We start from the raw sequence: 144179 nt of genomic DNA, 5'->3' as shown, positions 1-144179 counted from the left end.
AACCAGTCGCAGATAAAACAAAGGATTGTAGCAGAATATGTCTGTAATTTTCGGCATCAGAATTTTTTATAGGACAATATGTTACGAAATACGGAGAGAAACATTGAGATTGAAAGTGTAAAACGAAAGTAACGAAGAGTTACGTAACGCTTAACTTGAACGCATAGGCACAAGCAGAAAAGCAAAAAGGAAACTATCAGGAACGAAATAACAACAATTTTGGCTATCATCACTTTGCCGAAGACAGTGACCTTTTGAAAGAAACTGGGATTTAAACTGGAGCTTATTATCTACTTGGTTGATTGGTTGGTTTGGGGGAGGGGACCAAACAGCGAGGTCATCGGTCCCAAAGAGTAGGGAAGAATGGGGAAGGAAATCGGCCGTGGTCTTTCAAAGGAACCATCCCGGCAATTGCCTGAAGTGATTTAGGAAAATTGCAGAAAACCTAAATCAGGATGGCCAGACATGGGTTTGAACCACCGTCCTTTCGAATGCGAGTCCTGTGTGCTAACCACTGCGCCATCTCGATTGGTATCTTCTTGTTGAAGAATTAAAGACACACAGAAAAAAAAGAATGCAAAGGAAAAAGGAACAAGTGAAAAAATACGCTGCGAGTAGGTATAATCCAATGGGCAGACACAAAACTGAAGGGATTATTGCTGTTGATGAGCAGGTCAGCACAAATTACGGAAGAATTAAGGTCACATTTTTTCACTTAGACTACATTTATTAAGATTTCTTCTTGGTCACAGAACTAGGTCCAAGAAAAGAAGCAATTTCAGAGTGTTTACCTAGATCAAGGTGCCATATGTATGAAAATTGCAGCTTCCTCTCAGGGCTTGCTACCGTTTACGGTGGTTTTCAAGAATGGTGTCGTCTGGGTGACAGTGGAAGATGCCGAGTATTTTGGGCTGCAAACAGTAAACTTAACACTGACATTCGGCTGACAATAAAAGCTGGAAAAAAAGTGAGGGGTGACGGTCGGAGGTATACAGTCAACACACGTGTGTGTGTTTGTTTGTGTGTGTGTGTGTGTGTGTGTGTGTGTGTGTGTGTGTGTGTTATTTATTCTTTCGGACATGTCCTAAAGGACAGACATCTTAATCCAGCGGCCATTATGAATTAAGGCACAAAAGAATCACAAAGACTGGCAGCGTATAGGCACCGATTGTTGATATCAATGGGAAAAGTTGAAAATTCGTGCGTACTGGGATTCGAACCAGTGTCTCTTGTTTACTAGGCAGATGTTCTGATCACTAACCCACCCCGACACAATGTTCATCGCAACTGCACGGCTACCCTGGCACGCCTCGTCAGGCCCAAATTCTCAACTTATTCACACACTACTACTGTAGTGCCCCTTGCCCGTTATCCTCATATTCCACCGGTTCCCGTAACAGTTCAAGGCTGGTGTGCATCTTCATTGAAGAGATCATACGCCGTCTAAACTTAATGATATACAAACGTGGTGTCTGTTTTTTCCGGAGTGTCCAAAAGTGCGTGGATAAGTTGAGAATTTGGGTTTAACGAGAGGCGTGCTAGGGTAGTCCGTGTTGTGCTGGTGACCACTGTGTCCAGATGGTTTAGTGGTTGCAGGCACAGTATCTCAGCGAGTTCGGTCAGAGTGTTATCTGCCCTCTGTCATAGAAAAAATTGAGTGAAAGGATGAACTGAAACGGGTGTTATGGGACATCGGCCCAGAACAAATGCAACGAAAACCAACAAAAAAGAAAGTTGGGCAGAGCTTCTGCCTAATAAATAGGAAATTCTTGTTCGAATCCCTGATGCCGGCCGGAGTGGCCGAGCGGTTCTAGGCGCTACAGTCTGGAACCGCGCGACCGCTACGGTCGCAGGTTTTAATCCTGCCTCGGGCATGGATGTGTGTGATGTCCTTAGGTTAGTTAGGTTTAACTAGTTCTAAGTTCTAGGGGACTGATGACCTCAGAAGTCCCATAGTGCTCAGAGCCATTTGAACCATTTCGAATCCCTGTCCGCCACAAATTTTCAATTTTTCCCATTGATTTCAACCAATGCCCGCTCGCATCCAGTGTCTGTAATTCCTTTATGTCTTAAGATGGTATAATTTGAAATTTTATATATGAGATTTCGTTAATAATTTTATGAATAAGTGATTAAAAAAGCAGAGAGTTAATATGACATTTGACTTAGGATTTGGGGGAATTATGTATCAATGTCTAGTTCGATCGAAATAGTTGCGATTTTCAGAGTGTTCATCTGAAATTTTTCTTCTATTTATACTCTTTGTGTGCTTTAATCTTCAAGATAACTATTCACAACCGTACGTGCTTCTAAACAGTGGTGACTTACGTTACGTATGACTGCGCAGCAAGGGATGTTTGTCTCTTGGCAGGTACGATATGTAAAAATCCAACGAAGATACATGATCAAATTTTTGATTTACTTGGATGTCAGACTGCAGCTCTATACATTCCATCTGAAAATCTTCTGGCATTATTATTATTATTATCTTTCCTTTCTCAGACCTTAGGTCTGGTTCGGAATGAAAGTGACGCGGACCTTGATCGAGCGTCACTTCCTTTTAACTGTACGGTATATGTTACATTGCGTTTAAGAACTTTCGGGTAATTGAACATGTATCAATAATTACGGATTTCTGAAGTTGTATATATAAGTTTGGATGTAGCTGTATTGCATTGATGTACCGGTGGATATTGCGTGGTATGACTCCTGTAGTTGAAAGTATAATTGGTATAATGTCAACTTTATCTTGATGCCACATGCCCTTGACTTCCTCAGCCAGTTGGATGTATTTTTGAATTTTTTCTCCTGTTTTCTTCTGTATATTTGCTGTATTGGGTATGGATATTTCAATTAGTTGTGTTAATTTCTTCTTTTTATTGGTGAGTATGATGTCAGGTTTGTTATGTGGTGTTGTTTTATCTGTTATAATGGTTCTGTTCCAGTATAATTTGTATTCATCATTCTCCGATACATTTTGTGGTGCATACTTGTATGTGGGAACGTGTTTTATTAGTTTATGTTGTATGGCAAGTTGTTGATGTATTATTTTTGCTACATTGTCATGTCTTCTGGGGTATTCTGTATTTGCTAGTATTGTACATCCGCTTGTGATGTGATCTACTGTTTCTATTTGTTGTTTGCAAAGTCTGCATTTATCTGTTGTGGTATTGGGATCTTTAATAATATGCTTGCTGTAATATCTGGTGTTTATTGTTTGATCCTGTATTGCAATCATGAATCCTTCCGTCTCACTGTATATATTGCCTTTCCTTAGCCATGTGTTGGATGCGTCTTGATCGATGTGTGGCTGTGTTAGATGATACGGGTGCTTGCCGTGTAGTGTTTTCTTTTTCCAATTTACTTTCTTTGTATCTGTTGATGTTATGTGATCTAAAGGGTTGTAGAGGTGGTTATGAAATTGTAGTGGTGTAGCCGATGTATTTATGTGGGTGATTGCTTTGTGTATTTTGCTAGTTTATTATTATTATTATTATTATTATTATTATTACTATTATTACCATTATTACCGATCGTGTGAAAGATGCTCACTTCTTAGGCAGCAATTATACTTGCCTTGGGCCGCATGCAGCATTCGGGCCGGGGGTTGGACACCCCGGTGTCGCTCGTGATGGTGTTACAGATACTTCATGCACTTCAGACGGAAAAAGATTTGCCAAACAAAACTGCATGTATCGAGTGTAGATGTAAATTGCAGAATGTATCTTTTTCTTGAATTATGCCTCTGAAGAACAGCAGTATGTAGAAATAATCGCAGGTAACGGCAATATTTGATGAGAAAAGGAAGGAAGCAGACCAAGCGTGATGTAATGTAAGGGCAATAAGAAATATACAGTTCATGAAGCCAAGTTGCAGAACAGATCTGGAAAAAAAGTATGTATTGAATTGTATAATGTGGACTTTTCACGGCCATTATTTACAAGCTTGATGATTTCTTTTGTGTACATTGGGCTGGCGGCACCGTCGGAGGCTATAATGACGAGCTTGTTTGAGTTCGAAAAGCCACTAACGAAGCCCAAAAGTCTCTACCGACTTTTGCAAATTAGAAGAAGAAACGTTAAGCGCAGAAACATGTCTTAGACCACGGCCTAATACTAAAAACTAAAAATCGCCAAGAATATGTAAACACTTCGTACCGATTCAGAAGACACGTTCGGGAGACAGACAGCAAAGCAACCACGAAGAGTAAGGGGAAGATCAACCCGCCCAGTTAGCAGTGCGATCTGACGCACTGCTTTTCTAGCGGAAAGGCGTGCCGGCCCCCGGAACGAATCCACCCGGCGGATTAGTGTCGAGGTCCGGTGTGCTGGTCAGTCTGTAGATGGTTTTTAAGGCGGTTATCCAACCGCCTCGTCGAATGCGAAATGGTTCTCCTTATTCCACCTGAGTTACACTATGTCGGCGATTGCTGTGCAAACACTGTCTCCACGTACGCGTACACGATAATTACTCAACCACGCAAACATTTGGGGCTACCCTCGTCTGTTGTAAGACGTTCCCCGTTCCCCCGGGAGGGGGGGGGGGGGGGAGGGCGAGGCCACTGGGGGCCGAACCGCACAACAACTCTGGGTTCCGTGTGGGCGGCGGCGGTGGGGTGAGTGGACTGCTCTAGCCTCTTGTGGGGTTGCGAACCACTAAGGGCTAGGGCAGGGACGAAGCCTCTCCGTCGTTTCTAGGTCCCCAGTTCAATACAATACAGGGGAAGATCAGTTATGGACGGTCGTCCACCTTCCACCCGATACATTTTCGCTCTACCGCGTTCTGGCCTCGAATAAGATCCCTCTCTTCGGACAACCGACGAATCATTTGGGTAACTTGGTGTTACCATTCAATACGGACAAGTATGAAGAGATCACAGAGGCTTATTATAGATTCTTTCTATGCAGGCACCATAGTGTCTTAGTCTACCATTTATGCATGCCGTGTCTATAGATGGAGTTGCCATATGTGGCAAACAGTGGTGAAAATGATAAGGAAATTACGACACGCATTCGTTATTTTCGTACAATTTACTTAACTATTCAATGAAAACTTTGGAGCTGATTTAAGAAGAACGAATATAAAATAATCTTACCGGTGATGCCTCACAGTAACCGGGAAGAGGTCGTAAAATTAAGTTGTACATCCTTAGCCATGAGAACATTCGTTAACACAGTAGCAAGGCCTGGACTACGGTGCCGTACACCGTAGTCCAGTAAGGACTTCCACTGCTTGGCAATTGACTAGGGACAACTGACACTCGCTAAGGAACAACTTCTGGTGGATACGGAAAAACTGGTAATTGCTACCGAACACTCGATCAAAGTTAGTAAAAGGAAATGTTGGGGGAGGGACGAGTTAACTGCAGCGAAGCCTGTGAGTGAACGCTCCGTACACATTCGACAGTTCGCGCAGTACGGTGTTTGACGGAGGTTGTTGTGCAACCAATCAGTGCGCAGTCCATGTAGTACTGCAGCACACCTGCAAGACATCATCTTAGTGCTCACGATCGTGAGCTAGCGGTTGGACGACTCGTAGCAGGTCAAAATGACACGATTGTGACCACCATAAAGGTTGTGTCCAAAAGTGTCACCGAGCGAGGTGGCGCAGTGGTTAGACACTGGACTCGCATTCGGGAGAACGACGGTTCAATCCCTCGTCCGGCCATCCTGATTTAGGTTTTCCGTGATTTCCCTAAATCACTCCAGGCAAATGCCGGGATGGTTCCTCTGAAAGGGCACGGCCGACTTCCTTCCCCATCCTTCCCTAATCTGATGAGACCGATGACCACGCTGTCTGGTCTCCTTCCCCAAAAACAACCAACCACCAACCAAAAGTGTCGTCTCGCGATTACAAAAGACCACTGAAGGTGGAAATGCTGTACGAAAGCATACTGGTGGTCGCAGATGGACCACAACAGCGCAGGAGGATAGATACGTAGCCCTCGTGGCGAAAAGGGACAGACATCTTAATTCCTAGGCAGATCGCTGCAGACCTTGCTGCCGTTACCAGTACACGAGTCTCTGCCGTAACCGTTTCGCGGCGATTAAATCGGGTTGTTTTGTATGCTCGGATGCTTGTTAAATGCATCCACTTTGACCACGCCATTGTCGAGAAACAGTTCGTTGGTGTACCGATAGTGTTGCCACAGTCCCGATACATCGAGACTGTCACCGTTGTGGGCTTTCTTTGGAGTAATGCTGTCTGGGATCCTTACCAGATAGGATTAACGGAGTACATCGAGAAAGTTCGCAGACGAACAGCACGTTTTGTATAAGTATTATAGCGAAATAAGGGAGAGAGTTTCACTGACATGATACATGATTTGGGGTGGACACCATTGAAACAAAGGCGTTTTTCCCCGCGGCGAAATCTTCTCACGAAATATCAATCACCAAATTTCTTCTCCGAATGCGAAAATATTTTGTTGACGTCTCGCTACATAGAGAGAAACGATCACCGTAATAAAAAAAGGAAAATCAGAGCTCGCGCGGAATGATATACACTCCTGGAAATTGAAATAAGAACACCGTGAATTCATTGTCGCAGGAAGGGGAAACTTTATTGACACATTCCTGGGGTCAGATACATCACATGATCACACTGACAGAACCACAGGCACATAGACACAGGCAACAGAGTATGCACCATGTCGGCACTAGTACAGTGTATATCCACGTTTCGCAGCAATGCAGGCTGCTATTCTCCCATGGAGACGATCGTAGAGATGCTGGATGTAGTCCTGTGGAACGGCTTGCCATGCCATTTCCACCTGGCGCCTCAGTTGGACCAGCGTTCGTGCTGGACGTGCAGACCGCGTGAGACGACGCTTCATCCAGTCCCAAACATGCTCAATGGGGGACAGATCCGGAGATCTTGCTGGCCAGGGTAGTTGACTTACACCTTCTAGAGCACGTTGGGTGGCACGGGATACATGCGGACGTGCATTGTCCTGTTGGAACAGCAAGTTCCCTTGCCGGTCTAGGAATGGTAGAACGATGGGTTCGATGACGGTTTGGATGTACCGTGCACTATTCAGTGTCCCCTCGACGATCACCAGTGGTGTACGGCCAGTGTAGGAGATCGCTCCCCACACCATGATGCCGGGTGTTGGCCCTGTGTGCCTCGGTCGATTGCAGTCCTGATTGTGGCGCTCACCTGCACGGCGCCAAATACGCATACGACCATCATTGGCACGAAGGCAGAAGCGACTCTCATCGCTGAAGACGACACGTCTCCATTCGTCCCTCCATTCACGCCTGTCGCGACACCACTGGAGGCGGGCTGCAAGATGTTGGGGCGTGAGCGGAAGACGGCCTAACGGTGTGCGGGACCGTAGCCCAGCTTCATGGAGACGGTTGTGAATGGTCCTCGCCGATACCCCAGGAGCAACAGTGTCCCTAATTTGCTGGGAAGTGGCGGTGCGGTCCCCTACGGCACTGCGTAGGATCCTACGGTCTTGGCGTGCATCCGTGCGTCGTTGCGGTCCGGTCCCAGGTCGACGGGCACGTGCACCTTCCGCCGACCACTGGCGACAACATCGATGTACTGTGGAGACCTCACGCCCCACGTGTTGAGCAATTCGGCGGTACGTCCACCCGGCCTCCCGCATGCCCACTATACGCCCTCGCTCAAAGTCCGTCAACTGCACATACGGTTCACGTCCACACTGTCGCGGCATGCTACCAGTGTTAAAGACTGCGATGGAGCTCCGTATGCCACGGCAAACTGGCTGACACTGACGGCGGCGGTGCACAAATGCTGCGCAGCTAGCGCCATTCGACGGCCAACACCGCGGTTCCTGGTGTGTCCGCTGTGCCGTGCGTGTGATCATTGCTTGTACAGCCCTCTCGCAGTGACCGGAGCAAGTATGGTGGGTCTGACACACCGGTGTCAATGTGTTCTTTTTTCCATTTCCAGGAGTGTAGGTGTTCGTATTTTCCGCGCTTTGTTTCAGATTGGAACAGTAGAGAATTATTGTGGAGGTGGTTCGACGAACCCTATGCCAGATACTTAAGTGCGATTTGCAGAGTATCCATGCAGATGTAGGTGTAGATGTAAACATTACACCGTGTATTCTTCCGCTTTTACTAGAATCTCACTGATTATCGTTTCATGTGGAGGGTAAGTACAACAAAAAGAACGCCCTCAAAATGCTGTGCGTTACGAGTACGTCGACTGAGAGATAATACGGTAAACTTGGGACAGCACTGGCTAGACAGCTGGTTCAACTCGCCTGCAGTGACATGAGCAGCTGAAGTTACCATTTGAAACGAGACGAGCAGAGAAATAATTCAGCTTCGAATGTCGTTTAATTTTTAAAGAGGATGAAATAATATTCGGCAAAACACCAACAATACCGCACGCTTCTTAAAGGGCCAGACAGAAAGCATAGCACGCTCTCGTTCTTAGCTGTCATAGTATTGTAATTAATAGCAACGGTGATGAAAATTCCTAGCTTAAAAACCGGGTAGTGTTTCTGAGCGAGAGATGTGTAGCGCAAAAGCGTACTGCAGGGATTTCACCGCACAGTTAAATACTGAAGCCACTGAAGGTATTAACCTACAGTCAGTCGCCTGGTAATCTCTCAATTCCTTCCATACCCGTATCTCAGAAAAACCTTTCAGTACTGTAACTGTCATCTGCTACACTGATAACGGGTCGATCAACGACAGAATTCACGAAGCCAATCAGACGCGAAATTTTCTCCTCTTCTTTTATGACGTGCCGTTCTGTATCCCGCCAGCGTTCGACAGTGACGTGTGCCAAAGCTCAGTGCATTACTTCCAGTACATCTGGCAGCTTAAATATCTTGTTATTTCTCGCGACACATCCTTGAACTAGGCTCCAGATCAGTTGCAGTGATACGGTGGCAACCGTAAAAATTCAGCATTTGAATAGTGTGCTCAATGCTGTGAAAATGATTGTTCTCCATATTTCCACGACGTTATCTCTCCGGGGACATGCAGATTTACTGTATGGTTAAATGATGATGGTGTCCTCTTAGGTAAAATATTCCGGAGTTAAATAGTCCCCCATTCGGATCTCCGGGCGGGGACTACTCAGGAGGACGTCGTTATCAGGAGAAAGATAACTGGCGTTCTACGGATCGGAGCGTGGAATGTCAGATCCCTTAATCGAGCAGGTAGGTTAGAAAATTTAAAAAGAGACATGGATAGGTTAAAGTTAGATATAGTAGGAATTAGTGAAGTTCGTAGCAGGAGGAACAAGACTTTTGGTCAAGCGAATACAGGGTTATAAATACAAAATCAAATAGGAGTAATGCAGGAGTAGGTTTAATAATGAATAACAAAATACGAGTGCGGGTAAGCTACTAGAAACAGCATAGTGAAAGCATTATTGTGGCCAAGATAGACACGAAGCCCACGCCTACTACAGTAGTACAAGTTTATATGCCAACTAGCTCTGCAGATGATGAGGAAATTGAAGAAATGTATGATGAAATAAAAGAAATTATTCAGGTGGTGAAGAGAGACGAAAATTTAATAAAATGGTTCAAATGGCTCTGAGCACTATGGGACTTAACATCTATGGTCATCAGTCCCCTAGAACATAGAACTACTTAAACCTAACTAACCTAAGGACAGCACACAACACCCAGTCATCACGAGGCAGAGAAAATCCCTGACCCCGCCGGGAATCGAACCCGGGAAAATTTAATAGTCATGGGTGATTGGAATTCGGTAGTAGGAAAAGGGAGAGAAGAAAACGTAGTAGGTGAATGTGGATTGGGGATAAGAAATGAAAGAGGAAGCCGCCTGGTAGAATTTTGCACAAAGCACAACTTAATCATAGCTAACACTTGGTTCAAGAACCATAAAAGAAGGTTGTATACATGGAAGAAGCCTGGAGATACTGACAGGTTTCAGATAGATTATATAATGGTAAGACAGAGATTTAGGAACCACGTTTTAAATTGTAAGACATTTCCAGGGGCAGATGTGGACTCTGACCACAATCTATTGGTTATGAACTGTAGATTAAAACTGAAGGAACTGCAAAAAGGTGGAATCGAAGGAGATGGGATCTGGATAAGCTGAAAGAACCAGAGGTTGTAGAGAGTTGCAGAGAAAGCATTAGGAAACGATTGACAAGTACAGGGAAAGAATACATTAGAAGAAGAATGGGTACCTTTGAGAGATGAAGTAGTGAAGGCAGCAGAGTATCTAGTAGGTAAAAAGACGAAGGCTAGTAGAAATCCTTGGGTAACAGAAGAAATATTGAATTTAATTGATGAAACGAGAAAATATAAAAATGCAGTAAATGAAGCAGGCAAAAAGGAGTACAAACGTCTCAAAAATGAGATCGACAGGAAGTGCAAAATGGCTAAGCAGGTATGGCTAGAGGACAAATGTAAAGATGTAGAGGCTTAACTCACTAGAGGTAAGATGGATACTGCCTACAGGAAAATTAAAGACCTTTGGAGAAAAGAGAACCACTAGTATCAATATCAAGAGCTCAGATGAAAACCCAGTTCTAAGCAAAGAAAGGAAAGCAGAAAGGTGGAAGGAGTATACAGAGGGTCTATACAAGGGCGACGTACTTGAGGACAATATTATGGAAAAGGAAGAGGATGTAGATGAAGATGAAATGGGAGATATGATACTGCGTGAAAAGTTTGACAGAGCACTGAAAGACCTGAGTCGAAACATGGCCCCGGGAGTAGACAACATTCCATTAGAACTACTGACGGCCTTGGGAGAACCAGTCCTGACAAAACTCTAGCATCTGGTGAGCAAGATGTATGAGACAGGCGAAGTACCCTCAGACTTCAAGAAGAATATAATAATTCCAATCCCAAAGAAATCAGATGCTGACAGATGTGAAAATTACCGAACAATCAGTTTAATAAGTCACGGATGCAAAATACTAACGCGAATTCTTTACAGACGAATGGAAAAACTGGTAGAAGCCGACCTCGGGGAAGATCAGTTTGGATTCCGTAGAAATATTGGAACACGTGAGGCAATACTGACCATACGACGTATCTTAGAAGCTAGAAGGCAAACCTACGTTTCTAGCATTTGTAGACTTAGAGAAAGCTTTTGACAATGTTGACTGGAATACTCTCTTTCAAATTCTGAAGGTGGCAGGGGTAAAATACAAGGAGCAAAACGCTATTTATAATTTGTACAGAAACCAGATTTCAGTTATAAGAGTCGAGGGACATGAAAGGGAAGCAGTGGTTGGGAAGGGAGTGAGACAGGGTAGTAGCCTCTCCCCGATGTTATTCAATCTGTATATTGAGGAAGCAGTGAAGGAAACACAAGAAAAATTCCGAGTAGGTATTAAAATCCATGAAGAATAAATAAAAACTATAAGGTTCGCCGATGACATTGTAATTCTGTCAGAGACAGCAAAGGACTTGGAAGAGCAGTTGAACGGAATGGATAGTGTCATGAAAGGAGGATATAAGATGAACATCAACAAAAGCAAAACGAGGATAATGGAATCTAGTCGAATTAAGTCGGGTGATGCTGAGGGAATTAGATTAGGAAATGAGACACTTAAAGTAGTAAAGGAGTTTTGCTATTTGGGGAGCAAAATAACTGATGATGGTCGAAGTAGAGAGGACATAAAATGTAGACTGGCAATGGCAAGGAAAGCGTTTCTGAAGAAGAGAAATTTGTTAACATCGAGTATAGATTTAAGTGTCAGGAAGTCGTTGTCTGAAAGTATTAGTATGGAGTGTAGCCATGTATGGAAGTGAAACATGGACGATAAATAGTTTGGACAAGAAGAGAATAGAAGCTTTCGAAATGTGGTGCTACAGAAGAATCCTGAAGATTAGATTGGTAGATCATATAACTAATGAGGGGGTATTGAATAGGACTGGGGAAAAGAGAAGTTTGTGGCACAACTTGACTAGACGAAGGGATCGGTTGGTAGGACATGTTCTGAGGCATCAAGGGATCACCAGTTTGGTATTGCAGGGAAGCGTGGAGGGTAAAAATTGTAGAGGGAGACCAAGAGATGAATACACTAAGCAGATTCAGAAGGATGTAGGTTGCAGTAGGTGCTGGGAGATGAAAAAGCTTGCACAGGACAGAGTAGCATGGAGAGCTGCATCAAAGCAGTCTCAGGGCTGAAGACCATAACAACAACAACAACATCACTCTCGCTCGTGTGAGGTCACATCTGTTCTATAAATGTCCAAATAAAGAGTATTTAATCTTAATTTTTCCTAAAAACTTAATTTGAAGTTATTTTTTAATTTAGCAACTTTTTTTAACAATCTTTTACAAAATATCGATAATTAAGAATTTATATTTGCAATGAAAACTGAAATTTTGCGTTCAATATCTAATTGAGAACAAGAAGACGGGCATTTCAATTAAGATAATGATTAGATATGTGAACATATATTTGATGAATTTTACATTTACAAGATGTAGGTATTCCAAATTTAACGAAATAAAGGAACAACCAAAGCGATATTTTGAACTCTCGGTAAAGGAATTAAGTCTGCATTACCATTCAATGACGCCACCGATTCAGTTACGTATCCCGTGTTCAGTTAGCCCTTTCAATAAACACAATTCCTCAGAAATGCTCAAAGGTGGTTTTCTCTGTTTCTCGCCAGTTTTTGACGGTGTTTCACGCTCGTGTTTCACTAAGGAGGGGGAAGCAGCGTCAGACATTTTCACACAACCCGTACCAACAGCGCGACGGTCGGGGCACAACAGTACAGATACTGAGACTGTACAAGAATTTTGAAATAAAAATTACAGTGCTGAAATATGTCTCAGAAAAACGTTAACGGCTGTCAGAATATCTTAAAGTTTCATTTAGCGTAACACAGTAATACGATATCTAATAAGTAAGCAGGACCTACTTCCAAAAGTGTAACGAACATCAGCGTGCATGTAGAATGTGCTACGGCTGCTGACCAATCGTTGCGTTTTCCTTTGTTTACAGCAGGTTTATTCTTATGGTGAACAAAGTATAGATGAAGATTTGTTTTTTAAAGCCTTTCGTGTGCTATAAAGTCTTATGCAATCGCAGCCGGAGTCCATTTCAGTAAAAACCCTTCTGTGTGTGTGACCTCGTCATTTGTGATAAACTATCCATTATTCGTGTACTATTTAAAAGAGAAAGTGATGAGAAACCCTTTCAATTGAAATAGTGCATAAGCGGCATTTGCATTTTCTTCTACAATTTCTCATCGGACTCTATCTCACATTATACAGGACGCGTAATGACGAAGTTGAACGGACGTCGAACTTGTTTGAACGCACAAAAACAATGTTTCCAACGACAATGTTAATGCAAGCGACTGATCACAAGACTGGTGTCACATCCACACACGAGCTTCTTGGAAACAGCTGTTCGCAGGTAAATTTTCAGCAGCTCGATTTTTAGAAAGTATGAGCTTATCCGTTTGCATGAGCTAGAATCGTCGACCAACATGCACATTTTTGCAAAGTGGTTAGCAGAGGTAAGCCCGTGGTGAAGCATGCGCGTGCAAACAGCACTGGAATGATTACCGTTCCCAAAAATTTTTTACGTCGCATAACGCTTGAGAGGAGTGTGCTCAACAGTAGCAAGCATCGCATTTTAATAAATGATATTACTATATGGAATGCAGCTCGGTAAGCGGAGAAGTGAACATGAATCAGTAAAGGGACGAACTAGCATTTAGACAACGGCGTGATATTTCACGCTAAAATTCTGTTTTGTGGTGAAGTTTACTTTATTGATTCTGGGAATATTAACAGCCGGAACATTCGATTTCTCTCATCGGAAAATACTCTATATTTTTCCCTTCTCAACATCAAGGAAGACAATGCGTCATGTGGTGTCCGACACGAAAAAACAGAAGCTCTGATTTCCTTTCTTTTTTTCGTTCCCAGATAGAACAGCTTCCAGTGGTCTGTATAGCATGTTGTAAGAGGAAGCATTTCTCAGAAACAAACTTCCCGGAACGTGTCAGCAGGATGGAGCCCCTCTCTACTACGCACTGACAGTGCAACCGTAGATGGCACTGGACAGGAAGGCTAGGGTAGGTGGAACTCTTAGCTTAGGTTCCACCTGAATAGCAAGGTCGAAGATGTTAAAGCTATGTATACATATATACATTATATATGTTGAGCTCAAACCCTAACAACAGCATATCGGACGTTGCTCAGGGATCTAAGAACAGCACGGTATCAAAAAATGTCGCTCTTGTGCAACCCAACTAGTTCTTTATTCCTATGAAACAATAGGCGCTATCGACAGCGGGTCTCAAAATGATTCCACATTTCTAGATTCACGAAAGGCTGTTGATACCATTCCTCACAACACTCTTCTAATCACATTGCGTGCCTGTGGAATCTCGTCTCAGTTGTGCAACTGCATTCGTGATTTCCTGTGAGACAGGTCACCGCTGATAGTAACTGAGGGAGAGTTACAAAGAAAACATAAGTTATATCTGGCTTCTCTCACGAAAGTATTACAGCGCCACCTCTGTTCATAATCTATATAAACTATTTAAGAGATAATCTGAGCAGCCACCTTTGATTTTTTGCAGATGGTCTGTCATTTACCGTCTCGTAAATTCATCAGAAGATCAAAACCTGTTGCAAAATGATTTACACAAAAGTTCTACGTTGTGTGAAAAGTGACAATTGACCCTAATTAATTTCAAGTGTGAGGTCGTCCACATGAGTACCAAAACCAATCCATTACATTTCATTTACGCGATGAATCACACATATCTGAAGGATGCCAGTTCAACTAAGTACCTAGGGATAACAACTGCAGAAAACTTAAATCGCAACGATCATACAGATAATGTTGTGTGGAATGCGAACCAAAGACTGCGTTTTATTGGTAGAACGCTTCGGAGGTGCGACAGGTCTACATTTACATCTACAGCAATACTCAGCAAACCACCTGACGGCGTGTTGCAGAGGGTACTTCTGGGATCACTAGTGATTACCCCTTCCCTGATCCACTCGGGAATCGGGCGAATGATTGTCGGTAAAATACTGTTTTGTATTAGCTCTAGTTTCTCGCACTTTCTCGTCGTGGTCATTTCGCAAGACATGCGCGGGAGGAAGTAACATGTTGTCCGACTTTCCCCAGAAAGTACTCACACGGAATTTCAGTAATAAACGTCTCGGTGATGTACAACGCCTCTCTTGTAGCATCTGCCACTGTAGTTTGTTGAACAACTCTGCAACGCTCTGGCGTCTGCTTAAACAATACGAACCGCGCCGCGTTGGATTTTCTGCGCCTACACTACAAGTCCCCTGCATACGGGATTCACGGAAGACATAGAAAAAGTTCAGAGAAAGGCAACTCGTTGTGTATTATCGCGAAATATGGGGGTGCGTGTCACAGTTTTAATACGCTAGTTGCGATGGCGATCATTAAAACAAAGGTGTTCTTCGTTGTGGCGAGAATTTTTTTTTAACGAAATTTCAATCTCCAACTTTCTTCCCCGAATGCGAAAATATTTTGTTGACGCCCATCCACATTGGAAGAAATGATCATCGTAATAAAATAAGAGAAATCAGAGCTCACGCGGGAAGATTTTACGTGTTCCTTTCTCCCGCCATCTGTTCGAGAGTGGAACGATACAGAAACATTTCCAAGATGCTACTCCACGCGGGTGTAAAATGAATGTGCACAACGGAAAATGATAAACGTTAAAATGAATATTTGGCCCTGTCTGACTACCCCCTGAAGCAGATCTTAGGATCTCTTAATTCTACAAATTACAATCTAAACATAAATGAATGAAGAAGGCAAACTAAAACTACTAAATGATAAACGTTGTTCCTGCTTATATATTTATTGTAGATTTAAAAAAAAAACTTTATATTACAAGGTTTGTATTTCCTAAGTACAATTACTAATCAAGTGGCCAACTCTGCCCCTTATTATGAGTGAGCGGTCTAATGTCAATAACGCGAAATGACTGACATCATCTACGTACCAAACGCTAGAAGACACTACTTTCAAAGATGATCTACAGTGGTGTGGAACCTCAGTGGAAATAAACTATCGTAATCATGGCTGTTTAGCTTTTATAGCCCTAATACGCCGAAGGAATTTGCGATATCATCGTATGTACTGCGTCCGGTGCGTCGAAGTAATGGTTCTCGTACACGTCTGCGACAATGGAAGAACTCCAGCCACAAATAAACTCTTTCAAACACTCTGTGTTCTACGGTCGAGAAACGTGAACTCCCAGCCACAAGGAGAGTTCAGATAACGTCTCAGCGTAAGTATAAACAGAGGAAGTGCTCTCAATTACTGAACGCTGCGTATTCAACGACGACTTCCAACCCAGAGGTGAAGTCCTGAATCATATAGTTTCGCAACAGTACAGTGTCTAACTGTTCTAATTATAAACTCTCCTGAGAGCAAAGACATCAAGTCCGTCTGTACCAACAAAGCTGATATCGAGCGACCGTCACACACGGGCGCTCACAACGGAAGACTACGTCTCTCCACTGCTGTCTTCCCAGCAAGGCTTGGCTCCTCACTGTCGTAATTCCGAAAACGAATCATATTCCAGACACCACGGAGTATTATCCCTCTCTACAGATTCCCCAGAACGCCGACCAACCATATTTTAGTTTTTTGTGGTCCAGCGCGGAAAGTTTGCGAGGAAAGTCCTATAGTCGTACAATGGTATGCTTCTGAGTAAAAATCCTTGGAAATAACCCAGCCTGCGTGGTTTCCGAGGTGCCGCTTCTTCGCTCCTCTCACCTGCGTTCAAGATTTTCAGCGTTCGGAAGTATTATCCGGTTATCCTTCCGGCCCCTCCTACAATAGCAGCCAGCCGTCACCCTATAGTGCTCCAGAGCTCAGGTGCCACGACGTCCGTCTAGCTACTTCCTGTGTTTAAGCAGCACCAACACCTGTGCGGACCTTCCTCCCAGAGCTTGAGTTCTGCTTGCCGTTTCATCTTCACTGGTGTCCCAACCTCTGCTAGTATAGGCAATCATTCATTACGCCGTTTTCATAATAAAGACACTCCGTCACCTTTCATGGAATAAGCATTAACAATTACTTAGAAGACGTACGTATGTCAGTCTCCTTTATATATTCATATATACGATGTACTACCTATCAAATAATACCTAATGTGGTTGTAGATCGCGGCAAAGTATGTGGATGAGTGCTTGAAAGGTGCTAAATTATAGCCACCTTACAACATGTTGTCCGACTTTCCCAGAAAGCATCCTCACGGAATTTCAGTGATAAACGTCTCGGTGATGTACAACGCTTCTCTCGTAGCAATTGCCACAGCAGTTTGTTGAACAACTCTGCAACGCTCTCGCGTCTGCGTTGGACTTTCTGCGCCTACACTACAAGTCCTCCGCTAGAGTATTGTTACCATATGGTACTCACAGAGGACATAGAAAAAGTTCAGAGAAAGGCAGCTCGTTGTGTATTATCGTGATATAGGGGGTTGCGTGTCACAGTTCTAATACGCTAATTGCGACTGCAATCATTAAAACAAAGGTGTTCTTCGTTGTGGCGGGGATTTTTGTAACGAAATTTCAATCTCCAACTTTCTTTACCGAATGCGAAAATATTTTGTTGACGCCCATCCACATAGGAAGATATTATCACTGTAATAAAATAAGAGAAGTCAGAGCTCGCGCGGGAAGATTTTACACGTTCCTTTCTCCCGCCATCTGTCCGAGAGTGGAACGATACGGAAACATTGAGAAAGTGATTCGATGAACCCTCTGCCAGGCACTTAACTAGTCATGTAGATGTAGATTTACCGATTATTTTGCTATGAAAAACCTATCGTCTCCAGCTGGCTCGTTGCTGAGTAATTGCATTTCGATTGCACAATCACGGACTGGTCGCGGTGGCCCTGTTCAATGTTCGGTCACCAGACATGACATCAAGTGAACACTTCATCGGCGGCTTGTGAAGGGTGTAATTTACGTAAGCTCGGTCGATTCTCACATGCACTCGGTTGCTCTTGCAGGCGAGTAAGTAGTAAGCGGAACTCCGGGGATTCTGGAGGGTGTAAAGCCCCTTTTAAGCGATCGACCTTCTTATCTCAATTGACTACTGAGGACAAAAAATGGTTCAAATGGCTCTGAGCACTATGGGACTTAACTTCTGAGGTCATCGGTCCCCTAGTACTTAGAACTACTTAAACCTAACTAACCTAATGACATCACACACATCCATGCCCGAGGCAGGATTCGAACCTGCGACCGTAGCAGTCGTGCAGTTTCGGACTGTAGCGCCTAGAACCGCTCGGCCACCCCGGCCGGCAGACATTTCTCTATTTTCTTATTCTGATCATCAATAAACTGACGCACAATATTTTTCGCGGAACGCAATCTGACTCTCAATAATCCCTACAAAAGAATGGCCCTGACTAACAATAACCTACACCTTTCATGAATCACTTACCTAACAAATATCTTCGTTACTCGAACTACTGCAAAACAGCGAGAGCAAATACTGCCAGCTAAATAAAAGATTCTAACAAATGAAGGCACTAAATACTGATAGGCATAGTTAGCAAATGAAAGATTCTGATAGGGAACAATGTATTTACATTAACAATGTTCAAAAGTGATACATATATAATTCATAACATCCATCTTTACAAATTTCCTTTTTCTGGCGGACGCACGTCCAGGTCGTCCTCTCAAAACTCTGGCATCTCTCTCTCCACACCCACCGCTGCTGGTGGCTCACCTCTAACTGCGCAACGCTACGTGCTGTTCCCATCCAACTGCCCAACACTACAATAGCGAATATTCCAACAATGCCAACGACAGAAACACTACAATAGCGAATATTCCAACAACGCCAACGACAGACTGCACACAGCATAGTCAGTGATTTTCATACAGAGCGCTGCGTGGCGTTACCAACATAAAAACGTAAACAGCCTACTTACAACGTGTGGTCATGAAATAACCGTACATATTTTCGTTAGGTGTTGGTTCTCGGGGAAAAAAGGATGCAGTATATTGTCCACGCAACTGACAGAACGTATTGTTTCGTGTGAAAAGATTGTTCAAATAATTCGTTTTGCACTAACTGCACACCACACTCCTGTTTCACATGATGCAGAGGTTGTTCACGCAATTCATGAGGATTTTCGAAGCTCCAACGTCGTCGAATTTTCGTACTACCCTGACAAACGTAGCAACGCTTCATCAGAAAAAAAGCACCTCAGGATCAACTTTCTCATCGTGCATAGACTGTAACGGCCAGTTGCAATAACGACGTCTAGCAACAGTGTCCGAGACGTCGAGCAATAGTGTCCGAGTTTCTCAGTTGATGCACTACCGTTATTTTCTGTTTTCAATTTCAGTCTGTGTACAGCTCCGTGAGCAGATGCTCTTGACACATCAGCCTGAAGTGCAAACGGCACAGAGATTTTCTCGGACTTCTTTCCAAGGCCTCCCCTTTCAAGTCTAATTCATTTTCGGTTAAAACGCTATGTTCTCTAGACCTTCGTTTGTATAACACAGATCCAGTCTCTTGAAATTTCTTCACTAATCAACGCATCGTCGAATCATTGTGAACATGCACACCGGGGTATTTTTGAACGAATTCAAGCCGACAGTTGACATAGGATTCAGTTTTTGCATAGTTCAACACAAGAAACGCTCGTTGAGACTTCGTGTATACTGCACCGAATGGAAACTCGTCAGGAAAATTTAAAACAAAACAACCGAACACTCAGTCACACAGTATAAAACACACGCCCACGGTGTTTACGTCTGAGGACTGGACCCAGCGACATAAGGGCAGGGAAAGCCCCAGACTCGGCGCAGTTGCAATAAGGACGTCTACCAACAATATTTGAAGCGATTAAACTGGACAAAAAACTCAAAAGAAAACACCAGTACACGCAGTCGCACAGTGTAGGGGGCACTAGCGAAGCGTTGGTGTCCGAGAACTACGCATAGTGACAACCGGCAGACGAAGCAGCAACAGCCGGCAAAGGCGGTGCGCGAACCGCGGACCCTTGCCGGGCGTCTTTCGTGAGGCACCCTGTACTTCAGACCTTACACATCTAACTGCTCGAGGAAATTCATATTTTCAGTCACATCACACAATCTCTAGAGAGCATTAAAAAACAATGCGAAGTGCCAAAGAACATTAAAAATTTTTTTCTGGTCAAATAATTCCGATCATTTTCACTATTCAAACAATTGTCATCAAAACACCTATATCTATTTACGCTTTTATTCGTGTATAGTATGGGCTTTTACGCGCAAAACGTAAAGAGGTCTACCTTCCTGCTTTCAGGAATTTCGTCTCTCTTGTACGAGAACACTTGAAGGAAAAATGCCAGGACCTCAGGCAATCTTTGCAGTGCGTCACGAAAACAAAGCGAACAATACAATGAACATCACTAAGATACGAAAGCATAAAATCCATTTCTATAATAAGAGTTGGAATTTGGCCAAAACTGGTTAATTTTCGATGTTAGCAGACGCCGCCGTAGTCCCCTGTTCCTACGCAAGAGCAGTATGCTGCATACTCGGTTATTTACAACTCCACACTTGGCACAATCTGTAATAGATCATTGATGTCATAGACATACTCGTGACGTGGTTGGATACTTAATTACACGCAGGCACGAAAGGCGTACGCACTTCAACTAGTCGATTTCTACCAGAAATTCGCTCGTGTGAAACCGGCTTAAGGAAATCGATGGGGCGTCGTAGTACGCTCTTCCGTTGTGACGGTGTTCAACAGTATTCAAACAGCACCTGAAAGGCAACAGTTCTGAATTTGTTACATTCTCTATCGTATACTTACCGAACAGACTGAACACACTGCGAGAAACGTGTACATGATACGCCTGCGAGTTGTTGCATTAGACAATATTGTGTGTTAAACTTTCGGTCATTGCTAGTATCTTATAGCCTTTTCCTCTGTTGTGAAGCTATTTTCGTAGGAAAAAAGGTAACTGGCATGTGAAACGGAAAAAAATTATAATTACTTCATTGCTCTGTAACCAGCCACCGGAGACCATTTGCGGGCGTCTTTGTGTGTGTGTGTGTGTGTGTGTGTGTGTGCGTGGAATGAAGTTAGTCATGAAGAAGTTATGTTACTTTGGGTATTAAATCTCTGTTGCAGTTAATCAATGGAGTTTTCCTAGATTGTCAACCGAATAGAAACCTCGTCATAGTACAGAGTTTCTGTGAGCTTCATATTTAAACAAAGAATTTTAAAGTGCAACACCTGTTCAAAAAAAAAAAAAATTAGCTGTTTTCACACACACATTTGGGGCCATGAAATGAAGCAAAATGAGCGCAGTTTGTTGCACCTTTCTGTGGGATTACTACATTTTCTACCACTGCCCTTCTGTTTCATGCTTAAGTATCTTTCCCCCATTTTTATCTGCATTTGTAATAGATGAGACAGTTCTTTTTTTCTCTCTTCTTGAACAGGATTTTAAGATTTTGTTAAATCAGAAGTCAACAGTGCTCAATAAATATTAACATGTAATTTACGGAAAGCACCAATAACTAATTATGCCCGCGACAGCAACGTCCAACCTCACCAACGACAGTCAACCTCTATAGCAGTAGTCAACCTGCATCAGTAAAATCAAATAAGATTTAAACTATAATGCTGCAACAGTTGAAACCTAGATTAGCTTAGGGCTGGTTTCTGTCTGTCGACTTGAAGTGTCTTGCTGGCCGTGTTACTGTTATACCAGAACGGATCTTTCATAACAAAATCGTGGCGAAGGTTAAGAAGAAGTTGTATGCCCTTTCAGAAGAATTCAAGACTCAGTTTATCGAAACTGATGACATAATTCTGCGATGTGCCGTCTGCGAAGTAAATGTTGCAATCGATTACAAGCATCAAAGAAACAGAATGTACCAGCACATACAGAATAAGAAGCATTTGAAGATCACTAAACTTCGCATGCGAAGCCTAAGCAAACTACTCACGCACGCCTTCGCTTCAGTATATGAAAAGCAGAGGTCATTGAACGAGTTTAGTGCGGATCTTTCCGTGGCGTTAATCCAGTTAGGAATTCCAATCCAAATGCTAAGCAATCCTGCACTCGGGTCATTTCTTGAGAAGTACACCCTAAGGTCAGTACCGAACGATAGCACCGTGAGAATAACATGAAGTGTAGTTTTTTGTGGATAACACTACTGATGAGCTGCAAAGATATATTTTGAATGTGTTGGTTTTTCCATTATCTGATGATTGGGTAAAACCTTTGCTTTTTATAGTGTACCAACTCGAAAAGTTACAAAATGCCTGAACGATAAAGCAATCGTTCAACGAGTCATGTATGAATCTGTGGCCAGGGGGCATACAATATGGAACTCAGGCTTGAGGTGACTGACCAAGCACGCTACATGCTTTCGGCTTTCCAACAGTTGGACGGCGTATACCCCAACCTCAACCATGTGACATGTATTGTACACTGTTTACACAGTGTTTACTACAGGTACTGCAGCGTAAACGACTTCACTGCTGCTCTGAAGAAGATTCTGCTAAAAGCACCCAGTCATCAAGTTCGGTGTTAAGAAATGGCAGGGCTCCAACTTCCACAATTTCCTGGCATCATACGGTGGGGATACTCGGACCAGATGTGCAGCTTTCATGCGCGAAAACTTTGATAAAATCAGACACTACATATGTAACCTAGATCAATGGACGCAGCAGCCATCAAGTAGGCAAAGCAATGAGTCAAAAATTGGAACTTTTTGCAGTGTATGGCTACCAGTATTCTACGTGCAAACTAAGTTGACACTCTGCTCAGTGGCTTATGGGAGCCACTGTAAATGCGAAAAGCGCCGTGTGTCAACTTAGTATGCGTGTGTAGTATTTGCCTAATGTGATGCAGAATTTCGAAGAAGAAGGTTTGGAGAAGAAGGAGTGATGGAACAAGTTAGGGACATCCTTGATGAATCTGCTAAAGACAAATTCGGATTAACCTTGGAATATTAGAGTTTTGTAATGTATATCTGAAAAAAGCAAAAGAGTATGTTGAAGTTTAAAATTATTAAAATAGGAATATATTTATAAAAAAGAGTATGTTTGTTCTATGCTTGCGGCCCTTGTATTTGTAACATGTAAACGCTGTATGAAAGTCCCTCAGCAACAAAAGTGGCGTGTCGCGATGTAAAAGGTGGATTTGGCGGTCGAACTGAGAGGCTCCTTTGCGTGAACGACACGCAGTGTGTGGCTAGCCTTAGTACGGTACACTCCACGGTGCTAAGAGAGGCAATTGGAAGCTGCATTATAAGGGATTTGCCTAGGATGTGGACCTGGCTATTATTTGGTATTCACGGCATAATGGAATGGCTCTAATATGTTGAAAATCCGACGCCAAGAAGAGATTTTACAGAGTATTCGCACATCAAGAGCCGGGAGTACAGTTAGCCGCCACTGCGCCTGCCACAAATCTTCGGCACTGCTCCACAAACTTCATACATTCAGTCAAGTAATGTATATGGGCATGGACCAGTTAATTTGAGTGTTGTTTCAATAATAATCTCATAAAACATGAATTCGTGTCCGGAACCATATTTTCAATCCTGATCACGAACCTACGCAGGGTCCTCACCTAAGTGCTACTGAAACCGAGTATCCTGATTTAAATGAACAATTCTTGCATTCATGTGTTTAAAAATGATTTTTTGTCTAAAGTGAAAGGAGTAGTAAAAGCTAAAGCTGAAGTTGGATAGGCTTTTGCTAAAATATCCTTAGTTTATTATAAAGTGTAGTTTTGTAGGATTACAGTGCAAGATTGTGTAAATACTATTGCAAAGAATACCTGCTTCGCAGGTAATTAAAGTTCAACTACATATAAATATTTAATGAACATATTTACGATAGTATTGTTAGAACAAGAACTATGCGCAATTTTAAAGAAGGGGTATTTTTGGCACCCATCATGAAAGGTTTCCTTTTTGAAGTCAATTAAGCCCAGTGTTATATTTTATTGTCTTGCAAAGTAATTTATGACTTACTCCAAGTGTAGTGAACGAGCTTTTAGAGTTAGTCTTTACTATTGTAATAATCAAAGAGCTTTGACTAGTGGAACTATACTAGTTTATCGGTCCCCATCATATCCTCCACCTATTAAGAAAAAATTGAGCTATTACTCTTACTAAGGAAAATTATTATATGTAGAGGATATTAAACAGTGTGTTTATGATGGTATTCATCTTTATTTGTGTTTTTCATGTCAGTCAAGATAGAAGCCCCTCATGTCCAAATTTAGGTCTGCACCTCATGCAGTGACATTTCAGTATTTGATTAAGTAATGCTCTTGAGTGTGGCTGTCATTAGTATGAGCTTGGTGCAAATTTAGTCCCCATAATTTACTGGTGTGTGTATTATTCGTTAATTGCTGCTACACACACTACATAGTGCACTGTGTCCGTATGTGTCCTGTTTGCTATTCAAAGGAAAATGTCAACAAAACTAACTTCAGTTTTCTAAAATATATGTATTTCCAAATCAATGTGCCTAATTGGGCTGGCGATGGTTCATTTTTTTTTCATTCGTTCATGATTGTAACACTTTCTTTAACTCCCAAAATTAAAGCCCGTTTGGTTTTTCTGTTTATTTCACCAGATTCGAAATTGTAGTCCGATACTCTTGTCCATTAGACACACGCGCGGTCGATCTTCGAAATCCTATCAGAAGGTAACATTAACTTGTTTCACGGCACGTTAGTGTTATACGGCTAGATACCAAGTGTGAAAAAAGACTGAAATTAGGTGTGTAATCCAGTACAACAGAGCCCCGTAAATGGAACAAAGAAAGTTAATGTAGCTGGTTTAAACCCAAATAAAGTAATTTCACCAGCACTTTTTTTGGACATTTCGATGTTTAACAAATGCATAACACTGTGTTGTCTGTGTAATGTTATTTTATTTTGCTGTCGGTTTCGGTTGTGAACTATCATCAACGGTCGGAAAATAATTTTCCGGCCGTTAATGATGGTTCGAAACCAAAATAAATAACATTACTACAGATAGCACAGTGTCATGCATTTTTTTAAATTTGTACATGCTGTTGACCATCGCCTAAGCAAGATTTTCTTTTTTATGTATTTTCAGGACCTTTTCCCTCCCATTCTGATCATAATTTGCACCTTAAAATCCCTTCATTATTCATAACTGTTACGTTCCAACTTTCCATCTTCGTCAGCAGATGAAACATAGGAATTCGTCGGTGCGTTGCATCAGAACGAAGCAGATATTCGGCTAATAACTTGAGATTTCATGAGTGAAAAGAGCCGAGAAAGGGCGTATTCTTGTTGTTGAGTACTGCCTTTCACCGGCGTTCCATCGAGACAAGACGGCAGGCAGCTAAATGCAAAATAAAAGCTACGACTGCACTTTGATGTTCTATTTTTATCTTTGAAGACCTGCTCCCAATCAGTCGCTGCCTATTCTACCTAGTATTGCTCCTCCAGATTATAGGGAAAAAAATTGGAAAAGTGAAAATTCTTAAGAAGTCTGAGTTCGATCGATAACTCATTTCTAAGTAGCGCTGTCCAGAATCCACTAGATGGTACACCTGAACTCATGCAAGCCTCCTTGGGTCGGTCTTCGAATCACAGACGTTTTCGACGTCGCCGAGAAGAGTAAAAAACAATGGAGTGAACATCCACCGCAGAATGCCCGCCTAAATCAAAACCCATCGCGAATGATAGGGGCTCAACAGTACCCGAACGGAACTAGGGGGATTTCATCACATCTCTAACAATTAGAAGTTCAGCTGTTGGGCAGTACTGCGTAATAATAGCGACGTGGAGCAACAGGTTACAGGACAGACTGTAGAGAACTCTCACTTTTAAAGAAGGTCTACATAAAGTGACGTCGAGTGCTGCGATACAGTTGTAAAATTTAAACATTATCCTCTAAATTCGTTTCCTAATTATTAGCCAGCAAAGAGTGCTGAAGGGAGGGCGGCGGGGGCAGTAACAGCGTACATCCAGTATTCTCAAAGGCTACACGTCTGTAAGCCAGTGCCTTTCATACAATAGCAAAACAGTTAAACGTTACCTGTGTTTGACAATACAATCATTTATTCACAGTGTGGTGTGTATGACTCCACGTTCGTTTGTGCACTTTCATCATGCTCTCCTCGTTCCCTCGTAGTGACTCATTTAAAAACCCATTGACCGAACAATTTATCCTTTTTTCTGCTATCCTCGAAGTCGAGTTCTACAGGAGAAAAGCCATGAAACTTTCACAAAGTCTGTGTTTTGTTGTATTGAAACATCCTGGCACATTGAAACTGTGTGCTGGAGTGGATCTCGAACATGGGAGATTTACCTTTTGCGAGCAAGCGATTTCCCACCTGAGCTATCCAAGTGCGACTCTCGATTCGCCCTCACAGCTTTACTTCCGCAGCACCTCATCTCCTACCTTCCAAACATCACAGAAGTTCTCCTGTCTACTTTGTGGGATTAGCACTCCTGGAAGAAAATATATTGTATAGACATGGTTTACCCACAGCGTTGGGGATTTTTTTTATTTTTTAAAAAATCTTTATTGCAACACTAATTATTATACAATATAAACCCACCACCTTAATGATTAGTGGGTCCTAAGTGATACATTGTTGTATGTTATTTGCAGCTATTACAGTTATTACAGTTAATTTGTAAACTACAGACAGTGTAAACAGACAGGTTAATGTGCAAACTTACGATTTTTTTTTGTTAAACTATACACTACTACCTACTTGTTAGTAATCCTAACTGCCTGCAGCGTTACAGATGTGTCAGTATGGATATAAACCTACTACAAGGCCTTGCTCATCGAGCTAATCCCGATGAGCGTCGTGTCCCTGACACTCGGCAGGCCAAAATTACTAGTTGCTGCAGGTTCCTATTTTGGTATCTACTTCTAATCCTACTAACTACTAACTAACCTACGTCAAATCCGGTGCTGTCATAATCGTGAAGTTAGTGTACCCCGTCCCCCAAGCCCTGCACGTGGCGGATTCCAACTAACGAGTCGACCTCTCCACGCACAGACGGTACAGGATTAGGGTACTAAGACACATTCAGTAGTTGGTTTTAATCGCGACTGCCCCTTAGGTATGCTGTCAGAACTTTACGTGATACCTCATTTGCCAGGTTATTCAAAGTTTCGAAAGTCTCTTCGTGTCTCAGTAGGTCGTATGTATTATTGTTTGGTAGTTGTTGTCTGCTGCATCATCGAAAAGAGGTCACTCGTAAACCACATGGCCGGGAATACCCTCCGATGCGCCACAGTCATACTCAGGTGTAACCCTTTTCCCAGACCGGCATAGATATGTCGGGTAGGGCCCATGACCAGTGAGAAAATGAATCAGACCCCGGGTTGGCTCGAAATACCTCATGCCTAACCTTTCTTTAACATTTGGCAAGAGTCTGAAGGTTCTTCTGCTAGATTCATCCATTTCCCATGATTCGTGCCATAAATCCTCGCCCCTTTTCCTTCTCTCTCCCTTGTCCCTAGCCTGAACTCCCAGAATATTTTCTATTTTCATATCGTTCCCTTTCTTAGCCCAGTACCATGCTGCTTGCTCTCAAATTTTAATGTCCAGGAGACAGAGCCCCATTATCACTAATAGGACAGCACCTGGAGATGTTCTATAAGCCCCCACAGATCTTAACAGCATGTTTCTCTGTATTCTTCTCACTGTCATGGCTGGCACCACCCTTGTGAGCCAGTGTGCCCAGACTCCCGAGCCGTAACCCACTATTGAAGGTAGTATACTGTTATGGTACAATTTTTTTAGGTGGGGGGAGGGGGAGAAGGTGAAATCTTTTGTGTCCTATGGAGATGAGATTATTGAGTACTTGTAATGCTCTTTGGGTTTCGGATTCAATGCGCTTCCCGAAGTTCCACCTTTCATCGATGATAACTCCCAAGTATCGAGTCTCATGTCGTCTGAGAACCGGTGAGCCCCCAATTGAATTGTTTTCAGAATCTGTTGATTTGAAACTTCCTGTCGTATTAAGACTATGTGGTGGACTTGCCTCGAACATGAGACCTTTGCCTTTCGCGGGCAAGTGGTCTACCAACTCAGCTGTCCAAGCACGAATCACGAGCAGCCGTCATAGCTTTACTATAACCATCACCTCGTCTCTACCTTCCAAACATCGCCCAAGTTCTCCTGTATACGTTCACATTCTTTTCGTATTGTTAATAGATACTGCGTGCTCTGCTTCCCCTTCTTTAGGACAGATACCTGAATCACTTTTCCGCTCAGCATCGTTTACCTCCAACCATAGTTTGCACACGATCGATGTTACAAACTCTGGTTGCACGCTCAGTCACCTTTTTGGTCAGCAATGTCACTACTGTCTGCTTGTTATCGTCATCAGATGCACGGAAGTTGACAGCACGCCGTCACGACTGCCCGTTGAGGTACCGAGCGGGGTAGCGCAGCGGTTAGCACACTGGACTCGCATTCGGGAGGACGACGGTTCAAACCCAAGTCCGGCCGTCCTGATTTAGGTTTCCCGTGATTTCCCCAAAATCGCTTAAGGCAAATGCCTGGATGGTTCCTTCGAAGGAGCATGGCCTCCTTCCTTCTCCATCCTCCCCAAATCCGAGCTTGTGCTCCGTCTCTAATGATCTCGTTGTCGACACGACCTTGAGCACTATTCTCCTCCCCCACTCCCCCTCCTCCTCCTCGTTAAGGCATGTTCTGCGATTACCTCGCACGCTTGTACCGAAAGGTAACACTGTGCACCACATTGAACTGGAGCGTGGCTGTAGCTAGTCATGTTACTAAGTTACTTCCCACTTAAGCCTCCCTCAGACGGAACGTGTCAGTTAACGTTGACGTGGACGTGGAGAGCTCCGTCGGCACATGGAACGAGCTGGATAATGCGATTGGTACAGCGGCCATTGTTGGCCCTGTGTGGCTCGCAAACCACACAGTTTCTTTACGAAAACGTACGCGGATAAAACAGCTACCTTAAATCTATTAGTGATTGTCGAAGAACGCAGAAGATCGCGAAGAAGATTCTGGACTCGTCGCTGGCTTGAGCAGCGAATTGCTGGTAATATATACAGGGTGACACAGAATAACGGGAATGTTTGAAATGAGTAGTGGCAGCCATGGACAGGTGGCAGCACTGCGGGTTCGTGACGTTACACAGTCCGCCATTTCAGTAATCACTGATCAGTGGAACAGACAACAGCGTGCGTTAGCCATAAAAATATTTTATAGAAACAATGATAGTTTGGTAGCGGCGCAGAGGGAGTTTCGGCGTTCTTATAATTTAGGACGTCATGATTCCGTTCCGTGGAAACACGCGATAAAATGTTGGATTAATAACTTTGAAGAGACTGGATCTGCCCTCAAGAAGAAACTAACACGACGACGAAGCGAACATTGATGTATGCGAGTCTGTCTTACGGAGCCCACGGCGTTCAGTTCGTAAGCAAGCAGCAGTGGTTGGAATGTCCCGGGAGAGTATTCGCAGAATTCTTCATCTTGATTTAAAATTTCATCCGTACAAACTACAGATGGTGCAACAATTGAAGGACAACGATTTCCGGTTACGATTAGGATTCTGTCAACAAATGATAACAAAAATAAACAATGACGATGAATTTCTGAAGAAGTTGTGGATGTCAGATGAGGCACATTTTCATCTCACATGTTATGTGAATAACAGAACTACCGTCACTGGGCACACACAAATCCTAATGACGTTCATGAGCGCCCTTTACACGCTAGTAAAGTGATAGTATGGTGTGGTATTTCATCACATGGGATTATCGGACCGTATTTTTTCGCAGATGAACAGGGAAACACAATAACTGTCAATGCCGATCTTACGTGGAGATGTTGCGAACTTTCGTTACACCTGCATTGAACAACTTTCTATACGTTCAGTAGGCCTGGTTTCAACAGGACGGAGCGACATCACACACCTCACTACAATCAATAGCATATGTGCGAGATTTGTTTGGCAACCGTGTGATCTCATGATTCGGTAACATTCCCTGGCCCCCTAGATCGCCGTATTTGTCCGTTTGTGATTTTTTTCTTGTGGGGCAACCTCAAGAGCAATGTCTACACGACTCGACCAAGAAACCTGGATGAGTTAAAACAGAGAATTCGGGATGCAGTTCACAGTATCCAGATTGAGATGTTGCAGCGGTCAGTGAGGAATCTCAGCAGCAGATTTCACGAATGTATTCGTATAGGCGGTGTGGTGTCACCGCCAGACACCACACTTGCTAGGTGGTAGCCTTTAAATCGGCCGCGGTCCATTAGTATACGTCGGACCCGCGTGTCGCCACTATCAGTGATTGCTGACCGAGCGCCGCCACACGGCAGGTCTAGTCTAGAGAGACTCCCTAGCAGTCGCTCCAATTGTACAGCCGACTTTGCTAGCGATGGTTCACTGTCTACATACGCTCTCATTTGCAGAGACGACAGTTTAGCATAGCCTTCAGCTACGTCATTTGCTACGACCTAGCAAGGCGCCATATTCAGTTAGAACAGATAATATTGTGAATCATGTACCGTCAAGAGCGACGTTCATCATTAATGGATTAAAGTTAAGTATCAAACTAATTAGGTCCGCTTTCTGAATTCTCATTCCTTGTCATGTTCCAGACCTCACGTCAGTATAGTTCTTTCCTCCTCACGCCAGCCTGCGTGAGCTAAAACGCGTGCATTTCGGCCTCCGCTCGTAACACGGTGTTGGCTCTTCTGCTAACACAAAAGGAGGACGCCATCTAAACGGCGTAATTTAAAAAAAAATGATAAATGTCATCAGTGCTTCGTAAATGGCAAAGTTGTAAGGTTTCAATTACTATGGATGCAATTTCTTTCCTTCATCACTTCTAGTTGAATTGGACTGCGGAAATGTTCCCTTTTTTCTGTACTATCATGTACTAGTAGAAGTTATACGTAGACTCAACTGAATTTTCATCCCGTTTGCGATTTCAAACTGAGTATAGCTAAGGTATAGTGTCTATTGTCAGTTTACGGATTTGTAATATCAACATTCTCGATGTTGCGTTAACTACTATCACATTGTATGAGCGAAGTTCATTACATAGATTTCAAACTCGAGAATTGTTTCGTAATTTCAGTCGAAGGAAGAGATTTTTTTGAAGCTACTCAACATCAAAGAAACAGATATTTACATGCAAGATACAAACATGAATCAGAATTTTCTATAGAAAATTTCATAATAGCAAGAACTTCTAGTGTGCAACTAGTGTTCATTTTCAGACATAAACCACCAGTCACATCACTATTACTGGCTACTACTGGGTAAACATGCCAGTGGTTGGCTTTTGCTATGACATGCAACAAATATATTTTTTACAATAAATATTGTCGACTACTGAGCTAATATTTCTATTAACTGAATAAGAAAGACCCACAGTCTCATAGAAAACAGAAGGTTAAAAAAATTGAAAGCAGTTGGACGCGAATCTTGTACTTTTACCTACAAAACTCACGAGGTCACAACGCTATCGACTGCGGTGTAGCTTCGTCAAGCCAATCAGGCCTCCGTATATGGTACATACTGGCTAAAAACTATACCTACAGATATCATTATTTGGTATTTAATATGCAACAATTACACAAGTTATATCAGTAAAAACATCAGCTTCAGGAAGAAGCCTTTACCTACCGGTATTTCGTTTCCTGTCGTTTTATTATAACAAATTTCGAGAGATCCTAAGTTTCCTGATGCTTTGAAACATCTTCCGTTCAAATACCACTCAGTCTATGATAAAGAAAACCCACGAAATACGATGTTTAACGTCATACAATATGGCGGCTACTATGTTCTGCTTGCGAAGTAAGGCGATATCGCATCTCACTGGCCACGTTCCTCTCAACGAGGCAAAAATATGACACGCTAGATTCTCCATTTCACGCTCAGCAGCGTAACAGGACGTGGAATTCCACGCTGTGACGTCACCAGTTCCTCGTCCACGTGCGTTTTCACGTCCCGTGAGAGGAGGACGTAAGGCCGGTCTGCGATGCGCTTTGTCGAACAGTATACGTGTATGTACCTTAATGCTGTTTGATGATGATAATAATAATAAAATCCTCGGTACGCTGCACCTACAACCAGTAATGGAGTCATGACGCCTCTGGCGACTGTGTGAAATCTTATTGAGACTAACACGTTTTAGTTTAGTTAAAAGCATCATCAACAGTGAGTGCTCTTTCTGACTTATAAATTACATAGTTTGGTACTTCAGGTGAAAGCTGTCAGAAATACTTGATTGGGTTTCATACACCTGGTGATTCAAAAAGAAAGAACAAATTCCAGTTGTCTATTACAGACAAACTATAAAACATAGAAACAGATGGTGTTCATCACTGGATTGCGGAAGGTTCAAAGCTCTGACACAGCTGTGCTGCTATTTATTTGCAAAAACATGGCAACTATACCACAAGAGAAATTATTTTGAGTGTTGGAATTCGCACGACGTTAATCCATTGTTCGCGTGCAACGTGTATTCCGCCGTATATTAAGCAAGAACCCGTCTCTGCACAAACAGAATGACTGGCTACAAAATTCTTGGAAGTTTGCTGCATACGCAAAGGGAAGAGCACAATGACCTCGGAAGCCCGCGAGACGAGCACGCCAGGAACTTCAACTTCCTCAAACAACGGCTTGATGCGTTCTGAAGCGACGCCTGCGTATGAAGCTTTACAAGTTGCAGTTACTGCAGCAACTGCGTCTCGGCGACCATAAAAGAAGCTACGAATTTTGCATTTCAGTTCTCCAGAGGACAATTTTTCCAGACGACTCATCTTTTCGGACGAATCGACATTTCACATATCGGGTGAAGTAAACCGCCACAGTCTAAGAATTTGGAGGGTCGCAAAATCCTGGCGTCGTCGTCGGACATGACAGAGGCTCACCCAAACTGAACAAGTTTTGTGCCGTTCCAGTTCACGAATTTCATGGTCCTTTCCTTTTTCCTGTGGAAACTGTGGCAGGAATGTCGTAGCTGGACATGCTGCAACACTGGTCGTTTACTTAACTTCATAATGAGTTCAATTATTTCATTTCTATGCATAACAGCATTGCACCTTGTGGTGCCATGTTATCTTAACAACACCACGCCACAAACCTGGACTGGAACAGGTGGACATCAAGATCTTGTTGTTTGCTTTTGACCTCCCAAGTCATCCGACCTAACACCTTTGCGATTTTTTTTTCTGTGGAGGTACATAATGTGGCGTCGATAGTTACGATGCCAAACAACGTAGGTGGCACTACGAGAGAAGACTAACTACGCCAACCACAGTGCCCTCTGGCCGACTCTGTGGAGCTCAAGCAGTGGCGTCTTGATATCTGCCCGTTTCATCAAGACCAGACGGCCTGGAAACGTCGCTTCTCCTACCGAACGGGCTAGCTTGCTATTGAGACTTTGTATTAGTTACGTTCAGTTAAAGTTTGGACAGCAGCTACTATTTATTAGTTTTGAGATTATAGGGAACAGTCATCCTAACTTCACAGGATTAGACATGGACTACGGCTTCACACCTACGTGCTCATCCTTGCCAAATTTATGTATGCATTTGATATTTACTTGTGTTTTTGACTCTATTAAAAGTGTTGAAGTTACATGCAGTACAGAAGTGCTTCACCTCTCCTGCTCCTACTCGCTTCCTTCACTCTCGGCCTATATTACAGGAGCAGACCCACGCACCGTCTATCCAGGCGGGATACAAAACATAAAAGACAGCGTCTTTTCCCACCTGTGGCAGAGCTGAGAAATCGAATTGATGAAGCTGTCGATTCAATAAACAGGGACCTGTTGATTGCTATGTGGAATTAAATGGACTACCATTTCGATGATCCAACAGAGAGCAGCGAGCTTCGTTACAGGATCATTTAGAAATCGCGAAAGCGTTACGGAGATGATAGATAAACTCCAGTGGAAGACTCTGCAGCAGAGACGCTCAGTAGCTCGATGCGGGCTTTTGTTGAAGTTTCGAGAACATACCTTCATCGGGGAGTCAAGCAGTATATTGCCAGAATGAGATTTTTACTCTGCAGCGGAGTGTGCGCTGATGCGAATCTTCCTGGCAGATTAAAACTTGTGCCGGACTGAGACTCGAACTCGGAACCTTTGCCTTTCGCGGGCAAGTGCTCTACCAACTGTGCTACCCAAGCACGACTCACGTCCCGTCCTCACAGCTTTACTTCTGCCAGTACCTCGTCTCCTACCTTCCAAACTTTACAGAAGCTCTCCTGCGAACCGCAGTACGTTGCTCCCTCCTACTTATATCTCGCGAAGAGACCATGAGGATAAAATCAGAGAGATTAGAGCCCACACGGAGGCATACAGACAATCTTCCTTTCCACGAACAATACGAGACTGGAATAGAAGGGAGAACCGATAGAGGTACTCAAAGTACACTCCACCACATACCGTCAGGTGGCTTGCAGAGTATGGATGTAGATGTAGATGTTTTTCGAGCAACGCGCCGGCCGGTGTGGCCGAGCGCTTCGGTCGCAAGTTCGAATCTTGCCTCGGGCATGGATGTGTGTGATGTCCTTAGGTTAGTTAGGTTTAAGTAGTTCTCAGTTCTAGGGGACTGATGACCTCAGATGTTAAGTCCCATAGTGCTCCGAGCAATTTGAACCATTCGAGCAACGCATAATGTGATGCTCAGTGTTTGGTATAGTTCTACGCGAACAAAAGATTTTGAACGTTCCTCCATCAACTGACATGCGCAGTACGTTTTTATCTTTCGTAGCTTGACTGTGATAAACAAATGAAATTGTTCTTTCCTTTTGAACACCCTATATATGTGTTCAACAGCGGCGGAACAAAAAGACAACAATAACACTCGCAGCAATAGACAATGTCTTGTTGTTGTTGTTGTGGTCTTCAGTCCTGAGACTCGTTTGATGCAGCTCTCCATGCTACTCTTTCCTGTTCAAGCTTCTTCATCCCCCAGTACTTACTGCAACCTACATCCTTCTGAATCTGCTTAATGTATTCATCTCTTGGTCTCCCTCTACGATTTTTACCCTCCACGTTGCCCTCCAAGGCTAAATTTGTGATCCCTTGATGCCTCAAAACATGTCCTACCAACCGGTCCCTTCTTCTTGTCAAGTTGTGCCACAAATTCCTCTTCTCCCCAATTCTATTCAATACCTCCTCATTAGTTATGTGATCTACCCATCTAATCTTCAGCATTCTTCTGTAGCACCACATTTCGAAAGCTTCTATTCTCTTCTTGTCCAAACTATTTATCGTCCATGTTTCACTTCCATACATGGCTACACTCCATACAAATACTTTCAGACAACGACTTCCTGACACTTAAATCTATACTCGATGTTAACGAATTTCTCTTCTTCAGAAACGCTTTCCTTGCTATTGCCAGTCTGCATTTTATATCCTCTCTACTTCGGCCATCATCAATTATTTTGCTCCCTAAGTAGCAAAACTCCTTTACTACTTTAAGTGTCTCATTTCCTAATCTAATTCCCTCAGCATCAACCGACTTAATTCGACTACATTCCATTATCCTCGTTTTGCTTTTGTTGATGTTCATCTTATACCCTCCTTTCATGACACTGTCCATTCCGTTCAACTGCTCTTTCAAGTCCTTTGTTGTCTCTGACAGAATTACAATGTCATCGGCGAACCTCATAGTTTTTATTTCTTCTCCATGGATTTTAATACCTACTCGGATTTTTTCTTTTGTTTCCTTCACTGCTTGCTCAATATACAGATAGAATAATATCGAGCATAGTCTACAACCCTGTCTCACTCCCTTCCCAACCACTGCTTCCCTTTCATGCCCCTCGGCTCTTATAACTGCCATCTGGTTTCTGTACAAATTGTAAATAGGCTTTCGCTCTCTGCATTTTACCCCCGCCGCCTTCAGAATTGGAAAGAGAGTATTCCATTCAACATTGTCGAAAGCTTTCTCCAAGTCTACAAATGATAGAAACGTAGGTTTGCCTTTCCTGAATCTAGCTTCTAAGATAAGTCGCAGGGTCAGTGTTGCCTCACGTGTTCCATTATTTCTACGGAATCCAAACGGCTTCTACCAGTTTTTTCATTCGTCTGTAAAGAATTCGCGTTAGTATTTTGCAGCTGTGACTTATTAAACTGATAGTTCGGTAATTTTCACATCTGTAAGCACCTGCTTTCTTTGGGATTGGAATTATTATATTCTTCTTGAAGTCTGAGGGTATTTCACCTGTCTCATACATCTTGCTCACCAGATGGTAGATTTTGTCAGGACTGGCTCTCCCAAGGCCGTCAGTAGTTCTAATGGAATGTTGTCTACTCCCGGGACCTTGTTTCGACTCAGATCTTTCAGTGCTCTGTCAAACTCTTCACGTAGTATCGTATCTCCCATTTCATCTTCATCTACATCCTCTTCCATTTCCATAATATTGTCCTCAAGTACATTGCCCTTGTATAGGCCCTCTATATACTCCTTCCACCTTTCTGCTTTGCCTTCTTTGCTTAGAACTGGGTTTCCATCTGAGCTCTTGATATTCATACTAGTGGTTCTCTTTTCTCCAAAGGTCTCTTTAATTTTCCTGTAGGCAGTATCCATCTTACCCCTAGTGAGATAAGCCTCTACAACCTTACATTTGTCCTCTAGCCATGCCTGCTTAGCCACTTTGCACTTCCTGTCGATCTCATTTTTGAGACGTTTGTATTCCTTTCTGCCTGCTTCATTTACTGCATTTTTATATTTTCTCCTTTCATCAATTAAATTCAATTTTTTTTCTGTTACCCAAGGATTTCAACTAGCCCTCGTCTTTTTACCTACTAGATCCTCTGCTGCCTTCACTACTTCGTCTCTCATAGCTACTGTGATAAACAAAGCTACTGTGATAAACAAATGAAATTGTTCTTTCCTTTTGAAGACCCTATACATGTTGTCTTTTGCAGCGGCGGAAGAGAGCACTGAAGAACAAAAAGACAACAATAACACTCGCAGCAATAGACAACGTCTTGGAAAATAGATTTCTTGTGTTGGCGGCAGCACAGAAACAATGCAAGTGAGGCAGCGGAAGACGCGACATCGCGTTAACAAGTGGCGCCCTGAGTTGTGTCGTGGCGAGATAAAGCTGCTGGCTCTCTCGGCGGTTGGGCTGCGTGTTGTAGCATGCAGTGGGCGGCTGCTGGCTGGACGTGGGGGCCTTAGGGGGGGGGGGGCAGAGGCAGCGAGCCGGCCGTGGCTGGCGGCGCGCTGTCTGGGCCGGCGGGTGCGCCGTTGCCAAGTCGCGCGCCCGCCGCGTCCTCAGGGCAGACCGCGTGACGCCCGGCCGTCTCTCTCCAAGGTCAACACTCGGCCGGAACCCGTGGCGAGCTGCGCTCCTATAGGCCCGCAGTCCGAAGCCTACGCGGGAGCCTGCGTGTCGTGTGGAGGCCGGCAGCGCGCGGCGGCCAAAGTGGCATCGCAGCGTCTAAAACTGGTTTACGTCCTCCGGCGTTCCACTGCAAGACGTCACCCGGGCGGGTCCGCCTGAGTTGCTGGCTCGGCCGAGCAGTGAGCGCCAGGCAAGCGGCCGGAGACTGTGTGTGTGACTACGCGTGCTCTGCAGCTCCGCCCGTAACGTGTGTGTGCGCGCATCGCCAGGCTCGCGCGCGTGTGTGTGTGTGTGTGTACTCCGCGTGCCACACCTGTGGCTCTCAGTGCCGTTCCGTCAGCAGCTGTAGTGCTTTCGCCAAAGCACAGCTGGCCTGCCTTCTGACGACTCGCGAGTGTACTTCGCCAGACCAGAAATGGCAGAAGGAGTCGAGAACAACAAGGGACACGACCGCAGGCAAAAGATGTCTTCGACGAAGGCGTCTGCCGAAGGCGGTCAGGGTTCGGAGAGGAGGCGAATGTACCCTTTGTTCTTCAAGCTGCAAGTGCTGAAGTCGTTTCGGGAGGACCCGGACTGCAAAGGCAACCAGAGAGCGACGGCGAGAAAGTACGGAATCCACCGACGCCAGGTGCAGAAGTGGCTGGTGGCGGAGCAGTCCCTCCGAAAATCCATGGGAACGGCGCAACCGGACGCCTTGCCTGCCCACGACGATCACGTCGTCAGTGCCGCCGAAGAAGAAGCGGCGCTTCCGAGTCCGGACGTGGAGATGCACGCCCCCGAGGCGAGTCCGCTGACGAGAGACGAAAGTGCCAGCAGCGACGGTATCGTCGGATCCTCGTCGTCGTCGTCTTACTCCGACGAAAGCCCCGAGCCGCTGGACGAGGGGCAGCCCTCGCTGGGGTTCATGCTGTCCGTGCTGAACGCCTTCCACGACTCTCCCGAGTGGCACGGCAGGGAGGCGGCCACCGCCCAGAAGTTCGGCATAAAGCGCTGGCAGCTACGGCGCTGGCTCAAGAAGGAGGCCGACATCAGAGCGGAGGCTGCCACGTGCAGCCGCTACTGCGGCGAAGGTTTCCGGACGCCCGAGTACCCGCGCTGTGACTTCTCGCCCGACTGCACGCTCCCCGACCACGGCGGCTACGACCTGTCGTCGCGCTGCAACGCTGCCCATCTGGACCGCGTCGTCCCTCACGCGACGCATCTCCTGCCGGAGCAACAGGTCTGCACGGGGGAGCGCTGTCCACTTGTTGGTGCCGACGGAGGGTACAGCACCCCCAGCCCGCCGGCGCACTACGCGGACAAGTACAGCAGATCGCCGTCCCCGCCGACTGCAGCGGCAGACGGGTGCCTGGATTTCAGCATGGGGAAGAGGCAGTGCGACCGCGACTCTTCCGACGGCCGTGCGCGCACGAAATTCTACGGAGAGGAGGTAGGCCGCGCGTGCCTGCCGTCAGTGGAGATGCAGGTACGCGTCCTGGACTTGAGGAAAGTCGCCACCGACGGGAGCCGCGTGTGTTCCGCTGATTCTCCGGCGTCGCCGTCCCATTCCGGCCATCACAGGCCGTGGTTGTCGGCGCCGTCCGAGGTGGATTCCTGCGCCGGTGCGGTCCCACGCTGGCCCACCCCCCTGCCACCCCCGGCACACACCCCCTGGCCCGTCGCTGCAGCTGCGGGAGAACACCGCTTTGTGTTCGCCGCGGCGCCGCCGCCCGCCCACTGCGCGCAGCTGTACTGGTGATGTTCCTGCACGCCCGCGTGCTCCATTCTGCCAACAAGTGTTCCTCATCTGGTGGTGCAAAAGGTGCCTTAATCGGCTCAGTAGTACATGTCGATTTGTTAACACGCACTTCCTTTCTTTTACTGTGTGAATCTGTCTCTCTACTTTGAATTCTCGTGAGTGGACTTGTTACAACGTACTGCCCACTGCAGACGCCGACAACTACTTGTTCCATTGACCATTTTATCATTTAGTACAAACGTGTTGCATGTGATAACGGGTGCAGTAACTTCTGCTAAAGGTAGACGTAGAAATTCATAAATTTTAACAAAACTAACGTAATTTATTCCCTCCGACAGCTTATCTCGAAAGCTGTAATCGTTGAATTAAATGTGAAGACCTGATCGAAAACTTTGGTTTTGGCTAGCAGCCAGTTTTAAGTGTGTCTTTTAAAATCATACATAATCTAGCTTTTGAGAGCAAACACGTTGCAGTTGTCAAAGAATATGAACTAAAAAGGACAATTCAGCTCGTTTATGACTCCGCACGTTTCGCAGTATTATTTCTCTATCAACTGGTGGATTCAGTTCAGGTTAACGTATCGTAAATGTTGATACATGTGTGCTGTTTTGCGGGCAACTTGGCAGAATGTTGTCGGTTTCTGTCTCTATACAGTGCCTACAAAGTCGTACTCTTAAAATCAACATTTACTGTACTTAAATCTCCACTCAATCCACATAATGCTAGACGTACAATACTCTTAAAACACGCTGCGATATGGTGAACAGAGTGTCTTGGTTATAGATATGTGGATACATGCGAATCATTAACAATGCACAACATTTTTGACTATTTTCTTGTAATATACAGGGAACTTAAGTTAATAATTATGTTACGTACGCATTTTCAGTTCTGAGAAACTTTTTGCTCTTTGTTGACAAAAACGAGAAGATACTGCAGTTTTCTTTCACTCACTAGACGATATTCTGCATCCTGTTTGCTTTCAGTCTTTAACTTACTACTGAGATACAAATGTTTCTATGTTTCATTGCTTACAAAAAAGAAAGACAGATTGATTTAGTAGCTAGCAGACTCACAGAATGCAATAAGCAACAGGTCGCACGAGTCATTTTCAAGCTTTCCGTGAACACTATTGTACAAATTGCGCTTTCGTCAATGATATGGGAAGCAGATTTGTATGGCAGAGACGCAAAGCTGTAGGAAGCTGTGCAGTTTATTTTCTATTATTCCGGTGTCATATTATGTTTGTAAAGATAGTTGTGCATTTTACCAGACATATTTAGATTAGGAAACCCAGCGGCAGGAGCTTGTCGCGCTAACAAGTAGTTGGTGATTTTCAAATTCTATCGGAAATGCATATTTGTTTGATATGTGAGATGCATAGTGATTGTTTTGTACAGATGCTTGCGATTTATTCTTATTATATGTAAGAAATTTATTGTCTGTGTTCTGAAAAATTAACTTACAAACAAAATTTATTGACTGTTTGTATACCATGAGTACAAATAAATTTTAACGGCCATACTTTACATTTGGTGTGTTCTGTCATTTAATCCATCCTCTAAGATTAGTGTGTTCTTGTCGTTAATTATTCCTTTCGATGATGTACGTGTTAATATAAGTCAATTTCTTTTGCTGGAACCATATTTTTTCCTGAATCTTTCTTAATTACTGTTCAAATCAGGCAAGTAATAATGCAAGCAAGTATTTGGTATATTTGCAATGATTTAATGATGTCTGAAATTGTTAATTTATATTTTAGTACTACTGTACAATTTCGGCCCTAGTCTTATTTCAGATATCTAAATATCGTTCTTAGGTCTTTGATAATGAAGTCTCTGCGATGGCAAATACTGTTAATCTAGCGGAAGGTGCTCTTAAAAAAAACTTTCTGCAACTGTATACGTGAGAATTCAGTAAATTTATCTTCTCACTTGAACAACATAGCCTATTAAGTATGTTTGTAGCTTTGATTGTACGACGCCTGCGGCGAAGATATATCAGTCATCAAAGCAGGAACCTTCGAAACATTCGTGTAGTGGCACTCAGAGAAAACGATTTGAGTCTGAGTGCCGTGTTATGTTCTAGTTGCAACACGTAATGCATATTGCCAATAAGATACTGCCTACTGTAACTATTTCGAGTACATAGATGACGATGAATTCTTCATGGAATCTGGAACATGAATTCTTCTTGGAATCTGGAACACAGTGCATCGCACTTCTTTTTGTGTCAAATTATTTTCCATCCTCTTGCTTTGTAATGTAGTGGTACGTTTCCGTTACGCAAAGATTCCAATAGGCTACGTAAATATCAGGAGTACTTGGTCATCGACAAACATAGTGTCAGAAACAGTCCAGTTATGGCTCTCTGAAATAGCAATCTCGCTGTGATCGTTTAACGTCACATGCATTGGTTCTTTAACAAGCAGTTTAACTCAGTAGTTGCGAATTACATTACACACAACTTTTCCGCTTCAAGAGGAACAAATTTCATAAAAATATTTGATTATTACTGTACATGCATTCAACTAACAGTAATTAGGATACCAATAATTACAAAATGTTAAGCCAAGGAGTAATAAGTATTACGCTATCAACACAAATGGTAAGTATAAACTAACAGGAATATGGGTAAGTTATTACGAAACTTCTTTGCAGAATCATACACCGCACATGTTGATAACGATCTTAACGTGTAACGAAGGATTTATGGTGTATACAGCTATAGTAAATTTTCCGTAGCACTGTACAATGAAAATCATTTGCTTTAGGAAATGAGATGTGGCCTTTAGTATCTGGGGTTGAACCTATTGCTAGGCCGAACCCAGATTAAGATGTTTAGACAATTTCGCTCTCAGCTCAAAGATCAATTACGCTTACGAGTATGTAATGAGAACGAAGCTGTTATCATATGGCGCCCATTTTCTACGAGAATATCTCGCCATTATCTTCACATTATCCCGCTTTAACTATGGATCCGTCACACACACTTCATACAGATTGATGAGCTTCTAAGTGGCATGCATTGTTATCTACTACCTGCTTTAAAGAAAAATCAACAGGTATTTCAGTTATAAAGAGCTTCTGTCTGGTAAGAACTGGAACACGGCTGAAATTGTGTAATGGATTTGATGTAATCGTGCACATTATATTTTTTCTGGTACGTGGATCCACAAAAGTTTTCAAATGTGCTTAAACAGGACGAAGTTTCATTTTCTGACTTACTGCAGGTCACAGAACCATGCCAAGTCAACATCTATCAGAACCTATAAAATAAATGTTATTTTTTTAAAGCTTAGTACTGTTAATACCGTCACAAAAGCAGAAAAGTTCACAATTCTGACGGAAAGAAACCGTCGCTTGTTTCATTTTGATCTAGAAAGAGAATACTGTAATTTGCGCACAGATTAATACTTTTTTCGAGCAAATACTTGTAAATAACGCTCCACAACGAAGAACGTCATTACTGCTGTGGCATGAGCGCATAGTAGATCCAGAAAGTGATTCAGGTATGATAAGTGCAAGCTGTCAAAATGGATTGTGCCGTTGTATAAATGAAAAAGTTGTAAGTGAAGTGGGAAATCTCTCATTCTGTGTTGAAAGAAACATAGTTCTCTTCGATCTCCGTTTCCATGAAGGATATAAATTCAGATAATTGATGTGCAGTGGGTTTCATATCCTAAGCTCTCAGAAAGTAAAACTGTGGAGGCTGAATCATGAAGCAACATTTCATCTCTTAGTAGTAGTAAAAGTGATTTCACAGTTACTGTTAGCTTGATGTTTGTTGCAAATTACGCTGGACACTTTACAAATTCAGATAATTGATGTGAAGTTGGTTTCATATCTTTGTTAAGCTCTCAGAAAGTAAAGCTGTGGAGACTGAATCATGAAGCAACATTTAATCTCCAAGTAGTACCTTCTCCAAGTAGCACCTTAAAGGTGAGTTCACAGTTACTGTTAGCTTGATGTTTGTTTCAAATTACGCTTGACGCCTTACAATGCCCTTTTTCCTGTTTGCGGACATGCCCGTGAAGCCAATATTGAAAAATATGTGGAGTCATAATTTTAGATTTCATAACTGGGTACAGCAATACGTCAATAAAGTAAAATTAGTGCTTCTTACTAATTTTAATATGTGGAGTGTTGGTGCTTCCTGTCAAACGAAACGACAATGTCTGATAGTAGTGCATTTACTGTATTACAACTAATCTGAAAGAAGTTCACGCTCGCTAACAGAATTCTTTTCCACTTTCATTTCTCACTTCACTGCGAAACTAAGCTCGTTGGTGTGTTGACTTTCCGCCTATAAAGTGGCATCAACAATTTTTTATATGGCTTCTTGCTTCATTTAGAAATAATGTTTCACTATGCATTTCAGACAATATCGCAAAAGGTAAGTGACCATGCACCTCTCAAGTGCATTGCGATTTCCCATACACTGTTCTCTGAGCGTTGACTTTATAGTCTAACATCAGGAAAAGCATAACAATGTATTATATCATTTTATCCAGTATAACATGGAAGTACAGTTCTGGCAAGTTACTGACAAACCTACTAACTATTAAAAGTGAAAGAAATGATGATTTTAAACCAGACACAAATGTGGAATTGACTAGTTTTTTCTAACATAATTTCGAGACAAACCAGGTATAGACTGTCTGCCTTCACCCCATATGCTCATTTCTTGATGTGTGAATATCATTAGGTGCGAAGAGTGCAAGAGAAAATCTTTTGCATCCTGCTGTTGAACCACTTAGTCACTAACAAATGAAACAGAAATTTTATTTAGTGTAGGCAAAGATTGCTAATGAAACGGGCACGTGATCCATTTTCGCATACATTGAAGTGTCTGATGTGCATTTTAGGAGTGCATCTTTGTCAGTGAAAAACGTGATACTCATAAAATACACATGGGAAGCACTGCACAATTTGTATCAAAAGCTTCATGTTTAAAATCGTTTCGCCAGGTGGCTACAGCAGCGGTTGGAACGTGGTATGTTCAGCTAATAGGTTGCGAGGGTCACTTGGTAGAGATACGTAGTGACAATAACAGTCATCCATACGCAAGAAAATGTACGAAGGCCTTTATTCTTTATTTTTAAAGAAGACAAGGTTTTTGGTATTAATATTCAATACTAGTGTGTGGCACACTCTCTTGCATCATCCATAACAAAACTGTAGTTATAAACAAAAAACGCACGATTTTACCATCATCAGTCTCACAGGAGACGCTCACACTTGCAGTTATGATCGATACACAATGTTTAACTTACTACCTTTGGCTTCGTATGCCCATCACTCGCACGAAATAATCATTTAAATTGTTTAATTCATTTTCATCTTTTCGGTTTACTTTGTTGCCTTCTTTGCCCATTCGTCTTTGCAAGGTTTGCTTGGAAAAAAGTAAGCAGACGCTTATGAGCATATCTTACTTAAATCAGACGAATAATCCCCGCTTTATGCATCCCATGTGGGGAAAGCTTTCTTTCTTAACAGCGTTTTAGTCTGTGAAACTTAATCAGTCCGTTACTGCAGAGGAAAATTAAAATACGATTGTGAATCAGCCTCATGACTGACAATTAGACACGTGTAATGGATAATTCACCCTTAATATTATCTTGGCTTATCTCCAGGGAGTACCGCTTGTCCCTATTTGTAGACGCTACTGTGCGAGGTGGCTACGGAGACCGTGTTGCCGCAATCGTGAGCCATAGGGAGGCTGACGTCAGCACGGGTGCAGCAAGCGCGCCTTGCTATTGGTCGACGAAGATCATGCCACTCCGGCGCCGTAAAACCACGGCGTACTGCGGGCGCTAAGAAATTCACGACTTCTTCGTGTACCGAATGAAAACGTTAAATGTCTGGACACAAAAGAGAGAAAATATTTTCAATTAACAGTGAAGTTTCTAATGACTACTAAGGAAAACAGTTCTCCGGCGCTGCGTAATACGTGCGTCACGAAAGCAGCAAAAACGGTTCGTAGAGAAAAACGAGAGCGGTCTTCCCCTGCTGACAGTCAACTTTGACATAACAAACGGTAAAACAAAAGAGCAGTTAATAATGAATATTCAAAGTCAGATGCGTATGAAATAAAATGTAGAGCTTGTCCAAAATTTTACTTAATCTAAAGAGGCAGTTTTTTTTTATGTCCGCTTTAGATAATATTGTGTTGTAGGTAGCTTTTGGTCATCATTAGAAAAAAAAAAGAAAAAAGGCGAACAGAAGGTATGGCGAACTGTTCAGGGTCTTAAGAACAGTCAATATGTTCCTAAATGATACAATCTGGACACACTTCAAGAATTTGAATTGTTTACTACCTAATTAACAGAAATACCCAGATCACATGTTAGATGAACAAAGCGATTTCCGAAACAAAGTCTTCGTCGAAGTGTTCTCTTCTCCCCTCGTTAATTTATTATATTTTTGGCTTTTTCTTTGTTAGGGTTCGTTTTTTGCGGGCTCGCACTTATCTAACAGTAATTTGATTTAATAATTGTTTCATTCTGGCTGTTTTGTGTACGCTTGCGACCGCCAGGCATTACTTCCCAACTTTCAGATCGCGTTAGCAAGCGGCCAACATCTATACTGCTCCTCTTACTTACTTCGAGTACGTCTAGCTTATCTCAACAGTAGCTAAGGAAATTTTCCTTAGTTTTCACTTTGAGAAGGTTTTATCTCAGAGTCAAGTTTATGTTATGAATATTTTAGCCTTGTATTTTCGATTTAAGAAATGCCAACTTGACACTATTGTTTAGCTGACTGTAGGTCCAACAATCTGAGTGCAGGTATGTTCTCATTCTCAGCGCCTCCCCTGGCCTGTTCCAAGTTGACGAATAACTATGTAACGTAATCATGTGTACAGTTGTGTAAAAAAAGTTAGTTTGGTTTGTATTCTAGCTTCAAAATTTTGCACAAGTCTGGAGCAGCGACTATAGAATTAAATCTTATTGTAGAAATAGTGAACAGCCAGTTAGTTACAAAGTGGAAGGTTTAATAAAACCCCTTTACCAGAGTTTCAACGTTAGAAACTACAGACAACTGGATTACATTTTGCGCTAGAAGTACGTTAAAATAAAATGGAAGGGCGTCAGTCAAATGTAAAATTTCAGTTCCGTAATAAACTAAAATGTGCACAATACTGTATGACAGCAACCACGTTATGAATGTTTTAATTTATAATGGTGAAATTTTATATTTGACTGAAGCCTTTCTGCTATATTTTGACGTACTACTGCCACAACACGTAATTCAGTTATCTATATTTCCTTCTGAAGAAGACGTTTTTATAAACGTAGAAGCCATGGCGAAGGGATTTTAATAAACCTAGTTTGCAACTGACTGGTTGTTTACTATTTCTACAAGAAGTATTCTAGTTTCGTATTATTTTACCATCCCTCTTTTTTCTTTCTTTTTAAACACACCGTCTGATATCCTGGTTATCGGAAGAAACCGGTGATGATCCATCTGAATACTGGTGACGTAAATAAGTAATTAAAAATAATTGTAGAATTCTTCTCAGTGACTGGAAACAGAAACACACAATCTGAATTCATAATTCAGACACACCGAAAGAAACGTTAGTTACGTCATGTACCCGAATTTAATCGTATATTTAGTCCGTAAAGAACACAGAGTCACTATTGAAAATAGTTTTTGAACATGTAGAAACTATCTACTTTCTAGAAAAATGACGTATAACTTTTGGGAAGACTCTTGGCTACCTTTAGGATTATTTTCCTTTACTCTGAATATCCCTCTGGCAGATGAACATTCAGTATCAAACTGAAGCAATTATTTGTTTTCACGAACTATTGTTAGTTTTTATGACAGATATTAATGAGATATACTTGACAGCTTTGCGAATACACTTCATGATTCACTAGGCGACGAATGTTGAAAATCAGCTGCAACCCCAGGGAGGAACGGCGACACTTAAGCCTCTTGTACCATAGATTATTTGCCGAGGAGGACTCGCAGGTCGAGTTTCAATATACTTCTTGGTTCGATTTTTTTCCTCATAACAGACAGCAATTAAGAGTAGCCGAAACAGTCTGTTTCCCAAAATCATCATTATCACTATGGCAGGTTTGCCCTTCTTTCTTGTTACGGTCTGTCGGTCGTAGAAAAGTACACAGCTCAGGTTACGTCACACTTCGAAAAGGGTCCGCAGCTCGTGGTCTAGTGGATCACGAGGTCTCGGGTTCGATTCCCGGCCGGAGTGGGGATTTTTCTCTGTCCGGGGACTGGATGTTTGTGTTGTCCCCATCATTTCATCATCTTCCTCATAACTTGCGACAGTGGCTACCATGGACCGTGGAAAAATTGGGACTCTATATGGGAGCTGATGATAACGTAATCGAGCGCCCCACAAACCAAACATCATCACTTTGAGAAGTGCAGCGAGACCGTGGCGTAAGGCTACTGAGTTTTTACTGTAATGTGTAATTTAGGGTAAGGACCATAAGATTTCAAGTAACAGCTGGAACCACCATTTGAAAAGGAGAACAATGGCCTCCGGAAGCTAGGTGGCGTATCGATGCTGTTTCTACCTGTAAACGGTCATACAGTAAACTAAAGAAATACCAACATTGAGCATCTACCTTTCATACACTATTCCAAAACGTCCAGTACCGTTACTTGTCTCAAACTCTGTGACATGTCAGAAACGAAAGACACATCACAGCCTTTAGTAAAACGCCTACAGGAAGACCGTTATTTCAGTTGTAGCTATCGATCTGAGTTATGTGCTAACCAAGGTGTTAAAGAAGTATGTTGCGTGTCATTCATCGTGTTCAACTTGTACTTAAGATATTTATTCAACAGAAGGTGAAACAACGACATCATTCTATGACACAGCATTAATATCACCGCTGATAGTGATCCCATAGAGTCTCCTCCAAAGACGACTTGCATATAGATCTGTTCTCTTGTTCGCTAACCACAAGTTATCATCACGAATTATCAAAAATTGAAACATTATTATTCTAAAGCGAAGGTGTGACAGTGAATATGTCTTGATATATTCTACGACAAGTAACACTTCAAACAGATTAGATGCAATGTAACATGTAGTTGTAATAAAAATATTAGAAAAATAACAGAACTGTCGACTCGATAGGCCTGCAGTGAATTAACATTTACCCAGGAAGTTGTCCGATTGTGAACGTACCAAGAATCGACATATCTCGCAACAATGAAATTTTTATTGCTCATCAGTTGGTAACTTCGTCTTGGATACTGTATCTGGCCCACATATTCTCATTTCTTTAAAAGAAAACGTAAGTGATGTTCCAGAACATGGCCTGCGCTGTTTGGAGCATCCCAGAAGTAATACAATAACGCTGAAAAGATCCTGTGGTATTATGTCAGTGTTTATCGCTGAAACTTGGCAATATTTTGACGAGCTTCTGAGAGTCACCTTGAGGCGATGACGTTGACAAGCGATGGAACATCATCTCCTGAAAATGAAAAGCAGGTGGGTGGTCGAAAAAAATCCAGTTTTTAAAGACACTATTCTACGAAATTCCTTAGTAACCCAATACACAACTTGTCAAGCTGCAAGCTGTCTTTCCAATATGTGAACATAAGTAAAAATGTGCTTCTCATCGTCAGGATATCGCTCCCTACACTCGCAGATACTAGCTAACGTAATGCTCGGTAATTATCGTATCATTTCCACCATTCGTTACATAGTTCATGTTGCGACACTTAGGGCAAGTAATTCGTGTGGCAGTATTTGGTGAAACTGGACGACCAATATTTCAAATGGATTCTCAGATCTGAAGTTACCTTTCATGTTGCAGTATCACCTCAGACACGGAGTCCTACTCAAATTCGGAAAGCGTGCAAGGAGCGAGAGAATCGCACCAGAATTGAATATTATTTAAGGTAATCGAGGGCACAGTATTGCCATCTGCGTACTGTATTACGGTCTTCTGCTTTACGCAGGTTGCTCCAACTTTCTCACTGTAGTTACTGTACCATTTGACATCTTAACTTATGAAATGTGGCGTCTACTCAGCATAAATTCCTATTTTATTCTTTTTAAACTCATAATTTTATCTTATGATATTTTCATTTTATCGTACCATACACTTTCGGACACTGCTCCGATCGATGTAAGCTCCACATGCTGTCTACTTCTCTTTAATAGTACCAAGTTCTATTTGATGTTTTATTCCCTTTTGGATTCCTCGTACCAGCAGTATCTCTTGCATGAGTAGGCTTACCTGCCAGATCTGTTCGGATAAACCCCGTGTACTACAAATCTGATCATTTTGTTTAACTCCGTCTAATAGATCCCCCTCCTATTAAATCGATCCCCAATTAACGAATCCGTTTCACTCTTTCCTTGTGTCTAAATTGGTGTTCAAAATTGAGGGCAGCAGTACCTTTTGCGTAACGTATCACTGCTAAGTAACATAACTGAACGAAAGTTGGACCACAGTAGATAGAACTGCTACAGTATAGTATAGAAACGATCCTTTTAGATAATTTCCAAGAATGCCTATCGAAGTCGTGGGGTCCAAACGATATATACCGAACGTGCGATCCTAAATCGATCATGCGATTCTGGTGGCAGGCGTTATGAGTGTGTTTACGGTGGTCACTACAGCAACGACAAAAGAAGAGCGTTACAAAAATACTTGCAATAGTGGTCGAATCCTTCTGCTTTGACTGTCTTGTAGGACTGAAACCCCTGTGTAATCACTTTACAACCAGGCAGTATGACCTTGTCTCTGGACGATACTCTGACAATGAAACACTTCCGCTGGCCGCGGTGGCCGTGCGGTTCTAGGCACTTCAGTCCGGAACCGCGTGACTGCTACGGTCGCAGGTTCGAATCCTGCCTCGGGCATGGATGTGTGTGATGTCCTTAGGTTAGGTAGGTTTAAGTAGTTCTAGGGGACTGATGACCTCAGATGTTGAGTCCCATAGTGCTCAGAGCCATTTGAAACACTTCCGGGACTCTCGTTCTGTTCCACCGAATACCCAAATATGATCGACTTCACTCTTTGAAGGTCGTCCTCTCTGTTTCTTCCTTCTTGCTACGTGAGATTCGTCCACTTCAATAACTCTACTTGGTCCACCAATCAGTACACTGTCATTCGTCACAATTACATAAGACACTTCTCTGCAAAACCCAAAATAGTCGCACACGGCATTAGCAGATAAGTCAGTTTCAGATGCTGTTGCTTGCAACGTGTAGTCTCGAATCCAGCAAGACAGAAGAACTACGCTGGTCTGGATGGATAATTTGGAAGAGCCGAACCATGTAGTCCTCCTGATACTCGTTCGTACTCTGCACTGTCCGCAATAAAATTGTAACGGTATTTTAGCATCGAAACTCTTCTTACGAAGTTTTACACACTTCACACCACCACAGTCTACACAGTCCCTCCTTTGTTCGGCCAGTAGTACTCTATATTTGCGGCAAAAATTCAAACCATTTTCTACGCTGGATAAGCATGGAATTAGATTTTTCCATGTGAGAGAATGCGCTGAAGAAACATGAGGAACACCAGACATACCACTCGCTACCGACACAAATCGTCTGGGTTTCCCTACCAACTCACAAATAATTCGCGGAGGTATTTAATTTAGAGTAACTGAGGGAACGATGGAAAACAGACAAAAATGACGATCACAAATAACTGATCATAAAGCCCGCTACCAGAGTCGCATGATCGATTTTAGATCGCACGTTCGATATGTATCGTTTGGATCCCGTGACTTCGATAGGCAATCATTCTTGGAAATTACCCTTTTATTTAAAGACGATAATTACACTGGTGTCACCATTATTTATAATGGTTCCCTGGACATTACAAAGGGCAGGATTTGGTGTGTGATCACCGCAGAGGCCAGTGCATGCTCCCACGCAGGCCAAAAGGTTGGTAAGGAGTTCTCGTGGTAGGGCGTCCCATCCCTCCACCAGTGCAGTTGACAACTGGAGTGGATGGGCGTTGGTGCATGTGGATGTGCTGCAATACGTCCCTCCGACGCATCCCACACGTGCTCTCTGGGATCTAAGTCGGTGGAACAGGGACGTCAGTCCATTAGCCGAGTATCCTTCCTTTTGAAGAGCTCCTTCAACTGCGAAGTTCGATGCGGTCCCGCATTGTATTCATAAAAATGATGTCAAGGCCGAATGAACTGTGTTCCCACTTCTTGCCGTATGAGAGTACGTAATGCCCCCGGGAACACTGTCGAACATGGACGTTTTGGTTGTCCATGTGTGGGGGGGGGGGGGCACAATATTGTATGGGCGTCTGACACTCACCGTTCAACGTTATTGTTACAATTTACTCCTTCCCTGTCTATCTCTTTTCCTTTGGGGTGCATTCGGCCCTTATTGTTATGGGTGACAATGCGCAACCGCATCAAACGGCGCTACGGAAGAGCTCATGCAGTGAGATTATTCGGAGAATGAACTGGCCTGCCCCCCCCCCCCCCCCCCCCTGTAACCCACTTGATCCTTGTTATAGCATGGAGCAATAGTGTACCATTGTTTAAAACGAATCATACCTGTCAGTTGTTTTTGATACAGTAGAATACCTCTTTTTCACAGCCTTCTGATTAGAAGGCACTGAACGTTTTTGGTACTGTAGAATACCGTTTGTTCAAAGCCTTCTGATTAGAAGGCAGTGAACAAGTGGTACTCTACTGTACCAAAAACACCTGACAGATATAATTCGTTTTAAATAATCTGTTTAGAAGGCAGTGAACAAGCGGTACTCTACTGTACCAAAAACGCCTAACATATAATTTGTTTTAAACAAGTGTTAAACTATTGTATCATGCCCTACAAGGGTTGAATCTCTTCGAACTCGTATGGGACGCTTTGGGGAGACGTACTGCAGTTCTCTCATACGCACCAACGACCATCCAGCAGCTGTCATCCACGCAGGTATGGGAGTGGAACACCCTACCATAAGGACTCTCTACCAGTCTTATGACCAGCACAGGAGCCTGTTGCAGAGCATGATTGCTGTCCACACTGATTATGTCAACTAATAGACATCGTGTCCTGCCTTTTGTGAAGTCCAGGGAACTATCATAAACCGCGGACTTTGAAGTAACTATTGTCTTTGAATAACAGTGTCATTTATGTTCGTCTCATTGCGTATTTCTTTCAGTTACCTTCTGCACTGTACGGTACTGTGCTGTACTACACTGTACCAGTTCTTTCTACGTATAGCCCAAGTTTCACTGGGCTATGTCACTTGGGCCGGCATGGGTGGCAAAGCGGTTCTAGGCGCTGCAGTCTGGAACCGTGCGACCGCTGCTGATGACGTCAGAAGTTAAGTCCCATAGCGCTCAGAACCATTTGAACCATTTTTATATTACTTGGCAATGACACGTCGTGCGAAAATTACTTTCGTCGTTAAGTTTTATACTCCAGTGTATCTTAAAGTTGTGTCTTTCAAGACTGTATTTACCTATAATTTGAAAGTGATTTAGGACCGGTACATACTGTACAAGTTCTTTAATGTTTACTACAGTAGCCCACAGTCAGTTTCTCTTTAAGGTCTATTTTTTCGTAGGTAATTATGAAACGAAAGTCCGTCCGAACATGTTCCGCCGTAACGAGAAGCGCCGGCACGAAGATGAAGAACGCAAGAGCAGAGAAGGCTGTGAGACGACGTCAGGCAATAGCCCGCTGACTAGGACCGCACCACCACAGCAGCGGCCTCTATGTGAAGATAATATAGGCGCCGCTCCTGCCGGACACGGGGACAACAGAAGACGGACACTAGCAGAGAGGCCTAGATGAACAGTGACATTAACGACAGTAGTGACTTATGAGCGAGTGTGAATGCTTACATGGACGTTGTATATAGTGAAGAACACTGCATTTCGCCAATCGCTTGCGACAACTCGTTGTGAGACTTGTTTATTTAAATGAGTGTGTCTGAACTTAAATTACTGAATGATTGAGAAGATGAAACTTCTACGTTATTTGGTTCTGAAACAGCTGAGTAAAACTGAACGTACTGAGCCTACTTTCTCTTTACTTTTTCTTATCATGTCAACACAGACCCACAATATTCTAGCGCAACGCAATCTGACTGCTCAAAAAAATTACAACCTGACTTCAAATAATTAATTCAAAAGAATGGCCCTCACTAAAAAGAAATCTTAACAGTAACCTAAACATTTCATTAAGCACTTACCTCACAAAAATCTTCATGACGCGAACTACTGCAATACAGCGAGCATCAATACTGCCAGCTAAATAAAAGATTCTAACTACCCAAGTCACTAACTACTAATAGGCATGTGGTCAGCAAAGGAAAGATTTTGTTGCAAACCAAATAATGTATTTTTTACCTTAATAATGTGACATCCAGTTCAAACACGAATATAAATCGTCATTGACATCCAGTACAAAGCTGTGTAATCATGAATAATTTTCAGTCTGCAAGTCGGATGCTTCCAGATCGTTAGACTACGCTAACACTTCAGACCTCCACCCTCCATCAATGCTAACTTCTCACATTTAACATCCATCACTGCTGGTTGTTCACCTCTAACTGCCCAACAGTACGTCCATCACTGCTGGCGACTAACTTCCAACTGCGCAACAGTACTGGCTATTAACTCCCAACAACGAGTCCAGCGAGCCACAGAGTCTCTTACGGAGAAAGCGCAGTCAGAGATACAGTGCAAAGCGCTACACAGCGCTGCCAACACAGAAGCAGCCCTCTTACAGTTGTAAATCCAAATTTAAGTATTGTCAGTATTCTTTATTGCAATAAAAACTATTAATGTGACTTGCTTAAATTGTTGTATAGCTATCTGAGAAGGCAGCATCCCTTAGGCACGCTGTAAGAGACGAGTGGGCAGGGCACAATACAACAGGCCTTGGAAGGCCCATAAGTAAATATACTGTGGGCATAATGCTGTGTACTACTATTAACAACTAATGCTGCCTGAAAAACAAACTCTAGCCAAACTGAAACCAAATTTGATGGCAAAGAGTGAAGTGAGCATTAGTATTGTCCACAATAAGACGTAGCCCAAGTGAATGTTTCCAAACGAGACAAAGTGCATGTATGGTTGTTCAGGTATTTTCAGTATAATACAGATACAAAGGTAAGTGGGACAAAGAAATCTAATGAAATGTACTTAGTCTTTAAGAAGTTATCGGAGACCAATGACCCTCTTCACCAAAATACACCGAACGTATCTCTGAAAACATTTCAAATTTTCTAAGTTTATTCCTGCTTAAGCTTGTTTATCTATTCTTCTGGTAGAGTTTCAAGTATGTTAGGAAGTTAATCCCACGATCTGTTTTCCTCGCTGCTACAGGATTTTTGATTTGGATACAATTATTATGAAGATCAATTCATAATAAAGACAAAAATGACAATAAGTATTTTCGAAGCATTATGTTAGACAAAGACCAGAGAGATCTCGCTGCCTAAACTTATAAGTGTATGTACGTGTTCAGAAATATCCTTGGGGATTCTTTTCAAAATATTCCGCTCCGCTTCTTAATGTTTTTGCCGCGATATGGGCATTGTAAATGAGGTAAAGAGCCTGTAAAGTTTCGATTGGCAATTTAAAACGCACGATAAAAGAGAATGAGAATAAAATCTTATTTTCCTTATTTAAGGAGACTGAATCCATCCGATGGCCATAAAGCTCTACGGCATCTCGTTATAAGTTTGGAGCGGGAATTCGCTCGCCGACAGAACTTTAACAGCTGACAAAGTGCTGATGCAGTTTCTTAACGATTTCTAGATTACAAAGTGAAAGCAAGTAGCGCGACCAAAACGGCGAATGTCAGGTCCAAAAATCAGGAGACTCGACGATGAGCAATAAAATGCCTTTCAGCGAGCTAGGATCTCAAGAAAGCGAGTTTGAAGGACGCAAATATCTTTCACAGAGCCATTAGACTGATAGATCCGCGACGCTAAATGTGTCGAAAATGAAGTCAAACGAGCGCTAACAAACGCAGTAGACTTATCATTACGTAGGATATCGAAATTAACACACGTGGAGAGTTTCACATTTACAGGAATACGTTTCGAAGACGCAATTTTTTATTCAGGACATGTACGACGCTGAAACTGCCCTCAAGGCTCCTTTCAACAAGAACAATGAAAAGCTGTTTGTTGTACGAAACGAGAGAATAAATCTGAAACATACAGCAATGAAACTGAAATATTTCAGAAAGGAATTTTCTTATATCAATCATCAAGTGACTTCAATTTCAGGCTTACAACCCTTTTGTTTGAAACGTGAAAAAATAAATTATAATTTCTGTATATACACTCCTGGAAATTGAAATAAGAACACCGTGAATTCATTGTCCCAGGAAGGGGAAACTTTATTGACACATTCCTGGGGTCAGATACATCACATGATCACACTGACAGAACCACAGGCACATAGACACAGGCAACAGAGCATGCACAATGTCGGCACTAGTACAGTGTATATCCACCTTTCGCAGCAATGCAGGCTGCTATTCTCCCATGGAGACGATCGTAGAGATGCTGGATGTAGTCCTGTGGAACGGCTTGCCATGCCATTTCCACCTGGCGCCTCAGTTGGACCAGCGTTCGTGCTGGACGTGCAGACCGCGTGAGACGACGCTTCATCCAGTCCCAAACATGCTCAATGGGGGACAGATCCGGAGATCTTGCTGGCCAGGGTAGTTGACTTACACCTTCTAGAGCACGTTGGGTGGCACGGGATACATGTGGACGTGCATTGTCCTGTTGGAACAGCCAGTTCCCTTGCCGGTCTAGGAATGGTAGAACGATGGGTTCGATGACGGTTTGGATGTACCGTGCACTATTCAGTGTCCCCTCGACGATCACCAGTGGTGTACGGCCAGTGTAGGAGATCGCTCCCCACACCATGATGCCGGGTGTTGGCCCTGTGTGCCTCGGTCGTATGCAGTCCTGATTGTGGCGCTCACCTGCACGGCGCCAAACACGCATACGACCATCATTGGCACCAAGGCAGAAGCGACTCTCATCGCTGAAGACGACACGTCTCCATTCGTCCCTCCATTCACGCCTGTCGCGACACCACTGGAGGCGGGCTGCACGATGTTGGGGCGTGAGCGGAAGACGACCTAACGGTGTGCGGGACCGTAGCCCAGCTTCATGGAGACGATTGCGAATGGTCCTCGCCGATACCCCAGGAGCAACAGTGTCCCTAATTTGCTGGGAAGTGGCGGTGCGGTCCCCTACGGCACTGCGTAGGATCCTACGGTCTTGGCGTGCATCCGTGCGTCGCTGCGGTCCGGTCCCAGGTCGACGGGCACGTGCACCTTCCGCCGACCACTGGCGACAACATCGGTGTACTGTGGAGACCTCACGCCCCACGTGTTGAGCAATTCGGCGGTACGTCCACCCGGCCTCCCGCATGCCCACTATACGCACTCGCTCAAAGTCCTTCAACTGCACATACGGTTCACGTCCACGCTGTCGCGGCATGCTACCAGTGTTAAAGACTGCGATGGAGCTCCGTATGCCACGGCAAACTGGCTGACACTGACGGCGGCGGTGCACAAATGCTGCGCAGCTAGCGCCATTCGACGGCCAACACCGCGGTTCCTGGTGTGTCCGCTGTGCCGTGCGTGTGATCATTGCTTGTACAGCCCTCTCGCAGTGTCCGGAGCAAGTATGGTGGGTCTGACACACCGGTGTCAATGTGTTCTTTTTTCCATTTCCTGGAGTGTATTAACAGCGTTTTTATTAACCGCCCATGTGTGTATATATGAAGCGTCCAACGAATTCGAAAATAAAATTCTGTCTACCGGCTTGACAGAAAATCCAAAGAAGTTTTCGTATTATGTCAAATCAACTAACGGAAAGAAGACATCTCTTCACTCTGTGACCATAATGGCAATGAAACGGAGGACGATACAGAAAAGGCCGAAATACTAAACGCCTTTTTCCAAAACCGTTTCACTAAGAAGATCGGACGGTACTGCATCTCTTTAATCGTCGCACGAATGGCGAAATGGCTGATACCAACATAAGTGACCATGGGACAAGAAAGCAACTGACATCACTCAACAGGTGCAGATGCTCCACTGACTGAGCTACCCAAGCACGACTCATGACTCTTCCTCACAGCTTTACTTCTAGCGGCAGTGTACTGTATGCCTTTTAAGGAGCGAAGATTCCTGATGGCTGGAATAAGCGCGAGTTATTCTCGTTTAGAAGAGGGGTCATCGAATAGGCGCACAGAACTATATCTCTGACGTCTGTGAGGTATAGAATTTTGGAACATGTTTTATCTTGCGTATTATGACATTCAAGAAAGCCGAAAAACTCCTATGTACCAACGAACATGCTTTCCGAAAAGACAGTGGACAGGGGCGCCTAGGTAGATGCTGTGTTCCTTGACTTCCGGAAGACAATCGATACATTTCCGCATTGTCATCTAATGAGCCAAATACCAGCGTACCGAATACCAGACCACCTATGTCACTGGACCGAAGGCTTTCTAGTAAACAGAACACAGTTTGACATTCCGAACGGGGAGAGGTCTTCTGACGTAAAAGCAACTTCGGGTGTGCCCCAGGGAAATATTACAGGACTATTACCTTTCACGATACATTTAAAGAGCCTAGTTCCATGAGTCTTTTCACGGATGATGCTGTTGTATACAGAGAAGTCGTGACGATAGAAAACTGCAGCGAAATGAAGGAAGATCTGCGGAGGATCGACGCGTAGCGCAGGGAGTGGCAGCTGATCCTCAACATAAACAGATATTACGTATTGTCAATATATAGGCAGATAAACCCTTCGTTGTATGATTACACAATTGCAGAACGGTCGCTGGAAGCAGTTACTTCCACAAAATACTTAGGAGCAATTAATGAATTTCTTCTGTTGTTGAAGGTTTCTCCGCAGTAACCTTCCTTGCACCTGTGTTTATCTGTCCAGTTTCTGTGGTTTTTCTTTTTGCACTAAAGAGCCAAAGAAACTGGTACACCTAGCTAATATCGTGTAGGGCCCCCGTGAGCACGCAGAAGTGCCACAATACGTGTGACATGGACTCGATTAATGTCTGAATTGGTGCTGGAGGGAACTGACACCATGAATCTTGCAGGGCTGCCCATAAATCCGTAAGAGTGCGACGGGGCTGGAGATCTCTTCTGAACAGTACGTTGCAAGCCATCCCAGCTATGCTCAGTATTGTTCATGTCGGGGGAGATGGATGGCCAGCGGAAATGTTTAAACTAAGAAGAGTGTTCGTAGAGCCACGCTGTAGCAATTCTGGACGTGTGGGGTGTCGCATTGTCCTGCTGAAATTGCCCAAGTCCATCGGAATGCAAAAATGGTTCAAATGGCTCTGAGCACTATGGGACTCAACTGCTGAGGTCATTAGTCCCCTAGAACTTAGAACTAGTTAAACCTAACTAACCTAAGGACATCACACACATCCATGCCCGAGGCAGGATTCGAACCTGCGACCGTAGCGGTCTCGCGGTTCCAGACTGCAGCGCCAGAACCGCGCGGCCACTTCGGCCGGCATCGGAATGCACAATGGACATGAATGGATACTGGTGATCAGACAGGATGCTTACGTACGTGTCACCTGTCAGAGTATCAGGGGTCCCAGATCACTGCAACTGCACACGTTCCACACCATTGCAGAGCCTCCGCCAGCTTGAACAGTCACCTGATGACATGTAGGATCCATGGATTCATGAGGGTGCCTCCATACCCGCACACGCCCATCCACTCGATACAATTTGAAACAAGACCCGTCCGACCAGGCAACATCCTTCCAGTTATGAACAGTCCAATGTCGGTGTTGACGGGTCCAAGAGAGGCGTAAAGCTTTGTGCCCATATCGATGATGTTTCGTTGAATGGTTCGCACACTGACATTTTTGGTGGCCCAGCATTGAAATCTGCAGCAATTCGCGGAAGCGTGCACTACTGTCACGTTGAACGTTTCTCTTCAGTTGTCGTTGGGCCCGTTCTTGCAGAATCTTTTTCCGGACGCAGCGATGTAGGAGATTCGATGTTTTACCGGATTCTTGATATTCACGGCACACTCGTGAAATGGTCGTACGGGAAAATCCCCACTTCATCGCTATCTGGTTCAAATGGCTCTGAGCACTATGGGACTCAACTGCTGAGGTTATTAGTCCCCTAGAACTTAGAACTAGTTAAACCTAACTAACCTAAGGACATCACAAACATCCATGCCCGAGGCAGGATTCGAACCTGCGACCGTAGCGGTCTTGCGGTTCCAGACTGCAGCGCCTTTAACCGCACGGCCACTTCGGCCGGCCATCGCTATCTCGGAGATGCTGTGTCTCATGGCTTGTGCGCCAAGTATTGCACTAAGCTGAAACTCACTTAAATCTTGATAGCCTCTCATTGTAGCAGCAGTGACCGATCTAACTGCGCCAGATACTTGCTGCCTTATATAGACGATGCTGACCGCAGCGCCGTGTTCTGCCTGTTAACATACCTCTGTTCAAAAAATGGCTCTGAGCACTATGGGACTTAACATCTATGGTCATCAGTCCCCTAGAACTTAGAACTACTTAAACCTAACTAACCTAAGGACATCACACAACACCCAGCCATCACGAGGCAGAGAAAATCCCTGACCCCGCCGGGAATCGAACCCGGGAACCCGGGCGTGGGAAGCGAGAACGCTACCGCACGACCACGAGATGCGGGCTTACATACCTCTGTATTTGAATACGCTTGGCTAGACCAGTTTCTTTGGCGCTTCAGTGTAGATACATCCATTGCGTTTCAACTAACTGGCTACTATGGTATTCATTACCGCTTCATTATTAAGCTGAAATCCGGACAATGAAACTGCAGACGTAACACTGTCTTCAGTTTTTTTTTCCTTTGTGGAAATAAGTGTATAATGCTTTTTAATGTAATTGCTTGTTGCTCTGTTTAGTGATATATTACTAAGACTCTTTTTTCTTTTTTTCGTTTGCGTTTCTGATAATCACATGTTTTCTGTATATTAATGTTCGATGTGCAACTTCCTGAGCGATAAAGACTGTGTCCCGGACCGACAGGCGAACTCGGGACGTTTGCCTAACGCGGGCAACTGCTCCACTGACTGAGCTACCCAAGCACGACTCCCGACCCATACCCACAGCTTTACTTCCACCAGTACATCGTCTCCTACCTGTCATGTTTCACAGAAGTTCTCCTGCAAAGTTTGCAAGTCGTGCTTGCGTAGCTCAGTCGGGAAAGCATTTGCCCACAAAAGGCGAAGGTCTGAAGTTCGATTCTTACTGGGGCACACCTTTTTAATCCGCCAGGAAGTATCATTTCAGCATACACTCCGCTACAGACTAAAAATTCATCCTGGAACGTTCAGTGTGTCTGCTTGTACTGAGTGGTATTCTCCCAGTCGCTGATAAAACTGAATTTCTCTTCTGGGTTTCGATATTGACGATGCATTTAATCTGTACTCATAGCTAATGCAGGTGTATCCTCCTATTCTCATGGAAAAATAATGGGTGTTTGGAATTTATGACAGAGTGGACACACGTAGTTTTTAAACTATACACTAGACCATCAAATAGTTCACACAGGATGATAATGTTCTTTTCACATATTATATGTGTTTTGTCCGTTCTTTAGAACGTTCCGAAAGAATAGATATCATACATTCAGGGTGATTGGAACTTCCCGTTACAACCTTCCAGGACTTGTAGAGAGGAGTGTGAACGTAATATTTTCAATAGCAATCCATGTCCGGAAACGCACCGTTCCAGCTCTACGACGTTTTCAGTTCAGATGTTTAACTCGTCCACTTCTGCTTGAGGGACTGTATTAGGCGTGACGCAGTACAATTATTAGGTAAAGGTTCGAAAGGCAACATAATGAAACATGCTTTTATCACTTTGTATTAAAATTTAGACATTACGTGTTTACATTATTCCAAAACAAAGAAGAACCCAACATAGCATACTGTACTGATGTATTACAACAGCGGCTCGATGTGGGGACCACCAACGTTATTACATACATTGTACCTACGAAGTATGTTCTGGTACACACTCTCAATCCCTCCTGTTCTCTCTTTCATTTCTTGTGCAGCGACTAGAACTCATGTCAGCAGATCTTCCTCTTTCTCTGCAGGAGTTTTGTAAATTAAACTCTGCATACGATCCAACCAGAAATAGTCACTAGGAGTTAAGTCCGGCGATTGCGGTGGCCATGTGGCTGGACCACTTCGGCCTATCGGTCTTGTACCATATCGTCTGTTGAGATGTCTCCGAGCTGGATGTGAGGTGTGAGGCAGTGCACCATCATGCTGAAACCACATTTCCTGACGGACATTAAGTGGCAAGCTTCCAACAAAAGGTCCAATAGTTTTGTTGGAAGATCAAGTATCCAGGACCAGTTAGCTTGAGGGGAAAGAGGCATGGCCCAATCACATGAACGCCCAGAATCGGTCTTGTACCATATCGTCTGTTGAGATGTCTCCGAGCTGGATGTGAGGTGTGAGGCAGTGCACCATCATGCTGAAACCACATTTCCTGACGGACATTAAGTGGCAAGCTTCCAACAAAAGGTCCAATAGTTTTGTTGGAAGATCAAGTATCCAGGACCAGTTAGCTTGAGGGGAAAGAGGCATGGCCCAATCACATGAACGCCCAGAATATCTGCCCGCACGTTAATATCAAACCGCTACTGAAATCCATGAACATGCGTTGCACGAGGGTTTTCGTCTGCCCAGACATGGCTGTTTCGCGTATTCAGAACAGTATTCCTTGTGGACTTACGTTCATCTATGAACAGAGCTCGACGTGGAAACAGGGGTGTGTCGATGCAGCGGTACAAGAGCCACGTGCAGTAGGTGACGGGTTGTGGTAACCCGACTGGACCCATCGCGTGTGCCCTTTGTAAGTGGTATGGATGTAATAGTTGTTCACGCCGAACGTCCCAGATGATATTGCGACTAACAATCATTGCGCGCGCAGTTTTTCCAGCACTCGTCGGAAGATTCTCCTCAACGCGATGCAGTACATATTCACGCGATGCAGTACATATTCTTCAAATTTGGCCGTGCAGCGTTGCCGTGGATCATCACAGTGCTGCCTCCTTACGGTGAAGGTACCTGTTTCTCGGAGCCACTGCATAACTTGGGCAAAAAGTCTGTGCGATGGCCTGCTACGTTGCGGAAAAGGTTCTTGATACAGGCGGCTAGCAGCTCATCCGTTACCACGGGTTTGGCCATACGCGAGGAGGATGTTTGTGTATTCCGAAAACGTATACCGAGTCATGTGTACAATATCGGACACGCACAGGCACTGAATAGATCTGGGAGCAAAGCAGACGTTAGGTGACATCAGGTGCACGCCATACTGTCTACCCTTCAGCATACCAGGACAAGCACGTCTGACGCTTTGCTCTTTCCCTCAGGAGATGTGCACGCGTTACACAACTGGATTGAAATCGTCGTGGAATGGAAACGGAAAAGGACATGGGTTCTTACAGAGTCTACAAGTCCTAGATGTTTGTAAAGGGAATTTCCAAACTCTGTGTATAACAGTAACGCCTTGACGTGATTTCATGATCTATCTTTATTGTGGATGCACCCTAGATCCGACCTCTTGTGAAGATAACGCTAAATGTTGCGAGAAATGAGGATGGTGTACTGTGGAGCGCTTCGGAAGTAGTATGCGACAGGTTGGAAATTTGGGCTGGACGTAAAGCGAGCTTGGATAGCCAAACAGTTAAAACGACCGTTCGCGTAAGGCGGGAAATCCGGTTTAGAGTCCCGGTCTGGCACAGATTTTCGCCATTGGATTATTTCAGTGCCTTCATTCGGCTGACGTAGGTATTTCTCTTACATCATATGTATATATACGGCTGTTGACTCATGCATGTGTGGGGTCTGTTCTTCCTTTAGGTCCGACCTCTTGCGGGAATGCTACGAGAGATGAGGATAGTAGGCAGGAGGGAACTCCAGAAGTAGTGTGCGACAAGTTGAGAATTTGGGTAGGACGTGAAGCGTGGAGCTGTTAAGGTGACTGATCGCGTAAAGCGGAAAATCCGGATTCGAGTCCCGGATGGGCACAAGTTTCCATTTGTCGGCACTGGATTACTGAGGTTGTAAGTAGGCTGTTTAGGTTTTTATGTTGGTAACGCCACATAGCGCTCGCTATTAAAATCGCTGACTGCGCTGTTTGCAGTCTGTGGCTGGATGGACTCGTTGTTGGAAGTTTTTCGCCAGTGTAGTGTTGGGCAGTTGGATGTGAACAGCTCATAGCGTTGGGCAGTTGGAGGTGAGCCGCCAGCAGTGGTGGATGTGGTGAGAGAGATGTCAAGAGTTCTGAGACGTTAATATGAGCGGACGATCTGGACGTGTGTCCGTCAGAAAAAGGAAATTCGTTAAACTGGATGTCACGAATTTGTGTATATACTCTTAAACACCATTAAGGTAAATACATTGTTTTTTCTCTATCAAAATCTTTCATTTGCTAACTATATGCCTGTCAGTAGTTAGTGCCTTCAGTTAGAATCTTTAATTTAGTTGGCAGTATTGGCGCTCGCTGTAATGCAGTAGTTCGAGTAACGAAGATTTTTGTGCGGTAAAGGTATAGGTTATTGTTAGTCAGGGCTATTCTTTTGTAGGGATTATTGAAAGTCAGATTGCGTTACAATAAAATATTGTTTTTCATTCAAAAAATGATCAGAATAAGTAAAGAGAAAACAGTCTCAGTACGTTTAGTTTCACTCTGGAGTTTGAAAATCAAGTAACGCAGAAGTTTTAGCAGCACAATCATTCTTTTCGTTCAAAGGTGAAGTTTCAAGGTTGGTATTTCTTTTTCATCATGTTCTGTTGACAACTGAAATTTCACATCTTCTTTTCGTTCTTCTTCTTCTTGTTCCTCTTGTTCTTCTTCTACTTCTTCTTCCGTTCTGCCAATGATCACGTTTAACCCACTAAGATGCTTTACTCATTCTGCAATAATACTTCAGGTATTCACTTTTTTCTTTCCTCTCATCTGCTTCAAGTATTGTTCCCTATCTTTCTGGAACTTGTCTGTCTTCCAAACCTTCCTCCCTGTTCATTAAATTTCTGCGTTTGGTTCTGTCTTCAATTTCTTTCCTGAAGCCACTCCCCTTTTAATTTTTCAAAATGCTTTATAACTTTTCTTATCAGTCTACTGGGACTCATTCTTTGGATGTGCTCATAGAACATTAGTCTTCTTTTTCTAATTTCGGTTGCAGTTTTTCGCACACTGTTGTATACTTCAATGTTATTTTTTAATTTAAGCATCTGTACTGATATTCTCTCTCAGAATGTCTTCCTCCCAATCTTTCTTTTCTTTTTGTCGATTTCTTCACTTTTTTATTGATACTAAAATTGAGGCATTTTTCGCTAAAAGGGCTTATACAAGAAAATCGTTGTGTAGGATAGGGCAGTTTAAGTACTTACTTTTAATCAATACTTTGAATAACGACCTGATTCTAATATACAATAATATTTTAATAAATGCGTAGTATTATTAAGTAAACCTTTCCACAACACTAGATATTTTCACCCATGTTTTTAATGTGAAAAACATATTTCTGATAAACATTTATAGGCCCTTTTCCCATAAAACAGTGTCAGTAGATTGTAATGAACAAAATTCCCTTTCATCAATTGTTTTAACCCTCAGAACACTTTAAAATAACAGTATTATTATTCTTAATAATGACTACGATGAGGCAACCCTCGGATTGGCGCAAAGGTAAAATAACAGAAAATAAACTGACAACAAAACACAATTATACAAATAAAACACCACTATTTGATTCTGAGTGCCACACATTATGATTGGCAGTTTCTCTGGTATAGTTTCTAGTTACAGAAGGACCTTTTGCTTCTCTTCCTCTTCCTGTCATGCAAGGATGTCTATTTTCTGAACAACGTCCCGTTAGTGGTGACTGTCTTCAAGTGTATTGTGTAACTACGAATTAATTTCATTATTCATGTACCTAAATAAATCCCTGACATTCTTTTCTTTTTTTTTGGATTCACTGGATTAAACGGCACATTTGAGAGTGTCAGGTTTTTCGCTTCTCCATTACTGTGTTTCTGTCACAAACTCGGAATGATGTTCATGGACTAGTGAGCCTAGTACTGAACCATCTGCTCTGTACTTCATAACAAAACACGACTAGTTTTTAAACACCGTTTCCTTGCCAACAGGTACTGCGCTCACACGCATCTAGAAAACGCTGCCCTGACCTCTAGCACTGAGGTAACGAAGCACAAAACTACGGACCCATCTTTCGGAAATCGCCTCAGTTACTGTTTCTGCTGCATAAGTGCATTATAGCCGGATTACCACTCTGCAATCACGATATTTTTTGCATTTTTAGAGAATGACTTTTCAAGTGCAAACATCTTTTTTTTAGTGAAATGCTAAGTATTTGTGATTTAGTTTTGATTTTTCCCCCGCCTTTAGGCTGTATTATTTGTTGTAGATACGACTACTTAATTTATCTGTTCTTCTCATATACTGACGAAAAAAAATTTGCACCACCAAAAAATAATTAATGCAGAGTAATGAAATCTCGGGAATACATTTGTCTAGGTAACATATTGAGGCGATTAGCGTTGCAAGATCACAGGTTAATATAAGCGCTAGATAAGCCACTGCAAATGTGAAATGCTGGTACATGAATAACCGGTGTAACCACCAGAATGTTGAGTGCACGCAAGCAGATGTGCATGCAGTGTGTCGTACGGCTGCCGGATGTCTGTCTGTGGGATGGAGCTTGTGGTGTTTCAAAAGTCTAATCAGGAAACATCACGTTTCTTTACCGCTTGAGTGACGCCAGTTAAGAAATGTTAATATATGTATTTATTTATTTGTAGTATGTTAAGTGGAGACTTGTTATTTAAAAAGATTTTGTTTCTTTTCTTTTATGTCGAGCGTGGCAGCAGGATGATCCAGTGGGGACTCCAAACGCGGTGGACGACGAGGGCTAACCACTACTGCATCGTGGTCGACGGCCGACGGCTGGAAGAACCGTTGAAACATGATGCTGACCATTATTAAAATATGTTTTATGCTTTTTTTTATAAAACGAAGGGGAGTTCAATGTTGAATGTGGAAGGATAAAGTTTGTAATTGGATGTCAATTGGTTATCAACTGTTAAATAAACTTCGAGTTGGAAGTTGGAACAGTCAGTTGACTCTGTTGTTACGACATGCATCGTAAATATTACTTATGTGTGAGATTTGCAAGTTTTATTAAAATTCAGACTTCTTGAAGAGGTTCTGGCAGGGTTTTGTCGAGACTGTGGACGATCTTCTATGGTTGACTGGTTTTAAAGTTCTAGTGGTGAGAGGTCGAGACGTGTTGATATTTTGAAAATAAATCGATACTGTGAAGTGTGTTAGGATTCTGCTTTGAAACTTCATCGGCGATTGTGGTCGGGAGGATCGGTTTTAAAGTGGAATATTTCGTTGAATGAGAACAGGACTGATTCTTCTGGACTGATTATTTAAGGAAAAATCAGGAGAATTTCAATTTATTCTGGCAAAGATATCAAGGAGTGTCAGACCGCACAACGAATATATAGAAAATTTTTTACGATAAAACTTGTCTACAACAGTGGCTGGTGAATTTCACTGCGTCTATCCTTATCTTCTAGTTTGAATCTGCTACAGCTTAATGTTTTTCTTTGCGGATTTTTCAAGTAACTGGGAAAAGAGCTTTTAATTTGATCTGCGGCGGACCGTCGATATTGGGTACAAGGTTAGGCTGTTGTGAAGCCTGTTTCGTTTGCAGATAGCCTTTCTTTCCCCTGCTGCAGATATCGTTGCTGCGACAGGATCGGCGGTTCAGCGCAAGCTCTATGCCTGTTGCACTTGGTCAGTCAGTACGGATACGGCTGATGTTGCTTGTGGATGACGCTGGAGTTGTCCGATAAAGACCCATATGTTCTCGATTGGAGACTGATCTGATGATCGTGCAGGCCAAGGCAATATGCCGACACTCTGTGTCCCACTCGAAAACTGTTCATGAATGGCAGTACAACAGGTCGAATCACCAGACAATCACAGCGCGTGGGATAACCACAAGAATGCTCCTTCTCACGTACGAAATTTCACCCCCCCCCTCCCCCCTGACCAGTAGCTGAATGTCAATCCTCAGGGGCCGGGTTCGATTCCCGGCTGCGTCGGAGATTTTCTCCGCTCAGGGACTGGCTGTTGTGTTGTCCTAACCATCATCATGTCATCCCCATCGATGCGCACACAGCCGAAGTGGCGTCAAATCGAAATGCTTGCACCCGGCGAACAGGCTACCGGACGGGAGGCCCTAGTCACTCGACATTTACATTTTACCCCATACCATAACTCCAGGTGCAGCTCCAGAGTGTCTATCACGCAGATACGTAGGCTGCAGGCCCTCAATTACCCTTCTTCGAACACACACGGCCATCACTGGCTCCGAGGCGGAACCAGCTTTCATCAAAAAGCACAACGGACCTCATCCCTGCCCTCCAATGAGCCTTCTCTTGACACCACTGAAGTCGTAAATGGTGGTAGTTTTGGGCCAGGTACAGGAAATCTGGCTCACAGCTGTCCTTGAAGTATCTTCGTTGTGTTATTGTGGTGCCAACTGCTGTTCAAATTGCTTCTGCAGTTGCTTTACGATGCACTAGAGCCATACGCCGAACACGGTGGTCTTCCCTCTCGGTAGTGCCATGTGGCCGTCCGGAGTCCGATCATCTTGCGACCGTACCTTTCCGTGACGACCACCAATCGTGTACAGTGGCTACATTCGTGACAAGTCTTTCTGCTCTATCACCGAAGGAACATCCAGCTTCTCTTAGCCCTAATACACCACCTTGTTCAAATAATGACGTCTTCGTCACCTTAAAGGCATTCTTACTAACTTCAACTCGCTACGTCCAGATTCAAAGGTAACTGACGCCCAGAACCGTTCCAGCGCGTATTTAAAGCAATCGTGATTTGCATGCCTGCTTAAGACTCAGTTACTTTTCCAAACCTTGGAAGCCCGCATCATCACTCTACCAAAGCCAAAATTTCCGCAAAATTACAGGCCAATTTCGCTGTTAAACTTTTTAGGAAAGATCCTAGTGAAACTCATTCAAGTTTAACTGAAAAAATTCCTCAAGGACAATAGCATAATCATTCCAGAACAATTCGGATTCGGAGAAGAACACAGCACAATCCACCAGGTGACCAGACTCGTCGAGCACTTATGTCAAGCCTGAAACATAAGACACAGTACTGAAGCAGTCCTGCTTGACATTGAAAAAGCATTCGATAGGGTATGGCATTACGACCTCATCTTCAAGCTGCATCAGTGCAACTGCCCCAATCATCTCATACAGACCGTAGCTTCATTTCTCCGCAACAGGACGTTCTATGTTCATGTCACAGGAGTGACTAGTAACATCAGATCAATAGAGGCTGGAGTCCCACAAGGATCAGTACTGGGACCTATTCTCTATTCGATCTATACAAATGATATCCCCAGACAACTAGGAGCTCACTTGTCCCTATTTGATGATGACACTGTGGTGTACCGCAGTAGTTCAAGCCTGCAATACATAGCCAGAAAAATAGAGCAACACCTTCAGACCATCCAGCAGTGGGCAAACCAGTGGAAAATAACCATTAACGCGGAGAAGACACAGGCCATACTTTTTACATATAAAAGGATGCCTCCTAACCTCCACATCCGGTTCAGCGACAAAAATCTCTCATGGTCAGACACAGTAAAATACCTTGGCATCAAGCTAGACAAGAGGATGACATTTCGAGACCACGTCAAAGATATCTGCAATAAGGTTACAGGAACGATACTCAGACTCTACCCCATTATTAAAGGCAATAGACATACAAGCCAAAAACAAGTTTTTCAAAACCATCACCTATGGTTCTGAAATCTGGTCAATCGCCGCAGACACAAATATAGCAAAAGTACAAAGAGTACAAAACAAATACTTGAGAATTGTGATTCTTCAATTTCTCCAGGCGTATTTTAAGACGAAATAAATCTCTGGTGAACAACCTGGTATGAGTGTGCATAGGACACCCTCGTGAAGCGAACTCTCTCTCGTACCAAAGCTAGTCTGGCACGTTTCTTGATTCTTCTGGCCGCCGCTGAGTCGATGTGATGCTTGACCTTAGTAAAATTCGGTACCACACGTTCTTCTCCGCACTTCATAAGAAAAAACAAAAGAACTCAGTAGACAACCTCTCCGATGATGCAGTTTGTCGATCCTTTAAGTGCTGCGATACATCTCCTCCCCGTAGAGGTATGTGATGTGATTCTTCAGTTTCTCCAGGCGTATTTTATCGCGGGCGAACAGCCTGGTATGAGTGTGCATAGGACACCCGCGTGAATTGCTGCTGATACTAGCCGGTACCAATCAAACAGAGACATCTACACAAACCATAACATACCTAAAATCCCGGGAATCATCCAAAAGAAATCCATAAAATTTTTCCACCAAAACTCAGATTCCAACCACCTGCTCATCAGGAATGTGGGACCAAATCCACCCATCCCCAGAACTAAATTCCCCATCATGACCAATACCAGAAACTTTAACATACTATTATAAATATTGCACATTAAATATAAACGCCATAACACTCACACTCCAACACTAAATATATACGCACAATCACAATATTCTCATGCCATCATTTCGATACGATCATCATCAGACAGAAGGCAGGGATCACATCAGATCCGAACCTCTTAACACAGGGGCTCAATACCCATCAAACCATCTCCCATCCTCAAACTGGCTCTACTATAGTTCAATTCTTTTATATTGGCGGCTTGCGCATGCCCGCCCAGACGCGGGAAATTGCTGCGTTGCCAGTTGCAAACGACGCACGCGCCAAGAGAAGCAGTGCCATAGCATAGTATAGATCGCAAACACGTTTCGGGGGGAGCGCGAAGTTTATAAAGTAAAGCCACCAAGGCCGCATTAACCCTTTCGGTGCTACAGAGACGTGCTCCCCGCATTCCACGCTGTGCGCGATTTTGTCATCACTGCACTGCTCGCCTGTGCTGACACATGGTGTTCCCACTGCTTTGACTATTTGGCCCAAAAATATCCTAATACCTTCCCCCCATAAATTATTTAATTTTGTTTCGATGTTCAACGCAGTTATTGTGCAGCATTAAATGTAGTAAACCATTGCACGAAATTTCACGTAAAAGTCCATAGGGTATACTTTCCGTATGGACGATTTTAGTTGCCACAATGTTGAGAGTGAAATGTGGACAAGATAGCTAAATTTCATACAAAATTTACTGTATAACAATATCTCATTTAATTTAAGTATCAGATAGGTGTTGTATGTAATATTGAGAAATATTCAGTCTTTCGCGACTGTAATAAAACTTTTATTTATACCAGAGTCATTTCGCTTTTTTCTAAAAAGATCTGATTAAAACAAAGTTGACGAAGTACACAAAACTTAATTGTGGACGTAATAAAACATAGAAACTAAAATATATTGTCAGTGAGGCTCAGTGTGCAAACAGTTTGTGTTTATCACAACGGGCAGCAAATACTTACCAACACATAGATCAGTCGACAAAAACATTGCATGTGATGATGTTGCCAAAGCAGCCAAGTAAAGAATTGCGTCAGACAATCAAGTAGCTCGGCAACGTATGAGCCGAAATTCTACTCTAAATAATACTTTTAATACTGCCGCAAAAAATATATCTCAATATGAATAGTAAAACAGCGACTGCGGAAGAGAAGATACACAAACAAAACAGATAGCATGAATATTGTATGTGTGCATTTTGATTGTTTTTAACTGCTGTGAAAACAAGTATTGGAGGACAAAATTATAAAAACCGAAAACTTATTGTGATTATAATGAAGAGACAAAGCACTAGAAATTTCAAAAAATTATATTGAAATGAATAAAATTCATGAAGTAAGACACTTCGATATTGTTTTTAAATAAAGAAAATATTAAGTTCTGAACAAGGTTTGAACTCAGAGCCTCTCACATAGCAGCCACACACCTTAACCATTACACTCACACAGTTCATCATTCAAGAGAGCTCCTGGAGAACTCTAACATATCACGACAACCACTGTTGGTATGACTATGAATTACGTTTTGTCGAAGTACAATAGGAAATAAACAATTACCGCTGTTCTTTATTGCGAAAAAGCGGTTCGTGAGAATGATACAAACACCTTTCCTTGCTATCGCCTGAATTAGGAGGCTTATTGCTTGTTTGGTTTAATTAATTAATAGAATATGACGCAATTCGTATAAAGAATGCTTTTTCCAAACTTTCTATAAAAGAAAGTCTGCTATAAAGACATTGCTTTTATTCAATTACTTTATTTATGAATGAACGTTTCTAAACCTGAAGACACTCGTCCGTGCTCTGCACTGCAGTCGAACTCTGGCAACGTCGTTCTCTGTTCATTGGCTGACTGCGTTTTCTGACGTCAGATGCGCAGAACGAACCTAAACTCGGCCGCCGTCGTAAATGACGCGCACTATAGCGTCATTCCTATGCGACTGGCGCGAAACTTTACCAGACATCGTCTTTAAGACATAGAAGCACACCTGCCAACTTTATGTCGTACGGTTCTTTCTTGGTGTTTTTTCTCCGTCAATGTATTTCATTAGTTCGTCCTTAATTTTGATGGTCCAGTCTCGCTCTCCGCTCCAGTTTTCCTCGTGCACTCTATAAGTAGAGTGTAGTAAGGAAGCGACGACTTTTCTCATTTGCAAAGCGGGACTGCCGTAAGCCTGCCTGGAGCAGTGCAGGTGCAGCGGTGGTCCCAAGCGCGAGCCGGCGTGTCCGGCTGCCCTCGCCGCCGCAGCCCTGGAGGGGGCAGCGCCCTGCCGGCTACCTCCAGCACCGCAGGCGGGCCACAGCAGCGGCGCATCTCTTTGATCCCGGCCGCCGCTCCTGCAGATCCACCGCGCAGAAATTACGGCTGCATAATGAAATTCCTTTCATTCTTGCTTCCGCATTCATTTCTTTGGCCTTTGTTCTCAAAGAGAAAACTTGGGCGCGCTTTAATTTTTTCCCGTCTTAATTAGGATCATGCTCCAGAAAACACACCCGCGCACCCACACGCGCGCATGCTCGGCCGCAAGGAGTAGGAAGAAGCTGGAGGCCACGATAACGAGTTTCGGACCCGCCGCGGCTTTCATTCGCCCGCCCAACACTCGGCTCCTGTTCATTTCAAATGCTCCCGCTTAGGCACCAGGTAGCCGCGATCGCACTACTTCTGTTTATTTAACGCGTGCCCTTATCGCGAGCCATCTTAAGGGGGGTAGGACGTCAAACGGGCCGACTTGGAGCAGGAGAGGCATCACGGGACATTTTAATTTCCAGTGTCTATACTTTTACAAATAAATTCATAAAACTTTATCAGCATCACCATGAAGAATTCAGGATTCACACTCATTGCAGTGGAAGTTCGAAAACAGAACAAAATAATTTTTTTTAAGTGTGAAAATTCATCGTTTTTTCACTTACTGTGGGGTGCGTACTGTAGGACCTTCGGTACACACACCATCAGATTATCTGACTTGTCGCTCTAACAAAGTAGCCGAGTGTCAGCAATATGTCTCGTGGTCTTAGCGTGGCGTGTTTATCTTCTGCCGTTAGGCCAGACGGTAGAAATGCCACTTGCACGCTTAGAGTAGCAGATTGACGGTGACCAACTTTAAAGAGAACTTGATTACTTTTCACACACATTTATTAAAAGAATAAAAAGCATAGACATTACGTAACTTGATTCTGGATGCTGTTTACAATTGACAATCTGAAGTTACTTTGGTCTTGGTACGTTAATCTTATTCTCACATATCTCTGATACTTGACAAAGTGTCTATTCATTTATCTTCATGGCTATGTACAGGAATATGGTAATACTGCTAGGCACAGACTGAAACTTGACTGCCGGCCGAAGTGGCCGTGCGGTTCTAGGCGCTGCAGTCTGGAACCGCGAGACCGCTACGGTCGCAGGTTCGAATCCTGCCTCGGGCATGGATGTGTGTGATGTCCTTAGGTTAGTTAGGTTTAACTAGTTCTAAGTTCTAGGGGACTAATGACCTCAGAAGTTGAGTCCCATACTGCTCAGAGCCATTTGAACCATTTTTTTTGAAACTTGACAACAGACTAATGCAGACAAACGCAGACTGACTAATCGGAAGTCTGTACACTCGTTATAACACCTCGCGCGTTCATGTATCACTGCGCGAGTGTAATCCGCGAGGAGAAAAGGTTCTACGTTAGCAGCAATTTTATTGGCTGCGTTACATATTAATGCGCGGATCGGCGGAAGCAGAATTTGGTCCGTCTCTAAGATAGCGCCATCTCGTAGTGCGGAGACGGACGAGCGCTGCGCCTGCGCTGTTGTGCTTAGCGGGGCGCGCTCTATTGGGAAAGTTGTGTACGTGCTGACTACGCGGAACTATGTACACAACACTTACTAATGGCTGCATTTGTTGCTATAGGCACACTTTTTTTCATAACTTAGAGAGATTCTTCGATGAATTTCGCACAGCATACATACCATACTTACAGGTGTATGAAACTCTAGAATTTATTTAATTCATGAAAAACCGAATGATCTGTTGTATTTTAAACTTCATGTTTAGAAAAAACACAAATTTTGTTGTTAATTACCTCAATTTTTACCACAGTTTTTAATAGATTTGGAAAATTCTAGACTTTCGTACACCTTTATTTGTGGTTTGTCTGCTGTGCAAAATTCATCGAACCATCTCTCTTACTCATGAAGAAAAGTGTACCTATGGCAACAAATGCTGCCATTAGTAAGTGAAAAAAATGATGAAATTTCACATGTAAAAAAAAATACTTCGTTATGTTTTCGAACTTCCACTGCTATGAGTGTGAATTCTGAATCCTTCCTGGTCATGCTGACAAAGTTTTATGAATTTATTTGTAAAATTATAGACAGTGGAAATTATAATGTCCTATGGTGCCTCTCCCGCTCCAAGTCGGCCCGTTTGACGTCCTACCCCCCCCCCCCTTAAGGGAGACGAAAGGGGCTCTCTGAGACACCTGATCGACCAACAGCGGTGTAAGACAGAAGTAATATCCTTAGTAAGATCTCTAGTAGAATGTGGTTGGTCTCTCGACTACGAACTGTTATAACTTTCTAGCACGCTGTGTGGTTCTTTAGTGGATACAGGAGCGAGGAAGAGATGTTACTCATGAACAGAGGATCCAGATATTAATTTAGTCTCCATCTAATATCAAATAGTACAAACAATACATAACTTCGTTGCTGTAGATGCAGCGTCAGTTGAATGTTGAAGCGTATACAGGTACAAAAGATTTATAAATCTGTCACTCTTGCGGGGTTTCAGATAATAAAATGATGATGTTAGTGTAATGGTGGTGTGGTGGCCTTCAACTACGTACCCTCCGACTCAGAGTTGCAATATTAAAAGTTTTGGCTGGTTTCGTTGTCTAGGGGCTCGGAAACGTAGTTGCCGCATTGCAGGCCAAATACTGCTTAGTCTACAGCATACCATAAGAATCCACACATGAATCGAATGGTCGAAAGTTTCTATCACTCAGCTATTGCGAATTATGAATGTAGCATATAAATTTATAAATGAAATACTACAATTAAATAAAATCTTCAGGTACCAACTTAACGACCTTAAATGATGAGTACAATAGAAGACTTTTGAGAATGCGGTATTTCTGCAGAACACTTATTGGTGTCGATGGTCCAGCAATTAAATAAAATATAAGTTGAATAACAGGGAAACAATAGATTCCTACTTCACCTAATTAGTTATGAACAACAACATAGCTCGTGAGATATTCACTTCTGAACGCGTACTACATCTTCACTGCAGAAGTTACGGAAATCACACAAGAACACAGGTCGGCACCTCGAATATTTCTATCCTCCGCGACCACGTGCAAACTGCTCCACTGTCCAAGTCATTCTGCCGACTGTGCGTCCGTCGCGCCGTCACGTCCAGCACCTCCCGTGTCTTGTGCTGTTCCCCCCAGAACTCCCTAATGTCCTCTCTGGAAATGATGCTCCTCCCCAACCTCCATACGTCTCCCTTAGTAACGAGCGCAGTGACTGACTAGAGCACTCCCTTCATGTCTCCAAGTCAACGTGCACTCACAAACATATTGAAATACATACGAAATACTGGATTTAGATTTAAATAACTTGAAATTAAATAGATATTCCTACGACTGGACCATATACACACTCTAAGGCTCGATTCACACGGTGGGCAACGTCACGTCAACGTCAGTGACGTCACACACCGTCAAAAATCCACTTGCGTTCACACTGGACGGAACGTCAAGCGACGGCAAAACTTCAACCACGTTTTGGCGCGTTATTGGAAACTCGCAGAAGTGTTCACGAGAGAGGATGGCGGACATTATATTTAGTCTTGATGAACTTGCTACGATTGCAATTGCTTTAGATGATGAGGAAAGAGAGCGGAAATTGGCAAGGCAATCAAAACGAACGTGGGTGAAGAAAATGATTTTGAAGAGAATGTGTGAAGGCGAATATCACACATTGTATAGAGAGCTGGAAGAAGAGGAGACGTCATTTTAGAAATATTTACGAATGTCAAGGCAGCAGTTGTTTAATTTGCTGCCTTTGATAAGCAGCAGCATCAACAAAGCAGACACAAACATGCGCCGTGCTACTTCTCCACGAGAAAAACTAATGGTTTGTTTGAGGTGAGTCTGATGCTTCAGCTTTACCAATTCCTTTGAGGGTTCCTGTTCTGTACCTTTACGTATTTTATAGAACAGAATAGCCGGCCGCGGTGGTCTCGCGGTTCTAGGCGCGCAGTCCGGAACCGTGTGACTGCTACGGTAGCAGGTTCGAATCCTGCCTCGGGCATGGATGTGTGTGATGTCCTTAGGTTAGTTAGGTTTAAGTAGTTCTAAGTTCTAGGGGACTGATGACCACAGCTGTTAAGTCCCATAGTGCTCAGAGCCATTTGAACCATTTTTTTAAGAACAGAATACTTATTGTAATACTGCACATTATCAACAAATTGATCTATAGGCTAAACATTCACAATTTATGGCCCCTTGTTATGTAGATCTAAATCTGCTACAGTTCGTCCTGCATAAACTTTGGCACTGCAGAGAACCAACCGCACACTGTATATGAATGTGGAACATCGAACTTTTTACTGCAGTTGTACTTAAATAAGCTGTATCCATACGATATGTTGAGTGAGACTCAGTGCCAGAAAGTATGTAAATAAATACTATACATAAGTAAACTACTAGCCAAAATGACTATGTGGCGTAGAATACTCATATTTGCTTCGGAATGATACGTATTACACATAAACATGGTCGAAATAAACTTTCACGACTCGCGAATAATTGTGAAATTGGAGAGCAGGAAGGGTCTAACCTCTTTCACATCCTAATCGTGAGTACATACATAAATAGATGCAGGTGCGATGTTATACATCTAAATATATTACATACAAAATAAATATAATCTGCAGTAGGCCTACAATATTCGTACAGTTATTTACCTGGGCGACCGATAACCAATCCAGTTTTCTTCCATATTTCTTCTTTAAACAAAGTGTCGCTGTATTTTTTGCAGCTCATGTCATAGAACTCCACATTTTGGCGAACAAGTTCGATTAACTTCTCGTCTTTCATGTTTATATAAAAACATTTTATAACTAAAACCTCAGTAGATATTTTCGATGTGGAGAACACTGCTAGCAGAATCAAACTCGTGCCATGCGAGCAGCCGCAGAACAGACAGAAAAGTAGCAGCCAATCGTAAGCCGTTCGCCAACCACGTGACCCCACCGTCAACGTCAAACTATTCTTTCGAAGTATACCGGTCGGCAGGCAAACTGACGTTGACGTGACGTTGCCCACCGTGTGAACCTCGCCATTTGAAAGCATTGGACGAATATTTTGACGTCACGTGACCCGCGTTGACGTTGACGTGACATTGCCCACCGTGTGAATCGAGCCTAACACGCATTATTAAATACATAAACAAATTAAATAAACATATATCAAAAGAAGAGCAACAAAAGGTAGGCCAGCAGCCTAATGTCTCTGTACTTTCTAAAAAACAGTAAATATTTAAAGAGTTTCTTCATGAATAGTATATATTGGATATAAACAAAGACATAGATGAATAAATATATTTATTAGCGTGCTGCTACCGTTTCTTCGTGTAGCTGTGAAGTACCTCTGACCTGGCGCTATCGATAGTAATCGGCCACTTTGACCTCCAATAACTCATGTACTATTTACGTTACATGCCTGTAATTCATACCAATTTAGGTTTACACTAATAGCTTTGTAAAGACACGTAGATCGACGAAACTGGATGAACCGTTTAGATTTTGGAAATTCGTTGCTGGGTGTTACTTGTATAATTTATCGTCAGATACTAAACTTTAAACTAATAAATATATTGAAAATCTGATTAGACCATCAGAATCGTCCTGAAAATAATTGTAATGTACACGTTCCTTTTTGAGGTAACACGATTCATCTTGCTACTATTAATTTCTACACGAACTGTGAATTGTCTACCATTAATGCTTCACAAAGTCCGCCATCTTTGGCACTCCCAGCGTGTCTCCTTCATCGACACAGCGTCACAATGGAATTCCCAGCCACGCGGCTGGACCATGCCCTGGCGCTACCCCTCTCGCCCGGCTAACGTTCGGTTGGTTGGTTGGTTGGTTTTGGGGAAGGAGACCAGACAGCGTGGTCATCGGTCTCATCGGATTAGGGAAGGATGGGGAAGGAAGTCGGCCGTGCCCTTTCAGAGGAACCATCCCGGCATTTGCCTGGAGTGATTTAGGGAAATCACGGAAAACCTAAATCAGGATGGCCGGACGCGGGATTGAACCGTCGTCCTCCCGAATGCGAGCTAACGTTCGGCACCACGTGTTTGCTGCCGGGCCCCTGCTGGCCGAGCGGCCCGTGCGGCCACGCCATCTCCGAACTTAAAATATTTTCAGGGCGTCACAATTCGCCGGTTACCTCACACTCTTAATTAAAATGTCTAGTCAGAATATGTCGAGCCGTGGAAACTAAAAAAGTCTGTAAATGTTACTCAACTGGCAAACACACAAAATGGAGCTCCGGAGTGGGGATGCTTGCATCACAGTGGCAGCGGCTTAATCGTGTGCCAGCGCCTTCGTGCGGAGGTGGCGGTTGAAAGAAATGCGGCGGCGTAAGTGGCGGCGCAAGTATTTCAGAGAGCGGTAGACCGGATGGCTGCCCAGAGAAAGACAGCACTAAAGTGGCCGTCACGAAAATAGGCAGATGAAGGTTGTCTCACCGCCTTACAGCACTGCCAGTTAGTGATAATGTCAAATATTAGTAAAAATTGCGAAGAAGGTAGACATCTCTATTTTTGATGGAGTATTTCCCAAGAGAAAATTTCGATTGTCGCAAAGAAAAAAATAGAATTAAATATGACCTAATGTTGTAAGCGTGTGGGTAAAAAGAAAACTTAAGCACTAGCATAGTGGACTGGAAAAAATATAAGATGTTTAAAAAAATATGTACACCTGCCACAGTAGCCGAGAGCGCTAATGCGCTGCTTCTTGGACTCGGGTAGGCGCGCCGGCCCCGGATCGAATCCGCGCGGCGGATTAACGACGAGGGCCGGTGTGCCGACCGTCCTGGATGTGGTTTTTAGGCGGTTTTCCACATCCCCCTAGGTGAATACCGGGCTGGTCCCCACGTCCCGCCTCAGTTACGCCAGTTGCAGACATTTGAAACACTTTCGCACTATTTCACGATTCGCACTGGAAGCAGACAGTTGGGGTACACTGATTCCGTCCTGGGGGGTACGGGGTGGCGGCAGGAAGGGCATCCAGTCCCCTCTAAAACTAATATAGCCAAATCCGTTGTAACCACGTCGACCCTGCGATCGCTGTGGGACTTAGGCGTAAGCGAACGAACGACTCTTCAAAAAGAATATACGTGGCTTGAAAATCTCCCGGCCGATTTTTCCGGCTAATATGCTCGTTGAAAATGTCTCGGACATCTAGCTCGACTGATCGTTGTATAATGAATTTCCGGCGACGTCATCTGCCATTGTCATCAAGTTACTCCTGTTGACTGACACTCAGGAGCAGTGGATGTGATATACACTACTGGCCATTAAAACTACTACACCAAGAAGAAATGCAGATGATAAACGGGTATTCATTGGACAAATATATTATACTAGAACTGACATGTGATTACATTTTCACGCATTTGGGTGCATAGATCCTGAGAAATCTAGGCGATTCAGTCCGGAACCGCGCTGCTGCTACGGTCGCAGGTTCGAAAAAATGGTTCAAATGGCTCTGAGCACTATGGGACTCAACATCTTAGGTCATAAGTCCCCTAGAACTTAGAACTACTTAAACCTAACTAACCTAAGGACATCACACACACCCATGCCCGAGGCAGGATTCGAACCTGCGACCGCGACCGCTACGGTCGCAGGTTCGAATCCTGCCTCGGGCATAGATGTGCGAGATGCCCTTAAGTTAGTTAGGTTTAAGTAGTTCTAAGTCTCTGGGACCTCAGATGTTAAGTCCCATAGTGCTTAGAGCCATTTTTTTCGTTTAGGAATGTCTTGCCTTTTACGCACGTTGGCCGCTGTAGCACTAGACGTTCTTCTTGCTCTTGCATTACACACACACTAGGAACCCCAAGTCAAGGCTTCATTCCACGGAAGACTGAAACCATCCGTGAACGCATGATATACTAGACGGGATGCTGAACATAGAGTCTGGTCCGGTAGCACTGTCACCCACTCCCCCCCCCCCCCCCTCCCCCAAACACACTTTTTTGGTCATGATGTGCATTTATTTATTTATCTACAATGAAGAGCCGAAGAAAATGGTACACCCACCTAAAACCATGTAGGGACCCTGCGAGCACGCACAAGTTCCGCAACACGTGTGACATGGACTCGATTAATGTCCGGAGCTGACACCATGAATCTTGCAGGGCTGTCCATAAATCCGTAAGAGTACGAGAGGAGCAGAACCCTTCTGAACAGTACGTTGCAAGCCATCCCAGACATGGTCAATAATGTTCATGTCTGGGGAGTTTGGTGGCTAGCGGAAGTGGAGCCACTCAGTAGCAATTCTGGACGAATGGGGTGTCTCATTGTCCTGCTGGAATTGCCTACGTCCGTCGGAATGGACAATGGAGCCACTCAGTAGCAATTCTGGACAAATGGGGTGTCTCATTGTCCTGCTGGAATTGCCTACGTCCGTCGGAATGGACAATGGACATGAAAGGGTACAGATGATCAGACAGGATACTTATGTACGTGTGGCCTGACAGAGTAGTATCTAGACGTGTCAGGGATCCCGTATCATTCCAACTGCACACGCCCCACACGATTACAAAGCCTCCACCATCTTGAACAGTCCCCTGCTGACATGTTGCATCCATGGATTTACGAGGTTGCCTCCAAACCCGCACACGTCCATCCGCTCAATACAATTTGAAACAAGACTCGTCCGACCAGGCAACATCTTTCCAGTCATCAACAGTCCAATGTTGGTGTTGACGGTCCCAGGCGAGGCGTAAAGCTTTGTGTCATGCAGTCATCAAGGGTAAACGAGTGGGACTACGGCTCCTAAAGCCCATATCAATGATGTTTCATTGAATGGTTCGCACGCTGACACTTCTTGGTGGCCCAGCATTGACGTATGCAGCAATTTGCAGGAGGGGTGGCACTTCTGTCACCTTGAACGATTCTCTTGAGTTGTCGTTGGTTCCGTTCTTGAAGGATCTTTTTCCGGCCATAGCGGTGTAGGAGATTTGATGTTTCACAGGATTCCTGATATTCACGGTATACTCGTGAAACGCTCGTACGGGAAAATCCCCACTTCGTCCCCACCTCGGAGATGCTGTTGTCCTATCCCTATTGCGCCCACTATAACACCACGTTCTAACTCACTTAAATCTTGACAACCTGTCATTGTAGCAGCAGTAACCGATCTATCAACTGCGCCAGACACCTATTGTCTAATTCAGGCGTTGCCGGCCGCAGCGCCGTATTTGCCTGTTTACATAATGTATTTGAATACGCATGCCTGTGCCACTTTCTTCGGCGCTTCAGTGTATTTCGAACATGTTATAGTAGACGTGTGGCAAATGTTGATGCTTTACTTTCCAGCTTGTTTAGCGATCCAGAACATCAGTACGGGCGCCATCATTATTGCAGCACCAGGTCCCGTGTGAAAATTTCCGAAGCATAGGCAGCATTTTCCGAAACATAAGCAGCATAGGCAGTGTGATTCCCTTGAATGTGTCCCTAATAGCTTGCTTCAATTCGTCAGTTGTCTGGTATTGTTGTTGTGCAACATGTTGCTTAATTATTTCCCAGAGGGAATTGTCGCATAACGTCAGATATGGACTCCTCGGAGGCATTCGATCGGCGCTGGCAGATTCAAGAATGCTGATTCACTGCACCGTCGAAAAAATACTGCCCTATGTGGTGCGTACTGGACGTTACAAATGGTTCAAATGGTTCTAAGCACTATGGGACTGAGGTCATCAGTCCCCTAGAACGTAGAACTACTTAAACCTAACTAACCTAAGGACATCAAACACATCCATACCCGAGGCGCATCTCCAGACTGAAGCGCCTAGAAGCGCTCGGCCGGCTTGGGCAAATGAACAAAAAATTTAATTTCTGCGTACTGAACTCCTTTTTCAGCCACTGATACCTTCAATAATGGGTAATAAAGGTCGTTCTTGCCTCTAGTGTTGTAGGTATGGACATCACTGTTCTTTTCAAATTGTAACTCATTTCGTTAGCGAATATATGTATTGCAATGGCGCAGTTAAAATGCCTAACTCCTTGAAGAGGTACATAAATGACGTCCGTAGGTGAACTCTGTATATTATTCTTACTGCTCGCTTTTGGCAATCAGTACTTCCTTACTAACTGACGAGATCCCCTATAAAATTGTCCCATGAGACATTTTTGAGTGGAACTACGTAAAATATATCAGGAAGTTGTTTCACTTGTTTCCAAGATTAGCACTTATACGAAGAACAGAAGCAGCCGAACTTAATTGTTTCGAAACGCTCAGCTGAAGTTTTCATCTGTTTGTACACCTAAAAATTTGAATAATTCTATCCTATTTACTGACTCTTGTTAATATGCTGCATCAATTGTTGGTATATGTTTTTTCTACCAAACTGAACATAGTGTGTTTTCTTTTTTTTACAAAACTTAGGGAGCGTCCATTTTCTGAAAACCACTTTATAATTCCCTGGTAAACATTTTTACCATCTTTACTGTTGCTTTCTCTTTAATTGGATTTATTATAACTCTAGTATCGTGTGCAAAAAGTGCCAGTGCTGCTAGTTGTATTTTAAGTGGAAGGTCATTCAAATATAAAAGGAATATGAGTGGACTCAAAACTGAACCCTGTGAGACTCCCTTAATGATTTCTCTCCACTCACTGAAATTTTTTAGCCTTCCGACATTGTCTGAATTATCCAGCACAATCTCCTGCATTCTGTTTGTTGTGTATGATTCAAAACAGTTGTGTGTATAGCCATCCGTTCAATAAAACTTGAGTGTTTCTAAGAGTGTAACATGGTCTACGCCTACGCCTTGGCGATATTTTATTATTTAAGCTCATACTGTTTGATAAGTGAATGTATAGATAGCATTCTCAGTCGAGCTACACCTCTGGAACCCAAACTGTAATATGCTGTGTAAACTGTTTCCACCAAAGTGTTACACTGCTCTTGAGTAAATTACTTTCTCGAATATTTTTATGCCGATTCCATCAATTCGTAGTTGATGTGTACATTTGTTGCCTAAGTTATCATATGCTTAAATTTTTGCTATAAGTATATCCAGTGTGCTTACGATGTGTCTGAATTGATGAGTGAGCGTATGAACGTATGCAGTCTATGTAGTTTAAAGAGAACATACTGAAGAAGCAATTTGCTAAAGCAAGGGTAGCTATGGTTATAACGAAGGGAAAAGATTCAGCAGAAGTCACTGTAGCAAAGATTTAGCACAAGATCTGGGATCTATAGACGACATCGGGGTAGATCAGTTTGATTCCGGAGAAATGTAGGAACACGCGAAGCAATACTGACCCTACGATTTCTTGCAGAAGATAACTTAAGGAGAGGCAAACCTACGTTTATAGCATCTGCAGACTTGAGAAAGATTTTGACAATGTTGACTGGAATACTCTCTTTGAAATTCTGAAGGCAGAAGAGGTAAAATACCGGTACCAAAAAGCTATTTACAACTTATACAGAAACCTATGCAGAAACCAGATGGCAGTTATAACAGTCGAGGGGCATCAGTGGTTGAGAAAAGAGTGAGAAAGGGTTGTAGCGTGTACCCGATGTAATTGAATCTGTACGTTGAGCAAGCGGTAAAGGGAACTAAAAAATTATTAAGAGTAGGTCACAGAGAAGCAATATAAACTCCGAAGTTTGCCTATGGCATTGTAATTCTCAGATACAGCAAAGGACTTGGAAAAGCAGTTGAACGGAACGGACAGCGTCTTGAAAGGAAGATATAAGATAAACATAAATAAAATCACAACAAGGATAATGGAATGTGTTCGAATTAAATCAGGTGATGCTGAGGAAACGAGACACATAAAGCAGTAGGTGAGTTTTGTAATTTGGACAGCAAAATAACTGGGGATGGCCAAAGTACAGAAGATATGAAATGTAGACTGGCAATGACAAGAAAAGCATTGCTGAAGAAGAGAAATTTGTAAACATCGGCCGCGCGAAATTAGCAGAGCCGTCTAAGGCGCTGCAGTCATGGACTGTGCAGCTGGTCCCGGCGAAGGTTCGAGTCCTCCCTCGGGCATGGGTGTGTGTGTTTGTCCTTAGGATAATTTAGGTTAAGTAGTGTGTCTTGAAAGGAAGATATAAGATAAACATAAATAAAATCACAACAAGGATAATGGAATGTGTTCGAATTAAATCAGGTGATGCTGAGGAAATTGGATTAGGAAACGAGACACATAAAGCAGTAGGTGAGTTTTGTAATTTGGACAGCAAAATAACTGGGGATGGCCAAAGTACAGAAGATATGAAATGTAGACTGGCAATGACAAGAAAAGCATTGCTGAAGAAGAGAAATTTGTAAACATCGGCCGCGCGAAATTAGCAGAGCGGTCTAAGGCGCTGCAGTCATGGACTGTGCAGCTGGTCCCGGCGAAGGTTCGAGTCCTCCCTCGGGCATGGGTGTATGTGTTTGTCCTTAGGATAATTTAGGTTAAGTAGTGTGTAAGGTTAGGGACTGATGACATTAGCAGTTAAGTCCCACAAGATTTCACACACATTTGAACATTTTTTTTAAACATCGAATACAGATTTAAGTGTTAGGAAGTCTTTTCTGAAGGTACTTGTTTGGAATGTAGCAGGAAGTGAAACATGGACCATAAGTAGTTTGGACAGGGAAGAATAGTGGCTTTTGAAATGTGGTGCTACAGATGAATGGTGAAGATTAGACGGACAGGTCGCGTAACTAATGAGGAGGTACTGAACAGAATTGGGGAGACAAGACATTTATAGCACAACTTGACTAACAGGAGGGATCAGTTGACAGGGCACATTCTGTGACATCAGGGGATCAGCAATTTAGTATAGAAGTATGAGGGATAAAAATCGTAGAGAGAGAGTAAGAAACAAATACACTAAGCAGGTTCGGAAGGATGCAGGTTGTAGTAGTTATACGGAGGTGAAGAGCCTTGCACATGATAGAGTAGCATGGAGAGTTGTATCAAACCAGTCTTCGGACAGAAGACTGCAACAACAGCAAAGAGGATTTAATTACGTTTTAATTCTTTCCGCGGAAAATACGCCACTGGAACGCTAACAAGTGGTACAATGCTTAAGTACCGTGCGCCACGAATTTCTTACTGTATTGCAGCCAGTGTACGTAGACGTAGATTCGATAGCGTCATCCATTTCTGTCGACATTGTCTCTTCGTACCAACGACGCGCTACATTTTCCCATCACCGTTTTTTTTAGATCTAATCTAAGGCTGTCCGTACTGTTTTCCGTAATAAAATACCTTGCCCTGCGATGTTCACAGCACCTCGGTGCTATTCCTTCCACAGCGCATGCGCCAATGACACGTATGCTTATGGACTTGGCAACCATGTTCGCATTTATGAAGAGTGCATTGGAAGACAAACAGCTACAGCGATACTAGCGCTCCAAGAGACAACATTTCGCCATGCAGTTCTAAACTTATTTGCCCGTCGCTGACATAGAAGACCCCAACCTTCATTCCTTCCCGTCTGGGCAAGCTGTGCAGTGACTAGAGTACATGTAAAGCTTACTCGGACAGGATAAATGCTAGCTACAATGAGGTCGATAATTCGATTGTAATACTGGCACTTTAATTTGATATTCCCCACAACAGACAAAATTTACAATATAAATGTGAATTTCTTTGTACACCCACACACTCCTGAGAATGGCACATTAACAATTTGCAATTACACGCCCCTCTTACCGGCAGCTACGTTGATAAATACTCGGCAGCTCGCAATGATAACTTCTAGATCGAGAATATTAGATAAGTTGTTGGAAGTGGTTAGGCGTTGGTGAAAATCTCGCTTCTGAGCACACAAAGAGCTCTAGCCGCAGAACTCTGCACGGAACACGCGTTGGTGCAGTGCTGCGATACAGACCGTATATCTCCCTTCGAAGACGATAGCCAAGGAGCCGTCTGCAAGTCCGTACCTCTCGATGGCTGAAAGCGAAGTCCTCCTCTCCACAATTCTCCCGTCTCCCAAACGTACGAAAACGTGGCGGAAGAATACTCTGTTTCGGCCAATGTCAAACGCTCTATCATCGCCGAAATCCCTCCAACAGCATTTCTGAGATCTACCCAAATTGTAAACGTTTTCGAGAGCATAATCTTCTTCCCTTAATACGTCCCTTAGTTTGACTTTGAAAGAATCAGCTGCTGAAGAATCAGCCGACAGTTTCTTTTCCCTGTATTGTAAGCTCGCGAATGCCGTGTATTGACTTGAAGCGTTTTAACCAGCCCGTGCCCGCTTTAAAGTTCGTAGGCCCTCCAAGTTTTTCGTTGAACTGCATTGCCTTCCCACACAGAATGGGACCTGAGATATGTTCTCCTTCCGATCTCTTTTGTGTAAACCACTTGTAAACAGCATCATCTAGATCTGTGTTAGTGGCGAGCTTCATAGTTTTACGGCTTGTTGATCCATCAGTAGAATCAAGTATAGCTATAAAATTTGCTATGCTCGTCTTTTGTTTTTTTATGTCCGTAATTGTCGACTCCCCACCTTGTACTCATTGGATAAAGTGGTTGCAGATTCACCTTCTTCTAACCTTTTAATAATCTCGTACTTGTCCCTCATAGAAAGGACAACACGTTTACGTTTAAGCATTTTGTACCGTCAAGTTCACTTCTTCACGCAGCAGCACACAAGTGGTCGTAACAGAGAAATGGTTCAAATGGCTCTGAGCACTATGGGACTTCACACCTATGGTCATCATTCCCCTAGAACTTAGAACTACTTAAACCTAACTAACTAAAGGACATCACACAACACCCAGTCATCACGAGGCAGAGAAAATCCCTGACCCCGTCGAGAATCGAACCCGGGAACCCGGGCGCGGGAAGCGAGAACGCTACCGCACGACTACGACCTGCGGAAACGCAATTGTTGGTGTGAACAGGTTTGATACTGCCGCTACTTCTGCTGCCAGTGCCAAGCCGACAAAAGTGTGCTGATTGTTGAAACACAACGACTGGCGGCTAGGCCGGTCAGCGGCGCCTTGTTAAGGCCCCATTAGAAGCAATGCTCCGCCAGCGGTGGCCCAGTGCGGCGACTACTGTGGGAAACTTGGTTTGGGAGTGAGGGGGATGATGGACAGTAGGTTGGGAGAGTAACAGGTGCGAGCGAGTACACATTTCGGTTAAGCGGTCGTTCGGTTGACCGATGTTCGGATAATCGACGCTCTACTGTAATACTAATGTTGGTAAGTTAACGTGTAAGTGCCCATTTCCTGGCACCTCACACAGTAACGAGCAGACAACAAGATTTCTTTGCTCAAATCTAAGGCGAGGCGCTAGATTTGACCGAAGAAAATTCGACCAAGGTGTAAGTTGCTTATTACATTATCAAATTTTAGTTGACAAAGAAACTTTGACAAGGAATATGTGATAGAGTAATGCCAGCCTTACGAACAGTTGCCAGCGAGGCGCTAGGCGCGACCGCTAGCTTGCCAGCCAGCCGCCAGCGTGGCGCAGTCAGTGTGGCTGGCGGCGCGCTGTCTGGCCGCTGTTGCGCCGCTGACGAAGGCCAGAGACGGCGCGGCTCCCAGCTCTCTCCGCCTCGCCAGGCTGCCCCTCCCCTCCCCTCCCACCGCCGCGACTTCACGCCAGCAGCCGCCGGCCGCTTACTCACGCACACACTCACCGCGGCCCGTCCGCTGCCCGGCCCCAGCGCCAGCCGCAGCGCCAGCCACGGCGGCGCCCATTCCGGACTCGCCTCCAGTCACGCGCGCCACTGAACCGCCGGCCGGCCGTGGCTCTCAGCGTTGCTGGGCGCCACGCGCCGCCTCAGGAGCAGAATGCCTCTCGCTCAGCGGGGCAACTTCCGCCTCTACCTGCGGTGCCAGAGAGCTTTCGGTCGCCGCAGACTGTGTGTGCCCTGATTTGGTGAACGTTGCCGTAGTGCATCTAATTGGCAACAGCCCGCGTAAGATTTTCTTCAGAGCAGGTGCTGTTGGAATGTGAGGGGCTACAAAATTACGTTTCTTACGACGGAAACATCAAAAAAAGCTAAACGAGGATAATGGAATGCAGTCGAATTAAGTCGGGTGATGCAGAAGATGATGAAGAAATTGATGAAATGTGTGATGAGATAAAAGAAATTATTCAGCTATTGAAGGGAGACGATAATTTAATAGTCATGAGTGACTGGAAATCGAGAGTAGGAAAAGGGAGAGAAGGTGAATATGGATTGGGGGTAAGAAATGAAAGAGGAAGCCGTCTGGTAGAATTTTGCACAGAACATAACTTAATCATAGCTAACACTTGCTTCAAGAATCATAAAAGAAGGTTGTATACATGGAAGAATCCTGGAGATACTAGAAGGTATCTGTGGTGTGCGTACTGTAAGACCTGCAGTACACACACCATCAGATTATTTGACTTGTCGCTCTAACGAAGTAGGCGAGTGTCAGCAATATGTCTCGTGGTCTTATCGTGGCGTGTTTATCTTCTGCCATTACGTCAGACGATAGGAATGCCACTTGCACGCTTAGAGTAGCAGATTGATGGTGACCAACTTTAAACAGAACTTGATTAATTTTCACACACTTTTATTAAAATAATAAAAAGCATAGACATTACGTAATTTGATTCTGGATGCTGTTTACAATTGACAATCTGAAGTTCCTTTCGTCTTGGTACGTTAATCTTCTTTCATTTATCTTCATGGCTATGTACAGGAATATGGTAATCTTGTTAGGCACAGACTGAAACTTGACTGTAGACTGGTACAGACTAATGTAGACTGGTACAGACTGGTGCAGACTAGTGCAGACAAATGCAGACTGACTAATCGGAGGTCTGTACACTCGTTATAATACCTCGTACATTGAGGTATCACTGCGCGAGTGTGATCCGCGAGGAGAAAAGATTCTACGTTAGCAGCAATCTCATTGGCTGCATTACATATGAATACGGCGAATCGGCGGAAGCAGAATTTGGTCCGTCTCTAAGGCAGCGCCATCAAGTAGCGCGGAGACAGACGAGCGCTGCGCCTGCGCTGTTGTGCTTAGCGGAGCGCGCTCTAGTGGGAAAGTTGTGTACGTGCTGACTATGCTTAACTATGTACACAACAGTATCAAATACATTATATAATGGTAAGACAGAGATTTAGGAACCAGGTTTTAAATTGTAAGACATTCCCAGGGGCAGATGTGGACTGTGACCGCAATCTATTGGTTATGAACTGTAGATTGAAACTGAATAAACTGCAAAAAGGTGGGAATTTAAGGAGATGGGATCTGGATAAACTAACAGAACCAGAGGTTGTAGAGAGTTTCAGGGAACAATTGACGGGAATGGGGGAAAGAAATACAGTAGAAGAAGAATGGGTAGCTTTGAGAGATGAAGTAGTGAAAGCAGCAGAGGATCAAGGGCTAGTAGAAATCCTTGGGTAACAGAAGAAATATTGAATGTAACTGATGAAAGGAGAAAATATAAAAATGCAGTAAATGAAGCAGGCAAAAAGGAATACAAATGTCTCAAAAATGAGATCAACAGGAAGTGCAAAATGGCTAAGCAGGGATTGCTAGAGAACAAATGTAAGGATGTAGAGGCTTATCTCACTAAGGGTAACATAGATACTGCCTAAAGGAAAATTAAAGAGACGTTTGGAGAAAAGAGAACCACTTGTATGAATATCAAGAGCTCAGATGGAAACCCAGTTCTAAGCAAAGAAGGGGAAGTAGAAAGGTGGACGGAGTATATAGAGGGAATATACAAGGGCAATGCACTTGAGGACAATATTATGGAAATGGAAGAGGATTTAGATGAAGATGAAGTGGGAGATATGATACTGCGTGAAGAGTTTGACAGAGCACTGAGAGACCTAAGTCGAAACAAGGCCCTGGACGTAAACACCATTCCATTAGAACTACTGAAAGCTTTGGGAGAGCCAGTCCTGACAAAACTCTACCATCTGGTGAGCAAGGTACTGGGAGATTAAGAAGCTTGCACAGGATAGAGTAGCATGGAGAGCTGCATCAAACCAGTATCAGGACTGAAGACCACAACAACAATACGACGGAAAATAAATACTACCGTATTTACTCCAATCTAAAGCGTACTTTAGTTAACAAAGCAGTATTCAAAACTGAGGTGCACATAAGATTCGATGGCGCGTTACAATCGAGTAAAAACGTGAATCCATCGTTCACCGGCAACATATTCTTTCTTAAGTGTTATTAGATTGAATTAAAAAGCACAATTCGGCCAAAGTAGTCCCCATTCTCTATTATTACCATTATTACACACGAATAAGAAAACTAAGAAAATTCAAGATTTATCCGTATAGGCAAAGAAATGTATGGCACAAATTGCAGGATACATCCCTCACACTGACGAAGAAATTGTGTTACATGGACACAGGTCTGGAAACGCTACGTTTCCGTATTACAACTCATTGTCCCCCACTCGTTAATCACGAGAAACACACAAGAACAGAGCGTTAGAATCACGGGCACATGCACTCTTGGTGACGTCAGGTTACGTTGTGCGCTGCCACAGTTTTGTTTCACGTGTCCCTGTTACCATGCGACGGGCGTCACTGCTTCATCTACATCTACATGGATGCTCTGCAAATCACATTTAAGTGCCTGGCAGAGGGTTCAACGAAACACCTTCACAATTCTCTGTTATTCCAATCTCGTGTAGCACGCGGAGAGAATGAACACCTATATCTTTCCGTACGAGCGCTGATTTCCCTTATTTTATCGTGGTCATCGTCCCGCCCTATGTAGGTCGGTGTCAACAAAATATTTTCGCATTCGGAGGAGCAAGTTGGTGATTGCAATTTCGTGAGAAGATTTCGTCGCAACGAAAAACGCCTTTCTTTTAATGATTTCCAGCCCAAATCCTGTAACATTTCTGCGACACTCTATCCCATATTTCGCGATAATAGAAAACGTTTTGCCTTTCTTTGAACTTTTTCGATGTACTCCGTCAGTCGTACCTGGTAAGGATCCCACACCGCGCAGCAGTATTCTAAAAGAGGACGGACAAGCGTAGTGTAGGTAGTCTCCTTGGTAGGGCTGTTACATTTTGTAAGTGTCCTGCCAATAAAACGCAGCCTTCGGTTAGCTTTCCCCACAACATTTTATATGTGTTCTTTCCAATTTAAATTGTTCGTAATTGCAATACCTAGGTATTTAGTTCAATTGACGGCTTTTAGATTAGACTGATTTATCGTTTTAACGAGTTCCTTTCCGCACTCATGTGGATGACCTCACACTTTTCGTTATTTTGCGTCAACTGCCACCTTTCGCGCCGGCCGTTGTGGCCGAACGGCTCTAGGCGCTTCAGTTTGGAACCGCGCGACCGCTACGGTTGCAGGTTCGAATCCTGCCTCGGCCATGGATGTGTGTGATGTCCTTAGGTTAGTTAGGTTTAAGTAGTTCTAAGTTCTAGGGGACTGATGATCTCAGATATTGAGTCCTGTAGTGCTCAGAGCCATTTGAACCATCTGAATCACCTTTCCCACCATTCAGATATTTTTCTAAATCGTTTTGCAGTTTGTTTTGATCTTCTGATGACTTTATTAGTCGATAAACGACAGCGTCATCTGCAAACAACCGAAGACGGCTGCTCAGATTGTCTCCCAAATAGTTTATATAGACAAGGAACAGCAAAAGGTTCAAATGGCTCTGAGCACTATGGGACTGAACATCTGAGGTCATCAGTCACCTAGAACTTAGAACTACTTAAACCTAACAAACCTAAGGACATCACACATCCATGCCCGAGGCAGGATTCGAACCTGCGACCGTAGCGATCGCGCGGTTCCGGACTGAAGCTCCTAGAACCGCTCGGCCACACTGACAAAGGGCCTATAGCACTACCTTGGGGAACGCCTAAAATCGCTTCTGTTTTACTCGATGACTTCCGTCAGTTACTAGGAACTGTGACCTCTCTGATAGGAAATCACAAATCCAGTCACATAACTCAGACGATATTCCATAAGCACGCAGCTTCACTACGAGGCGCTTGTGTGGTACAGTGTCAAAAGCCTTCCGGAAATCCAGGAATACGGTATCGATAGGTAATCCCTTGTCAATAGCACTCAGCACTTCAAGTGAATAAAGAGCTAGTTGTGTTTCACAGGAACGATGTTTTCTAAACCCATGTTGACTGTGTGTCAATAGACCGTTTTCTTCATGGTGCTTCATAATCTTCAAACACATTACATGTTCCAATATCCTGCTGCATATCGACGTTAACGATATGGGCCTGTAATTTAGTGCATTACTCCTACTACCTTCCTTGTTTACCGATAACATCAACTGTTCCAGCGATCAACACGACCGTTGCAAGCACACGGGTTCTTACGAAGAGTTAATCACAGAACTGGCTGGTGCAATGGCAGTGTACACAAATGCAGAGATGGCAGGCGCCTATTTGATGTATGGCTTAGCTGACGGAAATGGCGGACGCGCTCAACTTATGTACCGGGCGAGATTTCCAAGACGAAGATGCCCCGAAAGGAAAACGTTTGAAGGCATTGATAGGCATTTAAGCCTGATACTCGCGACAAGGAGAAGCCTAAAAGGACGAGAACACCGCAACGAAAATTCTTCGTGCACTTGACGATGCCCATAGTGCTACTAAAAGACTTGTTGCGGCAGCACTGAATGTTGACCACATGACTGACGAGCGTTACACGAGGACGACCTGTATCCATAAATTTACAACATCTGCTGGCACTTCTGCGAATCGTTCATTCACCAAAGTGTGAACCCTAATGTTAGGGCAACGGTGCTGTTCACAGATGAGGCGTCGTTTCGACTGGTTGAGATCGTAAATTTTCCCACTCGGCGTATATAGGTAGACGTCAATTCTCACGCAACTGTTACAGCAAGTCATCAAAAAAGAATTTCCGTCAATGTTTGGCCCGACACTGTGAAACACGTATGTATTCAGTAGCAGCGATGGCGAGGCATGACAGAATCTCTGACCAGAGAGTTATTTATCGTTGCTAGTCTGCGCTTGACCGCGCGTGAGTGCAGTTGTTGTACGTAGCGAGTCGCGAGAGCATGTAGTTCAGTTGCGAGTTGGACTCAGTCGGAGTTGTATGTGAGGAATCGGCGGGCGTCGACATGGGTCTCTGGTCACGATTCAGGACGAGGTATATTGTTAAATGAGGTAATGAAGCAGCATTGCGCACATCTGATAATGTAAAGTATCTTAATTGTAATTAATTTGTTCAAGAAATGCCTCAATAATAATTTTGTTTTCAAAGCAATCCTTTTTAAGAAAAGAATCATTCCAATTTAAACAATATTTCCTATGCTTTTCCTCCCAGAATCAATTTATCAGGCTAATTATTGCACAGGGCCTAAGGTCAGCGATGCTGCCCTATTATTGTGGGTTTAATTATTAATGTTCATTTCTCAATTTTTGTGTCGAGTTTACATTGGGCGATTATTTTTCAATATTTTTGTAGCGAAGTTACAGTCACTTTTATTTCAATTTAACGATGTTTTGTGGGAGCTCAACAACATTTGCCTCTATTCCGATTAACATTCAAATATAGTCATTTAAATTATTTGGGAGGAAAATATTGACATTTACAATTTCTGTGGGGAGACTACACTTGGTTCTATTCAATTCTTTTCATTTTCATATTTTTACAGGGAGGTTACACTTAGCACTATTCCAATTCACATTTAAAATATTTTGCGGGGAGGTTACAACTGTTAGTGACTCACTTTCTTCCACCCAGGCTCAACGGACGAAGTTGTTATAAATTGGTAGAGAATGTTCTCCCTGATCTGTAGCAGAAGTGCGTCTAGCTGTGCGACAAAACATGTTTAATTCACGATGGAGCCCCTTCTCATTGTAGTGTTAATGTTTGTGGGCTTCTAAATAACAGATTCGGTGGCGGATGGATGGGTAGAGATGGACCAACTATCTGCCTCCCCTCTCTCCGAACCTGAACCCACTGTACTTTTATTTGTGGGGGCATTTCAAAGCTCTTATACCACAGTACAAGATGTTCACGGTCTCCGTGCCCATATTATGGAAGGCTGCGAAACCATTTGCAGTACTCCAAGGATACATCAGCGCATCCGAGATTCGCTACGACGGCGGGTTGGGTTGAAGAAAACGAGTTGTAACATGGAAACAAAGCGTTTACACACCCATGTTCATGTAACATAAATTCTTCGTCTACGTATGGGTGAAACTTTCCCGTCTCCTCTATATCTCTTTTGTTACGCAACCTTCCCTTCTGCAATAACCTATGAAACCTTCCCTTAGGATTTTTATCTCTTGCTTAATAATAACAAATGAAATCTTCCCTTTGAAATTAATTCTCTTTCTCAATAATAAAAAGTGCAATCTTTGCATACAAATTTAAATGCTACTTATTAAATAAAAGTGATTTGTTGATTATTTCGACGGGACATAGAATGTGTCGTCCTCGTGGCCCTCAGTCGTTACCTGCAATAACCCAAAACTGTTCCTTACCCTTTTTACTGTTACTGGATCGCCATCTGACTGCTATATCGAACCGCGACGTGAATATACTTACTCTGTTTTACCATACTGTATTAGCTGCTGGTGGCTGTCATAATAAGTGGCTGTATTTATTACCAAAGCTGACGTTATTCTTTAATAGCGAAGCTGACGTTATTCTTTAATTAATTTGACTGAAGTTACGTAATTCATAGTTAAACGTTTTCCTGAAAACAATAGAATTTTGCAAAGTTTTACGTTGATGGTTTTTGGGATGGATTATAATCAGTAATGCAATATTGCTGGCCAAAAATTAATTATATTCTGAAAGCAATTCTTCAAATATTTACTGTTGGTAATGAAACGATTTTACAAACGTTCAAATGGGAATTACCTTTTACAGTAATCTTACAACTACCATTGCGCAAACATACCTTCAGTAGCCTTGACTTTCTCAAAAAAAAAAAAAAAAAAAAAAAAAAACAATAATATTAGTTCCTCTTATGATAATAGTTTGCTGATGTCTCTGTACACCCGTTTATAATCTCTTGTAAATCATAGCTGGTGGCTGGCAGGCACACCGCTCCTCTCAACCTCTCGCTTCAGACCTGCCACCGACTTGCCTCACTTCTAGCTTGCTACTGACTTCCTACGAACGCTAAAGTGCGGTCTCTCCCGCCAACAATGCTTTCTGGTGCAGACAATCCCTGCTACCATTACAAAATGTACTAATGCGCGGTCTTTCCCGCTCTTTTCTTAAAATGTATCCATACCCGGTCTCTCCCGTCCTTTTTAAAATTATATCGATGTGCGATCTCTCCCGCCAACAATACTTTGGTGCAGACATTGTGGTAACAATTATTTCCAAAGTGACAAATATTAATTATTCCTACTTAATCCTATTAATAAAATGTAAACATCTTTCATAAATTGTGGTTTGACGATAGACGTCTTACATGGGGAATGTGTCCTGCAATTTGTGGCGTACATTTTTGATACACCTTGTATAAACTGCAGACTGCATGTAGTAGCCAAGGAGGTGTAACAGGCAGATTCTAAATTCATAGCTGCTTGTCGAACGACTAAATTGTGCTATAGTGATTTGGCGCAGTTGATTCTTCTGCCATAGCGTTTTGCGCTCGTTAAATAATTTTTATGTGAATACCGTTGTGCTGACACGCACCGTAGATTTGTGGTTTTTCACTGTTCGTTTCCACTCGACAATGTAATTTCACAGAACGACAAAGGTTGTTAACCTCACAAAATTATCTACCATCTTTTTTCCATTTGCTTCCAGTCACGTACTGGTAATTTTATTGACAACAGATGTACAGTACCCTACACTTGTCATATGAAATTCTTTTCACTCTTGACAGAAAATGCGGGTTGTGAAATCTCTCCTGCAGTAGCTTGGGAGCTTGTAGTTGTATAAAACGTGATGATTTTCGGCTTCCCGTGCAAAACTAATGTTCACAACCTACTCTTTCATCTTCAAATTAAACCAATACAGAGCTATGTTCGCGGACACAACGCAACTCAGATCACTTGGCAACGCGAGCGCCGAGTCGCTGGCAACTGGTTGGCAACTCATGTCGGCAGCGAGTGGTTTTTGAGTCGGTCCGTGTGCGGAGGACCTTAACTTGTTGCTTAGGTGCGTTGTTTCAGCGAATTGATCTTTTCGTAGCGATTTCAGAGAATTTTATCGTTATTGGCTCACTGTCCTTTTGCACCAAAGAAGAAGTGAGAGGAGTGATTCGTTTCGTATGCTCAGAAGACCTAGCACTTTGGCGCAGTGGTTAGCATACTGGACTCGCATTCGGGAGGACGACGGTTGAAACTCGCGTCCGGCCATCGTGATTTAGGTTTTCCGTGTTTTCCCAAATCGCTACAGGCACTGGCCGGGATGGTTTTTTGAAAGGGCACGACTGACTTCCTTTCCAACCCTTCGCTAATCCGATGAGACCGATGACCTCGCTGTTCGGTCCCCTCCGCCAAATAAACCAACCAACCCATACTCAGAAGCGACTAAAGCTGCTGAGATTATTTCTGGAATGCAGCTGTGTGGCGACAGGTCTCTCCTAAAAATGTATGAGATTATAAATTGCCTTTATTTTGCCTTTCGTTTTATTTAATGTTATATTGTTGAGTTTCTGTAAATGATGTTGGTCTGAATCGATACCATGAGAGTGTTTATTCTTTTCTGTGTAAAAACTTTGATGTAATGGTTTGATTCTATGCACTGCAGTGTATCTATCATTTGAATTCCTTGCTTCATTTGGAGGGAACAAAACTAACTGTATATAGTTGTAATTTCTATGTGAATAATGTTTTGTAGAAATACCAATATGTGTAACTGGTCTATTTTATTTAAAGTGATTGTTTGCTGTTATGTAAACTGCTGACCTTCACTTAGGGTTCTTAGTTATTTTGTATGGAAAAGGTGTTGTGGTTCCCCTCGGGAACGGAAACATGCAGCGCGCGCAAAATGTGGTTGGCATGGATAGAAAGGTGGAACAGAGTCAATCGGGGACGAGCTACCAAACAGTCAACTGCTCATGTAAAAGTTGTGTATTGTGCTGGTGCCGAGAGAGGCTTTTGTGCCACTTTCCAATGCCTCGGATGGACGGATAAAGAGCTAGAACGATTCTGGAATTGGTACCTATCACCACCACCAAGAAATGACCGAGAACCAGCATTTCCGCCTGCAAATCCACCCGCCGACATGCACTAGCATCTACGTTGCGCAATCACTGACAAGGAACCAAGGAATTGTAAATATGTAAAGTGAAGGATCAGCTCATTCGATGTTTTAGTGTGCTCAAATATAAGGTAACTTAGAACTGAATTTATGTACCTACCTTGATTTTTTCCTTATTACAACACCTCTCAGGTTCCTCTCCGTTTGAACTATGATTACCGAGTGTCTTTATTGTGGAAAAAATAAAAGCCTCAAAGCCGAACAATTAATTAAATAATGTTGTTTGATACTTGGTAAGAAGGGAGTATTCAGATTTAGTGTGGATTTGGTAAAATTGTGGGAGATAGTAAATGTAGCTTTGTGAAAGCCTCCCAGTGATTGAAATAGTCCAATTTAAAGTTTTGTCGACTTTCAAAGTTATCTATTTCATCATTGACTTGAAAGTAGAAGACTGTGGTGATAAAAACAAGCAATAAACCATCTTGAGGTTAGTTCTAAAAGTAAATATTACAAAAGTTTGACTTGAAATGTTCTTCTTAGTAAACATTTGCTGTTACTTTTAAAAATTAAAAGTTCTTAAAACTGAGGCTTATAAAGTTTTGCTTGGTTAATGATCATAGTGCTGCCCGTTGTAAATTGTAAAAGGTGAGTCAGTTTCTTCCAAATATGTCAGTATTGTGTCTCACTGCAGTAAAAGTCGTGATCTGCGTTTGTGGAAAGTTATATACCAATGTTTGCTAAGTGCTTGTCTCTCTTGTGTATTGAATGTGCATACTAATAGTGTAACAGGATCCACAGTTTGTCTATTGTGTTTATGCTAGGTAACAAGTAACAGAAAGACCACTATCTATGAAAACAGTAACTTCTATTATTCAGGAACAGTGAGAAATATTTTGCTAATGAATTTTTTCCCATGTCAGAAAAGTAATTGGTAAATGAAAGATTAAACCTATGCCAAATTTATAATTTTGCAGTGAACTTTATTCACATTTCATGTCACATAGGAAAATGTCTGAAAAGTGAGACTAAATCTATACTTCATTGTCTATTCCTAAAGTGCACTTCAATAATAATATTATTGAAACCGTTCAGTTGGACCAAGACTTGAAGGCAAAAGTGTATGTCACTTTCTGTTGTCCTTACGCAAATAGTCTTGTTCTCATATAACTGTCAGCACTTTCTTTAACGTCAACATCTGCTAGTGACAGAGTTCTTTGCACTCTCTTGTGATGAAGTATAGGCTGTGTCTGTCCATTAAAGTTACTCATATCTATTTTCTTGAACAAGAATGTTACTCATTCTTATGCCTAATTAGGCTGGCGACCGTTTTTGTTATCATTTGGACACTGGATAGGCAAAATATTATTTGTTACTGTTTAAATATTTACGTAATTCTGACTTTCACTTGCGATAAGCCACCTCCGTTGGATAAATCGCGGTCACACAACAAAATTCCTTTCAGAGGATAACACCGCTCTACTTCTGTATACTGCAATTACTTTAATAAAAAAAATTCATTTATGCGAACTGCCTTCAGCTTTGAGGTTATGATATAACAGTAGCAGGCGATAGTGTTACAAACTGCCTGAATTCTTGCGCTGATTATCATGCCAGAATCGATCATACTACGCATGAGTTGAATATTATCCCGAGTTCAGCATTTGCAGTCACTCATTAATCTCTGAACTATCGCAAAGTTCGTACTATTCCTGTACCGCGTCAACTAATAGACACAAACCCCTAGAAATGTAAAATGAAATTGTAGAAGAAGAACTCTTTCTCAGTTGCACAGTAACCGTTATGAGGCACAGGTCCAGCACTATGAAAATAAATAAATAAATAAAATAAAACAAGCTCTTGCAGCAAGGTTGATGATGATAGTATTTTGTGACACGAAAGGTTCATTGCTGATTCATTACATTCCTAACGGTCTAACTATGAACAGTGACACCAACTGTGAGCTGCTGCGAAATCTTCAACCCGAAGTCAAAATGAAAAGGAGAGGGAAGCTGTTAAAAGTGTGATTTCGTTTCAAGGTAATGTGCACCCTCAGACTGCTGGGAAAACAATCTAGAGCATGCAGAATCACGGTCTTGTGCTGCTGGAGTACCCAACGAACAGGTCTAAGGTAACTCCAAGAAATATTCACCTCTTTGGTCCGACGAATGCAAGACGTTGTGGATGCCGTGCAAGAGCGGATCCACACGATGACCGAAAAATTCTTCCAGGATGGAATTAGGAAGCTCAATATTGTTATTCCTATAAACAATTCATTCTTTAAGAAGTTTCTTGCACAGGTACTACCTTTGTACAAAGGTTTGGGCAGCGCGGTGTATAATATACATCAACACACCAGTAAAAAACAAAAGAAAACGTAAGTCTGTGTGCAACTTTCTGTAGTTTGTATTTTCAAGTAACTATCACCTCCGAGTGCTACACCGAAATAACGTTGTGGAAGGTAATTTATGTTAAGCGAAGAGTACTTTGCTATGCGGTAAACACACTTTTTTCATCTCTCGAGATACTGAAGCTATTATAGTTTTTGTTAAAGGGAACTGAGGATGACCTTTAACGGCATGTGACGTACATCGAAGAAAGGAAGTAAGATTAGGGTTTAAGACCCCGTCGACGTGGAGATCATTAGTGAGCAGATGTTGACGCATTTGTTTTAAATGATTACACTTAGATGTTTCTCAAAAAGATGCTAATAATGTGAATTCGTCTATCGTCGCCACGCAGGCATCACTTCCACTGCAAAACAGTGACGCTTTTTCGCTACCGGTATTTGAATAAAATGACAGAATTTGTGAAAATCAAATTAGCAGATGAGTATAGTTTCTTTCTCAATGAGCAATGGCGCAACGGTCATTGTTGATGGTGGCGCACATTCTTCCTATTGCGTCTGACGCGCACCTAAAAAGATGCATTGATTTAAAAATAAAATTGGCTCCTGAAGTCTTCGATCCGTAGTAATTTAACACCACCATCAGTCCTGTGAGGCCAGTATCTGACTAAAGCGAGAGTAGCAGATTCACAGTTCGGAGCCAATGACCAGATCATATGTAATTTTTGGTTGCCCGAAATGATTACTAGTCACTGTTAAATGATCTGCAAATAATCTCAGGGACGCGCTTTTGCTTACGGCAGAATGAAACCAATGGCTGAACGCCAATAGCATTCGGCACATTGCATCTCTTTACCACGATATGCTGAGCTCACAGTTCCAGCTAGCTTTTCTGAAACGAATATTAAAAAAAAAATTTACCGCTTAATAATTGCGGAGAGTACATTTCGTTTTAAAATACAAAAACTGTTTGTAACATATTTGATTATAGATCAAAACTAATGCTGCTAGAGAGAGACTGCTCAGCTCGATGGAAACAAGAGAAAAAGAGCACAGTTCGCTGACAGGAGATTCGCTCCTCGCTTACATTTTGTTATAAAGCATATGAAAATATAATTCCTCCGATTCGTTTCAACCATGGAGGTAAAAAAGGAAGGGAGGTGGCATAACAGACTTAACTCTGTACGTTATTTTGAAGTCAGAGTGGGTGGGTCCTTCCGCCATTTTAAGTACCCCAAAGCATTAGCAGACTACTGTTTACGATTGCTTGTGGTCTGTGCGCGCAACAACTGTTTTAAATACTAAAATTGTAGAGCTTATATGAATAACATAGCGTCAGGAAGGCAATTTTGAATTTCTGTTCTTGAATGCGTAATTGCTCTAGTAATACAACCTCACATTTGGCCTCGTTAACGTTAATCAGAAACAGAAGGAACTAATGTGAAAAGCACGATCTCGTAAGCCATTTAATTCCACTTTTACTGTAATTGTAACGATAGCAAATGAAACTGCACCTCTGAAACCAGTGCCTGTTTTCTTACAAGTAGCGGTATTGCTTCTTGTTCCTTCCATCTTCATCTATCAAAGAAACAGAAAAGCATAGGGGTATACCTTCACGCAGAATGGAGTTATGGTTGTATTAGACTGCCAGTGCAGTAGCCTACCTGTAGTTAACCCATCATCTTACTTTTAAATCTTTACTATGGTGCGAAATTCAGGGTGTGGCCAATAATAGCAACTTACATGGTTAAAAAACGATGTAATGTTTTAAACATCCCCCAACATTCTGGAATGCTATAAATGTGATTAAAGGGATGGTCTCAAACGCTGAAGACCCCTAACCTGTGTAAGGTGTAAGCATACCTTTCCAAAAGTAGCCTATTTGCTTCCTTTCCAGGAATATTTCTCGCCTGTAGCTCTGTCAGTTTTACAGTAATAACCAAACATGGCAAAATTAGTACGTTCGTCTACTTTTCTCATCTGCTTGATTTTACTTTAGAATTTTATTTTGATGTTTTCAAAATACGTAAGTCTATACCACGCTTTGTGATATACCAATAGTTAGTTACTTAGTTTGGTGTTCCATGTATCATTTGCACGATAAACCGTAATGACATGGAACGAGCCATATTGAGGTCTACTTTTTTTGTAAACATGCGCTCATGCTGATCATTTATTAGTTTTACGTCTTTTAATTAAAGGCAGACAGAGGTTAGTAATTTCTACCCATCACCATTTACACCTTGTTGTTGTGGTCTTCAGCCCAATGGCTGATTTGACATAGCTCTCCATGCTAATCTGTCCTGTGCAAACATGTTCGTCCGCGAGTAACTACTGCAACCTACATCCCTCTTAATCCTCTCAATGTATTCATCTTTTGCTCTCCCTTTACGCTTCCCTCCAGTACTAAATTAGTGATCCCTGATGCCTCACAAGGGAACCTCCCCATCGCACCCCCCTCAGAATTAGTTATAAGTTGGTACAGTGGATAGGCCTTGAAAAACTGAACACAGATCAATCGAGAAAACACGAAGAAGTTGTGTGGAACTATGAAAAAATAAACCAAAATATACAAACTGAGTAGTCCATGTGTAAGATAGGCAACAACCAGGTCAATCCGAACACATGAGCGCAGTGGCCCCGTGATTAGCGTGTGCAGCTGCGGAACGATAGGTCCATGGTTCAAGTCTTCTTTCGGGAGTAAATTTTAATTTTTTATTTTCAGACAATTATCAAAGTTCAGGCACTCACATATAATCAACTTCGCTCTCCAAAATTCCAGGCCATGTTCAGATTTGCTTGGACATATGCAGGATTTGACGGTCTACACACGGAAAAAATTGAAAACATTAAAAACATATGTTTTGACAGAGCACAGACAAAACTGTGCGACTGTGAAACTGTTGCATTCATTTGTTGCAGTTTATGTGACAAACTCTTATGTTTTCACACTTTTTTGGGAGTGATTATCACATCCACAAGAAAACCTAAATTGGGCAAGGTAGAAGAATCTTTTTACCCATTCACCAAGTGGGTCGACAACATATACCTGTCATGTGACGCACATGCCGTCACCAGTGTCGTATAGAATATATCAGACGTGCTTTCCTGTGGAGGAATCGGTTGACCTATGACCTTGCAATCAAATGTTTTCGGTTTCCATTGGACAGGCACGTCTTTTCGGCTACTAATCGCACGGTTTTGCGGTGCGGTCGCAAAACACAGACACTAAACTTATTACACTGAACAGAGACGTCAATGAACGAACGGACAGATCATAATTTGCATAAATAAAGAAAGTAAACTTCTCGCTCTAGGGAAGATCTGAACCATGAACCTCTCGTTCCGCAGTTGATCACGCTAACCACGGGACCACGGCGCTGCCGAACTCGGACTGTCCTAGATATTGCCTATGTTGCACATGGACTACTCAGTTTGTATATTTTGCTTAGTTTTTTCATAGTTTCATACAACTTCTTCCTGTTTTCTCGATTGATCTGTGTTCAGTTTTTCAAGGCCTATCCCTATGCCAACTTATAACCAAATCTGAGGGGGGTGCGATGGGGAGGTTCCCTTGCCAGAATATGTCCTACCAACCGATCCCGTCTTTTGATCACGTTGTATCACACATTTCTCTTCTCTCCAATTCTGTTCAGTACCTCCTCATTGGTAAAGTGATCCACCCATCTAATCTTCAGCATTTTTCTGTAGCACCACATTTCAAAAGCATTTACGCGCCACAGTAGTAGATAATCTTCTGCGGAATAGGAGGAGTTGCCTAAGAGAAACGTTTTCAGTTTAGTTTCTAATTTGACTTTGGTGCTTGTCAGGTATTTTATATCAGTGGGTAAGTGACCAAAACTTTTGGTCGTAGTATTGTGAACCTCTGTTTGTGCTGCAAACAAGTTTAATTTGGCGTAATGAATGTCATTTTTTCCCTCTGGCATTGTAATTATGTACATCATTGTTCCTGTTGAAGTGGAGTGGATTATTTACAACAACTTTCATGAGGGAATGACTATACTGTGAAACGGATAGATTGCTACTCACACGCTGAGCACAAGGTAGACACGACGAAAAGAATGTTCACATAAATTTTCAGAAGACTTCTTCGGAAAGGAAGCACAGCACACATACAAATTCATGCAATCATACACACAAAACTCACGCACACATGATCACTGTCTCCGACAGTTCTAGCCAAATTATTTTTAAAATGGGGAGGAAATATAAACAATGAATAGTAATTATCGGCAAGAGGAATTTAGGGCATGAGATGCTGTCCCAACAGTCAGTGCCGTTACGTAGCCGTGTGTTGTGCGGGGACTGGAGCGTTGATACAATGTGGCTCGGATGCGGAGCGTTTGCTAGTTGGGAGGCAACGAAAAACACAGAAAAGCAGAGAAAGAAAGGACTCTGAGTAAAGTAAGGCAAAACCTAAAGTCAAATGAAAGTATTAAAACCATTGCAATAAAAGTAAACAATGCAACAATAATTCATGTAAAAAATTAAAATATTGGTTGAATTTCTTCATTTACGAATGACATGTGATTCCTTTAAACTCTAGATTAGGATCGGATCAATTAGTGTAGCCGTAAACAACGGAAGCTGGCATTTTTGATGAAACAACTACGTCTCCAACCAACACGGTCGAAACTGGGCACGGGCCCGTGGGAGTGACATCGCAGTGAAGTATCAAAGCGGTGAACCGTGAGATATGAATGTGGTGAACCTAGTGATTATGGGTAGCTAAGATGGCGGACATCGGCTTAAAGTTTGTGGCGTAATGATACTTCACTTCCTTTCTTACCTCCATGGTTTCAGTCACAAGCTGGTTTCTCTGATCTCGTTGATCTGAATTCACAGTTCATACACGTTTTATAACATTTTTCTTATAGAACATTCACGCAAGAAAATAGCTCTGAAATATTTTTTTTATTTGAAAGAGATGACTTTCTTCCAGTATCGCTTCAGTACGTAATTGTGCCGAAAGTGTACAGAAGCATCAGACTTGAGGGTCGAGAGGAATTTTTGGCAATTGTTTTTAGTACATTAACTACAAACAATACACGAAATTATATGGCAACCCTGTGTCAAAGTAATGTATTTGTTAAATCCTGCCGGCCGGTGTGGCCGAGCGGTTCTAGGCGCTTCAGACTGCGACCGTTACGGTTGCAGGTTCGAATCCTGCCTCGGACATGCATGTGTGTGATGTCATTAGGTTAGTTAGGTTTAAGTAGTTCTAAGTTCTAGGGGACTGATGACCTCAGATGTTAAGTCCCATATTGCTCAGAGCCATTTGAGCCATTTGTTAAATCCTCGTATTTTCAGTTTACTTGCGTCGATTGCAGTATTTTAGAAATTAAGCACTATTTTATAAATTACAACATTTTTCGCCTGGACGGTTGTTAAATGTATTGATTAAGTTACAGTCGCGATTTCGGCTATACTGTCGTTCTGACGTAACAGCTCACTATCGAGTGCGTCGATGCATACACATGTGTCCTAAAATTGTCGGGACTGGATTAACAAAAATAGAAAAAAATTAAGATAGTGGTTTTAACGCATCAGGTGTTCTATATAGTCTCTACCCTCTTGACTACGACGCACAGACCTATCATACCGCTTCGTAAAACTGTCAGGAAATTCATCTCGTGCATGAGAGTGACTTGAATGTCGGTTATTTTTTCAAAGCGTTGACCTTTCATGTGAATTTCTGCACTTTGTCGTTTTGTGGTAGGCTCGTACTGATAACACCAAGTCTCGTCACCCTTGCTGATTTTTTTTACAGGCAATATTGTTCGCGTTTTACATTTCAGTCAAGTTGCGGCAGGTCTCAACGCGTTGTTGTTTTCGTTCGGGAGTCGAGTTGTGCTTGATACGCTTGGTAGAAACTTTTATTTTCGTCAAAATATCCTGAAGAAAGTGTTAAATACTTGGCTTAACAGAAGGTCCTGCACTGTGATTTGTGGCACAACAAGAGTGACACGCCATGGTCGCGCGTTCGCTGCTTAACACTGCCTGCTCACAAATCATTGATCAAATGCACATACGCCGTTCACGCCATCGCCACAGTTACTGCTCTTTCGTCGCTTGTTTCCCTGGCATAGAATCGAAACTTTCTGCACTGACGAGTACACGTTGTCCTCGTCTCGGTCATGTTTAAATAAGCTGGGGGTGACAAAAATCAAGGGATAGCGATATGAACGTGTGCACGTGGTGGTAGTATCGCGTACACAAAGTATAAAAAAGAAATGCATTGGCGACGCTGTCATTTGTGCTTAGACGATTCATATGAAAATGCTTCCTATATGATTATGAGCGCACGACAGGAATTAATAGACTTTCAACACTGAAAGTTAGTTGTAGCTAGACGCATGGGACTTTCCATTTAGAAAATCAGTTCAATATTTCGAATTCCACATTGCCAAGAGTATTGCAAGAATACCGGAATCAGGCATTACCCCTCAGCGCGGGCAGTGCAGTAGCCGATGCCCTTCACTTAACGAGCGCGGGCAGTGGCGTTTGCGAACAGTTGTTCAAGCTAAACAGACAAGCAACACTGCACGAAATAGCCGCAGAGATCATTGTGGGGTGTACGACGAACGTATCCGTTAGCACAGTGAGGCGAAGTTTGACGTTAATGGGGTATAGCGGCAAACGAGCATCGCGAGTGCCTTTGCTAACTGCACGACATCGGCTGCAACGCCTCTCTTGAGCTCATGACCATATCGGTTGGACCTAGACGACTGGTAAACCGTGGCCTGGTGAGACGGTTCCCTATTTCAGCTGGTAAGAGCTGATAGCAGCGTTCGAGCGTGGCGCAGATTCCACGAAGTTATGAGCCCAAATTGTCAACAAGGCATTGTGCAAGTTGGTGGTAGCTCCACAATGGTGTAGGCTGTGTTTACATGGGATGGATTGGGTCCTCTGGTCCAATTGGACTGATCATTGACTGGAAATGGTCATTTGCAGCCATTCATGGGCTTCCAAGGTAACAAACAGCGATAGAATTTTTTTTTGGATGACAGTGCCTTATGTCACTGAGCCACCAGTTGTTCGCGACTTGTTGAAGAACATTCTGGATAATTCGAGTGAATGAATTTGCCACTCAGATCGCCCGCCATGAATCCCGTCGAACATTTATGGGATATAATCGAGAAGTCTGTTCGTGAACAAAATCATGTACTGGCAACACTTTCGCAATTACGGACAGCTATAGAGGCAGTGTGGCTCAGTATTTCTGCAGGGGACTTATAATGACTTGCTGAGTCCACGCCACGCCCACGCCAAGCTGCAGCACTACGCCTAGTAAAAGGAGATCCGACACGACATTAGGAGGTGTCCCATGACTTCTGTCACGTCAGCGTAATGCTTCAGGTGTTCTGCATAGTCTCTGTCCACTTTACTGCACTCCACAGAACCATCCACCTTTCGTGTGAATCTGTCAGAGAAGTCACTATTTTGGATGTTGTTCAACTCGTGCATCAGATTGGCTTGAACGTTGATCATGTCTTCAGAGCGCTGACCTTCCATGTGAATTTCTGTATTTTGTCGTTCCGAGGCACACTCGTATTGCTGACACCAAATCTCGTTGCTCAGCACCTGCGATTTTTTAAGTTTTGCAGGAAACTGTCCTTGTTTTGCGTCAAGTCGCTGTTGTCCTCCCACGCGTCGTTGTATTTGTTCGTGTCCGAGTTGTGCGGGATAAACTTTGTACACATTTTCTTCTTCGTCAAAACATTCTGGAGGACACCTTAAACACTTGGCTTAGAAACGTTGCCTCACTGTGATATGCGACACAACGCTGACACAGTCGTCGCTTGTTCACTACTTAACGCTGCCTACTCACAAATGACTAATCAAATGCACATATTAATTTGTTAACAGTTGTCAGTTCAAGCCGCTGTACTTACGGCGCAGGGGTCGCTTATTTGCCTGGAATAAAATCTGAACTTTTTGGACGGGCAGTGTACGTCCTCCTCGTTTCATTCATGCTTTCATTTGGTATTCCGTACGCACAATGGATGCTTTCATTTGGTATTCCGTACGCATAATGGAAGAAGATTCCTCCTCATCGTAGCAGATTGTATAGTAATTTCTGTTGATTTCATTTTATCACTGTGTGCACACTAAATGCATACACGTATGTAAACAAGACTGACACGAGGACAAAATGCTCGTAAGTGGAATTGTATGCGCTGCCGCGCTTCATAGTGAGCTGCTACTTGAGAATTGCACAGTAGTCGAACACAATACCATAAAAAAAAATTTAACAACAGTTCAGGCGGAAAAGGTGTCATTCCTCGTAAGAGGCCATACAGTGCACTTGGATTGATCTTGAGTAAAGATAAACGTTTGTGAAAATGGTAATGCCTGGGAGGACATACGTGACTGAAGACCATAGACTGCGTACATCGTTAGTCACAAATGACAATAAATTACAAAATTGTACATGATATCTGATTCTGAGAGTTCAGAGTGGCAGTTTGTCTCCAGAGATCGTGACGTTGCTTCAAGCATTTGTTCTCGATATATCCCGTTCCATGCAGTTTGTATGTCAGTCCTCAACGCAACAGCTGTTGTTGCACGATCTTAGCGAGGAAACAGCCATATCAGAGACATATTCTCCGAAGAACGGTTCCTCAGTCGTCCGCACATGTTCTTATAGTTGGAAATTGAACACGTTTGGAGGCCGTGCACTATCTTTGGTTCCAGGACTGTGGGATCGCGCCTAGAATTTCGACTTGCTACGCCACAATGCATATCTTCATTCGCCGACAGGAATTTCCGAAGCTCTGCATGCTACAGTCTCAAGGTGTGATACGTCCGCTTCACATTGAACAGACGCTTGACGTGGTGCCAGCTCGTTAAGAGATTTGCACGCCAAGGTCATTGGGTGACTCATTGCTCGGTAGTCTGTCTGGAATCGCTACACACGTCCTTCGTGATTGTGTGTACCTGTAACGGGCGCTGCTCCGTTCAGAAGCTGTGCTCGTCGCGGTGGTTTCGTGTAAACAGTCGAACAGCACACACAGTAACTGCAAAGGTTTCACAATCGTGGGCTGCAACTTGTGGTCCACGCTGCGTGTAGTTTTCTATCAGCGGAAGGACACTGTTGCTACTGTCCCGCGACTGACGAAGTGATTTCTAGAGGCAGGAGAGCTTTCAAAGGAAGATGAAAAGATAAATCCAAGGACTTTGCGGTAAAATACATCACGGAGTCCATATGCGTGACTACACTTTTCACAGTGCCAGTGTGCACGAGCATAATAAAAATAAAAGTGGGTCGATAACGAAGTTAACCACAAGGTAGAAACAAGAATGGACACGACGAAACATGGAAGGAAGCAAGATTATTACGGCAAGAAAAAAGGAATCAATGTGAGATAGTGTTAATACTTTCATCCTTCTTTACCTCCTCTGCATTCTGCAGATGACGTGTCACTGATCACATTTGTACTGTGCATACAGTACGCGTGAGGTGCCTAGTTGTTTCCACTGCACTGTGTGGAATTCATAAGTTCTTGTACACTTCACTAACCTGCTGTCTTCATGATGATGATGTCCCCAGCGCAGAAAACAGCACGCAGGTCGTGCATTCTTTTTCTTGAGGCTGAAATTAACTTCGCAAGGAACTGCTGCTACGAATAAACTATAACTCATTTGGGATGCCACTCGCGTTTTTATTGATATAGACAAGAGAAACTATTCTTGATCACAATGTGTTGAACATACCTTTCCACAGTCATTATATCTGGCTAAAATAACATGAAATACATCCTGCCACAGACAACATGTCTGTCTACAGGAACCGTCAGAACTGGAGAATAAAATTACATGAATCAAATACTACTATTACAGGCAACATGTCTGTACCTAGCGACGGTCGGAACTGTAGTAAATAAAATTGCATGAAACAAATACTACTATAACAGACAACATGTCTGTCTACTGGAACGGCCAGAACTGGAGAGCCGGACTGCCCGAGATACTTCGCGCGCCAAGCCAGCAAGGCGTGGCCCGAACGCCACCGAAGTGCATCGGCAGTAATATCGTCAGTCTTTTGTTTTAGTAATACTTTGCTTTTAATAATTTTGAAATGAGTGATTGATAGCTGGCTGTTGATAGATGTTTATTTAAAAAAAATGAAGTAATTTGGATGATAGGTTTAATTAATAATAGCAACTAAAGTTTAAGGTTTTTTCGCCCTACCGCCGAACACAGCAGCCAATCACAGAGCAGCGGCATCATGCAGGCGGTCTTTCTCACGGGAATGGTACCGAATCTAACATCTGTCACCGGTACCTCATTCGACATTGCGTCATCTCTATGCTTCTTGCATCTCCACTGCCCTGGGAATAGCTTCCTGGAGCCTAATGTGATGGCTGAATAAGCCAGAAATATTACATTATGGTAGATTTGAACTTTGATGTGTATCAGATAGAGGTTTGTTTTTGCCATGTTTGACAGAGTGCAGCCAGCGAGCAGCGCGCATTTCAGCAGTGACGATTATTGGTCGAGCTGTCGTATACACAGCCTGTGACAGTCCTGGTTTCGGCTGCATAGTCATTGTCGACAGCAAATGAGGTAAGTCGCCGACTAAGTTTAGGTAATAATGTTAATATGTCGAGCGTCGTCATATATACCAAACGCCTACCAGAACGCTGTAATAAACTTTGTCACCCAGAAAACATCAGAACCCTAGGAAAATCAAGGTTCCCAGATAAAATATCTACTGCTTAGTAAAGAGCTGACCTACTGACCTGTTTTTTTTTTTTATGCAACAAGTATATAGTCCACGGAATTGATATACTGTGTAAAAGTAGGATACATCGTTCAGGTTGTTCATGAAAAACGTTAAGACACGCACTTTTTTCAGTCTGTGCTTCAAATTCGAAAGTTTTTAAAAAAAATCTTAACTTTCTTCAAGATATACCAAAAACCTCAGTTTGTGCATGGTAACTCTTTTGTCATAGTATTAAGTGTAAATAACAATGAACAGCATTTGGCATTGCAATTATTACTTCTTACCTTCTCTTAAAAATGGCTTCAGCGGATAATAATGTCAAATTTGACAAACTTCTAAGTCGTGGAAGGGGGAGGGCGATTATGTAGACAATTTCAGATGTTCAGATGTTTAGATGTGTGTGAATTCCTAAGGGACTAAACTGCTGAAATCATCGGTCCCTACACTTCCACACTACTTAAACTAACTTATTCTAAGAACAACACTCACATCCATGCCCGAGGGAGGGCTCGAATCTCCTGAAGGAGAGGCCGCGCAATCCGTGACATGACGCCTCAAACCGCACGGCCACTCCGCGCGGCTTATGTAGACAATTTAATCTCAACTTGATTTTTTGCTAAAATGTTCACAAATCAAATAGAAATCTTAGGTGCAAAGTAGAATATCCTAACTCACATTATTCATTGGCAAAGAATGAAATGAAAATACCACTTACACATACCATCTACGTTCAACACTAAAGGAAATTAGTAATTAAGAACCACGTGCATTCCTTGAAAAATTATTCCTAACTACATGTGGTTGACCTGCTGGTCAGAAATGTAAACAAATGAGAGCTGAAAACAGCTATCAATCATTTTTCTTAATGCATGTGTTGTTGTATTTCACTGTTAAATGCCTTTTCAGTGAGAGGAATTAGAAGAGGCAACTTGGATGCACGAATGTGGTGATATATCCGTATGACAACATCAGTGAAGTAAAATACAACATGCAAGCAGTAATAAGACACATTTAATAATTTTTATACATATAACAGTGTGCATAGACTCTTTCATAAACAAATTTTCTCTTTTAAATCTCCAGATGGTGGAACAAGAAATTTAATTATGCCTGATTGAAACATTCTTTTTGAACGTGTGGATAAAAGATGTTACTTTCCATTACTGTTTTGAATAATCTCATCATCAGATCATCCTTTATACTAAAAGAAGATGAACAAATCGTACATTTGGTGTGGTGTTTTGTCGTCCGCTTCACAAGTCCAATTGGAGAAACTTTCACTTTTTAGCCATCTCTTTTTAAAGACACAAACACCATAAGACGTTTTGTTTTTCTGGGTGGAGAATCCATATTTTATGTTAAGCGCATTATATTCGTTTCACTACATCTCTAACAATCAAATAATTAAACGTAATAGGTTTTCAACGATGTACATATACCAGTTCAAGCCATCAGGTTCTTTGTCATGAAGTAAGAAAGAAACTGTCGAAACATAAAGGAACACCTCCAACAACACGAAGATTAAAGCAAAAGGCTGAAACTAAAGTTTTTAGATATCTAGTCGAAGAAACAGTTTCGACCGAATTCTGGGATAATAAGACATCTGCAGAGAAATGGAATTTGCTGAAGGAAACGTTAGTTAGAACAGCCGAGGAAGTACTCAAGGATACCAAAAAATTTAAGAATAAAAGTAACTGGCTTGCTAACGAAACCTTACAAACCACTGAGGACAGAAAGATACTGAAGATAAGACGATTACAGGCAACTCAGCAGTACCGCAAGTTATCGGCGTAAATACAGATAAGCTGCCGAATCGACGGAAGTAATTAGATCAGTGAAGCATTTGAGAGAAATGAGAACCTCCAGGATTTCAATGAGACCATGTGCATGCCCAATGAAATAAGAAAACTAACAAACTCCTTCAAACGAAGAACATCGGTTATAGACGACGAAGATGACACACCTCAGACCAACATAGAACTAGCTGCTGTTCAGTGGAGAACATATTGCAGGAACATATTGCAGTAAAAATTGAAAATTTGCTCGTGCAATCATTCCAGTAGAGAAGCAACCTAATATCTTAAAAGAAGAAGTCCGAAAAGCTATAGCTGAACTGAAAAATAGCAAAGCACCTGAACCTAACCGTATTGCTGCTGAAAATCAAGCATAAAGCATGTAACAGCAAATGGAACAACGGAACATGGATAGAGGACTGGATCATATCGGAAATTACTCCGTTTCATAAGAAAAAAAATACCGGGCGAGGTAGCGCAGTGGCTAGCACATTGAACTCGCATTCGGGAGGACGACGGTTCAAACCCGCGTCCGGCCATCCTGATTTAGTTTTTCCGTGATTTCCCTAAACCGCTTTAGGCAAATGCCGGGTGGTTCCTTTGAAAGGACACGACCGACTTCCTTCCCCATCCTTCCCTTGTCCGATGGAATCGATGACCTTGCTGTATGGTCCATTCTCCCCCTTCTCTCTCCCCCCACCCTTAAATCCACCATCTTACCCACACCTTTAACCTTTTTTTTCACAAGAAAGGTACCCACGGCGTTATAAGAATAACAAAACTATTTCTTTCATTTCAGATGCCAGCAAGATTCTTGTAAATGTCATCTATGAACGCCTGAGAACCTACTTAGATAAAGAAATATCCCAGAGCAAACTGATTTTGTCCATAATAAAGGAACACGAGAATAGATTCTCAATGCGAGACAGCTAAATGAAAAATATAGAGAATTCAATACCACATTAGTGCTTTGATTCTTTGACTATAGCAAGGCGCTCGATGGAAAGATCTGTGGAGCGTATTAGCAGATACGGGCGTTCCTAATCATCTTCTTACCCTTACCAAATATCTCTGCTCTGATAATAAGGCAATAGTCAGACCAGATAAAACTATTTTAAGTCCTTTTGAACCATGTTCAAGTGTGTGTGAAATCTTATGGGACTTAACTGCTAAGGTCATGAGTCGCTAAGCTTACACACTACTTAACCTAAATTATCCTATGGGCAAACACACACCCATGCCCGAGGGAGGACTCGAACCTCCGCCGGGATCAGCCGCACAGTCCATGACTGCAGCGCCTCAGACCGCTTGACTAATCCCGCACGGATTGAGAACCATGTAAAGTTGTTAGCCAAGGGATCATTCTATCGCTTATTATATTTAACAGTTACGGAGAATATGTAATGAGAAATACTCTTCATGGCTGGTGGGATCCCAATTGGAGGACGAAGAATCGGTAATTTAATATTTGCTGATGACATCACGCTGCACATGAATCACACGTGGAAATGAAGGACCTACTGGATAAAGTTAAGAGAAAAAATGAGGAACTTGGATTGTCAATTAATAAGAAAAGACAAAGATCATGATAACTGACAGAGGTGAGTCACTATTAGCTACTGATGTACTATCAGAATATGAAGAAGTTGATCACTTTGCCTAACTGGGGTCAGTGGTTTAGAAAGTGGGTGGCTGTACATAGGAAATATAACGTAGGATTTTTCTGCGTAGGGATGCTGCATCGAAACCGACACTGCTTGGAAAGACCGAGCCCTAATCAGACACACTAAATTGAGAGCGCTGAAATCTCTGGTGTTTCCAGCTTTCCTTTATGGCGCTGAGACAACAATAACTGGAGGGGACAGCAAAAGAACTGACGCGCTTGAGATGTCAGCTGGTGCAGGATGTTGTGCACGAACTGACCCCTCGATTATTTCCCGTAAATGTTCGATGGGATTCATGTCGAGCGCTCTGGATGGCCAAATTGTTCTCTCGGATTTTCCAGATGTTCTTCAAACTCGTCGCGAACAGTTGTGGCCCGGTGACATGGTATCGTTGTTTGGGAACATGAAGTCTGTGGATGGAAATGGTCTCCAAGTAGCCGAACATAACAGTTTCTGTCAATTATTGGTTCTGTTTGACCAGAGGATGCAGTGCATTCCATGTAAACACAGCCCGCACCACTATGAAGCCATCATCAGCTTCCACAGTTTCTTATTGACAATTTGGGTCCATAGCTTCGAGGGGTCTGCGCCACACCCTAACACTACCATCAGCTCTTACCAACTGAAATCTGGAATAATATGACCAGGTGACGGTTTTCCATTTGTCTATTTGTCTACAGCCTGACCGATATGGCCACGAACCCAGGAGAGGTGTTGCAGTAGATGTTTCTGCTCTTGGTCGTTAATTAAGGCTGCCGACCAATGCGTTGTCCTAGTGAGAGTTGATACGTGAAATTTGGGATTTCAGCACCCTGTTGACACTGTGGATGTTGGAATATTAAATTCCCTAACTATATAAGAAATTGAATGTCCCATGTTTCTAGCTCCAACTACCATTCCGCGTTCAAAGTCTGTTAATTCCCATCGTGCGGCCATCATCACGTCGGAAACTTATCACCTGACTCCAAATGACAGCAGCACCACTGGACTGCCCTTTTATACCTTGTGCACACGATACAGTTCGGGGACGCATTGACCCGTTACATGTTCGTTTATTTTAAGAGCTGTGAGCTGGCTGCCCTACAAATAGGTGGCGGGGTTGTCTCAGCAGCCATTATGCTACGAGCCATTTGCCAAGTTTCTGCTCCCAGCGTCATCATCAGAAGTGCCACCTTTTGCAGTGTCCGATCAGTAAAGTACCACAACTTTAAGACCGATAGTAGAACGGGGACTGATTTAAGGAAAAGAAGCACAGTCACAAATTGTGAACAGCGATGGTTGCTTCTCTGAGCTGTATTTCCACATTTCGCAAGTGTATTAATTGTCAGATTCAGTTCCCTTGTTTAATAGCAGATGTCTTGCTACGAAAAAGGCTAGTTGTACACGATATGTCTGTGCCTATTAAAAAACCTAAGTGCACTGGTGCACGACTCCAGACTTTTCTTTCTGCTTCACTGCTGTGAAGACCACGCGAACATTTACTTCCCTCTCCTAATGACTTACGGAATTGGTGTAGAGGTAAGTCCAATTTATTACAACTGCTTTATACACAGCCTTATTAATTTTTTCTAGGGCTTTCACAGCACTCGGCACCTTAAGGAGCAATACAGTCTCGTTATTTATTGGTTTGATACTACACAACATAATCTCTTAGCGCCAGAAAATATTTGTTCTGACTACTGATTAATATCAGTTAATTGCATGAATAGCTTTTCCATTATCGCCGATCTTTGTTGGACGCCTGTATTTGTTTCCTTACGTCCACTCACGCGAAAGAGAAACCGTTGTTCAGTCACGCTATTACCAAGCTGTGGAAAGGAAGGGAAGGTAGGGTTTAACGTCCTGTCGACATTGAGATCTTTAGAAGTTGAACACATAATTGAACCAGGAAGGCCGGCCGGAGCGGCCGAGCGGTTCTAGGCGCTACAGTCTGGAACCGCGCGACCGCTACGGTCGCAGGTTCGAATCCTGCCTCGAGCATGGATGTGTGTGATGTCCCTAGGTTAGTTAGGTTTAAGTAGTTCTAAGTTCTAGGGGACTGATGACCTCAGCAGTTAAGTCCCATAGTGCTCAGAGCCATTTAAACCAATTTTTGAACCAGGAAGGATAAAAAAATAGCAGGCATATTTTGAGGAAATTCAGTTTCTGTTTTCTGGCGCTTATCCCCGCTGTTTTCATGATTTGGCAAATCTGGTTTTTAATAGCTTAATTCCTTCCACATCTCTACATCCATCAGTTCACCTAAATAGCCCTTTGCAGCCCCAGATATTTGCACCGACTTCTCCGTATAGATGGTGTTTGCACAAATAATTTGTTGCGTCTGAATGAAAATTTGGCTGTGTTACTGTCTATGTTCGGTCTGCGCGGAGTCTGGCGCTGATCAGATGTACAGACATACGACGTGCTTCAATACTTCACGTATGGCACGATGTGTTTCCGGAATGTCTTAGCTCAACAATCAAAGTGATACCAGAGCAGAAAATTTCAGATAAGCGTAGCTTCTGCCAGTTTCTAAGTACGTCAATATTACTGTAAGTCTTTCATAAGGACTTCTGATTTTTTTCATCACAGTGTCATTTATCCTGATACAGGGTGAGCAAGGAGGAACGGTCAGTATCAAGGAATATGACAGGAACGATCATTCGAAGCAAAAAAGTCTAGTAAACATGAGATCGAAGACGTACATCTTGAGAACTATGACCACTTCTTCAGTAGAAGAGATGTGTTTACCGCTAGCGAAGGTGAACTTGTGTTCCTAGCTCTTAAGGCATGGATTTTAGAACCCATGTTTGCTTTGAATTGTTATCCCTTCGTTCCCCTGAATTTGACCATTCCACCTGGGACACCATGTATACCGTGTAACATATTGCAACAACACAACAATGTCTCTTCGTCCTAGGTAGTTAAGCCAATACCCTTTTATAATTCGTACCTCCTCAAAAGACAAACTGCGACAGCATTACACTCTTTAGAAGCCACTCTTTTGTCCATCTTCTCAGGACCTAACATTTTATAACTTTCGACCTTATGGCTCTAGACAGAATAATTACCTTATTAGCAGACTTACATAATTCGGCCATGGCCAGAAGAAAATACTATTCACTCTCGAGATACTGATTAAGGACTGTGCGAAAGCTGCATTGTTGCTGGAAGATGTAAAAGCGAATGAAACACCGAAGACCAGAAGTGTAGACGGTCACTGCAAACACGATCTGGTCAGACAAACCTGAGCGTGGGAAGGGCTCTTTAGAGAGAGAAGTCGTATGCGCAGCGTGTGTGTCTGAATCGTGTAAACTGGGTTCTGAATGCTATCGTATTAGACTGTTTGTAAAAGTAAAGTAGTGTGGCATCGTAGGCTGGGAGACCGCGGGGGTTGGGTTTTACTATGCTTTGCGCGCACCGGCACCTTTCCTTTCACGAACTACAGATCACTGTAGACTAGCAGGTGTGTGTAGCGCGGCGTCGTGTATGCGTTGTATGATCGTGAGATATGGGAGAGGGTGACACCCAGTGCTAGCACACAGTCTACTCCTCTCGAATACCAAAAATGGTTCAAACGGCTCTGAGCACTACGGGGCTTAACATCTGAGGTCTTCAGTCCCCTAAAACTCAGAACTACTTAAACCTAACTAACCTAAGGACATCACACACATACATGACCGAGGCAGGATTCGAACTTGCGACCGTAGTAGCAGCGCGGTTCTGGACTGAAGGGCCTAGAGCCGCTCGGCCACCGCGGCCGGCCTCTCGAATAGCACCAACGGCCGATGAGCTCAACGTCCCTATGCGACAGTTGGATCATCACCAAAAGTATCGCATGAGACACTTTAGATACGTTTGGAATTTAATCTACTTCTACATACATACTCTCCAAGCCAACGTACGGTGCTTGGCAGTGGGTACTCTGTACCACTACCAGTCATTTCGTTTCCTGTTCCACTCATAAATGGAACGAGGTAATAATGATCACCTGTATGTCTGTATACGAGCCCTAATTTCTCGTATTTTACATTCGTGGTACTTACGTGAAATGTATGTTGGCGGCAATAGAATCCTTCTGTAGTCAAATTCAAATGCCGTTTCTTTAAATTTTCTCAGTAGTGTTCCACAAAAAGAATGTCGCCTTCCCTCCAGGGATTCCCATTTAAGTTTCCGAAGCATCTCCGTAACACTTGCGTGTTGTTCGAACGTACCGGTAGCAAACATAGCAGCCAGCCATTGAATTTCTTCGGTTTTCCTCTAATCAGACCCATTCGGGATAACAAACACTCGAGCAATACTCAAGAATCGGTTGCACTAGCATTCTGCATGCTGTCTCCTTTACAGATCAACCACACTTTCACAAAATGTTCCCTGCGCATAAAATATTTTTATACAGGGGACGGACAAAACGTCGAAACACCAAAAAACAACACATTGCCATGTCTAATGCCGTGTAGAGGAACCGTTGGCATTCAAAACAGCTTCCAATTGTCTCAGGAAGGACTGATACAGGACACTGGTGCTAAGTGTGGTGATCAGGAACTAGGCGCTACCGCCCATCCCCCTCTTTATCGGAAAGCCAAAGGAAAAGTAAGCTACAGCGCATGGTACATCTGGGCTGTTACACATCCAAGTACGGGCCACTACTGACGCTGGTTAACTTTGGTGATGTGACGGTAAAAGCTGTATTCAAAGAGGCAAGGCCATGAGTCAACTGTTTGTATATCATACATTTATCGAGGCCGTGACGCAGCCCCAAATTTGCCAAAACGAGCGTTCAAAGCCACCGTAAAACTGTGTCTAGGCTGGCCGGTGCAGTAGACCAACAGTCGTTAATCCGAAATCAGGTGTGGCTTACCTCTCTGTCTCGCACGCTAGAGCACTGTGCGTTAAGGCGTAAGAGCAGGTCACCATTTTTTAAAGAAAACCACGTCGGCAATTCCTCAACTGGTTTAGGGAGACAGTCCTCTGGAATAAGGCTGCCTTGTCACAGTCATGCCGCAATCACTCTCAATTTAACAAGGTGACAAATCGCTTCACTTCCTTTCACAATTGCGTTGCCGTTTGACCTTGCTGTGGCGGTGATCACATGAGCTCCATTCGGCTAAGGCACCCGTGGTGTACGGGTAACTTCTTCGATGACAAATTAAAATGTCCTTGGTCCAGTGATCGAAAGGCCGGCACCACCTAAATTTTGAATAAAAATCAGCAATGGCCTAAGACATTCGGGATAAGAAGTCACCCTCACTCGGCTTTTTCGGAAAGAGGTTTAGGGCAATCTCTTGCCGTTGGGGTGGGAAACTGCCCCTTAAGACGGAAGAATCAGCAATGATCTTTGGCATGAGGATGCATAAAGCAATGGAAACCACTACATTAAAGACACATTAGTGTGTCCACAGGCATGTAGCCTGGAACTGAAAAAAATATCGTGACAATCTCTCAATTGGTAAAAGATACCGCACTAGTTTCCCATTCGGATGTCCAGGAGGGGACTGCAAAAAGGGAGGTGACCATGAGAAAGAGACTGAATAACCAACGAAAGGATAACGTTCTGCGAGTCGGGGTGTGTGAAATGTCAGAAATTTAAACGTTGTAGGGAAGCTAGAAAATCTTAAAAGCAAAATGCTAAGGCTCAGTCTAGATACAGGGGGAGGGAGGGGGGGGGGGGGAGATCAGTGAAGTGAAATGGGAAAAAGCCAAGGATTTCTGATCAGATGAGTGTAGGATAATATCAGCAGTGGCAGAAAATGGCATAACGGGAGTAGGATTCGTTATGAACAGAAAGGTAGGGCAAAGAGTGAGTCACTGTGAACATGTCAGTGATAGGGTTGTTCTCACCAGAATCGACAGAAACCCAACACCGATAACTCGTACACGTATACATGCCGAAGTCTAAACCGAAGGTGAAGAGAGAGAGACATTATACTGGAATATTAAAAAGGTAATTTAGTAAGAAAAGGGAGATGAAAATCTAATAGTCATGGGGAATTAGAATGTCGTTGTATGATACTAGGAGTGGGGGAGGTAGACTAATTGAGTTTTGCAATAAATTCTAGCTACTAATAGCGAAGACTCACAAAATGAGGAGGTATATTTGGAAAAAGGCTGGGAAGTGTGCGAAAATTTCAGTTAGATTACATCATGGTCAGGCAGAGATTCCGAAATCAGATACTGAATTTTAAGGTGTACCTTGGAGCAAATACAGACTCAGATCACAATTTAGTAGTTATGAAGAGTAGGCTGAAATTAGCCAGGAAAAATCAGTGCGCAAAGAAGTGCGACACAGAAGTACTACGGAACGAGGAGATATGCTGAAAGTTCTCTGAGACTATAGACACTGTGATAAGAAATAGCTCAATATGTAGTTCACTTGATGAGGAATTGACATCTCTGAAAAGGGCACTTACAGAAGTTGGGAAGAAAAATATAGTTATAAAGAAGGTAGCTGCGAAGAAATCATGGGTAACAGAAGAAATATTTCAGTTGATCGATGAAAGAAGGGAGAACAAAAAGTTCAGGGAAATTCAGGAATACAGAAATACAAGTCACATACGAATTAAATAGACAGTAAGTACAGAGAAGCTAAGATGAGACAGCTGCATGAAAAATGTGAAGAAATCGAAAGGAAATGGTTGTCGTAACGAATGACTAAGCATACAGAAAAATCAAAACTACCTTCGGTGAAATTAATAGCAGGAGCGGTAACATTAAGAGTGCAATGGGAATTCCGCTGTTAATAGCAAAGGAGAGAGCAGATAGGTGGAATGAGTAAGGCATCTATGAGGGGGAAGACTTGTCTGGTGACGTGACAGGAGAAGATACAGGAGTCGATATACGACAGAGGATCCAGTATTAGAATCAGAATTTGAAAGAGCTTTGGAAGAATTACGATCGAATAAGAAGATATAGACAATATTCCATCAGGATTTATAAAATAGTTGGGGGAAATGGCAAAAAAAAAACGACTTTTGACGGTGATGTGCAGAATGTATCAGTCTGGCAATATACCATCTGAGTTTCGGAAAAACATCAGCCACACAATTCTGAAGATTGCAAGAACCGACAAGTGTGCGAATTATCGCAGAATCAGCTTAACACGTCATACAACCACGTTGGTGACCAGAATAATATAGAACAATGGAGAAGAAAAATGAGGATGCGGCAGATGGCGATCAGTTTGGCTTAAGGAAAGATAAAGGTGCCAAGGAGGGAGTTCTAACGTTGCGGTTGATTACGGAAGAAATTCTAAAGAAAAATCAAGACACGTTCATGGGATTTGTCAATCTGGAAAAAGCGTTCGACAGTGAAAACTGATGCAAGGTGTTCGAGGCTCTGAGAAAAATAAGGATATGATAGGGAAGGATGGGTAATATACAAACAATGTGCAATAACCCAAAGGGAATAATAAGGGTGGGAGGCGAAGAACGAAGTGGCCAGATTAAAAAGGTGTGTAAGACAGGGATGTAGTCTTTCTCTCCTACTGTTTAGTCTGTACGTCTAAGAAGCAATTACGGAAATAAAAGAAAGGTTCAAGAGTGGAACTGAAATTCAAGATGAAAAGACATCAATGATAAGATTCTCTCTTGACGTAACTATCCTCAATGGAACTCAAGAAGAATTACAGGATATGTTGAATAGAATGAACTGTCTAATGAGTACAGAATATGGATTAAGAGGAAACTGAAGAAAGACAAAATTAATGAGAAGCAGCAGAAACGAGAACAGCGAGAAACTTAATATCAGAACTGGGCTTCACGAAGTAGATAAAGGAATTCCACTACCTAACCCATGACGAACGGAGCAAGGAGGATATCAAAAGGGGACTATCACCGGCAAAAAACGGCATTCCTGGCCTAGTACGAAACATAGGCCTTAATTTGAGGAAGAAATTTGTAAGTTTGGAGCACAGCATCATATTGTAGTGAACCATGCGCTGTGGGGAAACCAGAAAAGAAGAGAATCGGGGCACTGGAGATGTAGTGCTAAACAAGAATATATGAAAATTAGTTGGACTGATAAGGTAAGGAATGATGAGGCTCTCCAGAGAATCGGCGAGGAAAGGAATATATGGAAAACACTGACAAGGAAGAAGGACCAGGATGGTAGGACATCTGTCAATGTGTCAGGGAATAACTTTCATGGTACTAGAGAGAGCTGTAGAGGTAGAAAACTATAGAGGAAAACGAGGAAAACAGAGATAGGAATACATCCAGCAAATAACTGACTTAAGAGGCAAGTACCACTCTGAGATGACGAGGTTGGCACAGGAGAATAACTCTTTGCGGGCCGAATCAATCCAGTCAGAAGACTGATGACTCAAAGAAAAGGGTCCCAAATTGATGAAAAATCAGTCGAAGAAGCCCCTTGTATACAACTTCTTTGGCGGGTGAATTACATTTCCTTAAGATTTTTCCTATTAATCTGTCTCGCATCCGCTTTTCCTGCTATTTGTTTTATGTCGTCATTCCACTTAAGGTCGCTCCGGATAAATATTCCTAGATATTTCGCGGTGGTTACTTTGTCCAGCAATCTGGCGTCAGAAGTGTTCTTTGTTCAGGGAGTGGATTTCTTTTCCTATGTTTTTGTAGTATGTTGCATTCATTTACAATCAGGGGTCAACTGCCACACCCTGCACGGTGTACGCTCTTCTTCAAATCGTTGCTGTTTTCTGCCTTCCAGTGTGGGACAGTGTCAACGCCTTCCTGAACCTGAGGAACACGACATCAACCTGAGCGCCGATGTGTATACGCAGTGGACCTCATGGAGAAAAAGAGCAAGCTGAGTTTCGCAAGATCTCTGTTTGCGCAATCTATGGTGATTTTTGTAAAGGAAATTTTAGTTCTCTGAAAACGTCGTAATACATGAGCATAAGACATGTTACATAATTCTACAACAAACTGATGGCAACAATATCCTTACTCGTTATAAAAATGGATGTGTGTTTGTATGCGTGTTCTACGTCTCCTTCTAAACCACTGGTCTGATTTCAAATAATGTTAGTTCCACAAATCCCTTACTGTCGGGGAACAGTCTCTGTGGGAGTAAGAACCACATACCTATCATAGCTCTGGGGATATGATGTCATAAGCAATGAGATGAGTGGAAACCGCGACGTCATACATGACGTTTAAATTTATTACTTCCGTGCTACTAGCTCTATTCGCAATAAACTTCGGTGACGGTATCCACATATGTCGCTAAATGAACGTACAAAATTTTATCATGGTACCATAAGTAGGTCAGACTATGAGACGTCATAAACATGGAGAAGCTTGAAAAAGCTGCCGCATTGTGCATGGCGTTTAAATTTATCATTTATTCTCAACAAATTTTGCAGGCAGTGTTCATATATGCACTAACTGTACCTGTTGTTGTTGTGGTCTTCAGTTTGGTTTGATGCAGCTCTCCATGCTACTCTATCCTGTGCAAGCTTCTTCATCTCCCAGTACCTACTGCAACCTACATCCTTCTGAATCTGGGTTAGTGTATTGATCTCTTGGTCTCCCTCTACGATTTTTACCCTCCACGCTGCCCTCCAATGCTAAATTTGTGATCCCTTGATGCCTCAAAAACATGTCCTACCAACCGATCCCTTCTTCTAGTCAAGTTGTGCCCACAAACTTCTCTTCTCCCCAATCCTATTCAATACCTCCTCATTAGTTACGTGATCTACCCACCTTATCTTCAGCATTCTTCTGTAGCACCACATTTCGAAAGCTTCTATTCTCTTCTTGTCCAAACTGGTTATCGTCCATGTTTCACTTCCATACATGGCTATACTCCATACAAATACTTTCAGAAACGACTTCCTGACACTTAAATCTTTACTCGATGTTAACAAATTTCTCTTCTTCAGAAACGATTTCCTAGCCATTGCCAGTCTACATTTTATATCCTCTCTACTTCGACCATCATCAGTTATTTTGCTCCCCAAATAGCAAAACTCCCTTTACTACTTTAAGTGTCTCATTTCCTAATCTAATCCCCTCAGCATCACCCGATTTAATTTGACTACATTCCATTATCCTCGTTTTGCTTTTGTTGATGTTCATCTTATATCCTCCTTTCAAGACACTGTCCATTCCGTTCAACTGCTCTTCCAAGTCCTTTGCTGTCTCTGACAGAATTACAATGTCATGGGCGAACCTCAAGTTTTTATTTCTTCTCCATGAATTTTAATACCTACTCCGAATTTTTCCTTTGTTTCCTTTACTGCTTGCTCAATATACAGATTGAATAACATCGGGGAGAGGCTACAACCCTGTCTCACTCCTTTCCCAACCACTGCTTCACTTTCATGCCCCTCGACTCTTATAACTGCCATCTGGTCTCTGTACAAATTGTAAATAGCCTTTCGCTCCCTATATTTTACCCCTGCCACCTTCAGAATTTGAAAGAGAGTATTCCAGTTAACGTTGTCAAAAGCTTTCTCTAAGTCTACAAATGCTAGAAACGTAGGTTTGCCTTTTCTTAATCTTTCTTCTAAGATAAGTCGTAAGGTTAGTATTGCCTCACGTGTTCCAACATTTCTACGGAATCCAAACTGATCTTCCCCGAGGTCCGCTTCTACCAGTTTTTCCATTCGTCTGTAAAGATTCTCGTTAGTATTTTGCAGCTGTGACTTATTAAACTGATAGTTCGGTAATTTTCACACCTGTCAACACCTGCTTTCTTTGGGATTGGAATTATTATATTCTTCTTGAAGTCTGTGGGTATTTCGCCTGTCTCATACATCTTGCTCACCAGATGGTAGAGTTCTGTCAGGACTGGCTCTCCCAGGGCCGTCAGTAGTTCTAATGGAATGTTGTCTACTCCGGGAGCCTTGTTTCGACTCATGTCTTTCAGTGCTCTGTCAAACTCTTCACGCAGTATCGTATCTCCCATTTCATCTTCATCTACATCGTCTTCCATTTCCATAATATTGTCCTCAAGGACATCGCCCTTGTATAAACCCTCTATATACTCCTTCCACCTTTCTGCCTTCATTTCTTTGCTTAGAACTGGGTTGCCATCTGAGCTCTTGATGTTCATACAAGTGGTTCTCTTCTCTCCAAAGGTCTCTTTAATTTTCCTGTAGGCAGTATCTATCTTACCCCTAGTGAGACAAGCCTCTACATCCTTACATTTGCCCTCTAGCCATCCCTGCTTAGCCATTTTGCACTTCCTGTCGATCTCATTTTGAGACGTTTGTATTCCTTTTTGCCCGCTTCATTTACTGCATTTTTATATTTTCTCCTTTCATCAATTAAATTCAATATTTCTTCTGTTACCCAAGGATTTCTATTAGCCCCTCGTCTTTTTACCTACTTGATCCTCTGCTGCCCTTCACTACTTCATCCCTCAGAGCTACCCATTCTTCTTCTACTGTATTTCTTTCACCCCATTCCTCTCAATTGTTCCCTTATGCTCTCCCTGAAACTCTGTACAACCTCTGGTTCTTTCAGTTTATCCAGGTCCCCATCTCTTAAATTCCCGCCTTTTTGCAGTTTCTTCAATCTGCAGTTCATAACCAATAGATTGTGGTCAGAATCCACATCTGCCCCTGGAAATGTCTTACAATTTAAAACCTGGTTCCTAAATCTCTGTCTTAGCATTATGTAATCTATCTGATACCTTTTAGTATCTCCAGGATTCTTCCAGGTATACAACCCTTCTTTCATGATTCTTGAACCAAGTGTTAGCTATGATTAAGTTATGCTCTGTGCAAAATTCTACAAGGCGGCTTCCTCTTTCATTTCTTCCCCCCAATCCATATTCACCTACTATGTTTCCTTCTCTCCCTTTTCCTACTGACGAATTCCAGTCACCCATGACTACGTCTCCCTTCACTACCTGAATAATTTCTTTTATCTCGTCTTACATTTCATCAATTTCTTCGTCATCTGCAGAGCTAGTTGGCATATAAACTTGTACTACTGTAGTAGGTGTGGGCTTGGTATCTATCTTGGCCACAATAATGCGTTCACTATGCTGTTTGTAGTAGCTAACCCGCACTCCTATTTTTTTATTCATTATTAAACCTACTCCTGCATTACCCCTATTTGATTTTGTATTTATAACCCTGTAATCACCTGACCAAAAGTCTTGTTCCTCCTGCCACCGAACTTCACTAATTCCCACTATATCTAACTTTAACCTATCCATTTCCCTTTTTAAAATTTTCTAACCAACCTGCCCGATTAAGGGATCTGACATTCCACGCTCCGATCCGTAGAATGCCAGTTTTCTTTCTCCCGATAACGACGTCCTCTTGAGTAGTCCCCGCCCGGAGATCCGAATGGGGGACTATTTTACCTCCGGAATATTTTACCCAAGAGGACGCCATCATCATTTAATCATACAGTAAAGCTGCATGTCCTCGGGAGAAATTACGGCTGTAGTTTCCCCTTGCTTTCAGCAGTTCGCAGTACCAGCACAGCAGGGCTGTTTTGGTTAATGTTACAAGGCCAGATCAGTCAATCATCCAGACTGTTGCCCCTGCAACTACTGAAAAGGCTGCTGCCCCTCTTCAGGAACCACATGTTTGTCTGGCCTCTCAACAGATACCCCTCCGTTGTGGTTGCACCTACGGTACGGCCATCTGTATCGCTGAGGCTCGCAAGCCTCCCCACCAACGGCAAGGTCCATGGTTCATGGGGGGGGTAACTGTACCTACACAAATATAATACTGTACGACACATAGTTCAAGACACATATCATAAACACTGAGACGCGTGAAAAAAAAAAAAAAAAATGCCGCATCATGCGTACAATTTTAATGCATTCGTTATTTACTCTTAAGACACAACTACAGACGAGTCAGCTTAATGGGAATCGTTGACACCTTGCAAGATCACCTCGCTTCTAAACTGATACTGTTATTACTCAGCTTAGCCGCAAGTCCGTAGAGGATGGTATATGTGACGTACAGTGTAACTGGTCAGCATTTCCAACCGGAATTTGCGAGTGTAAGTCGGACCTTCCTTGATTCGCCTTGATGGGTCGTGTCGTCGGATTTCCTCCCACCTGTGCGCGGTGCAGCTCCCGTAAATGTCCGGTGAAGATTCTTCATAGGTGCATTGGATGTACCTGTCGGTGGAAGCTAATTATCTGAAATTGCTGTCGATCAACTTTGGGGTATCTATTTACTCGAAAGTAACATTCAGAATGCCGTAATATCACTATTGTTCCTATTAGATCAATAATGAAACACTCATGTCACAAACTACTCGTAACCGAGAGCATGGCTACCATCGAACAAGACAGGAAGAGCTCTTAACGCCGACTGACTTTGGCGCGCAGTCCATATCTCTTACTAGTTTCGTCACAGTTCGTGGATTTCCGATCAAGCGCGTACTTACTAAGATATGCATTTGTTAATGAAGGGGTGTGAATTTTAACGAGGCAAGATTATGATAAATAGATTTAAACATCCAGGGGCTCCTTCTAGTATCCATGTTGTCATAAATGACTTTATTAAATATAAATAAACAAAATAGGTGACTTTGGTGCCAAGATGGCGGTTCTTCCCGTCGTGTATATTTCCCAGGCTGACGCTAATTGCTACGGTCCAGCGCCAAGCCCCAACCCACTACGCGCGACATATGGTCGCTTCGTCCCCTAGCCAGCCAGCGTGGGAAATGCTCTCCGACTCATGGCCGGCTACGGACTACAGCACTTCCTAACTATCGTGAATACATCAATAAGAGACAATAATTTATTAAAACTGGTAAAATGTCTTCCTCACGTAAGAGGCACCTCAGAACCTGCCTACGCTTTTGACAACACTCAAGCGCGAAGCGCCAACAGCTGTAGGCAAGGACAATAGCTGTCTACAGAGCTATGAAGAGGTGTTGCCATAGAGACTTTTGCAAAACCTCTTTGTAGACAGGCAAAGCAACTGCTCCCAGGGTACGGAAATAAACATTACAGAGCATTTGCAATTTGCATCATGTGTTGTTGTTGTGGTCTTCAGTCCAGAGACTGGTTTGATGCAGCTGTCTATGCTACTCTATCCTGTGCAAGCATCTTCATCTCCAAGTAACTACTGCAACCTACATCCTTCTGAATCTGCTTAGTGTAGTCATCTCTTGGACTTCCTCTACGATTTTTACCCTTCACGCTGCCCTCCAATACTAAATTGCTGATCGCTTGATTTGCATAGTATGATTCTTAAGTTGGACACTGTATTTTTACATTTGTGCATTGTACATATACCTTTGTACGGCTTCCGTCGTTTCAGAGTTGTTCTCACGAATATATGGAATGAATTTTTCTACAAACACAATTAACTTTTCGTTTTCGTTTCTAATAGAAAGTTGGTAAAATGAATATCGGGCAACGCTAAGTTTAGCAGCCAGTAGGAGCATAATTATGTGCGTCTGTCCTATGTTTTGAGGCTCGGGAATGACCCGCTATTTATTCCAGTCGCCAAGTACCCTTCGTTGTTCTGGCAACCAATGATGAACTGCAAATAGGAAGGGAGAAAATTATTTCGCATAATCCCTGAGCAAACATAAAAGCAAAATGAACCAAGGAGTTCTATGGTCTTGCAATAAAGTCCACTAAAACAGTTCTTTACTCACGAGAGAAAGTTCGCAAGAGATGTACGCAGGATTCACATGACGGGATATCCCTATACAAGGAAAAGAGACGGTGGAATACGACGCAGCCATTGTCGGTTATCGTGGTCCCCGCAGAAATGAGGCATTTCCTTCCTGGTCGGAACTTGGGCTGCGGAAGAATGACGATGACTGTACAACTTGCGGATGCGGTGTGGGACGTGGCGCAATATGTCCACCGTCTGGTAGTAGCAATGGCTTGCGCAAGCTCTATGTCCGCGAAGACCGTGGGACACATGTCAACGGAGCTCAACTTACGGCATTTTTACAAGGGCAGTAGATACTGTATATTGCCGGTAAATGCAGCTATTCTGTATTCCTCGTTGCTAAAAGCATAATCCGGCAATATTATTGGCCACACAAATGGCACTGGCATGTGCGGCAACATTGCCGTGAACTCCTGCCTTTCATTGTTTGCGGCATTATATTTCCCATAGACCATAGATAACATAGAATGCGCGTGACGTCATTTTACTGAAACCAACGTCTAAATTACGTGACTCGGGGCATGAAACCGAGTATGTCATTACGAATTTATAGCGCACAATTTATGACATTGTTGTTACAGATCAAATGTTGTACTTTTTACTAGATGCAGAAATAAAGACCTTCACATGTGCTCATATAAGTATTGTTTCGTATCCTACATATTAGATAAAGTGACGAAAATCTCAATTGTGTAAGTGAATTACTGTAAAATACTTTCAGAGGTATTTCTATAAGTTGAAAGATAAGATGGAAGTTGGTCCTTGGATGTAAAACTTGATGAATGACTATGATCTTGAGACGTCAATCGTTAATACCTAGCTCACTATACCAATGTGATCAGCATTTTGAAACTTATTACGCTTCCTGTCTTGATATCGTTTCGTTACCTGTCCTGGATTAAGCAAAAGTCAGAAAACATTTGTGCTTATTTCGTGTAAATACCTGATATTATGCACATAAACGAATTTACTTTCTTACAAAAAGCTTACTTAAGCATTTCACACATATTCTTGTGGAATCGTTAGAAAACTAATGCTGCGTTTGAAATTGTTATTTTGTCTTCCACTCTTGCGGAAGTGGTAAACTAAAAGAATTAACAGTGAAAAAAGAAACAAGTATTCACTAAAGAATAGTCATTCTGTCACTCGTTAAAAGAATTGTCAATAACTTTCAACTTGACCACATGTAAAAACGATAACCACTGCTTTATTATCAGCAATTTCGGATAAACTATGTTAACTGCACTACTACATATGTAAGAGTAGTACTACAGTTCATTGAATTGTCAAAATCAGTACTTGATTTCAGCTACAAATGAATGAAACTGTAACTGTCAGCTCCGCCTCACAAAGCGCATAATGACAAGAACGCACGTTTGTTGGTTTGTCTATGATTTTTTATGTGTAGAAGTGTTTATCGATGCAGAATGAACGAAAGCTAGCTAGTGGAGCGCGGGTCTTCTGCTTTTGCTTCCCACAAGTAAAAAAGGTAGCATGGAAAAGTAAATCGGACTTTGTGGATACATTCTTTTTAAGTAAGCGAACTACTTCCAAAACCTTAGCTCGGGAAATATTGCTGAATACGTACGAGGGCGTGCTGAAAAGTAATGCCTCCCGATGTTTTATGTGAAAAATCTTAAAGCTCTTTAAATAAATTAACATTCTATGTCTCAATTCTTCACGTCCATACATTTATTTATTTATTTATCAACATAGTCACCCTGACGAAGAAAACATTTCTCCCAACGAAAGACCGCTTTGTTGATACCGTCACTGTGGAATGTTTAAATGTGTTGACGGAGCCACAACGTCACGTCTACTTGCTCCGCTTCATCACTGTCAAAGTGAAGTCATCGAAGACGTTCCTTTATGTTTTGGCAACAAATGAACATCGGATGGGGCCAAGCCGGAACTGTATGGAGGACGACTGATGACAGTGAACCCAAGGCCTCGGCTTGATGTCGCAGCGCTCCTATGTGGTCTGGCATTGTCATGTTTAAGGAGAGGGTGCTACATATGTGGCCGAACCCCGAATTGGAAACACGAGTACAGTACCGACATAGCTATGTTACACACCGCCATGTTACACGCTACAGTTCGGAGCCCTCTAGCGGCAGAGAGGGTTGCAAACATGTGGACATAAAGAGCAGAGATGCAGCATGTTAATAACTTTTGTGTTATTTAGAAACCTTCAAGAGTTTCAAATAAAAAATTCGAAGGCATTAGTTTTGGGCATGCCCACATACCTCTTCCAGAATGTTGAAATTCGATTTTGAATACCTCATAAAAGCCATTGGTCGGAGAACTGTTAAGAGCCATACCAACATGAAAGAGGCTACTGAAGAGTCATATATGATCATATAAAGTTGATCGTCGCTAAAACAGATGCCAGACTGAGATTCATTGGAAGAATCCTAAGGAAATGCAATCCGAAAACAAAGGAAGTAGGTTACAGTACACTTGTTCGCCCACTGCTTGAATATTGCTCACTGGTGTGGGATCCGTACCAGATAGGGTCGATAGAAGAGGTAGAGAAGATCCAACGGAGAGCAGCGCGCTTCGTTACAGGATCATTTAGTAATCGCGAAAGCGTTACGGAGATGATAGATAAACTCCAGTGGAAGACTCTGCAAGAGAGACGCTCAGTAGCTCGGTACGGTGTTTTGTTGAAGTTTCGAGAACATAACTTCACCGAGGAGTCAAGCAGTGTATTGCTCCCTCCTACGTATATCTCACGAAGAGACCATGAGGATGAAATCAGAGAGATTAGAGCCCACACAGAGGCATACCGACAGTCCTTCTTTCCACGAGCAATACGAGACTGGAACAGAAGGGAGAACCGATGGAGGTACTCAAGGTACCCTTCGCTACACACCGTCAGGTAGCTTGCGGATTATGGATGTAGATGTAGATATAAAATTTCGATGTACCCCTTTAAAGTGCACTTCTCATCGACATGACTCTTGGTACCAGACAAATGCAGCGCGTTAGTGGAAGGACCCAAGTAATTCATTAACTTAATTTGAAATAATAGCCGAATTAATAGTGGGGTGGTGCATACGTTCACAGCGTTTTTCTATAAGTTTAGTAAAATCAAAAGAAACACATAACAGAGCCTTTCTCCTTTGCAGCAGACTGTCAAAGCTAGGGTAACTTTTCGATTCTGCGACTGTAGAAATCACTGGATCTTCCAAGGGAAGAATTCGTCGAGCCATGTTCGGAGCGCATTTCCATCCGGAAAGTAAGCTCCTTGAAAGTTATTCGATAGAGAGCGGAAAGGTGAAATTTCAGGCGGGTGTAAAATGAACGTGCGCAACGGAAAATAATAAACGCTAAAATGAAGATTTGGCCCTGTCTGACTACCCCCAGAAGCAGATCTTAGGATCTCTTAATGGACTTTAACATATAAATTACAACCTAAATATAAATGAATGGTTAAGGCAACTAATACTACTAAATGATAAACGTTGTTCCTGCTTATATATTTACTGTAGATTAAAAAAAATTATATTACAAAGTTTTAATTTCCTAAGTAAAATTACCAATCAATTGCCCAACTCTGCCCCTTATTATGACTGCATGATCTAATGTCAATAACGCGAAATGACTGACATCATCTACGTACCAAACACTAGAAGACACTAGTTTCAAAGATGATCTACGGTGGTGTGGAACCTCTGTGGAAATAAACTAATGTGATCACAGCTGTTTAGGTTTTATAGGCCTAATAAGCCGAAGCAATTTGCTATATCACCGTATGTACTGCGTCCGGTGCGTCTAAGTGTTGGTTCTCGTACACGTCAGCGACGATGGAAGAACTCCAGCCACAAATAAACTCTTTCAAACACTAGGACGGCAGATGGCGGTCCTCTGACTGATATACTGTAATACTGTCTTCTCCTCTCTGTGTTCTACAGTCGAGAAACGCGAACTCCCAGCCACAAGGACGGAGTTCAGATAACGTCTCAACGTAAGGGTAGGCAGGGGAAGTTCTCTCAATTACTGAACGCTGCGTATTCAACGACGACTTCCAACCCGCAGGTGAAGTTCAAAATCGTATAGTTTCGCAACAGTACAGTGCCTAACTGTTCTAACTATAAACTCTCCTGAGAGCAAAGACAGCAAGTCCGTCTGTACCAACAAAGCTGATGTCGAGCGACCGTCACACACGGGCGCTCACAACGGAAGACTACGTGTGTGTGTGTGTGTGGGTTGAGGTTTTCGGGCGCTAAACAGCGTGGTCATCAGCGCCCAAACGCATAGAAACAGGAACACATGCGGAGAAGGGACGAAGACGGACAGCGAACAAGGAGAACGGCTAAAAGACACAGACCTGACGCAGTTACAAATCCTCACATACAGAGGCAAAACAAGAGGAGAAGAAACGCACTAAAAAGGAAAGGAAACACAAGGAAAAGAGAACAGAAATTGAAGGGAAACAAGTAGGTAATCGTGACTGGCGGACCTCTTACCTAAAGCCTGGGTGAACCAGTCACCCAGCAGCACATTAAAATCCTCTCCCTAAAATCCGAGGCAACAAATTTGACAGGACACAAAACCGTAAGACCTTAACCACAGTCGTTGCGTCGTCTTGCAAAATAGAGGGCAAATCCGGTGGCAAGGAAACCACCGCCCTCTGGTCAGAGAATAAAGGACAGTCAAGTAAAATGTGGCGGACAGTTATCTGGACGGCACAAGCACTACAGATTGGGGGGTCCTCCCGCCGGAGTAAAAAACCGTGCGTTAAGGGACTGTGCCCGATGCGGAGGCGGGTGAGGAGAACCTCATCCCGCCTGCATGACTGGTAGGATGTACGCCATGGCCGCGTGGTGGCCTTGACCAGACGCAGCTTATTTTCACCGACTGCCAGCCACTCCTCTTCCCATTGACGCATAACACGAGAACGCAAAAGGGAGGTAACAGCATGGAGGGGGACGGCACATTCAACAACGTGAGGGAGGGAACATGCATCTTTGGCAGCCACATCCGCCAGTTCGTTTCCCCTAATACCCACGTGCCCCGGCACCCAGCAGAAAGAAACCTCCTTCCCCTGCCGTTGCAGGTGGAGTAGGGCATCATGGATGTTCTGGACGACCGTATCCGCTGGGTACAAGTGTTGCATGGTCTGAAGGGCACTCAGAGAGTCAGAACAGATGAGAAACTTAAGACTGGGAACACATCTCATCTGCTCCAATGCCCGCAAGATCGCAAACAATTCGGCATCAAAGATGGTAAACGCTGCAGGAAGCCGTAATTTGATGACTCGATCAGGGAAAACCACAGCACAACCTACAGAGTCCCCCTGTTTAGAGCCATCCGTAAATACTGGTACATGGTCAGGATGCTGGTTTAAAATATCGTAAAATAAGGAGGTAAAAACAAACGCAGGAGTGCAGCTCCTCCGGTACTCTGACAAGTCTAAAAGGATGCTGGGCCTCTGGAGCAACCAGGGAGGCAGGCGGGTAAAACCCTGGAGTTGGGGTGCCACACGCTCCACACCAAGGGACTCAAGCAAATGCTTGGCACGAATCCCAAATGGTCTCGTTGCCCTTGGACGACTGGAAAAGAGACATTCCATAGGGGGTCGGGCAACAGTAGGGTACGCAGGGGAGGTATGACAGGCAAGGAATTGACACACCCGTCGCACCATGAGGAGTTTCCGCCGGATGGCGAGCGGCGGTTCCCCTGCCTCAGCACACAGGCTGGGGATGGGACTGGTACGGAAGGCACCAGTAGCCAGCCTGATACCCTCATGGTGTACTGCGTCAAGAATCTTCAGATACGAAGGCCTCGCTGACCCATACACAGTGCATCCATAGTCAAGACGCGACCGGACGAAAGCCCTATAAAACTGCAGCAGACGCGCCCGATCTGCTCCCCAGGACCGATGGCTCAAACACTTCAAAATATTCAGCGCCTTCAGGGCCCGCACCTTGAGGTCTTTAAGGTGCGGCAACCACGACAACTTGGAATCAAAAGTGAGGCCCAGGAACCTCACAGTGTCTCTAAAAGGAAGAATGGTGCCCCTCAGACGCAATTCAGGGGAGGTAAAAGCACGTCGAGAACGATTAAAATGAACACACACACATTTGTCTGCAGAAAAGGTAAAACCCGTCTTCGCAGTCCATGCCTCTAATCGCTTTATCGTAAGCTGCAGCTGCCGACTAGCAGTGACAAGACTGGAGGAAGAACAGAAAACAGCAAAATCGTCCACAAACAAGGAGCACTGGGCAGGACTCCGGATTGTGGACGTGATACTGTTAATGGCGACGGCAAAGAGGGTGACACTTAAAACGCTTCCCTGAGGAACACCATTCTCCTGCACGTACAAATCAGATAGCACATTACCAACCCGATATCGAAAGACGCGGCGGGAAAGAAAGGACCGAATGAAGATGGGGAGATGGCCACGAAAGCCCCACTGATGGAGTTGATTGAGGATAAGGCGGCGCCAAGTAGTGTCATACGCCTTATTAATGTCAAAGAATACACCTAGACAATGCTGGTTACGTAAGAAGGCCTGCTGGATGACCGCCTCAAGCAGGGTCAAGTTGTCTATAGTTGAACGACATCTCCGAAAGCCACACTGAGAGTGGCTAAGGAGCTGCCTGGTCTCGAGCAGCCAAACCAGGCGACGGTTGACCATGCGTTCCAATGTCTTCCCGACACAGCTCGTCAAAGCAATACTCCGATAACTACTGGGATGCATTCGGTCCTTTCCCGGTTTGAGGAGGGGAACCAAAATCGCCTCCCTCCACGAGTCAGGGAACGTGCCGGATGACCATATCATATTAAAACAATTCAGGAGTACTTCCTTGGATGGCAGCAACAAGTGCTGCAGCATGCTGTACAGGATTTGATCAGCACCTGGCGCAGTATCATGAGCCACAGACAGCGCCGAATCCAGTTCCCACATTGTGAAGGGGCAGTTGTAGGGTTCAGAATTTGGAGACCGGAAGTCCAAGTGATCCCTCTCGATAGCAGTGCGGTAGCGGCAGAAATCTGGATCACAGTTCATAGTGGCAGTAGATTCGGCAAAATACGTGGCCAGTGTCTGGGCAATGTCTCTCGGCGCCGTGAGTAGACAACCCTGATGCAGCAATGCTGTGACAGGTAGTTGGCTGCGTTTCCCGGAGATCCTCCTGATGGCTTCCCACACTTTTGTAGAACTAGTGGAGCGGGAGATGGAGTTCAAGAACGATTGCCATGACCATCGTTTGCTCTCTTTAATCACTCGCCGCGCCTTGGCCCTTGCCACCCGAAAGGCCGCAAGATTGTCAGCTGAAGGACGGCACTTGAAGCGGCGCAGAGCTGCACGGCGGGCTCGGATGGCTGAGCGGCACTCAGTGGTCCACCAAGGGACAAGGCGCCTCTTGGGATGACTTGAGGACCGTGGGATCGACAATTCAGCAGCATGGGAGATCACGGCTGTAACATGGTCGACCCATTCGTGGACACTGGCACGGTGTTCCAAAACAGCTAAATCGCTGAAAAGTGTCCAGTCAGCTCTGCAGAGGTTCCACCTGGGTGGCACTGGTAATGCTACAGTCTCATCCAGGAGGCGAATCCAAAGGGGGAAGTGGTCACTAGAATGGAGGTCAGCGGCAACCTCCCACAGAGCAGAATCCGCGAGTGCTGGAGAGCAAAAGGAAAGGTCAATAGCTGACGACGACCCAGAAGCAGTACAGAAATGAGTGGGAGCACCAGAGTTGAGGATGCACAGTTCTTCGGATACCATGAGGCTTTCCAGAATGCGACCCCTGGGGCAAGTAGTCGTAGAGCCCCATAAGACATTATGAGCATTGAAGTCCCCCAGAAGGAGAAATGGGCGGGGGAGTTGGGTAATAAGGTCTGTGAGAGCCTCAGAGTCTATGGCGTCCTGAGGCGGTAAGTAAACGGAACAGATTGTGAGCCTCTGCCCCACAAGAAGGTCAACTGCAACTGCTTGCAAGTCCGTAACGAGAGGGAGCTCAGATGAGTGGTGCATGTCATGGACAAAAACCGCAACACCACCCTTTGCCCTTTCCCCCATCAGATCATCTTTTCGATAGACGGTATAGCCCCGTAAGGAAGGAGCATCAGTGGCCCGGAAATGTGTCTCTTGGAGACATAAGCACAAGGGGCGCTCTCGTACAAGGAGTTGTAATTCGGCCACATGCGTCCTGAACCCATTCAGGTTCCACTGTAATATGGGAGCCAGTGATCAGGGTGGCTGAATTTTCACCCTGCCCCTGTGCTTTGGAGGAGAGCCCGTACTGGCCGGAGATTTATTCCTGGGGCGAGAAGATCGCCCCCGGTCGACATCAATGTCCATCAGCTCCGATGGCGACCCAAGGGAGATGTCAGATAGTACGATGGCATCATCATCGGACTGACCGTGACTAGTCTCCTCAGGTGGCAAAACCTTCACCTTTGGCGTCTTCGTCTTGGGGGGCTTAGAATGCAGAACCTTGTCAACAGTTGGAGCTTTACTCGCCTGGGCAGAAGGTGCCATATGGGGAGGTGCAGGAAGTACCCCAATGTCAGCAACCACGGCCTTGTCCGATGTTGTGGGGAGAGCTGCAGGTTGCAAAACAACCGCAGCAGCACAAGTGCACTTGCAAATGCAGGTATTAGTGCTGACACTAGCAACCTCCGTTTGTGTAGCAACAGTGGCCAACTGTACCGGTTTCTGCAGAGTGGAAGCGAAAGATGTTGTAAACACAGGAGGCTGCATGGCCTTAAAGAGCTTCTTGGCCTCACCATAGGGGATGCGCTTAGATGTTTTGATCTCCTGTATCTTCCGTTCCTCGAGATAGATGGGGCAGACCCGGCTCCAGACAGGGTGACTCCCAGAGCAATTCACGCACTTCACAGGCGATGAACAATCGGCTCCTTCATGGGCAGGCTGACCACATTTACCACAAGTGGCTATCCCATTGCACCCCAACGTAGTATGCCCAAAGCGCTGACATTTAAAACAGCGCATTGGGTTGGGGAAATATGGCCGTACTGGCAAACGTAAGAAACCCGCTTTAACATGCTCTGGGAGTCTCGGGCGATTGAACGTGAGAATAAACGAGTCGGATTTGACTAGGTCCCCATCGACTCGTTTCATAATATGCTGCACGTCGACAATACCTTCGTCAGCCCACTCAGATTTCAACTCGTCCTTGGGGATATCCACCAAGTCCCTACATGTCACAACACCCTTACTATAGTTCAAAGTGGAGTGGAGCTCGATCTCGATAGCGTACTCTCCGAGACAGGTTGCTTTCCTAAGAGAAGTGACTTGACGGGAACTAGAAGTTTCAACTAACAGAGTCCCATTGCGCAGACGCTTCACAGATTTCAGTGTTCCTGCAATTCCCTCAAGACCCTTGTGGATGTAAAAGGGAGAAACTCTCTCAAAGCTACCTTCCTTCCGTTTGACAATCAAAAACACATTCTGGATATCAGCATGTGCTCTGTTACGACAGTCTGATAAATCTCTAGTAACACCAGGCGCTGGAGGACTCGCAGCACGAAGTCGCTTTTTCGATTGGGTGTGTTTTCCTACCAGTGGCCCACCCAATCCACTGGTAGGGGGAAACGTAGAGGTCGAAGGGTCCATTGTGGTCCCACGAGCAGCTAGGGAACTAAAGGTCCGCTCAGACAGAGCCCCGCGTGCCTGAGTAAGCCTTATACAACTGGGGTGCGGCAGGTGCCCCAGAGGTTGCCCGCTTGCGACTGTTCCACCCCAACAGCCATGCATCTTATAGGCGCGCAGCACACCATAAGATTGAGGGGTTTTTATAGAGGTTTACCTTCCTCGCAATCCAGGCGGTCAAGCCAAGATTACCATTCCCCGCAGCATACAACATTCCACCGCTGCGCCATGCGGTGGTCGCTGAAGCATGTCCGGGGTTTACGGTGACAGGAGACTGGCGGCGCTGACCAGTCCCCAGCTCAGGACCCCGGGGTCGCCAAGCCCGTACTCAGCAAATGAATGCTGAGCCCCTGGGGGGGGAAGACTACGTCTCTCCACTGCTGTCTTCCCAGCAAGGCTCGGCTTCCCACCCTCGTAATTCCGAAAACGAATCATATTCCCGAAACCACAGAATATTCTCCCTCTCTACAGATTCTTCCTAACGCCGACCAACAATATTTTAGTGTTTTGTCGTCCAGGGCGGAAAGATTGCTAGGAAAAACCTATACTTGTACAATGGTACGCTTCTGAGTAAAACTCCCTGGAAATAACCCAGCCTGCGTGGTTTCTGAGGTACTGCTTCTTCGTCCCTCCCACCTGCACCCAAGATTTGCAGAGTTCGGAAGTATTATCCGGTTATCCTTCCGGCCCTACTACAATAGCGGCCGGCCGTCACCCTATTGTGCTCCAGAGCTCAGGTGCCACGACGTCCGTCTAGCTACTTCCTGTGTTTAAGCAGGACCAGCACCTGTGCGGGCCTCCCACGCAGAGCTTGAGTTCTGCCTGCTGTTTCATCTCTACTGGCGTTCCAACCTCTAGTAGAATAGGCAATCATTCACTACGCCGTTTTTTTAATACAGACACTCCGTCACCTTTCATGCAAAAAGCGTTAACAATTATTTACAAGGCGTACGTGACAGTGTCAGTCTCCTTTATATATTCATATATACGAACGATGTACAACCTATCAAATGATATCTAATTGTTGTTGTAGTTCACGACAAAGCATGTGGATGAGAGCTTGTAAGGTGCGAAATTATAGCCACCTCACAAAATCTGAGGGCGCAAGATTAGATGAATAAGGTGGGTGTGGAATGATTTCCCGACAAAATTGCGTATGGTGTTTTGTGTCAGTCTGGCAGAATACAGGTGGGCATTATCCTGGAGTAGCATCACTTCACGCAGTCTCAGTTGTTGATGGTGATAGTTACACCTGGAGGAAGCAATTCGTAGTACAGAACACCGCAGCTGTTGCACTTGATGCATAACATCATCATCATCACTCTGGGATGATGATGGCATTGAAACAGAGGATGACACGCGTAAAGCTGAAATACTAAACACCTTTTTCCAAAGCTGTTTCACAGAGGAAGACCGCACTGCAGTTCCTTCTCTAAATCCTCGCACGAACGAAAAAATGGCTGACATCGAAATCAGTGTCCAAGGAATAGAAAGGCAACTGAAATCACTCAGCACAGGAAAGTCCACTGGACCTCACGGGATACCAGTTCGATTCTACACAGAGCACGCAAAAGAACTTGCCCCCTTCTAACACCCGTGTACCGCAAGTCTCTAGAGGAAGGGAAGGTTCCAAATGATTGGAAAAGAGCACAGTCAGCCCCAGATTTCGAGAGGGGTCGTCGAGCAGATGCGCAAAACTATAGGCCTATATCTCTGACATCGATCTGCTGTTGAATTTTAGAACATGGTTTTTGCTCGCGTATCATGTCATTTCTGGAAACCCAGAATCTACTCTGTAGGAATCAACATGGATTCCGGAAACAGCGATCGTGTGAGACCCAACTCGCTTTATTTGTTCATGAGACCCAGAAAATATTAGATACAGGCCCCCAGGTAGATGCCATTTTCCTTGACTTCCGGAAGGCGTTCGATACAGTTCTGCACTGTCGCCTAACAAACAAAGTAAGAGCCTACGGATATCAGACCAGCTGTGTGGCTGGATTGAAGAGTTTTTAGCAAACAGAACACAGCATGTTGTTCTCAATGGAGAGACGTCTACAGACTTTAAAGTAACCCCTGGCGTGCCACAGGGGAATGTTATGGGACCATTGCTTTTCACAATATATATAAATGACCTAGTAGATAGTGTCGGAAGTTCCATGCGGCTTTTCGCGAATGATGCTGTAGTATACGGAAAAGTTGCAGCATTAGAAAATTGCAGCGAAATGCAGGAAGATCTGCAGCGGATAGGCACTTGGTGCAGGGAGTGGCAACTGACCCTAAACATAGACAAATGTAATGTATTGCGAATACATAGAAAGAAGGCTCCTTTATTGTATGATTATATGACAGCGGAACAAACACTGGTAGCAGTTACTTCTGTAAAATATCTGGGAGTATGCGTACGGAACGATTTGAAGTGGAATGATCATATAAAATTAATTGTTGGTAATTCTGGTGCCAGGTTGAGATTCATTGGGAGAGTCCTTTGAAAATGTAGTCCACCAACAAAAGAGGTGGCTTACAAAACACTCGTTCGACCTGTACTTCAGTATTGCTGATCAGTATGGGTCGGGTTGACAGAGGAGGTAGAGAAGATCCAAAGAAGAGCGGCGAGGGTTATTTGGTAAGCGTAACGGAGATGTTTAGCAGACTCAAGTGGTAGACTCTGCAAGAGAGGCGCTCTGCATCGCGGTGTAGCTTGCTTTCCAGGTTTCGAGAGGGTCCGTTTCTGGATGAGGTATCGAATATATTGCTTCTCCTTACTTATACATCCCGATGAGATCGCGAATGTATAATTAGAGAGATTCGAGCGCGCACAGAGGCTTTCCGGCAGTCGTTCTTCTCGCGAACCATACACGACTGGAACAGGAAAGGGAGGTAATGACAGTGGCACGTAAAGTGCCCTCCGCCACACACCGTTGTGTGGCTTGCGGAGTATAAATGTAGATGTAGATTTAGATCTTTTGTGGATGAGCGCAGGTCTGCTTTATTTGGGCTCAACCGTTTCTTTCTTTCCCTTGTCTTAGCATAAGGACTTCGTTTCTCGTCCCGAGTAACGACACAGAATAGGAATAGTCGACGTTGTTCACGAGCCAATAGATGACGAGCAAGCAGAGATGCAAAATCAAATGGTTGAAATGGCCCTGAGCACTATGGGACTCAACATCTGAGGTCACCAGTCCCCTAGAACTTAGAACTACTTAAACCTAACTAGCCTAAGGACCTCACACACATCCATGGCCGAGGCAGGATTCGAACCTGCGACCGTAGTGGTCGCGCTGTTCCAGACGGAAGCGCCTAGAACCGCTTGGCCACTTTGGCCGGCGCAGAGATGCACATATGATTTGTGTGACTTCGGCTGAGAGCATGCGGTACCCATACACCCAATTTTTAAACCTTCGCCATTGCGTGCAAATGTCGCACGATAGTGGAATAATCACAGTTCATCACATTTTCCGGTTCTTGAGTACACTGACAAGATTCATGCTTTTCAACTATCTTCATCAAACCCCGAATATCTTCCTGAATGTGGAGAATCACTAATGTCGAAACGATCATCCCTCAAACGTGAAAACCATTTTCTCTCTGTGCTTCCTCCAGTGGCATTATTCCCATACAAGGCGCAAAATTTTCTGGCTGTCTCCGCTGCTGTCACTTCTCTATTTCTCTAACAGAAGAACATGTCGGAAATGTTCCGATTTCTCCACTTGACACTCCACTTTCTAGCGTCCATGGCTCTACCCATTATCTCCAAATGACAAAATGACACTATGTATACTCGCATAGAAACAGTGAATCACAAATAAAAAAAGAGAATCGATAAATAAACCTACAGCAACCAGAATGCCAACACGCAAAACAAAAACGCTACGAACGTAAGCACCAACATAATATTTTCTTGCACAAATGGGAAGTTGCTGACCGTGAACAGAGAAACACGCATTGTTGTTTTTTGTTGTGGTCTTCAGTCCTGAGACTGATTTGATGCAGCTCTCCATGCTACTCTATCCTGTGCAACCTTCTCCATCTCCCAGTACCTACAACAGCCTACATCCTTCTGAATCTGCTTAGTGTATTCATCTCTTGATCTCCCTCTACGATTTTTACCCTCCACGCTGCCCTCCAGTACTAAATTGGTGATCCCTTGATGCTTCAGAACATGTCCTACCAACCGATCCCTTCTTCTCAGTCAAGTTGTGCCACAAACTCCTCTTCTCCCCAATTCTATTCAATACCTCCTCATTAGTTATGTCATCTACCCATATAATTTTCAGCATTCTTCTGTGGCACCACATTTCGAAAGCTTCTATTCTCTTCTTGTCTAAACTATTTATCGTCCATGTTTCACTTCCATACATGGCTACACTCCATACGAAGACTTTCAGGAACGACTTCCTGACACTTAAATCAATACTCGATGTTAGCAAATTTCTGTTCTTCAGAAAAGCTTTCCTTGTCATTGCCAGTCTACATTTTATATCCTCTCTACTTCGACCATCATCAGTTATTTTGCTCCCCAAATAGCAAAACTCATTTCCTACTTTAAGTGTCTCATTTCCTAATCTAATACCCCCAGCATCACCCGACTTAATTCCACTACATTTCATTATCCTCGTTTTGCTTTTGTTGATGTTCAACTTCCATTCGTTCAACTGCTCTTCCAAGTCCTTTGCTGTCTCTGGCATTATTACAATGTCATCGGCGAACCTGAAAGTTTTTATTTCTTCTCCATGGATTTTAAGGCATTATAAAACTTAAATTAGAAGTCTTACGAACCTTTGTAGAATACAGTTATGTCGCACTGCTGCAGATCTTCTTCTATTACGGCAGTAGGTGCGAGAATGTCGTTTTTAGGCTGCGGGATTAGGGAAATGCTATACTGGTACCCAGTCCCCGCCTCGAAAAAAATGCGACAAAATAAAACAAACTTTATCTTCTACGTTCCAGAGCTCAGGTCGTATGTATACGTATCATGTTTTGAAATTCATGATTCTCTCTTCTGCGCACTTCCGAATTTCCGTAGACTACAAATAAACCGAGTGCCTCTATGTACGTGCACGCGGAATAATAATGTTGCATCACTCAGATTTTGTGGCTGGTCACCGCAGAGCTGTAGGCGTGAGAAAAAGAAAGGTGGGCATAGAGGGAGAGGGGGGGAGGGGGGCACTTACAGCAAGGACAGAGAAAGATATGGCCCAGCTATACGAAATTTTCTCCACCTCTGATAGACAAGTCCGGCAACATGTCGGCAGTATCTCGGTACTTACTCCAACTAACTCCTCCATCAGCACTATTGCCTGGTCGTATCACAATACTGCAGTTCGTTGAAGGCAACAATACTGTGTCCACACATTGCCGTAAAATATAGCGCGTGTAAACTTGTAGGGGAGACAAGTTGGTCAGCACCAGGCAGGACAGCACAGCACAGGCATCTACATCTACATCTACGTGATTACTCTGCTATTCACAATGAAGTGCCTGGCAGAGGGTTCAATGAACCACCTTCAAGCTGTCTCTCTACCAGTCCAATCTCGAACGGCATGCGGGAAAAAATTAGCACTTAAATTTTTCTGTGCGAGCCCTTATTTCTCTTATTTTATAGTGATGATCATTTCTCCCTATGTAGGTGGGTGCCAACAAAATGTTTTCGCAATCGCAGGAGAAAACTGGTGATTGAAATTTCATGAGAAGATTCCGTCGCAACGGAAAACGCCTTTGTTTTAATGATTGCCACTTCAATTCACGTATCATGTCTGTGACACTATCTCCCCTATGTCGCGACAATACAAAACGAGCTGCCCTTCTTTGTTCTTTTTCGATGTCATCCGTCATCCTGATGCGGATCCCACACCGCACAGCAGTACTGCAGAATACGGCGGACAAGCGTGGTGTAAGCAGTCTCTTTAGTAGACCTGTAGCACCTTCTAAGTGTTCTGCCAGTGAATCGAAGCCTTTGGTTTGCTCTACCCACAATATTATCTATGTGATCGTTCCAATTTAGCTTATTTGTAATTGTAATCCCTTAGTATTTAGTTTAATTTACAGCCTTCAGGATTGTGTGACTTATCGCTTAATTTATTTAGCTGATTTCTTTTAGTACTCATGTGAATAACTTCACACTTTTCCTTATTCAGGGTCAATTGCCACTTTTCGCACCATACAGATATCTTATCTAAATCATTTTGCAAGTCGTTTTGATCATTTGATGACTTTACAAGACGGTAAATGACAGCATCATGTGCAAACAATCTAAGACGGCTACTCAGATCGTCCCCTATCTTGTTAATATAGATCAGGAACAATAGAGGGCCTATAACACTTCCTTGGGGAACGCCGGATATTACTTCTGTTTTACTCGATGACTTTCCGTCTATTACTACGAACTGTGACCTTCCTGACA

This window comes from Schistocerca piceifrons, chromosome 2, assembly GCF_021461385.2.
Source record: "Schistocerca piceifrons isolate TAMUIC-IGC-003096 chromosome 2, iqSchPice1.1, whole genome shotgun sequence".
Lineage (NCBI taxonomy): Eukaryota > Metazoa > Arthropoda > Insecta > Orthoptera > Acrididae > Schistocerca > Schistocerca piceifrons.
This window is presented reverse-complemented; position numbering follows the sequence as displayed.